The 144,179-nt window shown below is 34.9% G+C and overlaps 1 long non-coding RNA gene across 2 annotated transcripts; it reads left to right on the top strand.

Annotated features, from left to right (window-relative positions):
- Window positions 1-60,053: 60,053 nt before the first annotated feature.
- LOC129049857 (uncharacterized) lies at window positions 60,054-127,294 on the top strand. Of its 2 annotated transcripts, none has more exons than XR_008513239.1 (3): window positions 60,054-60,464; window positions 79,503-79,805; window positions 127,240-127,294. It is a non-coding gene; the product is annotated as an uncharacterized LOC129049857 (long non-coding RNA). The 2 variants fall into 2 exon arrangements; XR_008513235.1 differs by lacking the exon at window positions 79,503-79,805 and adding an exon at window positions 125,475-125,598 and having other exon boundaries at window positions 127,240-127,292.
- Window positions 127,295-144,179: the final 16,885 nt, after the last annotated feature.

The following is a 144,179-nucleotide window of genomic DNA, read 5'->3' as shown; positions in this document are numbered from 1 at the left end:
GTATTAAATTGTAAGCTATTTCTTCTATCCCAGAGAAGACGGGACTGCCAATAAGTGTAAGTGTACTTGAGCACTTATTCCTAAGTGAAAAATTAGTGTGGAATGTCCATTAGTGTAAAGAAATTGAAAAATCCAGATTGACAATATGCCTGGGAGAAGCATTAGAAATGAGATAACAGTGAGGGAGAGAGGCTTCAGATTTAGCTGTAGAATATGGGAGAGATGAAAACAACATAACTAAAGTAAAATAGAGGGGGGAGAAATTCCTGTAGACTCAGAAGCCAATTGAAAGGAGCGAGGTTCTAACACCAGGCATAATGGCGTGAGCACATTTTACCCTGTCTTTCTTTCTAACTAAAGATATAAACCTGGACAGAATGTAAGGGGCAGCAGTTTGAGAACAAGAAAGTAAATAACATATCAAGTAAGAAGACCAGAATTTGAAACAATATTTTCTTCTCTCTCTCTGATATCCCTTAAGCTAATCTCAGTACAGCCTGAAAATTGGAAGTGAGCACTGGAACAAAGCTGTAGAAGCCCTCTAATTTTGGTCTGAGGAACAGGAAAGGAAACACCTAACACTCTGAGGGAATGCATAAATCCCTCCCTTTTTGTTTTTTTATCTCTTTTTCTCTATTTAATCTCTCACTAATAGCCCCTAGGCAATCTCATGCTGTTGGTACCAGCACTGGCTGTGACAGGCCCCTGCAGGAGCCATAACTCTAAGGGACAACCCTCATTCTCTCTGCTTCTGGAGGCACCGTGGTTCCAAGCAAGTAGGGTGAACCCTCATTATATTATTTTTGTTTTTTTTCTCTTACTGCTCATCTTTGAATGCAGAGCAATTGCAGAATTATACAGAAGAATGGGGTAACTAAACCCCAGATTTCTGGTAAGAGAACCAAATAGAGGACTCCAGGAAACTGGCTAGTTCTAAGGAGATTCTAGAGAGGAAAAAGCTCAGGAAAGCTATTCCATGAAGAATATTGTAACTATTAGATAATTTACACACATATTTCGAAAGCTCCTGGACAAATGTAAAATATTTTGGCCCAAATGATTTCAGTAGAAAATACTGTCACCCATTTAAAGAAGGGATAACACCAGTTCTACAAAATCTCTTCTAAGAAACAGAAAAGAAGGAAACAGTTACTAAACCATTTTAGTTCAATATTACATTAATAACAGAAAGAGAGAGACAAGAACTATAGACTAATATTCCTCATGAGCTAAGACATAAAAGTCTTCAGCAAAATATTAACAAATTGAGTAAAGTGATGAGATTTCTTCCAGGAATGCAAGGCTAGTTTAATATTTGAAAATCACTTCACATTATCCAACCTATAACATAGGAGAAAATCTTTATGACCACAGGTTAGGCAAATAATCTTTAAATATGATATCAAAATAATGATCCATAAGAGAATTATATTGATAAACTTTCATTTTATGGAGAATAATGAGCCATTACAATTAACCTTTCACCCTCTATGTTTGAGAAATGCTTCATACAGTAGCATGTACAAAATGTATGTAAATTGATAAATAGCATAAATTTTAAAATTTTATAAAAACTTAGTCCTAAATAATTTTGTCATGATTTTGCAATGAATTTTTAAAAATTAAACTGAAGTAATAATGTTTGACTAATGCAATTATTTTTTTGAAATGCTGTTACAGTTACTGTTCCCAATCATATTTTTCCAAAAGTATTAGGCTTGCCAATCCAATGAGATTTTTGTAACTGAATGTAAAAGTGTAAATATGTGAAATGAATGAAATTTTATTAATGAATAGGTGGTATGAAATATCTATGTACTTCCTAAATTAAATATATCTAAAATTATATAGAAATAGAGATAAAGAGATTGGGAGATACGTGATAGATGATAAATAGATAGATCATGTGAAATGCATGACACTATTTGCCTTCATAGATGATTTATATTCATTATTCTGAATCATCTTTGAAAGAATAAAATAATCTTGTGATGAAGCAAAGCACCTTTCTGTTTAAGAAATATATTCAAATATTTAAGATAATTGAAACTTTGCATATGTTCAGTAATTTACCAATATTTTAGAATATAATACACAATAGTTAAGAGAGTCTAAAATGGCACTGTACATTTTTGTATTTCGCAGGAATTTATAGTTTCATTATCTTGTCAGTTCTTTCAAAGTTCATAGGTTAATGCCATCCTGGCATCGACCATGTCTTTAAGTTAACAAAGTACTTTAATTGTAGCTATAACTTATTCCTTGTAGTTTAATATCTTTGTGTAGAGCAAAAAATTAAAATGAGAACTACAAGAGGTCAATGTCTGAGATCCTTGGTTCATTGCTGGAATAAAAATTAGTATATTTCAAAGTCTGTAAAAGAATCTAAAGAAAGCTAATTTTACCTAATTTTCAGAATTAAAAAACACAATTGGTCCTACTCTAGGAATTAAAAAATTTCTGATTTTTGAATTGTTTTACATGATTTGTGGCAAATCGGTAGTAGGAGTAGATAGCTATCCTATGAAAATATATGTTTAAAAATGTAAAAATGTTATTTTGTGCCTATTACAGTGTTCTATTATGTAATCTAGAGGTTTTAAACAGCAGAGGCTCTGGTTATAATGGACAATTTATTTGGAAGTCACTATCTATGAATTTCTTTGGAGGTTATTCTAGAATTCCAGTTTATTCTCAGTCACAATTATTTTCTCAATAAAATGGCCATCAATGTTACTGTAACAATTCAATTTTTTTTTAAGTTTTCTGCAATTAGGAGCCATGGAACACATAGTGTTCAACACCATTCTTCCTGGATAAAAAATAGTCATGTTGTAAAACAAAATGAGGCCAAGATGCAACTATTCTGACTTATTGTTTACTTTGATTTATTTCGTCAATGAGAATCATATACAAATTGATAAGTAAACAATGTTTTTAAAGAGAATATTAAAAGGTGTTTCTATCTTAAGTAATCTGTTAGATTGGAGATTTCCAAATTTGCTGCCTATAAGACATGCAAAAACTTAAAAAAAATATTATTTCAAGAAGTGAAAGATACTGCAAGAAAGCAGGAGAATCTTTTGAGATTAGCAATGAAACAAAGATGCCCACCCAGGAAAGTAAGTGAGTGGCAGTAATGCCGAAATACCCTGATAGAATTAAGCCTTGCATGTATAGAGCCTGCACAGAGAGGGAGAAAGGAGAGACCATGAGCTAAGCCTTGGACTAGTGTTAGGAAGAGAAACTACAACTTAAGAAACAGGGAATCAGAAAGAGCTACATCTTGAGGAAAATCATTAACTTAAAAGATAGTTTCCTGTGTGCTCTTAATGGTAGATTAAAAGACAAATAAACAAGGTCACCCCTCCTTTCTAGTATTTCAAAGGCATAACTATCTTATGTGTGTTTAGGGCCTGAATGTTTACATCCCAAATCATCCAGTTGAGATGATACTTCAGGAAGTACCAGGAAAAGTCCAGCATAAATCTTCTTGGATAAACACACCCTAATATACACATAGGGTATGAGTGATGTCACCTGTGTGGAGGGTATGTGGATCTCCACTCCAATGTATCTTTGAACTTCTGTAGAGAAAATTTCAACAAATGTCAGCCCGCAATAGTAAAATCACAAGCACAAGAAAGTAGGAGGAAATTCAAAACGAATGTTTACACAGTAGCGAAATGCTTAGCAAGTTTCAGTTAATTTATTTTTATGGCTTTTATCAATTACATCATAATATACTGGAGTTGATTTCATATAGGCAGTGACATGGTAATTAATATGGGTTTTTCAATCAGAGAGAATCAGAGAGCTGTGTAATGTGAGGTGGTGGATAAATGCAGCAGTGTTCAAATGAAACTACCCAATTTATTTTCAAAATTAAAGGGTAGTAATAAAAAAGACACTAATTTAGCTTCAGTTGTTAAAGAGATTCTTTGGAAATGCTGAAAGAGAAAAATGCCATCAATAGCAGCCCCAAATGGAAAGACCATGTAGCAAAAAAAATAAATAAATAAAACATCTTGTTTTCTAAAAGCCCCCATAGAGTTTTCAAACAATTCTCATGGAATTAATATATGTGCATGTGTCTATATATATATATATGTGTGTGTATATATATAATATATGTATATATTATACTATATATGTATATATTATACGTATATATGATATATGTATATATTATATGTATATATTATGTATGCATATATTATATACGTATATATAATGTATGCATATATTATATATATGTATATATAATGTATGCATATATTATATCGTATATATATGTATATATATAGTATATAATATATACCCGTATATAATATATATACCTATATAAATTATATAGGTACATATTTTATATACCTATATATAATATAGGTATATATTTTATACATATATATAATATATTTATATATAATATATGTATATATGTACATATATGTATATGTATATATAATACATGTACATATATGTATATATAATATATGTACATATTACATATGTATATATGTATATATTACATACGTATATATGTGTATATTACATACGTATATATGTGTATATTACATACGTATATAATATATGTGTATATTACATACGTATATAATATATGTGTATATTACATACGTATATATGTGTATATTACATACATATATAATATATGTGTATATTACATACGTATATATGTGTATATTACTTACGTATATAATATATGTGTATATTACATACGTATATGATATATGTGTATATTATATATGTGTATATATGTGTATATGTGTATATATTATATATGTGCATATATTATATGTGTATATATTATATGTGTATATATTATATATGTGTATATATTATATATGTGTATGTGTATATATTATATATGTGTGTATACATATATTATATATGTATTCTCCACAAGTTTCAATGCCTTTGTAGAGAGATTGTAGAGAGATGTTAGTTGTAAAAATGTTGATAGACAGATTGCTGGTAAAAATCTATACCCTGCAAAAAGCTCATTATAGACTGTTTAACATGGACTGAAGTATTTCACATGTGCCAAATAATTTTCTTTTCATTTTACTTATTTACTCACACATCATTCAAGCATCTTTATTTAACATTTAGCATGCACCATGCACTGTTAAAAGCACTGAGGATATGGCAATAAAACAAAGTGCCAATAATGTCATTAGCCTCTTACATTTGTGTGTTGGGGAGGCAGACAAAAGATGTAAAGAAATGAATATATATTAGATGCAATAAGAGTTTTTGAAAAGAAGTAGTAAAGGAGAATAGAAAATTACAGGATACTATTTCATATAGGTTGCTATAGTAAGACTCCTCTGATAAAGTATCATTTGTTCAGAGACCAGAAGTAAGCTTCGAAACAAAACAAAAACAAAAACAAAAACTAAGCACTTTAGCAAAAGAGTGTTATATCAGAAGGAACAACAGGTGCAGACTCTCGGGCAGAAGCAGATTCAGCATGTTTGCAGAATATCGAGTAAGTCATTGTGGTTAAAGCAGAGAGTTCTCCGGAACTACATCATGTGGAATCTTGTGGATCATTGTACTCTAAGTTATTTTGAATGAGATGGGAGCCATTGGAGAGTTCTAAACAGAGTAGTTACATGATCTGACTTATGTTTTTAAATGGTAATTCTGGCTGCATCGAGGGGAAAAAACAATGGAGAGAATGGGACAAGGGTGACAATAAAGAGAGCAGATAAAGAACTACTGCAAATGCACCAGTAAGAACTTATGAAGGTTTAGATCATATTGGTAGCAGTGCCAATAGACAGAAGATGAACAGAAAGTGGAGTACATGAAAAAGACAAATGTCAAAGAGGACTGAATGATTTTTGGCCAAATTAACTGAAGAATGGAACTACATTTTAGTTAGATGGGAAAGACTTTTGGTGAGGGAAAACAAGAGTTAATTTGGACACTGAAATGGTGATGTTGAGTGGGCGATTTGATTTTCACCTTTAGAATTCAGGACAGAGCCCTGAGTTTAAGATATACATTTAGTTGTCATCAGAAAGAAATGTTATTTAAAATCATGAGAGATTATGCTGTTACCTAGGGTGTGAATTTATATAAAAGAGAAAAGAGTTTAGAACATTGGGATCAAGGCCATTCAAAGTTGAGAATTCAGGAGGAGGGGGAGAAACCAGTAATGAAGTGTAGCAAGAAGCATCCAATGAAGTGGAAGGAGAACAAGTGAAGAGTGATGCCTTTAAGTGGAACAAAAAAATGTTTCAAGAGCAACTTGTAATCAACTTTGGCTATTGCTTCTTCTTGTTTAAGATATTACCTTGAGAACTAAAACTTGTATTTACTACCTGGCAGTCATTTGAGACCTGCACAATGACAGTTTTGATAGAAGGTTTAGGGATAAAGTTTGACTAGTCTGAATTTAAGAGACAATTAGTAGAAATAAAGCACATGCATTGGGGAGTTTTACTGTAAATGGTAGCAGAGAAATGCTGCAGCAGCAATAAGGGGACGTAAGGTCCATTTTGTTTAAAATAAGAAACACTGTACCATGTTTTATGATCTTGGACTAAAAAATAAAGATAGAATAATTGATGATGCCAAGATCAGAGGATACAATTGCGGGAGTCTTGTCCTTGAGTAAGTGGAAAATGTATAAATGAAAGGACTGACTTTAGCTGGGATCATGAATATTTCATAGAAGGCAGACGATATGGATATAGCTATGGATTTAAACTACATGCAACATAACCCAGCATAGTTGTGCTCATTCACACAATTGTCCATTCTTTTTGGCGACTATTTGATAAACGTTTTAAAATTTGACATCCTTATATAGGCCAATGAAGAAGACAGTATAAAACAAAAATTGAAGTGCATTAAAAAGTTGACTCCAGATTCTAAATTTTCTGGAAAATAACTAAGAATAAAAAAGTCTATAGTTACGATAAAATCACTTAAAATCTATTTGCAAATTTAAATTATTTTAGTTTTCCCACATTTTGAATTGATAGATTTGCTCTAAGAAGCATTCTGGAATTTTTACTATTCTTCCTTCACATGTTTAAAAGAAAACATTCTAATATGTAATACAATTTAAATAGTCTCCTTTTGGATAGACGATACTCATTCCAACATTTGTATTAATTTATGAGTTTGTAAAAATGTGTTCTACTATTGGTCGGAGTGCAACTACAAAACAAAAAACAAAAGAGTAAATAAAGAAACAGACAAGCAGGAAGAAAACTTCAGCCACCCTCCAAAGACACATTTTTCTCTTTCTAACTGCCCTCTACTCCTGCCTTTTTTGTACACTTGATTGTGTTTTTTGGTCCTTCTTCCTGTGATTTTTATCTTTAATGCTGGTAAGACAACTCCAGGGTCAGTCCCAGCCCATCATGTGCATTTTAATGACTTGGGATTGAAACACCTGGCATTTATTTTTGATAGTAATTGGCAGATTATATAACCTACTAACATTGTAATTGGTAACATTACACAGCACAGGATGTTTTGCAACTAATGTTAAAATGTAATTGAAATGTAAGTATAGTGGCAAGTGTGGTAGATAGCAATGCATTCTAATATTTTTCTATTTAAGAAACCTCAAAATAAAAAAGCTAGTTAAAAACAATTTAAAAACTTAGAGCAGATTCCTATCTCTTCTCACTGGACATTGATTAGCTAATGCATTAATCTAGTAATTATACTGTTTGGTTTTATAATGTTTCATTACTCTTATTATTATACAGTAATGTTTATCTCAAATTAATTGGTGAATATTACCAGACAAGAAGGCTTCCAACATTTTTTAAAATCGTATGGTTTTTATGTTAATGGCCTTTTTTATATCTTGGTAATGTGTTATATCTCTGCTGCATTAAAGGTAAAATAAGTGCACATTTTCTGCATGGAAATCTTTATATTCAGAAGCTTTTGTGTTTTTTTACTTATACAATAATATGGGATTTTTCTTTTGGCAAAAGAGAGTTTACCTTTCTTAAAAGACTTTGCAATATTATGAAGCATTAATTCCATATATCATCTTATATTTTCTGCAAATGTTTCTGCTATTACCAAAAATAAATAAGTAAAATCAGCAGCAAGAGAATTGTGCTTTGTAGATTAAGTTCAGCATCAAGTTGGCACTATCACCTCTTCAGGTCATCACCTTTTTTACGGTGATTGGCATATCTGATCTGACATTTCTTCAGCCTGCCTTTTGATTGGCTAAATTTCTCAGTTAGCCCTCCCAAAGGCATAGCCTTGGACCCTGTGCTTTGTCCAACAGCTGTGCTTCCCAAGAGCAGCTAAGCATTTTCATGAGGAAAGGACAGAGAGGTTAGAAAAAAATGTCAATCATCTCTACTTGTATTGAATTCCCTGCTGCACTAAAGATAAAGAGAATACCATTTAAGTGACTTCAGCATAATTTCTATTATGTCTGTTTATGTCCAAATGGAATTGTATTGCCTGACCTAGTTTAACTAACATAATTTGTAGATTCACAGGGTTATTTTCAACAATTCCAAGTATACATTAAATTAGTAGATTCATAAAAAACATATGAAAATAAACTTAACCTCTTAGAACTTGATCACATAGTATTTCTAAAATATTTTGTGTATGCATGTATTTTATTAAACTATTACAAAATATAATGGTTTTATGAATAGGACCTTGTCTTTCCTGTTAGAAAATGTCAATTATTAAAGTCAAAAAGCAATTTTTTCCCGATGACACAAATGGGGCTTTTCAAATGATATACTAAAAATTAGCATGTATAAAGGGCTTGTCTCCTCATACATAGCTTTCCTGGAAATTTATGCTTAGAGGTAAAAATATAAGATACACAAATCATGTAGGAGTAGTCGCCTCTCTTTCTGAATTGTTTCATATTATTTTTCTTGGTAATTAGAGAAAAGCATTGAACTAAAACTTATTTTAACTTTATTATTAGTATTTATGTTTCCAAAGTATTACAATATTCACAGTAAGGAACAAAAGAAATTTATTTAACACAGATAAAATTATTATTAAATCTATTAATATGGAATTATTAATGTCATATCCAAACAAATGTACTTTTGTCAATATCTATATTTACCTATTTTTTCTGAAACAATTCAGTATTGATACAAATGAATTGCAATCACAAAGACATTAATATAATTAAGTCACAATGTAATAAATATTCTCATCTTTTACGGCATACATTTTCTAACTGGCTTTTTTTTCTATTCATAAGGATTTCAAAAAGATCTAGTGGGAAAATATTTACTATAAACACACTACTGACTTGGTAAAATAAATTATTTTACTATTAGAGGGAGGAAGGATGGAAAAGGCTGCTCACTTCGTTAGAGAGCTGATCTAAAATGCATCACCTGTCACCTGTGCAGTGCCCGTTTGACAGTTCAATACTTCCTCAACTTCTGAGAATGGCATTGCTGAGCTCTGAGTAAACTGTGCCTGTATGCAAACTGTCAAAGAGAGCCTGACACATCATTAGTACCAACCTCCATGATGACAATCACAACATGAAACCAAACAGCACAGCTAATTTTCACTAGAGTTCAAATTAATCTCCAAATCTTTCCATCCAGCTCTGTGCAAAGCACATCCCAGAAAGAAGGCATTTGATGAACTGTGTGATAGACTGACAAAATCCGACGCTTAGAAATCCACATAAAAGTCCGCATTCTAAAAGGCTCAATACGATTCTTTTTATAACGCAGGCAAAACGCAGCCTTTGTGACCAACAGTGGAATTAAATTAGTTTGTGGTACCTCACAGCAAGGATTACAAGTTGCTCAATCTCAGCAGCGCTGCTGCTTTAATTCCCTTTTAGATCAGATGCTTCAGATGAACACCAACTGCCACAAGAGGCACATAGCTATGGCACGGCTTGCCAAGCTTTCTGATGTTTCCTTGCCCAGCTGCTCCCTGACCTTACTTAAGCAAGGAGTTCATGGGAAAGCGCACAACACTTGGCCCCTGATATGAGAAAGTCAACGAGGGAACAGGATCAGCAAGTGTCACATTGAAACACTGTGCAATGATGCAAATGAACCAGTTTTCTGGCTTTCGCTCTTCAAATCTCAAAAAGTTACAGAGCCAGGTCACTTGAGGAAAACAATCTTCCTCCCACCACGAAGACGGTCACAATTGCACATTACTTCTGCTCTCACTGTGTTATAATCAAATGAATGACCTTTGGTCCTGACCAAGAGTTCTTACTAAAGCTATCAACACATAGAGCGTTAAATTGTCATGTTATACATACAGCAAATGTGATTCTCTGAATATTTGTTCAGTTCAATATGGGGAAAATGAATTTTAAGGATTAAAGGATTGGTTTTAAATACTTAAAGTGCTTATTTTTGTATCCTGATACATGAATTGATTTCTTGCAGAACAAAGCCAAATTTTCTCAGCATATTATATCGGGCACCTTTGGAAGAGCATTAAATCCTTGAGGTAGCTTTGATCCTGTTGCTCAAATTACTGCTTCAGTGCATCAAAAAGACACCTGTTTAGTTGCTCTGGGTATGCAAAACAGAAGATCTACAAAGTATACTGGAAAGTAACCTCAAGCACTGAGGCATAACGGTGGGATACTGAAGGTCAAGAGCAGCGAACTATTCGGAAATTTAGGGATCAGATATGGAATAGCTCATTTTGTGCAAAGGCGCTGGACAGCTGGTGAAGGAAAATGGCACAGCTACAAACAGTGACAGGCTCTGGAGACAGCGACTACATTAGCAACAGTGATGTATATACAGTGACTCATATTTTTTCCCCTTTCAGCCATCCCCACATAAATAGCAACAGCATCAGCAATAATAACTAAGCTTGAGATACGAAACATCAATGATATATTTTTAATTTTCTCCACTTTGGGATATTTGTCATAATTTAATGGAAGCCACATGGCATAATAGAAAAGAGCTCTGGGCTTTGGAATCAGATAGGCCGTGATGTAAATCGTGGTTTTGACCCTTACTTATTTTGTGACCTTCAAATGGCTACTTAAACGTTTTTATATACAGTTCCTCCACTGTATAATAGTGTTAATAACACTCACATTGCTTGACTAATATGTGAATTAAAAGTAATATACATATGATAATAAAGAGACAGTATCACTGGAATATCTAGTGGTAATTATCAATTTGGGTTGGTAAATCTAGATTTCCTCAGAGTGTAACATTCTGCCAGATGCTTGAACTAAAATTTAGATAAACTGCTAATAGGGTGATAAGGGTGTTTCGACTTTATTTTTAAGGGTTGAACACTTAGTTTTCTCAAAGCACAATAGTTATCTACGTCAAAAATAATTCAAATCCTTTATTTACCCAGTTGTATTTTTTTCATAAAACATTAAGATGATTAGTTAGTGGTACATGCCTACCAAAAAGAGGAGCTCAAGATTTCTTCATCCTTTTATTCTTTATCTTTCGATGGGTCAAATCAAAGAACAAGATAGGGCTCAGGTACTAAGACTGAGTTTGTTTCTATACCTTCAGAATTGCCCACTCTCCCATTACAGCCTCTCGTGGGATTCATCACACTGGAGCCTTAGTCTTCCAAGAAATGAGCACAAAATTAAGGCCTACTCAAATACGGAGGGGTACATCTCTGAGAAGGCCTAAGATTAATGGATTCATCTAGATCTGCCCTAAATATTGAACCTCTTTGTTCTGGTCTTTCATTCTAACTGAGTCCTAATTTTTTGAGGGCAATGATTTGATTGAGCCCCTATTACCTAACAGATACAGTTCTAGACTCTGGAATATAATGTTAAACAACAAGCTCAAACAACAGACAACAAACAACAAACTTCCTGTCTGCATAAATTGTATTCTAGTGGAGAACACTGAAAATAAATAAATAAATAGATAGATACATATCAGTTAAAGTGCTATTAAGAAAAACAATATTATATCAGATGGTAGAACAAAAATAGCAGTAGAAATCATGGCTGTAATTCTGAGGTCTTACTGTGTGCAAAATATTGTTTCTGATATACTATTGACAGAGAAGGTAAATATGTACACAGAAGATGAAGGATAACACTGTGCCTGGGGATAATGGGGATGTGGTCCTGAGGGTTGAAATTATTCTGCACAAAAACCCCTATGGAAGTAGAAGCATCTGGTGTTAGCAGAAAAAGCATATAATAGAGGGCTAGATACATGGAATTTGAGGGTTCAGATGTCCCCTCATCAATTCATTGCAGGTCTCACTAGAAGCAAACTATAATTAATAAAAAGCTATCTTCACTTTTAACTAACTACTCAGAGCAATATATATTTTGATAAAATCGTCTAGTTTATAGGTCATCTACTGGTTTTTTTTTTTTCTCCTTGTATAATCAACACTATTTTTCTTGTTAGGCCTAGTAGAATATACTTTTCTAACTCACATAGAATATTTCCAATATCATTATGGTGCTTAGAAATGGAAACAACTTTATGTCAAAGACCATTATAAAGAGTTTCAATTGCCCCTTTATTTATTTTAATATTTAATTCTTTATTTTTAATTTTTGTGAGTACTTAGTAGGTGTATATATTTATGGGGTACATGAAATATTTGTATACAGACATGCATTGCATAATAATCACATCAGGGTAAATGGGGTATCAATCACCTCAAGCATTTGTCCTTTGTGTTAAAAAATAATCCAATTATATGCTTTTAAATGATTATTAATGAAAGAGGCTAAAACACTTTCAAAATAAGTGGACATATAGGTACTAAAATATATTTTTTATTTGTTTTAGAAGACATTTCTAGACATTTTGTTCCAAAGAACAAAATCATAGATGTATATGGTTTTACCCGTCAACTCTATCACATATTACCATTTTTCCATAATTACTTTGGAATTTTTTAAAGAATATAACACAGATTTAGTTGAAATCCTTTATATTCCTTTTCCAGATCTCATTTTTATCCTCCTAACCGAAAGAGAAGAGCCACCTGGATATGGTGTCTACTTTTCCTATGGATCTTTTAAACTCCTATTACATCAGTAGACACCAAAACATAATATGTTGTATTGTTGGCAAGTTTGCTGCTTTATATAAAGAGTAGCCGTCTGCAACTTAATCATTTTCATCCAACCTTGCATTTGTTAAAGTTATCCGAACTAATACAGGCATATTTTGGCCATTTATTTTCATTTTTGGATATGCAGTAATATATTAACGTAAGATGTTAACTCATTATCCAACTTATAGACTTTTAAGTCATTCCAGTTTTTCAATATTAAAAATAAGGTTACAAAAAACTATTTCCTACATAGTCTCATTGTGCGCAAATTCAATATTTTCTCTCTGGCCGAGACTATCCCCAGTGTGACAAATGGATTTCAGGTGTGTCAATATGGTTACACCCTCAGGCATCTGAGTAGCTGGTGGGGGAGGGGAAAAAGGCCCAGACCTGTTGTCTCTTTGGACTCCCTGATTTATTTACCCCAGTGGGTCTTCAAATATTATCATTTTTCTGATTTTTCATAAGAAAGTATTTGGGAAACACCACCTTTGTTTAACTAAAAGTAGAATTTCTAGTGATTTGGTGTGCAGAGAAGAGTTAACATAAAAAGCTTGAATGTTATCCTTTGAAATAGGGCCACAAGGTCCTATTGCTTACAAGGCTGGCCCTTAGCTGGCACCTGGAAACATGGATTTCAAGAGAGTGGCATCATTCCCAGGACTTATAAAGATGTCTCACTGTGCCTGAACCGTTTGTACAAACAACAAGAGTTATACTTAATACCTGCTTTCCTTCTGGCAGTCTAGAATTTTAGTACATGCTAAGCAGAGTGCCTATGAGACTATCCCCTAATAAAAATCCTGGGAACTGAGTCTGTAGCAATCTTTCTCAGGAGGCAATAACATTTCACATAAGTTGTCGTAACTCCTTGTTAAGGGAAATAAGCACATCCTGTGTAAGAGCATGCGAAGGAGACTCTGAGAGCTTGTGCTTGGTTTCCTCAGGACTTTGACTTTCTTCCATGTGCCTTTTTCCTTTGTGATTTTGCTTGGTCTCTTTTTTGCTGTAACAAACCATATCTCTGAATATGATTCAATGCTGAGTCTTGAGAGTTTTCCTATAGGATCATCAAACCTGGAAGTGGTCTTGGGGACCTGACACATGGAGTATTGCACAAGCTTTACTAGAATAATTTCAGGATTTTGAAATTGTAAACTAAGTCCACACTGTTCTTGAAACCCAGAACATTCAAATGGACCTGGACCCCAGAGATTTTAGCCAGAGTCCCCTGAAAAGAGGAGGCTTCCTCCTGGTGGGTGACACTGAATTAGCAGGCACCTGGATAAATTAGAGGACCTCTGGGCTCACAGGCCATCACTTCTGACATCCTTTGGTTTTCCAAGAATTCCCAGTGATTCATTTGTCTGTTCACTTGTTTAGCGTCCAATCATATTTTTTTCCTACCTCACACATTTTTTGTACCTGAATTCCAAGCTGTGGTCCAATTCTATGGTACCCCACCCCTCCAGTACGACTATTAATCAGTAATTTACTTATAATTACTTATATACTTCTAGTCTCAACCAGCACCTTAATGATTGATTCTGTCTTTTAAATTTGTGTTTAAAATAACAAATATTTTTGTCTCATTAGTCTGAAAATCTTGACAATTTTAGCTATTTTCCTCTTCACATTTCATCCATGTTCTATTCATAGCACCTAGTGAACTGGAGAGAGAAAGAGAGAGAGAGTTCAGAGCTAAGTATGTGCCACAGAATATCTCAAGCCAATGTCTGCATCTAGCAAGAGAACTTAAATAAATTATTTATACAGTTAAATTTCCACTTTTATTAAAACAATTACTGCTGAATATTTAAGAGGCTATATTTGGAATAAGGTTATTAATAAATCCACCTGTTCGAATTTCACTGGTGCTATTCACTCCAAGAAATGTTTTTCCAATACTTTGATACAAAAATATTTAGTTAAAGAAGTTTATTTTATTTAAAATAATTTAAAATTTCAGAAATAAAAAGGTAAATAGAAGAATAATTTTTAAAATTATTTATTATTTTTCTGGCGAAAAAAATTGTTTTTTTTTTTAATTTTGCTCTCTATGAAACACTCTAGGCCACATTATTTAAAGTGATGTGTTATCACTTCTAAGAGTAAATTCAGCAATTTTGGTAGCTTCTTTAGTTGTTTCTCTGTACATGAATGCACTTAGCAAGTAACATTTTCTGCTAAGTCTTATTTTTTCAAATAAGACTTATCTTTCTCCTGAAAGATAAGGAGACGTGATACAAGGAACTAATAATTTGTCATATGGATGCCTGATGTAGAGATGGGTACATAGTAGTTACACAACACACACACACATACACACACACACACAACACCTCTAAATAAATTGGAGAATTACTACTGACGAAAAAATAGGAAGTAAGTGTTTGTTGTTTGTTTCAAAGTACACAGATGCATTACCAAGGGAAAGATATTTCATTATGACTCTTCTTTTTCTAAATTTTTGGACAAAATTCTTCCCTATCATCTTATTTCTGGAGCCTGAGAAACTCAGTAGGATGCTATAGCTTCCAGACTTATAAAAACGATGATGTCTCTCTCTTTAGAAGCGATTTTTCAAAGTGTTCTGATCCAATTTCACTTTCAGGCTTTGCTAGCCACGGTCCATCCCTCTTCTATTTACTGCACAGCATCCACTTAGATGCCCTGCAGTAATTGTTAATGTAACTGCTATTGAAAGAATTGTGTTGCCCAGAGATAGAGCACATGTTGACTGCATTAGAACTCACTTAAAAGTCAAGTGTCTGGATGTCAAAACCAGTTCAAACCTTAGGGACCTGACACGTAGATACCAATTCATTGCCATTATAACAAAAAAGAAATGCTTCAAGCAGAGTCAAAGAAAATTCTGAATAGTCCCACGAAAGAAAATATTACATAGAAAAGATAAGTAAATAGGTACAACTTTTTATCATGATACTTTACTAAATAGAGGTGAAAAGGGAATGAGAACTCTGATGTATCTTTTGAAAATAGGATGAGATATAGAATAAAAATAGATTTGTTTTAGTGGTGTGAAGTGGGAATTAAACTCTTATAAAATTTGGCTAAAACCATCAATATAGTGAGTGTCAATAAATCCTTTAGTTTCACACAAAAAGAGTTACAGAGAATATCTAGTTTTGGAGTCTTGAAATTTATTAAATATGAAAGTATTTTTAACATCGAGCAAAAAAAGTTGTACTTTCAGTTTCTCTTGATTTAGAAAACACGCAAGGATTAAGAAAAAGCTTGTACAAATTTAATAGTGTCATTATATTAATACAAGTATGTTCAAGATATTTTCTCTATTTGGTATACGACCAACTCTTATGGGTACATACGGAATCACCGACCACTTTAAATTGTACCATTTCTTTTATTTTCCTCACCCCTACAAATTTTGTGATAGAACCTATGATTAGAAGGAAAAAATATGAAATTCAGAAAACAAATGAGATAAATCTATAGGAACATAGATGGCAAAGCCCAGAGCTCAACATTAGGTTTCCTGATTTCTAGGACTGTGCTTCCTGAAGCCTAGCACTGTTTCTCCTAAGGATCATTGTGGTGTGAGCAGAAAGCAATGGATAAATCTTAGCCTAGATGGCATTTCAAGACAAGGAAAATGCTATTATTAAAATCGAGGTCAATTTTATCTGAACTTTTGCTTTCTAGTCTTGGTGATGGGGTTCTTTCCAGAATGGTAAGGAATGGGTGCACAAACAGCAGGAGTAGAGGAGAGGAAAACACCTGTCATCCTCTCCTGTCAATTATCCTTTGTTTATTGTATCTGCTCTGGTCATCCACTTCTACTCAGTATTGGTCATGAGAACAGTAGCTAAGAAGGGAATGGTCTTTTTTTTTTTTTTTTTTTTTTTTCCAGACAGAGTCTCGCTCTGTCGCCCAGGCCAGAGTGGAGTGGCACAGTGGCGCGATCTCGGCTCACTGCAAGCTCCACCTCCCGTGTTCACGCCATTCTCCTGCCTCAGCCTCCTGAGTAGCTGGGACTACAGGCGCCCGCCACCATGCCCGGCTAATTTTTTTGTATTTTTAGTAGAGACAGAGTTTCACCGTATTGGCCAGGATGGTCTTGTGATCCACCCACCTCGGCCTCCCAAAGTGCTGGGATTACAGGCGTGAGCCACCGCGCCCGGCCGGGAATGGTCTTCTTACTAAGCTCTTCAACAATGCCATCATGTCCTTTGCACTCAGTGGTAACTTTCTGAAATATGATTGACAATTTTGTATAGATGGTTGCTATTTCACTCTCAGTAAGAAAAACCATCAGATTGGAAAGCAGTTGATACATAATTTTATTCAGTTTTCTGACTAAGCGGGGGTTGACTTATGGACAAAGACAGCCACAAATGACAGTAAGTGTGGCCCAACTAAATTTGAGCTACAAATGACAGGTTTGCACTCATATAAAGGCTGAACAGCCCAAGGGCAGACTGTAATTTTAGAGAAGTTGAAATGAGTATGGGGGGGTGAATGATGAAAATAAAAGCTGTATTCCAAATAGAGAAAAAAGAGGAGCTCCATCTGTAAATAGCAGAGTAAATGTGCAAATAATATAGTAAGAAAGGAGAAGGTGAGATGGAGCTGAAACAGACGAACACTTTTTATTTGGGGAATTGGTGTTGTCAAAGAGGTGTGTGTGTGTGTGTGTGTGTGTGTGTGTGTACCCGCACACATGAGCATGCAATATAAGAGGTTTGTTGAGGTTAAGAACAGAAAGAACAGAGCAAGGTAACTGATTTTTATGATTTTGGGGCAAGGACAAAAACCAAACACCGCATGTTCTCACTCATAGGTGGGAACTGAACAATGAGAACACATGGACACAGGAAGGGGAATATCACACACTGGGGCCTGTTGTGGGGTGGGGGGGAAGGGGGAGGGATAGCATTAGGAGATATATCTAATGTTAAATGAAGAGTTAATGGGTGCAGCACACCAACATGGCACATGTATACATATGTAACTAACCTGCACATTGTGCACATGTACCCTAAAACTTAAAGTATAATAAAAAAATAAAAAAAGAAGCCTCTGATTATCAAAGAGGAAATTCTACACAGAATAATTTTAATAGAGTTTAGAATATATTAATTACCTAAAGCCTTAATTTCACCATGATAAATACTAAGAGTATTTCACTCAAAGAAGTTAAATAAACTTTAGCAAGTGATCAGCTATTCATTTGTATTAGAACTTTTAATATGTACTTGATAAATCATAACAGCACTAAAAACAGGAAATAAGAATAAAAATATGGAAAGAAAGAATATATAAACCATTATGTTATTAACTCTAAGGATCATATTGCCAGTTAGTACAGAACTGTGTAACAATCACTCACAACAATCCTTCTCTGACCCCTCCTTGCTCATCAAGAACCGATTTGCTTATTAGGTCAGGTAAAAATTTGCAGAAATGTCACATACTAAGGGTCTTTCAGCAATGCTGTATATTATCATGCCCCTTGCAGCCAGTGGTAAGTTTTTAAAGTGAGGTCTGCAATTTTGTACTTTGAGTTTGCTATTCCAATCTCAGTAAGAAAAACCATCAGACTCGAAAGCAAGCGATACACTATTTTTTGTTCAATTTTCTTACTAAGGAGAGATGGATTTATGGACAAAGACTGCCACGAATGACAATGGGTGTGGAGTAGCTAATTGAGAGCTATACATGATAGCTATCCACTAATATTTAAAGGCTGACTATCCCAGAGGGAGAGTATAATTTTAGCCAAGTTGAAGTAAGTATGAGAAGGAAAAAAAAAGATTAAAAAAGAAAACATCATAACCTAACTAACTGGAAATGTTGCTATGAATGAGATTGCAAGGAAGAAAAAGTGATATATGTATGTGTGTGTATACATATATATGTCTATTCATATCTGTGTGTAAATATATATGTTTTTGTATCTATATATACATATATATGTATATATAATTTTTAAGTTTAAGTAAGGTGGTCTAGCTCTTTGAAATAGAGCATCACTCTCTAATGATACTACCTGGAAAGATGCTAAAGAATGGTATGACCTAGTATGTAAATTACTTCTGAAATGAGAACTTGCTTCTGGGACTGCTGGCTGTTAGTGGCTTGTGATTTATTAAACCTTAACAAATAGAATTTTAATATAGTTTGGAAAATAAAGGAGAGTTTTAAATTTATTTACAAGCAAAAAGCTTGTCATTTGCAGTTAGCAAAATCAAAAACCAAAATTAGAAGTTTTTGAAAAATACTCGCAGTAAAAACCTATACAACAATGCCACTAATATATAAAATAACTGACTTTTATGTTTATCATCTGTTTTTCTCCACTGTTTCCTCACCTCTTATAATAATTTTCTACAAGCCTTAGGTCTCACCAATCTCAATTTTTCTTTGAGGTTTAGACTGTATGAATCTCTGACAAAAATAATACCTAAAGTTTTTTGCCATTCCTGTCTTTCTATCATTTTACTTATATTTCTGTTGAAATATAACCTGTGGAAAAATGTGATGGTAAAGTTCCTTAGTCTTTATATCAATGAAAATAACTTTATTTTGGCTATATACTTAAATGATATTTTATTCAGTATAAAAATCAAAGTTGAGATTTGTTTTGTCAGAGCAATGAATATTTTACTTTATTATCTTCTATAATGTCCTTTTTACTGAAAGAGAATTTTGATTTTTTTTGGCCAAAGAGTGATTTATGTATAGACAATCTATTTGATCTCTGACAGATTTACATGATTTTTTTTTTTTATCCTCGCTGTTCTGTAGTTTCAGTGTACCATCATTCTCTTTAAACTATGATTGCAATGTTGATCTAAAGGTATGTGATTTCAAATTTCAGCAACTCTATCTTCAGTATTATTTCTTTCCTTTCTGACAAGCTTCTTCTTTTGGAACTTCATGTAAGAGATGAGATCAAGTTTCAGATTGATCATCCAGGTATCAATCACTGCTATTTGCTTTTAGTTATCTTAAATTGCTTGATTTCATATTATTTTCAATTTCATTGTGTTTCTCTTCAAATGAATTCTATCTTAGAGATTATAACTTACATTAAAGTTTTTTTAATTAACAAAAATCTATAGTTTACACTAGGGTTCACTCTTTATGTTGTACATTTTATAGATTTTGATAAATACATAATTACATGTATCAATTATTACAGTATCAAACAAAATAATAGCTTCATTGCCCTAAAAATTCTCTATGCTTTGCCTATTCATTCCTCCCTCCCATTTAACCTCTGGCAAACACCAATCTTTTTACTCTTTCCCTAGTTCAAACTTTTAAAGAATGTCATTTCGTTGCAATCAATAGTGCATGGGCTTTTCAGATTGGCTTTTTAAAGAAAGCAATGTGTGTTTAAAGTTTTTTCGTGCCTTTGTGTGGCCTGATAGCTCATTCTTTTATTCACTGAACAATATTCCATTGTGTGGATGTACCAATGCTTATTTATTTATTCATTCATCTTTTGAAGAACACTTTGGCTGCTTCCAAATTTGTGCAATTATCAATAAAAATGCTATAAACATTTCTATGCAGGTTTTGTGTGAACATAGTTTTAATTCATCTGGATAAGTACTAAGGAGCACAACTGCTGAATTGTATGGTAAAGATATGCTTAATTTTATAAGCAACTATCAACAGTCTTCCAAATGACTGTATAATTTTGCATTCCCACCAGCAATAAATGAGAGTTCCTATTGCTTTACATTCTTGTCAGCATTTCGTATTGTCAACTTTCCTGCACTTTGGCCATTCTAATAAGTATATAGTAGTATCTTATGGGTTATTTTAATTTGCAATTCCTTAGTAACGTGTGATGTTGAGCAACTTTTTATATGCTTACTGCCATCTTTATATTTTCTTTGGTGAAGTATCTATTCAGATATTTGGCCTATGCGTCAATTGGATTATTTGTTTTTTTATTGTTCAGTTCTAAGGGCTTTTTGTATATTTTGAATTATAGTCCATTATGAGAGATATGTTTTGTGAAGATTTTTTCTCAATTTTAGCTTTAGCTTGGTTTTTCATTCTTCTACAGTGTTTTTTGCAGAGAAAGTTTTAATTTTAATGAAGTTCAGCTTACAGATTTTTTTCTTTCATGGATTGTGATTGTGCTGCTGTACCTAAAATGTCAGTAACAAACCCAAAGTCACCAGGTTTTCTATGTTATTTGCTAGAAGTTTTATAGTTTTGCATTTTACTCTCAGGTTTATGATCCACTTTGAGTTAACTTTTTTGAAGCATGTGCCTTAGTCTTCCATTAGTTATAACAGAATACCTGAAACTTGGTATTTTATAAAGAAAAAACAATTTATTTCTCACAGTTATAGAGGCTGAGAAGTGTAAGGTTGAAGAGCTGCATCTGATAAGGTCCTTCTTGCTGCTGGGGACTCCCTGCAGAATCCTGAGGTTGCACATGGGATCATATGGAGAGGGGACTGAGCAAGGTGTCTTTTCTTCTTCTAAAGTCACCAGTCCAACTCCTTCTTAAAGGACTTATCTCTCAACACTGCCACATTGGGGTTTCAGTTTCAACCGGAATTTCAGAAAGACAAACATTCAAACCACAGCCTTCTCCCCATGACTCCCCAAAAGTCATGTCCTTCTCAAGTACAAATACATTCATTTCATCCCCATAGCCACAAAGTCTTAACTTGCTCGAGCACCTACTCCAAATTCTAATGTTCAAAAGCTCATGTGCAAGCTGTGAAATCAAAACAAATTATCTGCTTTCAACATGCAATAGTGGTACAGGCATAAGATAGACATTTCAATTCCAAAAGGGAGGAACAGGCCCAAAGCAAGCAAACTCAGTAGTACAGACTTAAATTTTGAAGCTGGTCAATAATCCATCTTACCAGGGGCCAACTCCTGGATACACTGGAGTGGAGGTTATACTCCCAACACCTCAGGGAAACCCATCCCTATGGTTTTGCTGAATGCAACCCATGTGGCTGCTCCTGCTGGTTGGAGTCCTGAAGCTTTTTCAGGTGAGAATTGCATGTTGCCAGTGACTCCACAGTTCTGGAGACCTAATGGTGGTCCTGCTACCATGTCTCCACTAGGCATTGCCCTGGTTGGGACTCCCTGAAGCAGCTCCATCTCATTTTTACATTCTGCATTGCTCTAGTGGCAGCTCCCTGTAGTGGCTCCTCCTCAAAGACACATCTCTGTCTGGATCCCAAGGCTTTCTGGGACATCTTTTGAAATCTGGATGGAGGCTGCTAAGACTTCATAAGGCCCTTGGAACAGCCAAGAAGCCCTATGTTGGAATTTAGGGAAAAGAGACCCAAGTGAGTAATGGTCAGCAAGCCTGTGGAGGGCTCAGGCCCATCTCTCAAAATCATTCTGGCTTCATAGGCCTCTGTACCTCAATAGGAGGAACAGCCTAGAAGATCTCCAAAATACCTTTAAGATCTCCCTTCCATTGTCTCTAGCAATAGCACCTGGCTTCCTTCAATCCATATGAACATCTTTGGCAAACAGTCTCTAAGCTATAGCCTTGGTTTTCCTTCCTGAACCTGCTTTTTCATTCTTTACATTACCAAGCTGAGAGTTTTTGATATCTTTCCAAATTGCTTCTTTTGATTATGAATGGAATTGTCAAGTTATTTTATCCCTCTCATGGGTTAATGTGAGCAGTTAAAAGTTAAAAATGCAGCAGCTTGATTACTTTCCTGCTTGGATGTTTTTTCCACTTGATACCCTATTTCATCACTCTCAAGTTTGGACTTCAATGAAACCCTCAAGCATGAACACAGTTCAGCTAGGTTTTTTGCCAATTTACAACAATGATGGCCTTTACTTAAGCTTCCAAAACTTGATCCTCAGATCTTGTCTGATTGGCCTTCACTGTCCACATTTCCACCATCATTCTGATCACAACTAACTCCTTAGAGTTAAACAATCTCTAAAGAGTTCCAAACTTTCCAAACAAGCTAAGGGCTCTTGTCCTCAGAGCCCTTACCAAAATTTTTCTTAATGCTGAATTCACCAAAATGCAGGATTTTTACAGCCTACTCCTCCAAATTCTTCCAGCCTCTGCCCATTGCCCAGTTCCAAAGCTGCTTCCATATTTTCAACAACCCAACTCATTGCACCAATTTTCTATCTTAATCTGTTTTCTGGTGCTTACAACAGAATACTTAAAACTTAATATTTATATGCTTAAATTTATTTTTTAAAATGAATTAGTTTTTTATAGTTTTGAAGGTTGAGAAGTCAAGGGGACACATTTGGTGAGAGACTTCTTGCTGATTGGGACTCTCTGTAGAGTCCTGAGGTGGTTTAGGGTATCATATGGTAAGGGGGCTGAGTATACTAGCTCAGGTCTTTCTTTCCCTTTCTACAAAGCCACCAGTCCCACTCTACTGATAACCCATTAATCTATTTTCCATTAACCTATGAATGTATTAAATCCATTCATGAGGGCAGAACCCTCATGACCCAATCACCTCTTAAAGGCCCTACGTCTAAATTTTACATATTAATTAAGTTTTAACATGAATTTCTAAGAAGCAAACATTCAAATCACAACAGAGTATAAGATATGTCTACATTATTTTTAATTGAATACATTTGGATGTCCAATTGTTCTAGAACGATTTGTTGAATCCTTTGTGTATTTAAATATATTTGCTTCTGTGTCACAGATCAGTTTACCATTTTTAGGCCATTTTTGTGACACAGAAAAGAAATATCTGAGGCTGGGTAGTTTCCAAAGAGAAGAGGTTATATTGGCTCACAGTTCAGCAGGCTGTATCACCATGGCACCAACATCTTCTGGGCTTCTGGTAAGAGTCTTACTAAGCTTTCATTCACGGCAGAAGGCAAAGACAGAAGCCAGCACATCACCTGGCGAGACAGAGCAAGAGAGTAAGTGGGGAGGTGTCATACACTTTTAAACAACCAGATATCATGTAAACTAACTGAATGAGAACTCATTTATCACCCAGGCGATGGTGCTAAACCACTCATTAGGGATCCACTCCATTATTCAATCATCTCCTACCATGCCACACATTCAATACTGGAAATTACATTTCAACATGAGATTTGAAGGAGACAAATATCCAAACTATATCAACTATACTTGTATCAGTTTATGCTTCATAATCTTTTTCATTGTTCTGTTTCACTAATCTTTTGTCAAAAGTACAGTGTCATAATTACTGTAATTTAATAGTAAGAATTAAAGTTGAGTGTGAGCAATGCTCTGACCTTAATATTGTGTTAACTATTCTGTCTTTTGCCTTCACATATAAACTTTAGATTCAGTTTGTTGATACGCACAGAATAACTTGCTGGAATTGTGATTGGGATCGCATTGAATTTATAGGCCAATTTGAGAAGAACTGTTATCTTTACAATGTTAAGTTTTCCTATCCATAAACCTGAAATATCTCTCCATTTATTTAGACCTTTGATTTCTTTCTTCAGAATTTTATACTTTTTCTCATAAAGCTTTTATACATATTTTATTAAATTTATGCTTAGGTATTTCATTACTTTGAGGTGGGCATTAATATAAATGGTATTGAGTTTTCAATTTTAAATTCCAATTGTTCATTGCTTGAATATATAAAAGCAATTGAAAGAGGGGGCTTCAAAATGGCTGACTAGAGGCACCTTGCACTCACTTCCTCCATAAAGAATGACCAAAACAGTGAGTAGGTAAACATACATAGAATAGAGTGTCTAAGATAAAACACTGGAATTCAACAAGGAAGTTAATGTGCACCTCTGAGACATGGAAGGAGAAGAAAGCAAAGCAGCCAGCCTGGCTAAGATTGGCTTGGAGTCAGAAAGAACTCCCCATTGCAGAGAAAAGTAAATGAGAAATCTCCAGCAGGCCCCACTCCTACTGTGGGCTCCTATAACCCTAGCCATAGGAGAACACTTTGACACTCTCAGGGCCTGAGAATAGTATAGATAGTTGCCTGGAATCCACATGGTAGAATTGTTCCAGAGAGGGAGTTTATACTGGGTCCCACCCATTCCTGAAGAACCAAGCAACTGTAGCACAAAGCCATTTTGAGAGCCCAGCCCTCACAGGGCTACATCCTGCCGTGGAGACCAACAGCTCCTACATCTCCACATCACCAGAGGGCTGCATTCTCCACTACACCCAGCAAGAGGGCTGAAATGTTGTGACACTACCTGGGATGGTACAAGGACGCACACTCCACGGACTGAGCATATGTCTGCCCTTATTACCATCATTGCCACTGGTACCCAAGCATGCCATCCATGTACCTAGGGATAGGCCCAGGCACCCATGCGCACCAACAGGGGGCTTGAGGATAGGCCTGCCCCATCTATTGCTGCTACTGCTGGTGACCACATATGTCATCCAGAGGGCCTGAGGATCGATCCACCCCATCTGCCACTACTGACATCTGCACACACATTTCAGTGGCCTGAGGACAGACCTGTTACTGCCAGCACCTGTGCATGCTATTCAAGTGGCCTATACACATGGGTAAGAATTAGCCCATCCTGGATGCCACCTTGCAACCTTAGGATCCACCCACTTAGCCCACTGTTGACATCATTAGCACCTGAGCAAGCCACCTGGAAGTCTGAGGACTGATCCACAAGACATACTACCAGTAGTGCCCAAATACATAGCCTAGTGGCCTGAGAATTGGTAACTTTGGCCCACTACAGCTAATATTGGTATTCAAGGACCAGCCTACCTTAGGTGCCTATCCTAAGAAAAGTATCACCATTCTCTACTAATAACTGCAGCCTAAACCACTGAGAGACCCTCAGAAACCACTAACACTGATTACAGCTGAAACAAAAATTATACAAAGATGACAGTACTGTGCCCATTCAGAATCAAAGACAAAGCACCATATCCAAGCAACACTATAGAAATATTTATAGAAAAATATCTTTCCATACAAAAGCAGAACCATAAAACTGGAAGAAACAACTGTTACAATAGATGTGTTGATATCAACATAAGGACATAAGGAATATAAAAAGCAAGGAACCATGACACCTTTAAAAGAACACAGTAATTCTCCAGTAACAGGTCACCAAGAAAAGGAAATATTTGAAAAACATGAAAATGAACTTAAAATAATGTTATTGAAGAAACCTTATGAGATACAAGAGAACACAGATAAGCAATCCAAAGAAATCAGGAAAATAATTTATGATATGAATAAGAAATTCAAGCAAGAGATAAATGTTAAAAATAAAAGACAAAGATCTTGGAAGTAAAGAATTCAATGAATGAAACAAAAATACAGTCAAGACCTTCAACAATAGACTAAATCCACCAGAGAAAAATAATTTTTGAACTTGAATACAGGTCTTTAAAAATAACCCAGTTAGACAACAAAATACAATTAAAAAGAATAAAGGAAGTCTACATGGAATATAGGACACCATAAAACAAATAAGTTTTAAAATATGAAAATATTTATCAGGAGAAAAAGTAGGAGAAGGCATACGAATCCTATTTAACAAAATAATAATGGAAACTTTCAAAGTCTTGGGAGAGATATAGACATGTAGGTATAGAAAATTCAAAATTCTCACATAAATTTTACCCAGAAAGGTATTTTCCAAGGTGAATTAAAATCAAACTGTCAAAAGTCAAAGAATAAGGTAGAATTCTAAAAACAGCAAGAAAATATGCCAAGTCACATATAAGTAAATTCCTGTCAGACTACCAGCTGATTTTTAAAAACAGAAACCTTGCAGGCCAGAAGATAATGATATTACATACTCAAAGTCCTGACAGAAAAGAAAAACAGCCAGCTGAGAATACTACATATAGCAAACTATCCTTCAAAAATGAAGGAGAAATAAAGTTTTTCCCAGAGAAGCAAAAACAGGGAATTTGTCACCACGAGACCAGCCCTACAAGAAATGTTTGAGGGAGTCCTATATCTGAAATTGAAAGGACAATATCTACCATTATGAAAGTACACAAAAATATAAAATTCACTGGTAGAGAAGATGCAAAACAGAGAAATTGAAAGGAATCAAACATTAACACTATAATAAAAACTGTAAAAATAAACAATAAAGGAGGACAAAAGAACCATAGGATATAGAAAACAATCAGAAAGCTATTAACAAAATGACAGGAAGAAGTCTACACCTATCAATAACAAACTTGAATGTATATGGTTTAAATTCTTTAATTAAAAGATATAGGCTTGCTGAATGAATAAAAACTAAGACTGAATGCTTACAAGAAAATCACTTGACCTGTAAAGACACACATAAATTTAAAGCCAAGGGATGGAAAAATATTTATTTCTCATAAACATAAACCCAAAGCATACAGGAGTAGCTACACCTATATTTGAAAAAAGTAAACATTAAGTCAAAAATAAACATAAAAAGAGACAAAGAAGGTCATTATATAATTATAAAGGGACCAGTTTAGCAAGTAAATATAAAAATTGTAAACTTATATGCCCCAACATGGTAGCATCAAGATATTTAAAGATAATTTATTTGAGCTAAAGAGAGAGATAAACTCCAATACAAAATAATTAGACATTTCAACATCCCACATTCTGCACTGGGTAGATGATTTTATCAGAAAATCAACAAAGAAACATTAGACTTAATCTGTACTATTGATCAAATGTTCCTAACAGACATTTATTTACAGAACATTTCATCCAGCTCCTACAGAATTCACATTCTTCTCATCAGCACGTGGAACATTCTTTAGGATAGACCACATATTAGGATACAAAATAAGCCACAACAAATTTTTAAAAATCAAAGGTATACCAAGTATTTAATCATATCACAATGAAAGAAAACTAGAAATCAATAAGAGGAAATTTGAAACGTGTACAGATAGGTGGAAATTATATGACATGCCTCTGAATAACCAATGGGTTGATCAAATTTAAGAAGTAAATTTTAAAAAGTTAAAAAAAATGGAAACACAGGTGTCAAAATATATGAGATACAGAAAAAGCAGTTGTAAGAGGGAATATTATAGCAATAAACAGTTACACCAAAAAATTTAAAAGATTTTAAATAAACAATTGAATGATGCACTTCACAAAATTAGAAAAGCAAGAATAAACCAAACCCAAAATTATTAGAGGAAAAGAAATAATAAAAATCAGAGCAAAATGGACACTAAAAAAATGGAAAATAATAAAACAAAAAAAGTTATTTTGAAAAGATAAAAGGATAAGTTGCTAGCTAAACTAAGAAAAAAAAAGAACATACTAAATAACTAAAATCAGATGTGTAGGAGGAGACATTTCAACTGGTATCACAGAAATGTAAGGGAGTATCAGTGACTATTATAGACAACTATGTGCTAACAAATTGGAAAACCTAGAGGAAATGAATAAATTAATAGACAAATACAACCTACCAAGATTGTACTAGAAAAAAATATATAATCCAAACAGACCAATAATGAGTGATAGAATTGAATCAGAAATAATAATTCTTCCCCTCTCAAAAAAAATAAAAGTTCAAGACCAAATGCCTTTATTGCTGAATTCTACTAAACTTAAAAAGGAGAACCAACACCAATTCCTCTCAAACAATTCCAAAAAAATAAAGAGGAGGAAATTCTTCTTAACTCATTCCACAAGCCTGGCATAACCCTAGAATATTAAAACCTGTAGTGGACAAAAAAAAAGAAAAGAAAAGAAAAAGAAAGACAACTGCAGGACAATGTCCTAGATGACCATAGATGTAAAAATCCTCAATGAAATACTAGCAACCCAAATTCAACAACACATTAAAAAACACCTAATGAAATGGGATTTATACAGGGGATGCAAGGATGGTTCACCACACAGAGATCGATGAATGTGATACCTCACATTAACAGAATAAAGGACAAAACCATATGATTATCTCAATAAACACATAAAAAGCATTTGATAAAATCAGCATCATTTTATGATTAAAAACTCTCAATATTAGGCATATAAGGATTATACCTCAACACAATATGGCAAACTCACAGCTAACATCATGCAGAATGTGGAAAAGCTGAAAGTCTCTCCTCTAAGAACTGGAACAAGGCAAGGATGCCCACTTTCACCACTCTTGTTGAACACGGTTTTAACAATTTTAGCTGGATAAATCAGGCAAGATTAAAAAGGTATTTAAATTGGAAAATAGAAAATCAAAATATCCTTCTTTGAAGATGGCATGATCTTATGTATAGAAAAACCTGAAGACTCTGCCAAGAAACACTGAGAACTGATAAATGAATTCAGTAAAGTTGCAGGATACAATACCAAACATACAAAAATCAGTATCATTTCCATACATAAATAATGAACTAGCTGAAAAAGATATCAAGAAAGCAATCCCATTTACAATAGATTCAAAAACAAAAATAAAGTACTGAGGAATAAATTTAACTAAGAAGGTGAAAAACTTCTACAGTAAAACGTTCAAACAATAAAGAAAGAAATTAAAGAGGACACAAACAGGTGGAAGGACCGCATATGCTCATGGATTGGAAAAATTGATATAATTGAAATGACTACTCTACCCAAAGCAATCTATCAATTTAGTTCAATCCCTATCAAAATAGCAAATGACATTATTTACAGATATAGAAAAATATATAAAATTCATATGCAGTCACTAAAGACTCAGAATAGCCAAAGCAGTTCTTTTTTTTTACTTTTTTATTATTACACTTTAAGTTCTAGGGTACATGTGCACAACATGAAGGTTTGTTACGTATGTATACATGTGCCATGTAGGTGTGCTGCACCCATTAACTCGTCATTTACATTAGGTATATCTCCTAATGCTATCCCTCTCCCCTCCCCCCACCCCACAACAGGCCCTGGTGTGTGATGTTCCCCTTCCTGTGTCCATGTGTTCTCATTGTTCAATTCCCACCTATGAGTGAGAACATGTAGTGTCTAGTTTTTTGTCCTTGCGATAGTCTGCTGAGAATGATGGTTTCCAGCTTCATCCATGTCCCTACAAAGGACATGAACTCATCATTTTTTATGGCTGCATAGTATTCTATGGTGTATATGTGCCACATTTTCTTAATCCAGTCTATCATTGATGGACATTTAGGTTGGTTCAAGTCTTTGATAATGTGAATAGTGCCACAATAAACATACGTGTGCATGTGTCTTTATAATAGCATGATTTATAATCCTTTGGGTATATACCCAGTAATGGGATGGTTGGGTCAAATGGTATTTCCAGTTCTAGATCCTTGAGGAATCACCACTGTGTCTTCCACAATGGTTGAACTAGTTTACAGTCCCACCAACAGTGTAAAAGTGTTCCTATTTCTCCACATCCTCTCCAGCACCTGTTGTTTCCTGACTTTTTAATGATTGCCATTCTAAATGGTACGAGATGGTATCTCATTGTGGTTTTGATTTGCATTTCTCTGATGGCCAGTGATGATGAGCATTTTTTCATGTGTCTGTTGGCTGCATAAATGTCTTCTTTTGAGCAATGTCTATTCATATCCTTCTCCCACTTTTTGATGGGGATGTTTTTCTTGTAAATTTGTTTGAGTTCTTTCTAGATTCTGGATATTAGCTCTTTGTCAGATGAGTAGATTGCAAAAACATTTTCCCATTCTGTAGGTTGCCTGTTCACTCTGATGATAGTTTATTTTGTTGTGCAGAAGCTCTTTAGTTTAATTAGATCCCATTTGTCAATTTTGGCTTTTGTTGCCATTGCTTTTGGTGTTTTAGATATGAAGTCCTTGCCCATGCCTATGTACTGAATTGTATTTCCCAGGTTTTCTTCTAGGGTTTTTATGGTTTTAGGTCTGACATTTAAGTCTTTAATCCATCTTCAATTAATTTTTGTATAAGGTGTAAGGAAGGGATCCAGTTTCAGCTTTCTACATATGGCTAGCCAGTTTTCCCAGCACTCTTTGTAAACAGGGAATCCTTTCCCCATTTCTTGTTTTTGTCAGGTTTGTCAAAGATCAGATAGTTGTAGATATGTGGTATTATTTCTGAGTGCTCTATTCTGTTCCATTGGTCTCTATCTCTGTTTTGGTACCAGTACCATGCTGTCTTGGTTACTGTAGCCTTGTAGTATAGTTTGAAGTCAGGTCACGTGATGCCTCCAGCTTTGTTCTTTTGGCTTAGGATTGACTTGGCAATGAGGGCTCTTTTTTGGTTCCATATGAACTTTAGGGTAGTTTTTTTCCAATTCTGTGAAGAAAGGCATTGGTAGCTTGATGGGGATGGCATTGAATCTATAAATTACCTTGGGCAGTATGGCCATTTTCACCATATTGATTCTTCCTATCCATGAGCATGGAATGTTCTTCCATTTGTTTGAGTCCTCTTTTATTTCGTTGGGCAGTGGTTTGTAGTTCTCCTTGAAGAGGTCCTTCACATCCCTTGTAAGTTGGAATCCCAGGTATTTTATTCTCTTTGAAGCAATTGTGAATGGGAGTTCTCATGATTTGGCTCTCTGTTTGTCTGTTATTGGTGTATAAGAATGCTTGTGATTTTTGCACGTTGCTTTTGTATCCTGAGAGTTTGCTGAAGTTGCTTATCAGCTTAAGGAGATTTTGGACTGAGATGATGGGTTTTGTAGATATACAATCATGTCATCTGCAAACAGGGACAATTTGACTTCCTCTTTTCCTAATTGAATACCCTTTATTTATTTCTCCTGCCTGATTACTCTGGCCAGAACTTCCAACACTATGTTGAATAGGAGTGGTGAGAGAGGGCATCCCTGTCTTGTGCCAGTTTTCAAAGGGAATGCTTCCAGTTTTTGCCCATTCAGTATGATATAGGCTGTGGGTTTGTCATAGATAGGTCTTATTATTTTGAGATACATCCCATCAATACCTAATTCATTGATAATTTTTAGCATGAAGCATTGTCGAATTTTGTCAAAGGCCTTTTCTGCATCTATTGAGATAATCAGGTGGTTTTTGTCATTGGTTCTGTTTATATGCTGGATTACATTTATTGATTTGCATATGTTGAACCAGGCTTGCATCCCAGGGATGAAGCCCACTTGATCATGGTGGATAAGCTTTTTGATGTACTACTGGATTCGGTTTGCCAGTATTTTAATGAGGATTTTTGCATGGATGTTCATCAGAGATGTTGGTCTAAAATTCTCTTTTTTTGTTGTGTCTCTGCCCAGCTTTGGTATCAGGATGATGCTGGCCTCATAAAATGAGTTAGGGAGGATTCCCTCTTTTTCTATTGATTGGAATAGTTTCAGAAGGAATGGTACCAGCTCCTCCTTGTGCCTCTGGTAGAATTCGGCTGTGAATCTGTCTGGTCCTGGACTTTTTTTGGTTGGTAAGCTATTAATTGTTGCCTCAATTTCAGAGCCTGTTATTGGTCTATTCAGGGATTCAACTTCTTCCTGCTTTAGTCTTGGGAGGGTGTACGTGTCCAGGAATTTATCCATTTCTTTTAGATTTTCTAGTTTATTTGCATAGAAGTGTTTATAGTATTCTCTGATGGTAGTCTGTATTTCTGTCGGATCAGTGATGATATCCCCTTTATCATTTTTTATTGCATCTATTTAATTCGTCTCTCTTTTCTTCTTTATTAGTCTTGCTAGCAGTCTATTAATTTTGCTGGTCTTTTCAAAAAACTAGCCAGAGAGAAAGGTCGGGTTGCCCACAAAGGGAAGCCCATCAGACTAATAGCTGATCTCTCCAAAGAAACTCTACAAGCCAGAAGAGAGTGGGGGCCAATATTCAATATTCTTAAAGAAAAGAATTTTCAACCCAGAATTTCATATCCAGCCAAACTAAGCTTCATAAGTGAAGGAGAAATAAAATCCTTTACAGACAAACAAACTCTGAGAGATTTTTGTCACCACCAGGCCTGCCCTAAAAGATCTCCTGAAGGAAGCACAAGACATGGAAAGGAACAACTGGTACCAGCCACTGCAAAAACATGCCAAATTGTAAAGACCATCAATGCTAGGAAGGAACTGCATCAACTAATGAGCAATATAACCATCTAACATCATTATGACAGGATCAAATTCACACATAACAATATTAACCTTAAAAGTAAATGGGTTAAATTCTCCAATTAAAAGACACAGACTGGCAAATTGGATAAAGAGTCAAGACCCATCAGTGTCCTGTATTCAGGAGACCCATCTTATGTGCAGAGACACACATAGGCTTAAAATAAAGGGATGGAGGAAGATCTACCAAGCAAATGGAAAACAAAAAGAGGCAGGGGTTGCAATCCTAGTCTCTGAAAAAACAGACTTTAAATCAACAAATATCAAAAGAGACAAAGAAGGCCATTACATAATTGTAAAGGGATAAATTCAACAAGAAGAGCTAACTATCCTAAATATATATGCACCCAATACAGGAGCACCCAGATTCATAAAGCAAGTCCTTAGAGGCCCACAGAGAGACTTAGACTCCCACACAATATTAATGTGAGACTTTAACACCCCACTGTCAACATTAGACAGATCAACAAGACAGAAAGTTAGTCAAAGCAGTTCTTCACAAAAAGAGCAAAGCTGGAAGCATCACACTACTTGACTTCAAAATATATTACAAGCTACAGTAACCAAAACAGTGTAGTACTGGTATAAAAACAAACACAATGATCAGCGGAACTGAATAGAGATCCCAGAAATAAATACATGTTCTGCAGCCCACTTATTTTTAATAAAGATATTAAGACTATACATTGGGAAAAAGACATGTTCTTCAATATATGATGCTGGAAAAACTGTATATCCATATATTAATGAATGAAACTAGACCCCTATTTCTCATCATAAAGACTTAAATGTAATAGTTGAAATTATAAAAGTACTAGAAGAAAACACAGAGGAACTGCTTCAGGACATTGTCCTGTTTTGTCAAGTGATCTTGTTGGAAATTTTATAGCTAAGTGTTCAAAGGCACAGGCACCAAAAATAAGAATAGAAATATGGGACCATATTAAAGTAAATAGTTTCTCCATAGCAGAGGAAACAATCAATCAACAGAGTGAGAAGACAACCTGTAAAATGGAAGAAAAATGTTTGTAAACTATTCATTTGATAAAAGACCAATATTCAGGATATTCAAGAAACCCAAACAACTCAACAGTAAACAAATAAGCCCATGAAAAAGTAGGCACACTTTTTCTATTTACATCCATAAGTAGACAATTCTCAAAGACAGACTTACAAACGGCCAACAGGAACACGAAAAAATACTCAATGTTTCCAATCATCAGGGAAATGCAAATTAAAACCACAGTGAAATATAATCTCATCCCAGTTTGAATGGCTGTTATAAAAAAGACAAAAAATAACAAATGCTGATGAGGAGGTAGAGAAAAAGGAACCCTTGTGCACTGGTTGGTGGAAATGTAAACCAGTACAGCCACTGTGGAGAACAATATGAAGGTTTTTCAAAAAGCTAAAACTAATACTATTATAGGATACAATCCAGCAAGCCTGGTACTGAATAATTATCCTAAAGATAGGTAATTAGTATATCAAAGGGATACCTGCACTCCTGTGTTTATTCATAATAGTCAAGATATGGAATCAATCTAAGTGCCCATCAGTACATAAACTGATAAAGAAAATGTGGTATATGATGGGTGCGGTGGCTCATGCCTATAATACCAGCACTTTGGGAGGCTGAGGTGGGTGGATCATGAGGTCAAGAGTTCAAGGCCAGCCTGGACAACATGGTAAAACCCTGTCTCTACTAAAAATACAAAGATTAGCTGGACGTGGTGGCAGGTGCCTGTAATCCCAGCTACTCGGGAGGCTGAGGCAGGAGAATTGCTTGAACCTGGGAGGCAGAGGTTACAGTGAGCTGAGATCATGCCACTGCACTCTAGCCTGGGCGATAGAGCAAGACTCCATCCCTCCCCAGCCCCCAAAAAAGAATAAAGAAAACGTGGTATAAATGCACAAAAAAATACTATTCAGTTATAAAAAAGAATAAAATCCTATCATTTGTAACAACATGGATGAAACTAGATGCCATTATCTTAAGTGAAATAACCCAGGCACAGAAAGACAAATATCACATTTTCTAAGTCATAGGGGAGCCTAAAAGAATTAATCTTATGAAGGTAGAGATTTGAATGATGGTTATCAAATGCTGGAGAAGGTAGAGGGATAGAGTATAAAGAAAGGTTGGTTAATGGGTACAACCATAAGATCAATAGAGGGAATAAGGTTTAGTATTCAATAGCACAGTACAGTGACTATAGTTAACAATAATTTATTACTTATTTCAAAATAGCTATGATATGAAATGTTCTCAATGCAAAATTTGATAAACGTTTGAGATGATGAATATCCTAATTACCCTAATTTGACGATTATACATTTTATGCATGTATCAAAATATCACACATATCCCATAATATGTACAATTATTTTATGTCAATAAAAATGGTTAAAAAAGAAACTAATTGGCACTTGTATATTAACATTGACTCCTTCAACCTTGTTATAAATAATGGGGAAATAAACAAGGAAATATTTAAAGCATGAGATAAAATCAGTCCTTCATTGCTGGCTTTGAAGATGAAAAAACCATGAGTTTATTCATCGTTAACCATGAGTCAACGAATGGGGGCAGCATCTGGGAACTGGAAATGCCCCTCCCCTGAAAGCTAGCAAAGAAAAAAAAAAGACTTCAGTCTCATAACCACAAGAAAATAAATTCTAACAATCACCTAAATCAGCAAGGAAATTTGTGGCTCCCTAAAGTCTTCAGAAGGAATGAAACCCTGCCAACACCTTGATTTCAGCTGATGAGACCTTGGTTTAGACTTCTAACCTACAGAACTGTTAGATAATAAATTTGTGTCTCTTTAAGCCACTAAGTTTGTGATTGTTTGTTATGGCAGCAATAGAACACTAATATAATCTATGAGTCAATGTTCTCAGATTTACAAGCAAGAGAAGATAATCTCAATTGCTTTTACATAGATGTAGCTTATAAAATGATACATACCAAAGGCTCTCGAACCAACTTTAAAGCAAATTGTTCAAGACCAAAGCCCCTAAACCAGACCAGAGATATGACTTAATAATAAATCTGTTACTTGAGAGCCACAAATAAACCATAAAGAAATACATAAATAACCACAAATAAATCACTGCTCTCTTCACCTTCCAGCTTTTACAGCAGGAATTTTATTTTCTGACCACTGGCAAAGTGCTGCTGGCACTATGATTCCAACCACCAAACATCTAATATGTTTGCCATCACACATGAAAGTAAAAATGGAAGTGTCACATAGAATCATTTTTGAAACTGCTTACTTTGGAATTGAAATCTTATTGGTTTACACCAGACCTTCAATCATACACTTATAACCTGATTGAAGGGGCTTCCTAGAATTTGGGTTTCTATATTTACATTAGGAAAGTAGAGTTAATTACGGTGGCACAAGGCCAAATCTGTGTATTGTTTCAAATATAATGTCTATGATGTTGGTATAATAAGAAGGTACTAAACTAGGGGATTTAGGATAAAAATATGCCTGGAACCAAAATATACATGAAAATATAGGTGTGATATGTAAATATGCAGATTAAAAAATAAGTGAGTTTAGATAATGGCACAATAGGATGGGAACCAAGATTAAGCTAGTATTAGTATTAGTCAGGGTTCTCCAGAGGGACAGGACTAATAGGATAGATGTACATATAAAGGGAGTCTATTAAGGAGTATTGACTCACAAAGTCACAAGGTGATGTCCCACAATAGGCTGTCTGCAAGCTGAGGAGCAAGGAAGCAAGTCTGAGTTCCAAAGCCTCAAAAGTAGGGAAGCTGACAGTGTAGCCTTCAATCTGTGCCCAAAGGCCTGAGAGCCCCTGGCAAACCACTGATTAAGTTCAAGAGTTCAAAAGCCGAAAAATTTGGAGTCTGTTATTCAAGGGCAGGAAGCATCCAGCACAGAGGAAAGATGAAGGCCAGAAGACTCAGCAAATCTACTCTTCCACCTTCTCCTGCCTGCTTTATTCTAGCCACACTGGCAGCTGATTAGAGGGTGCCACCAGACTGAGGGAGGGTCTGCCTCTCCCAGTCCACTGATTCAAATGTTGATCTCCTTTGGCAACATCGTCACAGACACACCCAGGAACAATATTTTGCATCTTTTAATCCAATCAAGTTAACACCCAATATTAACCATCACAGCAACATTCTCTGTTGCTTTGGTTATAGAACTCTATTTCTCTCCTGATTACAGTATAGGGATAACTACTCTATCCCTCTACTGTTCGTACTATTAAGTAAGAACATATTAATGAAATAGTAACTCTGGGCCATTCAAGGCAAAATCCTACAAATTCTATTTTGGAGCACATATTAAGGAACATCTCAGAAGTGTTTAAAATAGAAGATAAAGATGACTTTAATGTAGGGGAGAACTTGGATGGAAATACAGTGGATTCTTGTTTATTCACTGTGTTTTGTTCTATAAAGTCACCAAATACATAGAATTAGAGAATACTGAATCATTGTTCTAAAGAAAAATACAGGGTTAGATTCTGCAAGTCTCTGGTCACAGTGTTTTTTCAATTGATTAAAACATAAACTTGGCCGGGCATGGTGGCTCACGCCTGTAATCCCAGCACTTTGGGAGGCCGAGGAGGGCGGATCACGAGGCCAGGAGACCGAGACCATCCTGGCTAACATGGTAAAACCCTGTCTCTACTAAAAATACAAAAAATTAGCCAGGCGTGGTGGCAGGCGCCTGTAGTCCCAGCTACTCGGGAGGCTGAAGCAAGAGAATGGCGTGAACCCGGGAGGCAGAGCTTGCAGTGAGTGGAGATCATGCCACTGCATTCCAGCCTGGGCAACAGAGCAAGACTCCGTCTCAAAAACAAAACAAAACAAAAAACCATAAACTTGCTTCAAGTGTATTTATTTTCAAAGAAACTTTATTTAGTATATATGGTTAGTTCATTAAACCACAGCACTATAACTCAGATCCGAAAAAAAGCTTATCTAACACATGTATTTTCCTGGTAAGGCACATCACAGACTTTTTGCACTTAGGAACACTGGGTAGTACCTTATGATTGGAGACCATTTTAAATAGCAAAATAAGAAACAATAAAGGATACAAATGTGGAAAAAAATGGTACTAAATAGACTGCAAAAATGAAACTTGTTTGGCACATGAGGGCTGAAACAAAATGCAGAGGACTGTCTACCTCAGCTGAGATCATGAAAGTTGGGTGACTCCAGCTTTCTGCCATTTTGTGCACGTCTGGAAATGACTGTAAGCACCACAATCATTGACGTGAGGATTAAAAATAAATTGTGCTGAGTTGTCAAATTTGCAAATGTGAAATCTGATAATTATGAGAATCAGATGCATATGGAACATACAGAGCCAGAATGTGAGCATATAGCTACTTGTCCTTTCTCCCACTGGCCATATCTGTACTATGTAATTCAACCAACTTTCCGTAAGTCCAGGTTGACTGCCCTATCCTTGTTAATCTCAGGTCTGATAAGAAGCCCTAACTGTAGCCTGTTAGGGAGTTCAATGTTACATATATATAACATAAAATTGGAAATAGCCTAAATGTCCAATAAGAGGGACTTGTGGTAATAATTTATGAAATATTCTTAAAGTTGATATCCTCTGCAGTCCATCAGTATGATGACATGAATCTATTAGGTTTTACTGATGTGGATATATTCTTATGTATGTCAAATGATAAATTCAATTCAGCTTACAGTATGGTGTGGCCAACTTTACTGACATGTTAATTTTTTTTTCTTTTTTTTCTTTTTTATTTATTTATTTATTTATTTATTATTATTATACTTTAGGTATATCTCCCAATGCTATCCCTCCCCCCTCCCCCCACCCCACAACAGTCCCCAGAGTGTGATGTTCCCCTTCCTGTGTCCATGTGTTCTCATTGTTCACTTCCCACCTATGAGTGAGAATATGTGGTGTTTGGTTTTTTGCTCTTGCGATAGACATGTTAATTTAAATGAAATACATTTTTCTGTGAATTAGGCTGAAGAGTTTCCAAAAAGATTTTGTCATTTTCATTCCTGGATAGTGAACATTGAGGTGTTTTAATTACTTAGTTTCTATTTGACTATCTTGATTTTCTGTTTTTCTGAGGGTTAAATTTTCTTTGTACATTTAAAAATATCAATGAAATAGAAAAAGCCTCGGTGATTAAGATTAATGCAATGAATTATTCACCATACTGTTACTCAGCATTTTCCATATGTGAAATTGTTTGCTTTCCTCCCCTACTATTTCTTTTTTCCTGCCATTTTAGTTCACATTTCTGGTCCTTCTAATCACATCAAAGCATGACTGTCAGTCAAAAACAGGAAGAAGCTGAAATGAATTCACACTGAACTGTATAAACACCTGATGTTTTTTACATTGATAAAAACTAGAATTTGAAGGCTTTTATTATAAACCAGGTACAAAACTAAGAATGTTATGCAAATGACTTTATTTAACCTTTACAGTAACCCCATGGAATTGGTAAATATTATTTCCATTTTTTATAAATATGCAACATAGAAATAGTAGAGAATTTTCTTTGTCCAAGAATACATAACTAGTGAGGGGTGGAAGTGAGATTTTGTAGTCAGGAAAACTATTTTCAGTGCCCATGTACAAACCACTGTGCCATTTTGCTGCCTCTAGTAAGACGTTATGTTCTTTATTTCATCATCATAGTTGAATTTAAAGGACATATTTTCCAAAATAGGCTTTTTTTCCATCCTTGGAAGAAGAGCTATAGAGGAGGAGGATAAGGATTGGGGTGGGTAGGCAAGCTGAACAGGAAGAGAAGGAAATAAAATCCCCTAGGACATCTTGAAATCATCTAGAAGCTCTAGTTGTTAAAGTCGACTTTTCATCTAGCAAGTTAGGGAAAAATATCAGTAGGCATCTTATATTTTTTGCTTATAAACTCAGTTGATTAATGATGTTAGCTGAAGAGTATCAATTACCAACAGCACACTTTGCTCTAGGAAATCCCAAGATCCAGTCACTAAGGGATATTTATGGGAGAGCACAAGAGATTTATGCTGTTTATGTAAAGCACTATATGTCTTGGATGATAGTTTGTTTATCTTTTACTTCAGAACAGGGATTCCAAAAATACACATGCTGTGAAGACATCATAACAGAAAGAGGCCCATAATGTGATAAATTTCAGTCTGTTTCAAGAACAAACTACTATCAAGTAAACTGATCTTTTAAAAAATTTATGAAAGCAGAGTACCCAGTCACAATCACCTATCACTGGCTAAAAAAAAAAAAAGAAGGCATGTAAAATAGTGTGAGTGCCTGCTAAGTTTATATTCCAGATTTCATATTGGAAAATACAATGTGAAAATTATATGTTTCATCTTCCAGTCAATTCTAAGAGAATCAGGAGTGATGAATAATGCTGTCCACTTGCATCTTCAATTATTATTTATTTTGTGCTGCTAAGAACACATTAAATTGTGTAATGTAATTTGAAGCTATCAAAAAAAAATCTCTATTATACTCATGACATATTATTAGCAGAAACTCTTGTTGCTAGCATTTATCCAGTGCCAACTATGTATCAAGCATGTGCAATATTATTACCTCCCAAACATTTCTACCAGTAGTTTGATTTTATTGCACATGCATAGCTTAGGCAACAGTGTCTGGGTGACTAAATAAATAACATGCTTTATGTATTTATGTGTGTGCGTGTATATATATGTGTATATACAAGTATACATGTATATATACATATATATACACGCACACATATATATGTATATATATACACGCACACACATACAATCACATATATATTTATATATACATATATACATATCTCTCTATATATACACAGATATATACAATCTTAGATATATATATATAATTTAGGTTATATATTTATATTTTATGTCTTCCAAACCTCTACAGAAGGCTTATAGCATATTCTTACTGAATTTCAGCCATATCAGAAAATCTAAAATAAATTTTCTATATCAAATCCTAAGTTTCAGAAGTTCAGTTTGTCTTATATTTTTAACTACCAATACCAGTAGTTACATTTTTTATTCTAACTACTATAATGCCAGTAAGAACAAAAATTGAAAATGAGGTAGCAGATGAGGCAACAATAGAAATGAAAGAAGCTAGGGCAAGACTAAAAAGAAAGTTAAAAATAGAATGTATAATTTTAAGCCAGCAAAAGTAAGTCAAACAAGTGGGAAGCAGGAAAGGAGATCCAAAAAAAAAAAAAAAAGAAAGAAAACATGAAATACCTTAAATGTAAGATGTAAATAAGACAGCAGGAATGATTCCTAATATAAAAGGAGACCTAAAATATATTTAAGTACGATAAATTCAAAAATTAAATACAGATGGTTCGTGACTTACATTGCTTAAAGCACGATTTTTTTGCCTTTACAATGGTGTGAAAGCATACACATTCAGTAGAAACTGTAGCCTCATTTTAAGTAGAGGAGTATCTGTACAGACTCTAAGATGGCATCAAAAAATGCAACAAAATCTAGGCATAGGTGGTCCACAATGAAAATAGATAGGTTGGAAGTCAATATATGGACAAATATACACCAGGTAAATATAAATAAAAATAGAACTAGAGTTTTAATTTTAATATATATTATTTTGTTCCCGGACAGGAAAATAGAAGCCTCTCCAGATTTTTCAAAGGAAAAATAATAAAGCTGGAAAATGTTGGTAGGGTTAGAGGAGAAAAAATAGTAAGATGAGATTATACTAAAAGTTATAACTTCAGAAGGTGTTATGATCCTTAGATTAGAGAATCATAAAATGAAAAACAGAGTTACCAAGTGCACAATTACCCTCTGCTGCTGATGTTGGAAACCCAGCCATCACCAGAACCAAGAGCCTGCAATTCTGCTTTTGATGCAAAAGCATCTAAGCCTGTAAGTTTGCATTTGTCCACAATTGCTGCTGCTGAAGCTGCTGCTGCTGCTATTGCAGATGGAGCCCCAGACATTCTCCTGCTGAGACCACTGCAGGTCTGTTGGCCATCGACAATACTAGAAACTTGCTCCTTGAAAGGAAACCCAGAAGTCTGCATTTGTCTGTAACTATTCTTATTAACAAAAGCACAGCTGGAAGAAAAATAAACAGAGGAAAATATTTTTTTCCTCTGCTTCCAATAACCATTTTGTTTCCTCCCACTGGAACTTCATGGGAATCCTCTTTACAAGGGTATTTGAAAATTCAGTGTGCATGTTTTCAAACCCATTCTACAGAGAAGCAATCACGGCTGAGTAAAAGTAAAATTTAGAACCAACAAATAGCCACCATAGCCCACCATTTTTAGTAATAAGCACCCATTCTTATCAACAATGCAATAGACAATGCATACAATAACGATATGATAAATTCTCTCTAATTGATTCAGCTACACCTTATGCAAACTGACATAGTCTTAATCCCCCAGTTCCATTATTCACCATTTCTGTCACCAGGTGATTTAATACCTCATCTAGTTCAATGAAAATTCAACTTAAATATCCTATAATCTAAGAACAAAATTGCAATATAACCACCACAAACACTGCATCATAAAAAAGGATGAATAATGAAAAAGATAAAAGTGAAATAATTGGTAAATGTAAAAAGTGTATTTAGTACAAGGGATTAAATATGAACAGCACTGAAGTTTTCATTTAAGAAACAATTGCATAGATATATGTGCAGGGCTAATAATTATGATATTAAATTAATATTGAAATATTGGAAAGAATTTAAGTGTTCAAGAACAGAAGAGTGGTTAAATGGTACAACCACATAATCATGTACTAGCAGCTATAAAAAGAAATGAGTCATACCCAGTGGCTCACTCCTGTAATCCCAGCACTTTGGGAGGCAGAGGTGTGTGGTACACTTGAGCCCAGGAGTTCAAGACCAGCGTGGGCAGCATGGGGAAACCTTGTCTCTTCAAAAAATACAAAAACTAGCCAGCATGGTAGTACATGCCTGTAGTCCCAGTTGCTCTGGAGGCTGAGGTGGGAGGATTGATTGAGCCTGAGGGGTCAAGGCTGCAGTGAGCCGTGAATGTGCCACTGCACTTCAGTCTGGGCGAGAGTGAGCCCTGTCTCAAAAGAGGAGTAGTCTCTTTCAACTGATATCTTTGAGATACACAGCTTATTTTTAAAAGCAAGGTGCATGTAGTATATTCAGTATGATTATTTTATGTAAGAAATGAAGGAAATTAGATAATATGTTTATAGATATACACTCAGTTTTGCTTTAAAAATACAGATAAATAGGCTGGGCAAAGTGGCTCATGCCTGCAATCCTAACGTTTTGGGAGGCCGAGGCAGGTGGATCACCTGAGGTAAGGAGTTCGAGACCAGCTTGGCCACCATGGCGAAACCCCAACTCTACTAAAAATACAAAAATTAGCCAGGCATGATGGCAGGCACCTGTAATCCCAACAACTTAGGAGGCTGAGGCAGGAGAATCACCTGAACCCGGGAGGCGGAGATCATGCCACTTCACTCCAGCTTGGGCAAAAGAGTGAGACTCTGTCTCAAAAAAAAAAAGAAAAAGATAGATAGATAGATAGATAGATAGATAGGTAGATAGATAGATAGATAATAGATTTGAAACAAATAACAATTTGTAACTATGGGACCAGAGACTCTTGTATAACAAAACCATCTAAAGAGTTTTGGCTTTTGATTTACTAAACAAAATTATCTTTTCAAAACTTAAATAATTTACAGATGTCTAAAATTAAAAGTAAAATAAAAACAAATGATCCCCACCATATATCAAACTGGTAACAAAGCTCAGAGCAAGGATTGACCATAAATAACTTTAAAACACAGGGTTTTAACTGTAACGTTTTAGTGAAATATATCCTAAGAGCAAAAGGAACTAGAAGAAATAATCTTTACATGGTAATTTTAAATTTTGTATTTATAGTGATATGGTTATTTTAGAAATGTTTTTATATTATAATTTATAGCAGATCAGTTATACTTTTTGGATTATGATTTTTACTGTAAAAGGTGAAGATACAATCAACTTTTAAATATAAAATATATAGCAATGATAGCAAATTGATATGTTTAAAAAATATGTAATTATATATATAAATTATATAATATGTAGCTCTGACCACTAAATTAACTCCAAATCAATGCCAACCTAGGAGAAAATGAGTGCCCCTAAAACTTTCATTTTGATCTCAAATACAATTTCTTCAGAAAATTCAAACCAAGAGTCTTTGGAGACATGACTGATTGCAGATTTGAATCAGGTAAGTGATACAGTTTGGATGTTTCTCCCCTCTGAATCTCATATTGAAATGTGATTTCCAATGTTGGATATGCGGCCTGGTGAGAGGTGATTGTATCATAGGAGAGAAAACCTTATGAATGTTGTAACACCATCCCCTTGGTGACAAGTGAGTTCTCCCTCAATTAGTTCACACAAGATTTGGTTGTTTAAAAGAGTCTGTGACCTTCCTCTCCTCTCTCTCGCTCCTGCTGTTACCATTTGACACGCTGGCTGTCTGCCTCTTTGCATTCTGCCATGATTTAAACTTTCCTGAGGCCCTCACCAGAACGTGAGAAGATGCCAGCATGATGCTTCCTGTATAGCTGGCAGAAATGTGAACCAATTATACCTCTTTTCTTTATAAATTATCCAGTATAATGACACAAAAAGGACTAAGATGGTAAGGTATAAGGTAAACCTCGGATATCTTTTTTGTACAAAAAAGCAAAGACTTTTCCAAAAAAAAAAAAAAAATGTTGGGGTCACATCAAAAGGATCAGGAGCCAGACTGCAGGGTAAAATTGTCACAATTTGTGCGTCTAAAATAATAGTGACGTTAACAATTACAAACATAGTGAGTCAATTAAAATTCATAATTATATAATGATACTTAGAAATCTAGAAAAATAAACAATTCAAAGTCATTGGTAGAACACCTCTTTTCTTTCAAATTGTATTAAAATATGTTTAAGTATGTGTTTTTCTTTCCTTTTGTTTCCATACTTTACAGTAACTGAATAAGGATACTTCATAAGGGAAAAGCTCCAATATTGCTGAAGTTATTGGTAGAATTAGAAAAATATTATTGTTCTACAACTGTTAATAAAATTAACTTATACTATGATTATCAATTGAAGTGAAAACAATTACATGTCTAGTGTCAAAGTAATGCCACACAGTTACCCTCTAGTCTCAAGAGAGGAAAAGGAATCGTAATGAATGGTACATTCATCATCACCCTGCCTCTAGAGCTCAATATTAGCATCATTAGTAGTAAGTACATTAGATAAGTCCCCTGCGGTAGTGTATAACATCATTTATGATGCATTTTAGGCAAGTATGTTTAACTTAATTCTATCAACCCTTTAAATGTGAATACAGAGAATAGGTAAACAACCTAAATGGTATCACATAGCAAACCAGATAAATCTATAAGATGGAACATTTTAGAAGATAACTGGCATAGTCTGTTTAATAAGCCAGAAACAGGAAATTTAAAGCAAATCCATGTCAAAAACAAAATTGCTTTCAAAGGACAGTATAACCACATAAAATGTTTTTTATAGGTAAATCTAATAAACCAATTTTAAAGAAAACTGGGAAGAAATTTACTTATGGATAAGTGATATAGATGAAGATAACTATTAAGACACTTCAGCAAATTAACAAAAAAAGTCAGAAAGCCAGTGGAAAAATTGATATGAACAACAGCATAAAAAAAAATGAGGAAGATGAAACGCACAATGCTAAGACACTTAGAAGTATATTCACATTCAATGGTAAACAAAAATGCAAATTAAATAGGAAAAGGTCACTTTATACCTATTCAATTGCTATAAATTTGTTGATATGACCATTTATTGTTAGGGATGCAGGTATATAGTTTGCTTGTCAGGAAAGGCACATCCTTTCTTGAAAATTACCTAAAAGTACTACTGGCTCTCACGGAATCTTCTCTTTCTTTGCTAAAGTTTTTATTCAGTACTAAAACTTTTTAAACTTCTCTGTGAATATCCTGCAGTGTCTCAATTGATGATGTCCTCCTATACAAAAAGGGTTATTTTCACAGGTGTTTCAGTAATCTACCATTGTAGGATTTAATTACTTAGTTTCTTTGTTTAACTTTTGCTTTTCTGTACAAAGTGTGTAGTGGAAAGTTAACCCCCGAAACCACAGGACAGCAGTACTGGGAATAAATATGTTCAAGGGAAATATTTTTTCCCCGCAATCCTATACCAGGCTGGAGACACAAGATTTCTTTTCAACATGTTTATTATTGGGCCAATTTATTTCCAAACTCCCTTCTATTCCCTTTAAAAAATATTATCATTTATATTTTAGAAAGAAAAGAACCTCGGCAGAAGAAAACTAATCAGAAAATGATAAAGTAAAACTGCAAATGAGCGACGAGCTAATTGATGCACTAAGGTCCTGGAAGAGTCATAAAGTGCTCGGATTAAGACCCAGGATGCAGAAGTTTCATTATTCTAAGAATACACACACTTCACTCTGAATGAGGCAAAGAAGGAATGGAATAATGAAGATAGAATAGTTGTTCTTGATTGAAAAGGAATACGAAAGTCTATGGAGTCTGGCTGCCTCTCTTTTAAAAGAAACAAAATATTTTTCTATGTAAGGGAAATACAGTTTTAGGTGGTAGTTCTACATCTTGACTCTACATTGGAATCATCTGGAGAGTATTAAAAACTACTAATGACTGCTTCCTATCTGAGTTGCCAACTTAATTCGTCTGTATCATGTGTCGAGCATCAGGATTTTTTTTAAGCTTTCCTGGTGATTTTAAGGTGGAGGCAATTGTGAAACCACTTGTATAGGAGGCTAAAAACAAACAAAAAAAAGTTTGAAAATAAATGTAAGCCAAAAGACACAGCAGATCATGTGTGATACCTACAAAAAAGTTGCTGAACACAGGGAAGGTTTAATTGAGATTGGATGCATACCCAATTTATAGTACTCCTAACCAGCATAATGGTTTAACAGTTTAAACACTGTTGACACATAGTCTCACAAAGAAAATTCTGAGGTTAATATATCTGTGGGAACCTCAAAATCAATTACAACCTACTACTCCAAATCTTCCTACAACCTAGGTAAAAATGGGTACCTAAATTGTTCAATAATTTCACTTTAAGAACATAGACCTAGTTATTTTACATAGCCCATATCTATTTTACAATAAAGTGTTCATGTGAACCAAAATTTTTATCCATGCCCTGGATGCTCCAAAATAATGTTAATGCATGTGACAAAATTGCACTTAATGTGAACATTTTATAATAGATCTGAGGAACAATGTATGTTACATTTGACAGCTTTGCTTTCCAAACAAAGTGGTGTTTTTCCTTCCAGTTTAAAGGCAAAAATAAAAATAAGATTTTAATTACTAAGCTATTGCCCTGATGGCTTTTTTGTGTTGGTCTTCTTTTTCAATCAATGACAAAAGCAAATTATTTGATGTATTATAAAATATACGTTCTAGAAACTGTTATGTCTTTAATCACTACTCTTATAAAATGATAACTGCTTGGTTATGGCTTAAATCACACAATTGGATCTCTCATGTTTCTTAAATAGCAGTATGTATTAGCCTGTTCTCACACTGTTATGAAGAAACACCCGAGACTGGGTAATTCATAAGGAAAAGGTTTGATTGACTCACATTTCTGCATGGTTGGGGAGGCCTCAGGAAACTTATAATCATGGCAGAAGGCAAAGGAGAAGCAGGCACCTTCTTCACAGGGCAGCAGGATGAAGTGAGTGCAAGCAGGAGAAATGCCAGAACCTTATAAAACTATCAGATCTCGTGAGACTCACTCATTACCACAATAATAGCATGGTGGAAACTGCCCCCTTGATTCAATTATTTAATACCTCCACCTGGTCCTGCCCTTGACATACAGAGATTATGGGGATTACAATTCAAAGTGAGATTTGGGTGGGAACACAGAGTCAAACCATATCATAGTGTTTCTCAAGTTTAAATTTATATTAAGAAAAAATTATGAATCCTTCAATGATATATTTTCATTAGAAAATAATTAAAATACAGACATACAAGGAATAGAAACAGCTCCAGTCTACAGCTCCCAGCATGAGCAATGCAGAAGACGGGTGATTTCTGAATTTCCAACTGAGGTGTCGGGTTCATCTCACTGGGGCTTGTCGGACAGTGGGTGCAGGACAGTGGGTGCAGCACACCGAGCATGAGACGAAGCAGGGTGATGCATTGCCTCACCTGGGAAGCGCAAAGGGTCAGGGAATTCTCTTTCATAGCCAAGCAAAGCTGTGACAGACAGACGGCACCTGGAGAATCGGGTCACTCCCACCCTAATACTGTGCTTTTCTAATAGTCTTAGTAAACGGCACACCAGGAGATTATAACCTGCACCTGGCTCAGAGGGTCCCACGCCCATGGAGCCTCACTCATTGCTAGCACAGCAGTCTGAGATCAGACTGCAAGGCAGCAGCAAGGCTGGGGGAGGGGTGCCCGCCATTTCTGAGGCTTGAGTAGGTAAACAAAGCGGCCCTGGAAGCTCAAACTGGGTGAAGCCCACCACAGCTCAAGGAGGCCTGCCTGCCTCTGTAGACTCCACCTCTGGGGGCAGGGAATACCAAAACAAAAGTCAGCAGAAACCTATGCAGAATTAAATGTCCTTGTCTGACAGGTTTGAAGAGAGTAGTGGTTTTCCCAGCATGGAGTTTGAGATCTGAGAATGGACAGACTGCTTCCTCAAGTGGGTCCCTGACCACTGAGTAGCCTAACTGGGAGGCACCCCTCAGCAGGGGCATATTGACACCTCACACGGCCGGGTACCGCTCTTAGAGGAAACCTCCAGAGGAATGATAAGACAGCAAGATTTGCCGTTCAGCAATATTCACTGTTCTGCAGCCTCTACTGCTGATACCCAGGCAAACAGGGTCTGGAGTGGACCTCCAGCAAATTCCAACAGATCGGCAGCTGAGGGTCCTGAGTGTTAGAAGGAAAACTAACAAACAGAAAGGACATCCACACCAAAACCCAATCTGTACATCACCATCATCAAAGACCAAAGGTAGATAAAACTGCAAAGATGGGGAAAAAACAGAAGAGAAAAACTGAAAATTCTAAAAATCAGAGCACCTCTACTCCTCCAAAGGAACGCAGCTCCTCACCAGCAACCGAGCAAAGCTGGACAGAGAATGACTTTGACAAGTTGAGAGCAGAAGGCTTCAGATGAGCAAACTTCTCCGAGCTAAAGGAGGAAGTTCGAACCCATGGCAAAGAAGTTAAAAACCTTGAAAAAAGATTAGACGAATGGCAAACTGGAATAACCAATGCAGAGAAGTCCTTAAAGGACCTGATAGAGCTGAAAACCATGGCACAAGAACTACATGAATGCACAAGCTTCAGTAGCTGATTCGATCAACTGGAAGAAAGGGTATCAGTGATTGAAGATCAAATGAATAAAATGAAACGAGAAGAGAAGTTTAGAGAAAAAAGAATAAAAAGGAACTAACAAAGCCTCCAAGAAATATGGGACTATGTGAAAAGACCAAATCAACGTTTTGTACCTGAGAGTGACGGGGAGAATGGAACCAAGTTGGAAAACACTCTGCAGGATATTATCCAGGAGAACTCTCTAATCTATCAAGGCAGGTGAACATTCAAATTCAGGAAATACAGAGAATGCCACAAAGATACTCCTCGAGAAGAGCAACTCCAAGACACATAATTGTCAGATTCACCAAAGTTGAAATGAAGGAAAAAATGTTAAGGGCAGCCAGAGAGAAAGGTCCGGTTACCCACAAAGGGAAGCCCATCAGACTAACAGCTGATCTCTTGGCAGAAACTTACAAGTGAGAAGAGAATGGGGGCCAATATTCAACATTCTTAAAGAAAAGAATTTTCAACCCAGAATTTCATATCCAGCCAAACTAAGCTTCATGAGTGAAGGAGAAATAAAATACTTTACAGACAAGCAAATGCTGAGAGATTTTCTCACCACCAGGCCCACCCTAAAAGAGCTCCTGAAGGAAGCACTAAACATGGAAAGGAACAACTCTGGTACCAGCCACTGCAAAAACATGCCAAATTGTAAAGACCATCAATGCTAGGAAGAAACTGCATCAACCAATGAGCAAAATAACGAGCTAACATCATTAAGACAGGATCAAATTCACACATAACAATATTAACCTTAAAAGTAAATGGGCTAAATGCTCCAATTCAAAGACAAAGACTGGCAAATTGGATAGTGTCAAGACCCATCAGTGTGCTGTATTCAGGAAACCCATCTCACGTGCAGAGACACAAATAGGTTCAAAATAAAGGGATGGAGGAAGATCTACCAAGAAATGGAAAACAAAAAAAGACAGGGGTTGCAATCCTAGTCTCTGATAAAACAGATAAAACAGACTTTAAACCAACAAAGATCAAAAGAGACAAAGAAGGCCATTACATAATGGTAAAGGGATCAATTCAACAAGAAGAGCTAACTATCCTACATATATATGCACCCAATACAGGAGCACCCAAATTCATAAAGCAAGTACTTAGAGACCTACAAAGAGATTTAGACTCCCACACAATAATAATGGGAGACTTTGATACCCCACTGTCAACATTACACAGATCCATGGGACAAAAAGTTAAAAAGGATATCCAGGAATTGAATTCAGCTCTGCACCAAGTGGACCTAATAAACATCTACAGAACTCTCCACCCAAAATCAACAGAATATACATTCTTCTCAGCACCACATGGCACCTATTCCAAAATTGACTACATAGTTGGAAGTAAAGCACTCCTCAGCAAATGTAAAAGAACAGAAATTATAACAAACTGTCTCTCAGAACACAGTCCAATCAAACTAGAACTCAAGATTAAGAAACTCACTCAATACCACTCTGCTACATGGAAACTGAACAACCTGCTCCTGCGTGACTACTGGGTACATAACAAAATGAAGGCAGAAATAAAGATGTTCTTTGAAACCAACGAGAACAAAGATACAACATACCAGAATCTCTGAGACACATTTAAAGCACTGTGTAGAGGGAAATTTATAGCACTAAATGCCCACAAGAGAAAGCAGGAAGATCTACAATTGACATCCTAACATCACAATTATAAGAACTAGAGAAGCAAGAGTAAGCACATTCAAAAGCTAGCAAAAGGCAAGAAATAACTAAGATCAGAGCAGAACTGAAGGAGATAGAGACACAAAAAAAAAAACCCTTCAAAAAATCAATGAATTCAGGAACTGGTTTTTTGAAAACATCAATAAAATTGATAGACCACTAGCAAGACTAATAAAGAAGAAAAGAGAGAAGAATCAAATAGATGCAATAAAAAATGATAAAGGGGATATCACCACTGATCCCAGAGAAACTACCATCAGAGAATACTATAAACACCTCTACGGAAATAGACTAGAAAATCTAGAAGAAATGGATAAATTCCTCAACACATACACTCTCCCAAGACTAAACCAGGAAGAAGTTGAATCTCTGAATAGACCAACAACAGGCTCTGAAATTGAGGCAATAATTAATAGCTTACCAACCAAAAAAGTCCAGGACCAAATAGATTCACAGCCGAATTCTACCAGAGGTACAAGGAGGAGCTGGTACCATTCCTTCTGAAATTATTCCAATCAATAGAAAAAGAGAGAATCCTCCCTAACTCATTTTATAAGGCCAGCATCATCCTGATACCAAAGCCTGGCAGAGACATAACAAAAAAACAGAATTTTAGACCAATACCCCTGATGAACATCCATGCAAAAATCCTCAATAAAATACTGGCAAACCGAATCCAGCAGCACATCAAAAAGCTTAACCACCATGGTCAAGTGGGCTTCACCCCTGGGATGCAAGGCTGGTTCAACATATGAAAATCAATAAACATAATCCAGCATATAAACAGAACCGAAGACAAAAACCACATGTTTATCTCAGTAGATGCAGAAAAGGCCTTTGACAAAATTCAACAACGCTTCATGCTAAAAACTCTCAATAAATTAGGTATTGATGGGATGTATCTCAACATAATAAGAGCTATTTATGACAAACCCACAGCCAATATCATACTGAATGGGCAAAAACTGGAAGCATTCCCTTTGAAAACTGGCACAAGACAGGGTTGCCCTCTCTCACCACTCCTATTCAACATAGTGTTGGAAGTTCTGGCCAGGGGAATCAGGCAGGAGAAATAAATAAAGGGTATTCAATTAGGAAAAGAGGAAATCAAATTGTCCCTGTTTGCAGGTGACATGATTGTATATCTAGAAAACCCCATCATCTCAGCCCAAAATCTCCTTAAGCTGATAAGCAACTTCAGCAAACTCTCAGGATACAAAATCAATGTGCAAAAATCACAAGCATTCTTAGACACCAATAACAGACAAACAGAGAGCCAAATCATGAGTGAACTCCCATTCACAATTGCTTCCAAGAGAGTGAAATACCTAGGAATCCAACTTACAAGGGATGTGAAGGACCTCTTCAAGGAGAACTACAAACCACTGCTCAACGAAATAAAAGAGGACACAAACAAAAGGAAGAACATTCCATGCTCATGGTTAGGAAGAATCAGTATGGTGAAAATGGCCATACTGCCCAAGGTAATTTATAGATTCAGTGGCATCCCCATCAAGCTACCAATGACTTTCTTCACAGAATTGGAAAAAACTACTTTAGCATTCATATGGAACTAAAAAAGAGCCCGCTTTACCAAGTCAATCCTAAGCCAAAAGAACAAAGCTGGAGGCATCACGTGACCTGACTTCAAACTATACTACAAGGCTACAGTAACCAAAACAGCATGGTACCAAAACAGAGATAGAGACCAATGGAACAGAATAGAGCACTCAGAAATAATACCCCATATCTACAACCATCTGATCTCTATTTAACAAAAGGTGATGGGAAAACTGGCTAGCCATATGTAGAAAGCTGAAACTGGATCCCTTCCTTACACCTTATACAAAAATTAATTCAAGATGGATTAAAGACTTAAACGTTAGACCTAAAACCATAAAAACCCTAGAAGAAAACCTAGGCAATATAATTCAGGACATAGGCATGGGCAAGGACTCCATGTCTAAAATGGCAACAAAAGCCAAAATTGAAAAATGGGATCTAATTGAGCTACAGAACTTCTGCACAGCAAAAGAAACTACCATCAGAGTAAACAGACAACCTACAGAATGGGAGAAAATTTTTGCAATCTACTCATCTGACTAACTGCTAACATCCAGAATCTACAAAGAACTCAAACAAATTTACAAGAAAAAAACAAACAACCCCACCAAAAAGTGGGTGAAGGATATGAACAGACACCTCTCAAAAGAAGACATTTATGCAGCCAACAGACACATGAAAAAATGTTCATCATCACTGGCCATCAGAGAAATGCAAATCAAAGCCACAAATAGATATCATCTCACACCAGTCAGAATGGCGATCATTAAAAAGTCAGGAAACAACAGGTGCTGGAGAGGATGTGGAGACATAGGAACACTTTTACACTGTTGGTGGGACTGTAAACTAGTTCAACCATTGTGGAAGAGAGTGTGGCAATTCCTCAGGGATCTAGAACTAGAAATACCATTTGACCCAGCCATCTCATTATTGAGTACATACCCAAAGGAATATAAATCATGCTGCTTTAAAGACACATGCACACGTATGTTTATTGCAGCAGTATTCACAATAGCTAAGACTTGGAACCAACCCAAATGTCCAACAATGATAGACTGGATTAAGAAAATGTGGCACATATACACCATGGAATACTATGCAGCCATAAAAAATGATGAGTTCATGTCCTTTTCAGGGACATGGATGAACCTGGAAACCACCATTCTCAGCAAACTATCACAAGGACAAAAAACCAAACACTTCATGTTCTCACTCACAGGTGGGAATTGAACAATGAGAACACTTGGACACAAGAAGGGGAACATCACACACCAGAGCCTGTTGTGGGGTGGGGGGAGGCGGGACGGATAGCATTAGGAGGTATACCTAATGTAAATGACGAGTTAATGGGTGCAGCACACCAACATGGCAGATGTATACATATGAAATAAACCTGCACATTGTGCACGTGTACCCTAGAACTTAAAGTTTAATTAAAAAAATAAAAAATACATATGTAGACATACAATTACATGTAGATTTCTTATGATAATCACCCTTTTATAATTTTAAAGCCAAAATGATTTGACAAATTAAACATAACAACCAATGAAATCTCAAATTAATTACATTAAAAATACATATTTTACTAAGAACAAGTGCCATTTCAACAAAAATATTAATACCTTAAGAAAAGAGTTTTCCTCCCTGTTTGACATATCACCTTGCTAAGTTTCATTTATACCACCAAATTTAACTATTAAAATAACTGCAAAATCCTTTGTTTGTATAGTGCATCCTACACATAAAATCATCTTCTGATTTTATCTCTCTATCCCATAATAACAAGGCAATAGAGTTTAGAAAAAATGTGACAGTAAACACAAATAAGATGGGCCTTGAGATTATATTATGGTCCTCAATAGTAAAGTAGCTATTCAGATGTGCAAGATATAATAATATTACTTTTACTGGATTTTAGTTGAAAAGAAAAGTAGTATTTTTATGAAGAATTCAGATAATTATGTAATGCATCTCTTACTCTGTGGAAAACTAACTTATTGCTCCAAAACTCATGATACTCAAAGACAGTACTATTTTATCCACACAGGTTGTTAATGTAAATCATCAAAATAGTTGGCTATTTATACATTTTAGTTTCTTCTAATACAAAATAAAGATAATAGGATTATCAATTTTGGCTTCTTGTTATTAATAATCAACAAATGTATCATAAACACAACATTGTATTCTGAAATATTTTTAATCATAAACATAGATTGGAGTTTTGATTTCATGAAGATCTTCCCCATTGTTAACTTTAGATAAGTTGAAAAATTTATTTCTAAACTTAATAGGTGTCAGAAATTCACACAATTTTTAGAGAAAAGAGCACATAGAACATCCTAGAATGAAAAGATAATTACATATTAGCTAAATAAAATGTTAAATGCAGTAACTAATAATGAATTTTATAAAATACCATTACTATTGCCTTATTTTTGTTTGGTCACCAATTTACTGTTAAAATTGCCCACATTATGGAATGGTTATGTTTGCTACATATTTCTGAGGCACATATTTATTTAGATAAATATTTCTGATCACATCACTTAATAAGAACATCACTCAACATTTGTAATCAAAAAAGTCTTATGCATCTAAAATTAAATATTCATTAAAACACAATTTAAAGTTATAAATTATTTAGAAATTGCAAAAAAATCACATCACCACTTTATACTGGGCATAGGTGGGTTTCCACATTGATTTGACAATGGTTTGCCCAGACGCATCAGTATACGTATCTGCCTACCTAAGTAAGCATAATATTGTGAGTAGTTTTCTAAAATTTTCAATATTATCTATGAATGTTACTCTCTAAATCTGAAATTACCTTTGTAAAACTGAAGTTACAAGTTGCTTATTGCATATGTAATTGTCCATTAGGGAGAGAACCAACAACAAACCAAGAAAATTACTTCTGCTAAACATTAGCTATAATTTATACCGCTTCTTATCATAAAATGAATTAAGGTAACAAGTAATAATACCAAAGATTCACCTGCCCTGCATAACACTTCATTTCTTCTGATATGTTTTTTAGCATTTTATTTATTTACTTTTATACTTTTTAATTTTAATTTTTAATTACCATGGATACTTAATAGTGTCCATATTCATGAGGTACATGTAATATTTTGATAGAAGCATATAATGTGTAATTATCAAATCAGGGTAATCAGAATATCTATCACCTTAATCATTTATCATTTCTTTGTGTTAGAAACATTCAAATTTCACTCTTTTAGTTATTTTAAAATAAACAAAATATTATTATTAACTGTAGTCACCAAATTGTGCTAGTGAATACTAAATTTTATTCATTCTATCTAACTGAATTTTTGTACCCATTAGCCATTTTGTCTTTTTTCAGTACCCCCTCCCTAATACCTTTCCTAGCCTCTGGTAACCATAATTCTACTCTCAATATTCATGAGTTCAATTTTCTTTTAGCTTCCACATATGAGTGAGAACATGTAATATTTGTTTTTCTGTATTGGCTTATTCCACTTAATATAATGTCCTTCAGTTCCATCCATGTTGTTGCAAATGACAAGATTTTATTCTTTTTTATAGTTGGATAATTTTCCATTTTGCATATGTGCTGCATTTTCTTTATTCATTAATCCATTGATGGAAATTTAGGCTGATCCCATATCTTGGCTACTGTGAATAGTGCTTCAATAAACATGAGAGTGCAGACGTCTCTTTGATTGACTGATTTTCTTTCTTTTGAATATCTACCTAACAGTGGAATTGCTGGATCACATGGTAGTTCTATTTTCAGCCTTGTAAGTAACCTCCACACTGTTCTCCATAGTGGTTGTACTAATTTACATTCCTACCAACAGTGTATGAGGGTAAGTGTTTTCCTTTCTCCACATTCTCACCAGAATCTTTTGGATAAAAGCAATTTTATCTGGAGTGAGATATCTCATTAAAGTTTTGATTTTCATTTATCAGGTGATTAGTGATGTTGAGAATTTTTCTCATATACCTGTTGGCCATTTTTTTGTATCCTTTTGAGAAATGTCTATTTAGAACTTTTGCCCATTTCTTAATCCGATTATTATTTTTTTCTATTGAGTTTTTTGAGCTTTTATATATTCTGTTTGTCAATCCCTTGTCAGATGAATAGTTTGCAGACATTTTCTCCCATTCTGTGGGTTGTCTCTCCACATTGCTAATTGTTTCCTTTGCTGTGCAGAAGCTTTTTAGCATAATGTGATTCTATTTGTCTATTTTTGCTTTGGTTGCCTGTTCTTTTGAGGTCTTATTCAATAAATCTTTGCCAAACCAACATCTGGGAGGGTTTTCCCTATTTTTTTTCCTAGTAGTTTCATAATTCCAGGCCTTGGATTTCAGTCTTTAATTGATTTTGATTTGAATTTTGAATATGGCAAGAGATAGGGGCCTAGTTTCATTCTTTTCTTATGGATACCTAGTTTTCCTAGTACCATTTAGTGAAAGGACTTACCTTTCTCCAGTGTATATTCTTGGCATCTATGTGTCTGTTTTGATGCCAGTACCATGCTGTTTTGGTTACTATAGCTTTGTAGTGTAATTTGAAGTCAAGTAATGTAATTATTTCAGCTTTGTTCTTTTTGCTCAGAATGGCTTTGGCTATTCTGGGTCTTTTGTGTTTCTATATAAATTCTAGGATTATTTTTTCTATTTCTGTGAAGAATGTCATTGGTATTTTGATATGGATTGCACTGAATTTATAGATTGCTTTGAGTAGTATGGACATTTTAACGATACTGATTCTTTCAATCCATGAACATGGAATATCTTTCCATTTGTTTTTTTCCCCTTTTCAATTGCTTGCATCAATATTTTGTAATATTCATTATAGAGATCACTCACTTATTTGGTTAAGTATATTCCTAGGTATTTTATTTATTTGTAGCTCTTGTTAATGGGATTACTTTTGGGGTTTCCTTTACATATTGTTCACTGTTGGCATATAGATATGTTTTTATTTTATTTATTAAATACTATAAATATTTACTGAATCATTGTAATATTAATTGAAATGCCCTGTTTGACTTCAGTAGAGAAAAGACATTTTTTGAAGAGCACTTATTTATTGGTATCTTTAAGTGACCTTAATAATCTGTTAAGCAGTATAAAGCTACTTTATTTTCAGAAAGTATGAATATTCATTCTTTATCTCTTTTTGTTCCATATTACCTTCCTTTGTTCACTCTGCTTTTCATAGTTTCAATTATTTCAACTTTTCAAGCATTCTTATATCAATATCTCTACCACCTTGTATATTTACATTTGCTTTCAGGTAATTCACTTGGATTCTAATAACCTCTCATATTTATCATTTAGCATATTTTCAAGACATAGTATTAGTTTTTGTTGCTCTTTCATTGTATGCAACTAAATGAAGATAAGAAGAAACTCTACTCAATGCCTCAACCAAGCTCCTCTGAAACTCAGGTCCTGAATGTTGCCAATTGCCTATCCTCAGTCAGACACGGAAGAAGGCACTAAGATCCGTGTGAATCCATACCCCAAAACCTAGATCAACAAAGAGATCCATCCCAGGGATCTGCTTACCTGAAGCAGAAGGTACTGGACATCATAAGTAATAAGATCATTTACTTTATTAGCAAATGTGTTGAATTCCTGTGGAGCAGACTAGTGTCAGAGTTTGAAAAACCTAGGTTCACAATCAGAGGGGTGATCCACACAATTTTAGATCCTCACAGTGAGGATCTAAAAATAATCTTCTGGTGTCCATGGCAGGGAAATAGGAAGATAAGACATGGTGAAAGTTCCCCAGATTCCTTACCCAAACAAAGGCCTATTCTGCAGGGGAAAAGACTTTGTTAGAACATTATATGAAAACCTTATTTGATCTGGCTACCTGGGAGAATTTCTATCCAAATTTGTCCCTCTCCAACTTACTTGTCTCATCTAAAGAAAAACAACAAAAGTATACACAACAGGGAGCAAAATTCCAGGAAAATATATTGGGTCTGTCTGCTATAGCCCAAGAAAAGAGCAATGTACAGTGAAGAGAGAGAGGCAAAAAGAGAAAAGCTATATCCCTGGAGAAGGAAGAGGAATACTGGTAAAACCATATTCCAAGACATAGGCCCATGAAAATACTAAGGTTTTATCAGAAAATTAACACTTATTTTTAATAAAAACACTTCCCTCTCTCAAACCTACCACCACACCAGAGAGCCTCCAATGGATTGCAGTTGAAGGAGTTGGAAGAGTCAGACTTTATCTGAGTAGCAATACAAACAGAAGCCCTTTTCCTCCACCAAAAAAAAAAAAAGAGAGAGAGAAAGAAACAAAGACATAAGAGGAATTTTAATCTGAACTCCTAGCACAATTAACATAGATCTTTAACTAAAGGCCTATTCAGCTCAATATCCATTATGTATGTGTGGCTTTCAACAAAAAAATTATGAGACATACCAAAAGGCAAGAAAAAAAGTCAGAAGCTCAAAGCTATCATGAGAACCGGACTCACATAGGACATAATATTATCAGAAAATGAATTTTAAAATAACTATTATTGTTAAAGCCTCAAATAGAAAATGCAGCAAATATGCCAGAGCAAATGGGTAATGTCAAGAGAGAGATGAAAACTAGAAGTAAAAAATGAAATGTAAAACTAGAAATAAAAAACAGAAGGAGAAATGAATAGTTTTCACAATGAATTCAACAGTTCACTCAATGAAAAAAAGGAAAAAAAAGCTATAAAATTGAAGATTTGTCAATAGTAACTTCTGAAACAGAAATGCAAAAAGAAAAAAGGTAAAACAACTAGAACAAACATCCAAGAATTGAGGTACAGTATAAAAAGTTGTAAAAGCAACAAAATTGGAAAAACAGAAAGAGACTAAAGAGAGAATGGTACAGGAATATTTGAAATAATAATAACTCAGAACTTTCCAAAAAAAAAAACAGTCTACAGATTCAGAAAGTTTATAGAACACTGAGCAGGATAAATACCAAACAATATACACCTAAGTATATGATATTCAAACTTCTAGAAGAACAGAAAAACAGAGAAAAACTTGGAAGCCAAAAGGTTTAAAATCATTTTACTTATTAAAAAACAAATTACTATGGTTTGAATGTTCATTCCCCCAAAATTTATATGTTGAAATACTAACCACCAAATTTATGGTATTAGGAGGGGGTGCCTTTGGGACATGATTAGGTCATAAAGACAGAACCCTCATAATTAAGATTAGTATTCTTAGAAAAGAGAACCCAGAGGCCTCTTTCCTTCTGCCAGGTAAAGACACAGTGAAAAGATGGTTGTCTAGAAAGTAGGCCCTCCCTAAAGGTCATATTTGGTTGCACCTTAATCTTGGACTTTTGTTTTGTTTTGGTTTTGAGACAGTCTCACTCTGTCACCCAGGCTAGAGTGCAGTGGCATGATCTCAGCTCACTGCAACCACCACCTCCCAGATTCAAGCAATTCTCCTGCCTCATCCTCCCAAGTAGCTGGGATTACAGGTGCCCACCACCATGACTGGCTAAGTTTTGTATTTTTAGTAGAGACGGGGTTTCACCACGTTGGCCAGCCTGGTCTCCAACTCCTGACCTCAAGTTATCTGCCCGCCTCAGCCTCCAAAAGTGCTGGGATTACAGGCGTGAGCCAACACGCTGGGCCAGTCTTGGACTTTCTTCAGAACTGTAAGTAATACATTGTTTATAAGCCACTCAGTCTATGATATTTTATTTTAGCAGCCAGAACAAACTAAAACAATACAACTTACATAAGTAAGACAGTGGAATAAAATATTTAGTGTTGAAAGAAAAAATAAAACCACAAACCAAGAACTCTTCTTCAAAAATGAGGGACAAATAGGGCTTTCCAAAAAAAAAAAAAAAAAGGCAAAAAAAGAAAAAAAAGAAACTTGAGGGAATTCATTATTAGCTAATTTGCTCAGTAAAGAATCTCTTCAGGCAGGAGGTAATATAGGCCAGAAAATGGAATCTATCTATCTAAAGAAAAAAAAACAGCATCAAACAAAAAATAAATGCAAGTAAAATAAAAATATTTAATGTGTTATTCTTAAATGTAACTGCTTAAAGAAATAACACTAACAACGTATTGAGTGACTATTATATACAGATATGTGAATCGAATGTCAGCAATGGCACAAAGGATGAAAGAAAGAATTGGGGCTACTCTGTTATAAGCTACCTGTGCTACAAATAAAGGGAAATGGTGTTATTTGAATGTACACTTAGATTATTTAAAAATGTATATTGGAAGCTCCAAGGCAATCTTTGATTTGTTTAAAAAATATAATTAATATACTAAGAGAAGAGACAAAATGGAATTTTAAAAAGTGATCAGTTGAAACCTAAAGAGTCAGAAGGGATATAAGAAAACAAAAGATGAACAAAATGAACAGAAAGCAATTATTATGGTAGGTTTAAATCCAACTATATCAATTATCACTATACATGTGAATATTCTAAACATTGAATTTAAAAAGCAGATTACTGGACTGAATTTTTTTTAAAAAAGCAACTATATATTGTCTACAATAAACCCATTTTAAGTATAAAAATATTTATAATTTTATGTGTATTACTTAAATTTAAATATAATCTTCAAGTTAAAATAACAATATGAAAAATATATAGAGTCATAACACCAATCAAAACAGCACTGGAGTAGCTATATCAATTTGAAAAAGACTTCAAAACAAAGAAGGTTATCACAAATAAAGAGAAGCATATAAAAATAAGGGATTGTTTAATCAAAATGGCATAACAATCCTAAATACGTGAGCACCTACCAACAGAGCACCAAATCATATAAGGCAAAAAGTGATAGAACTAAAAGAAGGAATAAACAAATTAACTTTTTGTTGAAGATTTCAGCACATCTCTGTCAATAATTGATAAATCAGGTAGGCAGAAAATGAGTAAGGGAATAGATGACCTGAACAGCAGTATCAATCAATTTAATCTACTTGATAATTATATAATACTTCATCCAGAAATAGCAGAATTCACATTCTTCTCAAGCATAAATGGAATATTCACTGGTAGATTACATCTTAGCTATTAAAAACATTTTAATAAATTTAAAAGAATAGAAATTACACAAAGTATGTACTTTGATTATTGAAATTCATATTAACATACTGAAAAAGGAAAAAAAATCACATTAAAAGATGCAGAAAAGTTTATCACGCATTCATGATAAAAACTGTCAAAAAAACTATAAATGGAGGTGTTTTTTAAAACTAATAAAGGGTATATACAAGAATATCCATAGTTAACATCATACTTAATAAAAAGAGACTGAATGCATTCCTCTTAAGTTCAAAAACTAAGCAGTAAGTCATCTATCAATACTCATATTAAACATCAGCTGAATGTCCTATCTAGTACAATGAAAAAGAATTTAAAAAGACATACAGATTCAGAGGAAAAATTAAATGTGTCCTTAATTTCAGGTGACATGATTGGCTATATAGAACACTTCAAAGAGTATAGAAAACTAATAGGCTGAGTATAATAAGGTCACTGAATACAAGGTCAATATACAAAAGTTGTTTGCTTTTTTTTATGATCTGGCAAATAACAATTGGAAAATAAATTTTAAAAAATAAGTACAATTTACAATAACATCAAAAAAGTTCTTATGTATAAATATAATCTGTACAGGATCTGTATACAAAAAACCACAATCATGAAATAAATCAAAGGTTTAAGTAAAGGAAGAAATATTCTGTACTCATGGATTAGGATGCTCAATATTGTTAAGTTGTCAAGTTTTTAAATACTATTTACAGATTCAATACAATCCTAATCAAAATCCCAGCCAGCTTTTTCTATAGACATCAGCAAACAGATTTGGAAATTTATACGGAAGGTCAAAGCATGTATAAAGCAACAAAATATTTAAAAAGTAGATCAAAGTTGGAGGACTCACACCACTTAATTTCAAGACATAATTTAAAGCTAGAGTAATCAAGACAGATCATTACTGGGGAAATAATAGTCACATAAATCAATGGAACAGAATAAAGAGGCCAGAAATAGATCTACACAAATAAAGTCAACTGATTATTGACAAAAGCACAAAGACTTAATGGAAAAAGGCAAATTTTCCCACAAAAGTACTAAAACAATTGGGTATCCATCCACTTGTAAAAAATTGAACCTAGGTATAGGCCTCACAACTTGTACAGAAATTAACTCAAAATAGGCTATAGAATGAACAATATTCTAAAATAAAACATAGGAGGAAATTGGAGTAATCTTTGGTATTGAGGTCCATTTTTAGATACAACACTATAAAGTGTTGTAAGACTTTTCCTTAGTTCAGCTAAAGATGGAGTGCTTGTCCGTCCCACGGCCATGAAAATTTAGGCTCACAGATGGCTTACAGCACGAGTAAATCAGGATTGTATTGGGTGAAAAGGGAACAAAAGAGGGAAACAGGGACTCTCTCAAGGCCAAAGTCCCTCCACTAGAGTGCTTCCTGCCTGGCAGTTTGAATCCCACACAGGAAGAAGAGGAGCCGGGCTCCTGCAAATGTTGTGAACTTCCTGAAGCTCCACCTCAGTGGGCAGGCTGGTAGGAGTTTTTGCAAGGACCCCGTCCCACCTGGCTATCTCATTCCCTATCTAAAGAAGTACATCTAACTGCCATTAGAATAAGAATAAGAACAAAGACCAATCTTAAATGCTTCCTGCTGAAAGGGGTGCTGTTTGGGGAAATGGGAGTCAGAGCTCCCTCAGAGGCTGATCCAAGTGTTCCCAGCAGAAGGGGCCATTGTTGGAGGCTCCAGTTGCATGACTGTTTGGAGTTTGATGGCCTGAAGGCAAGAACAGCCAAATGGGGTTATTAGAAAACATGTATCAAAACAAAACAAGTTGAGGGATAAGGATAGCTCAAAAATTCTGAGGCTGTTTACCAGTTTGCACAGGGAGAGGGAGGCCAAAAGCCCAATTGGTTAAAAAAAGCTTTACTCTTTTGCCAACTATCAGACTTCTGGGTTCCCTTCCCCTGAGCCCAATCCTAAGCCAACCAGTTTAAGGTTTGGCAGATAACTCTTTCCAATTTTGAGGATGCATCTGAGAGGGCTGTCCCATAATATGGCGACCCAATTATCTATTAGTGAAGAGAGAATAGAGGAGGAGAAAGGAATACAAAGAAGGTGTTTGTTCAAAGGAGTCCCAGGGGTTCAGGATGCATTCTAAAGGGGTACAGACTGAAAAGGAATGACTACCCATCTAGAAAGAAGGGAGTAGTTGTCCCTGGTTCCTTCTCTTCCTAGAAGATACCCAGGGTATGTGAGGGAGAGAGGGAAGAGAGTACTATTTCTGTCTTCCATCCTTGCATCCCTGAGTTCCGGCGACCCTGGCAGGTGTTGCCACGAGTACCAAAGTGGCTTGCACCCATGAAACAGGAGGACCTAGAGAATAGGAATTATCTGCTCTCACCTATCTCTCTTTTCCACCTACTGTCATTAGCCTTGGAGTTCTCTAGACCTCATTTATGCCATGGATATTAAACTGGCCTTTATCCATGAAATAGGAATCTTAGGGTTGGCTTAATCAGCAGGAATCAGCTATGCTTACCTGTGCTGTGCCTTTTAACCTCTATGGTCATCTGCCTCTGGATTCCTTAGATCCAGTTTTCTTCCCTAGGGCTTTGACCCAAGGCTTGGAATTGAGTCTCGGACAAAAATGTATCTCAGTTGGGGGTTGCATGGACTCCTTATCATAAGCTGAATGCTAAGGTGCAACTGTGGAACCAAGTCCTCCTCCAACAAAGGAGAGGAAAAGGTGTTTTGTGACACAACCAGATAACTGGTGGCTATAGTTATGCTTGCTAGGATTTGTGTGCATGGTGCTTGACTTTGGTTAGCTCTCTTGGTTTTACTTTCCCAAAAGGAAACCTCCAGGTGATGGGCTTTCTATTTATTCCCTATTTATCACATCACCTGGCAGAATGTGCAGGATAGTTGCTCAGAACTATAATATTGATCCAGATTTCTACATTATCCATCCCACTTGTTCTTTCTGAAAAGCATGCAGAGATTTCTGGTAGTTTCACAGGAACAAGCAGGGTTAGTCTAAAATGTAGACAAAATTTAAAATCAACTAATGAGTTTAAAATTTAATGACAACTATAAGTTTGATAAATTTGAAATATAATTTCTCTCTCTCCAATTCTCATTTTTGTTAAAAAAAATTATCATAAGACTGAATGGTTTGCAAAATAGACTTTAGTCTTATACTTGGCCTGATTATTTGCATGAAGTGCAGCAAGAATAATTATTTTTATATAGGCCTTTTGGATTGGCTTTAATTGAAGTTTGTTCCACAAGAAGTCTCAGGTAAGAACTGTTAAAGTTGAGCCCAAGCATGGGTTTGTATCCGCAAACACCTGTGAGTTGGGTGCTTCTTGCCTGTTAAGGTCCGGAGATAAACCTGGAGCTCCTACACCTATTAGAAAGTGACATTCTTTACTAACCACAGGTCAGGAACCCTGTACAGAGACTGTGTAGATGAGGTAAGAGGCCAGTTTCCCCACTGGGCTTTTATTGGGTCTGCAAGTCAAGATTGACTCCTTAAAGGAAAACATGCCCTTCCAATCAAAGCCCTGGTAAAATAACCAATTATTCCAATTGTGTCCTGTTGCAAAAGAAAAATGTACTCTTATTGCACTGATGCAAACAACTGTATTGCCATAAGTTAGGAATACTCACAGTCTCCAGATTCCAGAGGAATCAGGCAGAGAGAAACAAACACACTCCAAATTTTGGTCACAGGAGTGTATAGCTTACTTAATTATTAAAGGCCATAGATAGTTCAAAATAAGATCCCTTTATGAAAAACAAAACAAGGATCAGCAATATTCCAAGCAAAAGTCAAAAAGATTTGCTTCAGCTTCCTGAGTTCAGTTCATTTAGTTAAACTCTTGTTTTGCTTGATATTTGTGAGCATTTCAGCTCTTCATGAGTCCAGCACATTTTTCTGTATTCTAAAGTCATAATATCCAAATTTATCAGAAGCCTGTATTTGAGTGCCTGTCAAAGTCCTACAGCTTATTATAAACCATGTTTTAAAAAGGATTATAACAAGATTACAACTGTCTGAGAATAGCAAAATGCAAGAGTAGTAACAGTTAGAAACACAATTGACAAAGAAGTTTGGTTATCTCTGTGGTTTACAATAAGTTAACATAACAACCTTAATTATAATTGATAGCATATACTCAGACATTAGAATTTAAAAATCTCATACAATTTTGGAACACATATTAGCATTATTCATAAAAATATAACCTAGAGAAGACTGAGCATCATTTTGGCAATCCCCTGTTCCTAAACATATAAAATAATCCTGCTTACCTCTTTTTTCGGGACACTTCAGGGGCCCTCTGAAGTATTTTAAAAGCTAGGTGCCAGGGAAGACAATTTCAAAACTGAAGTTTGATTTTGGGAAGGCTGTTAAGTGTTCAAGGTTTAAAACACTTGATATTATGAAATAGAATTCCAGATTACCATAAGTTATTTATTTTGCCAAAATGTTGACTCAGAAATTTTAAAGAAGCAAAAACCTTTCACAGCCCTTTACAAATTTTGCCAAAGAGCAGATTAGCACCTTGGGAAAACCTTGTTATGCTTTTATTTCAATGTTCAATTTAGAGAAAAACCATGTAATACCCTTTTTTGAATTTAGTCAATGTGTTCAAGTAGAGAATCTCTTCTGTAAGATTAATTTCCACAATCTTTCCACCACTTCTTTGAACCTTCAATTTTTCCTAATTTAACTTAACACAATCCATTAACACTAGGCAAAAGTTTACATTTCCACATCTCCATATAACTTTTCACTATAAAACACATTTCACTGTTCTTACACACCTTGCATGTAAATCTATTACTAGTACTTTCAATTAACTTCTAGCAATTTTTAACTTTAAGGTAAAACTTGGTAAGTTGCTTAAATTGTGTGCTAAGTACAGGCAAGGTTTGCCTTCTTAGTTAAGGGCGTGGTAAGTTCCATATATCCCCAATACTTACCAGTTGTGAAGCCAGCAAGTCAAATAGTTCTCAAAATCCAAAAAGTGGTTTGTAACCTGAAAGCACTTAGCAAACCCTGCATCTGACCTGCATTTTAACTATAGTCTTTAGGTCTATTTTTATTTTTCAAAGATTAAAGTCACGTGAGCTGAAAGGTACCACAGCTTTTACCTTCGTATAAAAAAGGCATTTGATCCAAGCACTTGTCTTTCTTTAGGCCAAGTTAATTGGAGCTCTTTTTATAGACATTTCACACAACACACACAGAGACAGGCAGAAGAAAACCTAGTCCCCTCAATATCCCAGTCCCCACAATATCCTTTTTCACAACCAAAACTTTACGGAGAGTACAAACATTGGTAGTTGGAGGGCCTGGCTTAGTAAAAATATCTTCTAAAAGGAAAAAAAATTAAAGGTTAACTGCTGATGAGATAGAAGACAGGGAAGAAAAAAACAGTTCAAAAATGCCTGGAGAAGAACCTCTTTATTTTTTTGCAACTGGTTCCTCCACTAGGGAGAAAAATTTAAGCATAATTACTATTCGATAGAGTTAAACCCCCTGGCCAGGGAAGGGGAAGGCTGCAGCAGCGATATGTGGCTGGAAACCAGCAAGCCAGCTTGTGCAGGACCCTTGGGCCATGCATCCCAGCCCTGGTGGGAATGGGGGAGTGGCGGGAAGCTGCTGCTCACTGGTGGGTCCTGAAAAAGGAAGGAAAAGGCCATCAAAAAGCCTGGGAGCAACACAGGGTGAAGGCATTAGTTTCCTCAGAATTCCAAGAATGGAAAGACTTAGAAGCAACAGTAAAAAGTTTTGAGTCCCCATTTCACTCACCACTTCTTGAGCCCCACATTGGGAGCCAAAAATGTTGCAGGACTTTTCCTTAGTTCAGCTAAAGATGGGGTGCTTGTCTGTCCCATGGCCATGAAAATTTACAGACGGCTTAAAGGTTAAGTAAAGCAGGGTTTTATTGTGTGAAAATGGAAAAAAAGAGGGCAACAGGGACTCTCACAAGGCCAGAGTCCCTCAAGTAGAGTGCATCCCACCCAGCAGTTTGAATCCCAGGTTTCACACAGGAAGAAGAGGGGCCAGGCCCCTCCCTGCTGCAAATGTCCTGAACTTCCCAACTCTCCACCTCAGTGGGCAGGCTGGTTGGAGTTTTCAGGGAACCCCTCCCGCCTGGCTGTCTAAAAATTATACAATCTATGAAAGAGCAATTTGAAAAGTTGGGCTTTATTACAAACCTTGCTCTGTGAAAGACCCTTGGAGAAAATATTTGCAAATGACATGCCTGGAAAAGAACTTGTGTCTAGAATATACAAAGATCTCTTAAGACCTAACAAGAAGGCCAGGCACGGTGGGTCACACCTGTATTCCCAGCACTTTGGAAGGCTGAGATGGGCATATCATGAGGTCAGGAGTTTGAGACTAGCCTTACCAACATGGTGAAACCCCATCTCTACTAAAAATATAAAAATTAGCCAGGCGTGGTGGCACATGCCTATAATCCCAGCTACTCAGGAGGGTGAGGCAGGAGAATCACTTGAATCCAGGTGGCAGAGATTGCATTGAACTGAGATCGTGCCAGTGTACTCCAGCCTGAGCAACAAAGTGAGACTCTGTCTCAAAAAAACAAACAAACAAACCAAAAGAAAAGAAAAAACTAAGAAGAAGAAAACAAACAAAAATTTTGAAATGGACAAAAGATGGCAACAAATATTTCACCATAGAAGAATAGAAGACAAAGAGATGACAAACAAGCATACGAAATAAAAGTACCCAACATCATTTGTCATAAGGGAAATGCAAATTAGAACAATGAAATAACTTTATATCTTTATTAGAATGACTAGAATTTAAAATATTTGAAAATACCAATTGCTGGAGAGGATAGAACAATATAATTCTCCTTCATTGCTGGCGGGAATGTAAAATGGTACAGACACTTTGGAAGACAGTTTGGTAGTTTCTTATAAAGTCACAAATAGTCTTACAATGCAATTCATCAATCACACTAAAAAGTATTTACCCAATTAATCCAAAATATTATAGTCACACAAAAAACCTGCACACAAATGTTGATAGCAGCTTTACTCATGATTACCAAAAAATGGAAGCAACCAAGTTGTTTTTCAAGAGGTTAGTGGAAAAACAAACTGTGGTACATACATAAAATTGAATACCATTCAGTGATTTAAAAGGAATGAGCTACCACTCTGCATAATACGATGGATACATCTTAAATGTATATTACTATGTAAAAGGAGCCAGTGTGAAAACGCCACGTTTTGTATGATTCTGTTTGTATGACATCCTGGAAAATGGAAAACTTTGTAGAAGGAAAAAAATTAGTGTCTTCTAGGGGTTTGTAGAGGGGATACTTTTGAATGGTTAAACTTTGGTAGAATTTTTGTTTTTCGTTTTATTTTGTTTTTAGAGCTTTGAAAATATTCTGCATGATGCTATACTGGCATTTACATGATATCATTCATTTGTCAAAACCCCTAAAACTTTATAGCACAAAGTTTGAGACAATGTATACAAATTTAAAAAATAAATTGGGACACTGACGGATCCCATGATAAGATGCATACTGAGACAAAATAATGTAACTGTGTTGCAAACATATGATGTAATCTCATTGAGAAGGGTGGGGTGGGGGGAGATACTAAGCAACTTTGAAAATTTCTGGAGACTTTAAGACTAAAGACAACAGGAACTGTATATAAGCATTGTCCTCCAGTTGGCAAAGTTGTTTCTTTACTGTTAACAATTCTGGATCTACTAAACTTACACTTTAGGATCAGATAAATCACTAAATGGATTGCAAATGGTGGAAGCCAGACTTCTCACTGTTGGAGTGATTGTTGAATGTAATCAAGGGGTGAAGGCTAGAGTAAGTCATGAGATCCTGGGTTAGGGTTGGAGACATTCATATGAACGTAGGATTAACCTAACATAGCTACAGATGGGAAAATAGAAAACCAGTTACAGATAAATGTGTATACAAGGGCTAGTATACACACACATAGTTCCAAAATCTCTTGCCAAGGGATCCTAGAAGCAACAACACCCAAGTCATTATGAGTAAATACACCCCTTGCCCAGATCTTTGTTTCTAATACTCCTATGCAATCGAAGAAATCAGTCATCTTGAAAGAAATGTCTGATTGTAAAACCAGAACAGGAAATATACAGGATAATCCTAGGGGTATTGTCAAAATGAAAGGAAATGTTGAAAAAAAGAAAAAGAAAAGAAACTACTGAAGCATGTCAAAGGGACATAGGAGCTGACTGAAAGAGTTGACTTGCCAAATTTGGAAAGTTTGAGCAGCAAAATAAATAATGTAGTATTAGATTATAACCTAAAGCATAAAAGAAATATCTGCAAGTTCATATTGACAAAAATAAATGACTGAGTAAATGAATAAAAGAAAATCGATTTCTCATTTAGAAAAAATTCATATATGTTATGTTGGTATTGCCCCCTCAAGGAGGTGGACTATAACTCTTCACCCTAAACATGAGCTATGCATAGTGACTTTGTTCCAAATAATACAGTATAGAAATTTGTGAGGGAGATTTTACAGTGAAGAAACTTACCAATACCTCAGCCAGATGAAGATGATTAGTATCAATGTTGATAATATATATCTATGATATAATATGATGAGAATAATACTTTACCTCTGTGGTCTTCCTCCCCCCAAAACCTATAACTCCACTCTAATCATAAGAACATATCAGACAAATCCCTGTTGAAGAACATTATCTATAAACACCTGACTCGTATTCCTTAAAACTCAAAGTTCTAGGTCAATGAAATCAGAGAAAGCATCACAGCTGAGATAAGCCTAAGGAGGCATGATAATATGTAATATGGTGTCTTGGATGGGATCCTGAAACAGAAGAAAACATTAGATAAAAACTAAGAAAATCTGAGTAAAATATGAAGTTTTGCTAATACTAACATATCAATATCATTCCTTAGTTTTGTCTTATCTTTCATACTAACGTAAGGTCTTAACAATAGCCAAACTATGTGTATGTTACACATGAACTCTATTTTTTTATTTTCTATAAATATAAAACTATCCTAAAATAAAAGTTTACATAACCAAAAGCAAGCAACAACTGATGCTACATCTGAAAAGCAAGCAAACAAACAAACAAACAAACAAAAAAAGCTATGTAGTTCTTTGTTGTCCCAAAAGTATAGGAAACTAATAATGGACAGTCCTTGATCCCAAATTTTCTTTCTAAATTTAAGTTATAATTAAAGACATCATTTTATAATTTTTCTATTGAGATCTTTGCTGGAATAAAGCCTAGGAACAAATAAACACTTTTTTATTAAATAATAAGTACTGAGAGTTTCTGAAACATTTCTTTCTTCAGAATAGAGATGTCATTACCACTCCAACTTGATAGCAGCTTCTCTCTTTTTTTTTTCTTTTTTTCGCAAGGACTAATTCATGGTGAGTAGTGTTACATTCTCTTCTTTAGGCACATCAAGGAGCCCTTTCTGTTACAGCATATCAAGTATGTAGTTCAATGCTCAATAAATTTTTTTCAAGTATAGCTTGTAATAAATGGAAAGTAGAATGAATTTTATTAACCATCCGATATGTATTTTTTTCTAAGAATCTGGAGTAGGAAGCCAATTTGGAAGGCACACATAAATCTTATAAATGTATTGGTAGAGAATCAGTGAGCAATGCTATCAAACAGAGCATTTCTTATAAATTGATGATCTTCAAGTAGATGGTGTGCTGAGTGCCTGGAATGATGGCCTGAATATTATCATCACTGCCCTTATTATAGTTTTCAGTGCTATTCACATGTGGAATCATTTGAAAACATTATCAAATAATTATGTTTTTAAAATATGTTGGATTTAATGTTAGAGAGATATCACTTTAATTCACAATTATCTTTAGGGTTTCAGCATTACCCAAATTCTAGATATTTTAGTAAAATACAAAATCAATTTTAAATGGAATCAAAATGTCATGATTAGTTAATAGAGATTAATAGAAAGCCCTAGATCAGCTCAATTAAGTATAACTATTAATAAAGAAAAGAACAATGAAACTCAGGACATATGTTCTGGTACTATAAGTAGATGGCAGGTATGTAAGGAACAACTTGAATAATACATTCCTATCAATAGTCACTGGAAGAAAAGATTTTTTAAGTCCAAGTGAAATACAGAAAATGATTGACCATGAATAATTATTAATGCTCCTTTTCATTAAAAAATACCATTATGTCATTACGAAAGGATCCACCTGTTATTTTAAAATAATTTTGAAGTATTTTAAAATATAATGCCACAAATATTTTAGCACACCAGAATTATATACATTTACTATACTTGTTGCTGTGGCCGGGGGCGGGGGTTGGGTTGCAAATGTTAGACACTATATATCTGAGTGTATGTGTAAATGTATTTGTGTGTGTGTGTATCACAATTTAGAATAAAATTTATTTTAAAAATAAACACACGCAATGATATCATATCTCTGGTTTTGCAGTCCACAAATTGCCAAGGGTCTATTATTTTGCCAGACATCATTCTAGGTGCTTAGACTATATAAAGGAATAGAACAGACAAAAATATCTGCCTTATTTCCTTATGGAGTTTACTAGAATTATTAATAATAATGTTAATATTCTAGTATAATGTTGTACAGGAAGGAGGCCAAAGAAGACAGACTACAAACAATTAATTTACTAAATAAGTATATTATATGTTAGAAGGTGATAACTGTTGTTGAAAATATTTTTTAAGTAGAACAGAGTAAGGGATATTTAGAAAACAAGGGGCTGGGGGAATGTGTTCAAAGTTTAAACTGGTCATTCATGGCAGCTGTTATCAGGAAAACGATTTTAAGTAAGGACTTGAAGAAAACCAGGAAGTTAGCAATATGGATATTTGTACTAAGGAAGTTCCAGGCAGCAGTAACATCCAACACTATAGCACCAAATCAGGATAATGCTATGGGATCCAGGAACCACAGAAAGACCAGCGTGGCTTGAGCAGAGTAAGCAAGGTAAATTATGTTGGGAATGAAGTTGAGGGTAACAGAGTCATGCATGGTGCTAGAGGCAATTTAAGAAACTTTCCATTTTACTCTGCGTTAAATGGAAGACATTGAAATGTTTACAGCAAAGAAATGGCATGATTTGACTCACAATTTATAAATATTATTAATAATCTTATTGATCTTTTAAGATTTAGACTATAGGAGAGCAAAGGTAGAAGCAGGGAACCCAGCTAAGAAGCTAAATTGCTGTAATGAAGGCATTAGTCATTTAGGAAAGTAGTTGGAACGGAGATGACAAGATGTGGTCAAATTCAGGATCCATACATAAGGTGGAGACAGCAGGATTTACTGAGATTTTATTAAGATGTGAAACATGACAGAAATCAAAGATAATTGCAAAAAAAATTTTAACCTCATCAATAGAAACAATAGAGTTTCCATTATATCAAATGAAAAAGGAAACTTCTCGTTTCCCAGAAGCAACAGGGACTTCTGATGTCTAATCTGGCACATAAGGAGTTTGGAAGTCATCACTCTGTCTTAACAAGAAAAAAGCAGAACAAACTGGAAGATCAACAACTCTTCTTAGATCTGTCAGAGAAGTGATGTCAAAAGCAAATCACTGTCCCCTAAAATGGGAGAAAAAGACAGGTGAATACAGACAACTTACTGGAACAAAAACCCATGCACAGGAACCTCTGCGGGAACCAGCACCAGGATAGGAAAATCTAAACTCCCACTGAGCATTTGCTGAAGGCTTAGTGTGGACAAGTCTGTCTTAAAGGAGTCTCTGCACTTTTGTGAGTTTTAAATCCAGGAGCTCTATGAGGTTTGAGGAGGAAAAAAGTGAACATTTTGAAATGTACCAGAGTATTCTCCTTTTTTTATCAAGGCCTGCCCTCAAGAGAAACTATTTTATCAGAACTTAACCTATTGGGCTTTTATCAGAGCCTAACCAACCTAAGGGGAGGAGAAGTACCCAACTGCAGCCTCCTCTGCTCATCCTATTCCACTTAAGGGATGGGATGGGATCAGAATGAGAAGTATTTTTTAAGTTCACAACACAGCAGCACAGGCTCACTCAAAGAATGAGACTTAATGTTAGACCTATAGAATACTTCCCCTTGCCCCATACTTTACAACCACATTCCTAAAGTCCTGTTTGCCTGTTTCTTTTACCCAGTCTATTATGTCTGGCTTTCAAAAAATTACAAGGCATGCTAAAAGGCAAAAAAAAAAAACAAACCACACAGTTTGAAGAGACAGAGGAACCATCAGAACCAGACATGTCAGGGATGTTGGAATTATTAGATAGAGACTTTAAAACAACTATGATTAACACACTAAGGGCTTAATGGAAAAAGTATACAACATGATGGGCAATGTAAGCTGAGAGATAAAAAAAATTAAAGAGTCAAAGAAATGTTAATGATCAATAACACTAAGGCAGGAATGAAGAATGCCTTTGAATGGCTCATTAATATACTGGGCATGGCTGAAGAAAGAATCTCTGATCTTTAGGGTATATCAATAGTAACTTTCAAAACTTTAAAGCAAAGGAGAACAGATGGCAACAACAAAATAGAATATCCAAAACATGGGACAACTACACAAGGTGCAACACATGTGTAATGAGAATATAGGAAGAAGCAGAAAGAGAGAAAGAGACAGAAGAAATATTTAGTGCAATAATAACTGAGATCTTCTCAAAATTATTGCCAGTCACAGAACCACAAATCCGGGAATCCAAGAGAACGCCAAGCAGAATAAATGCGAAACAAAACAAAACTACACTGGACAGGAAATCAAAGACAAATAAAAAAATTTGAAAGAAGCCATAGGGGAGTAGGGAGCCCCTTACATAAAGAAGAACAAAGATAAGAATTACATCTGACTTCTCAGCAAAGCTATGGGAAGGGAGATTTGGTAAAATTAAGACTGTAGATTCAAATAGTTTTGAGTTTGAGATGTCTATCAAACTCCAAGTGAAAATGTTGTATAGTCAGATAGCTTCAGAAATTTGTAGTGTAGGAGAGATCTGTGCTTGAAATATACATTTAGGAGTCAATGTCATGTAGACAACACTTAAAGCTACTAGAGTGGATAAGATCACTCAGAGAGTAAGTATTCATAGAGAGCAGAAAACAAGGCTGATCTCTGAGGCAAACTGACTTGACACTTTCAAAGTAAAAAGAAGGAGCAGCCAAAAAAAAAAAAAGAGCCTGAGAAGTGACTTGTAAAGCAGAAGAAAACCCAAGAAACCTGGTGTCCTAAAAGCTAAGTGAAGAGTATGTAGCAAGGAAAAAAGGAGCAGTTGTTAGCATGTGGCTAGTAAGTAAATTAAGATGGGAACTGAGAATCTACTATTGGATTTAGCTGGTCGAAGGTCATTGCTGACCTCATGGAGAGAAATTTTGATGGAGCTGTAGGGACGAAAGCCTAATTGGAGTGACATTAAAATAAAGTGAAAAGAAACACAGTGAGTATAAATAATTTGCTCAAGGAATTTATTGGGAGCTGATGGGAAATAAATTTCGTTTATATTTTTTAATATGAGAGAAATATTAGCATTCCAGTGAAGAGTGAAAATTTGAAAAAAATTGCTGGAATGATGCCAGAGGAGATATGCATAAATTAATTAGCATTACTTACTCTGATACCCATATTAAAAAGAAGCCTCTGTTACTTAACACAATAGAAGTTTAGTTATTGTTCACTCCACTCTCTCATGAGGGTATTCAGCAGGTTACTATTCACACAAGTTGTCAAGGCATGGAGGCTCCATCAATCCTGTCCCTCACTCTACCCATTAAGACCTAAGAGTTCTTTTTTTTGACACAACCAGTGATTAGAAAAAGACAGCATGGGGAAGACATACTTGCTACTTAGTCACTTGCCCAAAAAGACACATATGACTTCTCCCCCCATTCCACTGGTGAAAACTTATAACATGGCTTTCACCTTGGTACAAGGGGAGCTAGGAAATACAACCTCAGCCTGGGCAGAATTCTTACCAAATTATTTACTAAGGACAGAAAGGATGTATCTTTGGTGATCTGCTAACTCGTTGTGCCACTGATGAAATCTAGTGTTGAAGTGAAATAATTGGCTTTAGATAGATCAAAGTCATCGTCTCAATAATAGAAAAGGTGGTGTTTGGAATTTGAGGAATGGGGAGTGAATGGACTCAAGAATATTGTATAACTGCCTGGTAGAGTTAATGGACCATTTGAGTTTCATGGGAATGTATTTCTAATGAAAACAGTTAACAATTTTATGTGTTTTCTCCAGCCATGTTCAGCTGCATAGATGTAGGTCAGTGAATAAGTGGTCAATTGAAGTTAAATATACTTAAGCAAATGCAGTGTAGCATAAGAGATGTAGGAGAATAAAAAACCATACAAAGTATATTTTTTGATTATTGTCCATAAAATTTAAACAAAACCGAGGGGATATTAAGAGGATAAGGAACAGTGAAAACTGATAGGATCAATGGAATATAGGGTGAATGGTCCAGCCAGAATCCTAGAAAGGAAAACAAATACACAAAAATAGAAACTAGACGCAAACTGTCAGAAAATGAGCTGCAAAGAATAAATGTTGCCGAGGGGCTACAGTTATTGGTAATGGGAATATCTAGGGAGTGAGTGGTTCGGGTATGGTGGAAGACAAGATTATTTTAATAAAATTGAGGTCAGGTGGATGTGGTGTTATCTACACCAAGACTTATGACAGAAGTAATTGGAGAGTGATTCTGAGCTAGGGCATAACTCATGGAAAAATGAGGAGGAATGATACAGTTTGGAAGATAGCCATAACTGAAGAATAGAGGGTTTAATAATTAGATGGAATGAAATACAATGCTTGAGGGTTTTAGGAGGGTTAAGAGAAAATTCTCTCAAACATGAAATGAGAACCCAAGGACATCTACCTTACTGCCATACCCAGTAGTACAAACTCTAAGAGGGAAAAAATATATGAGTAGGCTATAGGAGAAAGCATACTTAGCAAAACTCATCACTATTTGGGATTTGAGGTCCAAAATTAATGACACATATGGGGCAGCATCATTCATTTTTTTGCAAGGCTAAATTAAAACAAAAATTTCTAATTGCACAGTAATGTTTCAAAAGTAAAAAGGCAGGGACAATGGAATTTATACGGTATGTAACTAATTGTATACAGAACTGACAATTCCCAAATAATCATGAGGCAGTGACACTTATTGACTACACCTCTCCTATCATCACCAGTAAACTAACATTTGAGCCAAAATAGAGCTTAGTCATCCTTTTTGCAGGGCCTTTAACAGAAGCTGAAAGTCAATCGTCAATTGACTTGTGCAAATTGGACTTGTAGCACAGCATTTTTTCTGCAGTGTACATTAATATTTCATTCTGACTATGCACATTAAGGAAGGATTTTTAAAAGGGGCACATGGCCGGGTGTGTTGGCTCATGCCTCTAATCCGAGCACTTTGGGAGGCCAAGGTGGTCAGATCACTGGAGGTCAGGAGTTCAGGCCCAGCCTAAACAACATGGTGAAACCCTGTCTCTACTAAAAATACAAAAATTAGCCTGGCATGGTTGCACATGCCTGTAATACCAGCTACTTGGAAGGCTGAGGCAGGAGAATCACTTGAACCCGGGAGGCAGAGGTTGCTGTGAGCCGAGATCATGCCATTGCACTCCAGCCTGGCAAACAAGAGTGAAACTCCATCTCAAAAAAAAAGAAAAAAAAAAAAAAAGAGGGCCACTTGTATTTGGAATTGAAAGTTTGTGTTTTTTTGTTTTTTTTTTACAGTGGACTCAAAAATATTTTGACTGACTATCACATATGTTACACTACAAATATGAGTTACCACCATCAAATAACTCCTCACTTATAAGTAATTTGTCCCTGCTCAATCTTAACTGAGAATGCTACTATATTCTATGTATGTCCAATTATGTATATTTTTGGAAAACAAGGAAACTGTAGTATTGGGGGAACCCCCTCTCCCATATTTCAGTGTAGGTTCTTACTATTTTCTCTAAGTGTTGGCTGGCTTAGAAATAAAGAGAAAGAGTACCAAGAGAGGAATTTTACAGCTGGGCTTCCGGGGGTGACATCACATATTGGTAGGACTGTGATGCCCACCTGAGCCACAAAACCAGCAGGTTTTTATTAAGGACTTTAAAAGGGGAGGGGTGTATGAACAGGGAGTAGGTCACAAAGATCACATGCTTTAAAGGGCAATAAAGATCACAAGGCGAAGGGCAAAGCTAAGATCACAAGCCAAAGGGCGAAATCAAAAACTCCTGATAAGGGTCTATGTTCAGCTGTGCACATATTGTCTTGATAAACAGAAAACAGGCTTCGAGAGCAGAGAACCAGTCTGACCTCAAATTTACCAGGGTGGGGTTTCTTCCCCACCCTAATAAGCCTGAGGGTACTGCCAGAGACCAGGGCGTATTTCAGTCCTTATCTCAACTGCAGAAGACAGACACTCCCAGAGCGGCCATTTATAGATCTACCCCCAGGAATGTATTCCTTCCCCAGGGTATTAATTATTAATATTCCTTGCTGGGAAAATAATTCAGTGATATCTTCCTACTTGCACATCCGTTTATAGGCTCTCTGCAAGAAGAAAAATATGGCTCTATTCTGCTCGATCCCGTGGGCAGTCAGACCTTATGGTTGTTTTCCTTTGTTCCCTAAAATCGCTGTTATTCTGTTCATTTTCAAGGTGCACTTATATCATATTGTTCAAACACACATGTTTTACAATCAATTTGTACAGTTTAACACAACAGTGGTCCTGAGGTGAGGTACATTCTCAGCTTACGAAGATAACAGGATTAAGAGATTAAAGACAGGCATAAGGAATTCTAAGAGTATTATTTGAGAACTGATAAATGTTGGTGAAATCCTCACAATTTATGTTCAGAGATTGCAGTAAAGACAGGTGTAAGAAATTATAAAAGTATTAATTTGGGGAACAGATAAATGTCCATGAAATCTTCACAATTTATGTTCCTCTGCCGCGGCTCCAGCCAGTCCCTTTGTTCGGGGTCCCTGACTTCTCGCAACACTGTAGTATTTCGGTTCCTTTTTTAAAATAAAAAACTCAATGGAATTATAACATAATGAAGTTTATTATAATGATACATGCCAAAAATGCACAAATCATAATTGAACAGCTTAAGGAATGAACAAATCCTTGTATTCACTCTGTTAAAAAAAAAGCAAAACTCCAGATTATTAGCACCCTAGAAGCTTTTCATGAACTCCATCCCAACCATTATTACTCCCCCTTAAAGGTTATCAAAGTTTTGACTTTTCCCCTGAAATCTGGGTTTTAAACTTTATATAAGTAAAGTTACATTATAGTACAAATAAGCAGAATTAAGATGGCTCCCAATTCCATCTTTATGTATTAAAGGCCTGTACAGTCCCATTGAGTACAGCAAGGACTTGTGAATATAACAGGATTTTAATTCCTGTGATTATGTTACTAATTAGTTGATTTTAAGTTATTCAATAGGAGATTATATTTGATGAACTTGACTTAATCAGGTAGAACTTTAAGAGTGACTGAGCCCTTACTAAGAGAGAATTTCAAAACATTAAAACCGTAGATGTTTTCCTACCAACCTTGAAGAAGTACACTGGCTTCTTATGAGAAAGTGACTTTCAGGAGTTGAGAGTTGGCCAATAGCCAGCAAAAAAGCTGGTCAACAGCTAGCAAGAACACATGGACATTAGTTCTATAATTGCAAGGAACTGAATTCTGCCAAAGCTTGGATGAGTCTGAAAGAGTACTGAAAGCCCCAAATAAGATTGCAGTTCCAGCCAACATCTGAATTTCAGCTTGGTGACACCCTGAGCAAAGGACCCAGCTACCTATTCCCAAATTCCTGATTCCTGGGAACTACAAAATAGTAAGTATAGGTTATTTTAAGATGCTAAATTTGTGACAATTTTTGTGTAGCAATGGAAAACTAGTAAATGTAACATGTATCCTTCTGGTTGTGGCTTCTTTCAGTTACTATTATATTTGTGAGAATTATTCCTGTTGTTGTATATAGCAATAATTTATTCATTTTTTGTTGCTCTGTAGTATTCTACTGTATCAATATAATTACATTTCAGATTATTTATCTATTCTACTGTTGTTTCAAGTTTTTCACTATTACAAATAGTGATATGAATATTCCTGAATGTGCCTTTTGGTGCACATACTCTGGTGAATAGGAGTGGAATTGCATCTATAGAATATGTATATGTTCAGCACTAATAGACACTGGCAATTTTCCAAAGCAGTTATAACAAATTACAATTCCAAAAACAGAGTGAAAATCAAGTGCTTCCTATACTTGCAGGTAATTGATATTAATCTTGTCATTTCATTTGTTTCACTTTTTAGTTTTCCTGATGGGTGTGTAGAATAATCTCATAGCAATGGTGATTACCAACCTTATAAATTATTTTCACCTTGATTATTTTTTGGGGAGTCTATGTACAGGCATCCTAAGTTTAATTTAGATTGTGTTGTCCTCTCTAAACCAGCTAAGAGGATAAAGTAGGGACTTGACTTTTGTGGCAACCTATGAAGAGATTATCCTTTTTGAGATCAGCAGGCAACTATAATTACAACGAAAAAGACACGATTTGATTTAAATCAAATCAGACTCTTTTTCACCTCCAACTACTTCTCCAGAGGTACTTCTGAGCTCTGCAGTTCACCCTTAGTTCCAACTCCTACACAGAGTGTAAGCACAGCTGTTATGCACAGACATTACTAGCAATTTTAGCTCATCTTCATATCAACTTGTCAGAATTCCAGTGTTAAATGAAATAATTTTTTTTTGTTATTACATCCTCTGAACATTTTCTCCTTTTGCAATAGTTGATTCCAAATGGAAAAATAAATCTAAAAACCATGAAGTCTAAAAGAATGCAATATTTTAATTTTCATTAAATTGATAATAGAAACACTAAAATATGTTCATAAAATCAAGCTATTCCTCATAAGAAAAACATCTCCATTAGTAAAAATGTCTTTTTCCTGGTCTAATATTTATTTCATGATAAGAAAAACATATCTAACATAAATTATGAGATAGAAGTATAGAAATCACATAATTGCCCTGATGTGTCCACTGTGCAACTCATCAATCTATCTATATGTATGCCTTATTTTAAGCAGATTTTATGTATACTAAATTTTATGATTAAACAAGATGATTTACTGTTGGATTTTTTTTCATAGAAAACTGCCTCAAGGGTGAGATGGGTTTCAAAATTATTCCATTTATACAATACTATCCAATAGAATTTTATTTCCATGAAATATTTTAAGCCTACAAAACAGTATAGAAATAGCAAAAGAAATACCATCACATGCATCATTCACCACTTACAAATTTTAACATGTTGTCATATTTGATTTAAAAATGTGTGTCCATTCTAGAAGTCAGGAAACAACAGGTGCTGGAGAGGATGTGGAGAAATAGGAACACTTTTACACTGTTGGTGGGACTGTAAACTAGTTCAACCCTTGTGGAAGTCAGTGTGGCGATTCCTCAGGGATCTAGAACTAGAAATTCCATTCGACCCAGCCATCCCATTACTGGGTATATACCCAAAGGACTATAAATCATGCTGCTATAAAGACACATGCACACGTATGTTTATTGCGGCATTATTCACAATAGCAAAGACTTGGAACCAACCCAAATGTCCAACAATGATAGACTGGATTAAGAAAATGTGGCACATATACACCATGGAATACTATGCAGCCATAAAAAATGATGAGTTCACGTCCTTTGTAGGGACATGGATGAAATTGGAAATCATCATTCTCAGTAAACTATCGCAAGAACAAAAAACCAAACACCACATATTCTCACTCATAGGTGGGAATTGAACAATGAGAACACATGGACACAGGAAGGGGAACATCACACTCTGGGGACTGTTGTGGGGTGGGGGGAGGGGGGAGGGATAGCATTGGGAGATATACCTAATGCTAGATGACGAGTTGGTGGGTGCAGCGCACCAGCATGGCACATGTATACATATGTAACTTACCTGCACATTGCGCACATGTACCATAACACCTAAAGTATAATAATAATAATAATAAAAGAAAATAAATAAATAAATAAATAAATAAATAAAAAAGATAAAAATGTGTGTCCAATAAATAAAATATGACAAACATTAACATTTTCTTTCCTGCCCCAAGAGAGAATCACTAGCCTGAATTGTTTGCAGCTTATAACTGCAACTAAGAGTAGGCATCTTTGTCTTGTTCCAGTTCTCAAGGGGAATACTTCCAGCTTTTACCCATTCAGTATGGTACTATAGATTGTGCATAAATAATATAGATTGTGCAAAAACAATGCAGAGAGGTCTACTGTACTCTTTACACCATTTTCCCTAATACCATTTTATATAACTCTAATACAATAACAAATCCAAGAAATTTACATTGGTAAGATCCTTATTCAAGATTGCCCCAGTTTTTCATGCACTGTCTTCCTAGATGAGTACTTGTATGTGTAGGTACATATGTATGTGTATGTAGTTCCATGCAATTTTGTCATATGTGTACATTCATGTAACCACCACCACACTAAAACTGTCCCATTACAAATAATTCCCTGGTGTTACCTTTTATTGTTACACCCACTTCCACAATGGCTGTACCATTTTTCATTTTCATCAGCAATGTATGAGTTCCAAATTCTCTGCATCCTCTACAGCATTTTACATTGTCACTATTATAACTTATTAATTTTTGTAATATTTGTTATAATATTTCATTGTGGTTTTAACTTTCATTTGCCTAATCACTAATGATGTTGAATATATTTTCATGTGCTTACTTGTCTTTGTGTTTTTCCTTTTTGGTGAAATGTCTGTTAATTTCTCTTTTCATGTAAATGACTGTAGCTAGTCTTCTCACCATCTGAATAGTCTCTTTGGTAGATTAAAGGTTTTAATTTTTATAAGTTCAATATGTTAATTTTTGTCTATGGATCATGCCTTCTGTTTCACCTACAAAATATCTTTACCAAGTTCCAGGCCCTCAAAATTTTCTCCTGCATTTTATTCTAAAATGTCTCATAGCTTTATTATCTTTTATTTAAGTCTGAGATCAATTTTGGATAATTTTTTTCTGTGATATTTGAAGCTTATGTTGAGGGTAATTTTTTTTAGACTATGTATTTCTAATTAACCCAGCAGCATTTGTTGAAAAGAGTACCTTTCCTCCATTTAACTGCTTTATGAACTTACTAGAGACTTGTTAAATTGTTGTAACCAAAATGCTGATAGTGATATGGACAATGAAGTCCAAGCTGACATGGTCTCTGATGGAGATGAGGAACTTACTGGGACCTCAAGTAAAGGTCACTCTTGCTATGCTTTATCAATCAGACTGGTAGCATTGTGCCCCTGCTCTAGGAATCTGTGGAACTTCAAACTTGAGAATGATAATTTATGGTATCTGGCAGAAGAAATGTTGAAGCAGCAAAGCATTCAAGATGCCACGTGTATGCTTCTACCAGCACATGTTCATATGTGTGAGCAAAGAGATGATCTGGAACTAGAACTTGTATTTAAAAGGTAAGCAGAGCATAAAAGTTGAGAAAATTTGCAGCATGACCATGTCGTAGAAAAGGAAAACCCATTTTATGAAGAGGAATTCAAGCTGGCTGCAGAAATTGACATAAATAAAGAGAAGCAGAATCTTCATAGCCAGGACAATGGGGAAAATGCCTCCAAGGTATTTCAGAGACCTTTGTGGCAGCCCCTCCCATCACAGGCCTGGAGGACTAAGAGGGAAGAAAGGTTTCATGGGCCAGGTCCAGGGCCACAGTTCTCTGTGCAACCTCGGGACACTGCATTTCAGCCACTCCAGCACCAGCCATAGCTAAAAGGGCCCAGATACATCTCAGCTCGCTGCTCCAGATATATCTCAGCCCTCTGCTCCAGATGGTGCAAGTTTTAAGCCTTGGCAGGTTCCACATGGTGTTAAGTCTGCAGGTGTGCAGAGGGGAAAGAGTTGAGGTTGAGGCTTGGGAGCTCCACCTAGATTTCAGAAGATGTATGGAAATGCCTGAATGACCAGGCAAAAGTCTGCTGCATGGGTACAGCTTCCATGGAGAACCTCTACTAGGGCAGTGCAGAGGAAAAATGTGGGGTTGGAGCCCCCACACAAAGTCCCCCCTGGGGCACTGCCTACTGGAGCTGTGAGAAAAGGGCCACCATCCTTCAGACACCAGAATGGTAGAACCACTGACAACTTGCATTGTGCACCTAGAAAAGCCACAAGCACTCAACGCCAGTCTCTGAAAGCAGCCACAGGGGCTGTACCCTGCAGAGCCACAGCAGCAGAGCTTCCCATGGCCTTTGGAGTCCACCCCTTACATCATGTTGCCTGGATATAAGACATGGAGTGAAAGAAGATTATTTCAAAACTTTGAGATTTAATGATTTCCCTGCTGGGTTTCAGACTTGCGTGGGGCCTGTAGCCCCTTTGTTTCCGCTGATTTCTCCCTCTTGGAAGAACGTATTTACCCGATGCCTAAACCTCTATTGTATCTTGGAAGTAACTAACTTGCTTTTAATTTTAGAGGCTCATAGATGAAAGGGACTTGCTTGTCTCAGATGAGACTTTGGACTATGGACTTTGAGTTAATGCTGAAATGAATTTAGACTTGGGGGACTTTTGAGAAAGGAGGATTTTACTTTGCAATGTGAGAAGGACATGAGATTTTGGAGGGATCAGGAATAAAATGACATGGTTTGAATTTGTGACCCCACTCAAATCTCATGTCTAATTGTAATCCCCAGTGTCAGAGAAGGGACCTGGTTGGAGGTGATTGGATCATGAGGACAGAGTCCCCCCTTGCTGTTCTCATAACAGTGAGTGAATTCTCCTGAGAACTCATTGTTTAAAACTGTATGACACCTCCCCTTTTACCACTCTCTTCCTCTTTCTTCAGTCATGTAATATGTGCTTGCTTTCCCTTCACCTTCCACCATGATTGTAAGTTTCCTGAGGCCTCCCCAGCCATCCTTCCTATACAGCCTAAAGAAATGTGAATCAATTAAACCTCTTTTTTTTAATAGATTACCCAGTCTCAGGTAGTTCTTCATAGCAATGTAAGAGCAGACTAATACAAGTAGCAAGCAAGAAACTGGTGTCCAGTCTGACTGAGGTTTCATGCCTGAATATCAGCATACTATTAATAGATGTAGTCAAGTTACAAGACCAGAGGAAATGATGGTCAAATAGTACAGTGATTAGAAGTACAGCAGGGAATTTGGTGGAAAATGTGAGCTATAAATGGAAATACAAGCTAATAATTATTTATGAGTTAAGGTTTTTTTTTCAGTGGATAGCTTTAACAAAAGATTTAGCTTTATCCTTTATGTTTGTATATATAAAATAATTTGCTTACAATTACTTTTAAGTAATCCAGAAATGTATTAAATAGAAGGACAAGAAATTGCCAGTACCTACCTTTTGAACTACAATGATAATCTTCTGTGTTTCATTCTATTTTTCACATTCACAATCTCTTATCTAGAATTTGGGGGTCCAATATATTTTATAATTCATATATATTTATTAATATCTATATCCACATGTACATCAGATAAGCTGTGTATACTCATAAACCTATATGTATGATCTATATAAATACATAGATTATTTTAGTGTATATATTAAATATTAATTACCACCCATGGCATAGGCTGTGACAGCACCCCATGACCAAGCACATTAAAATTCTTTAACAAAAACTTAATAATATACACATTTGGTGTAATAAATAAAGTCAATAAATAGCCTCATTTTAATTCAGAATGAATTTTGCTATCAAATAGATTATTTTTAAAATTTGCTTTACAGAGCTTTTTACATTGTACAACTGCTGAAAAGACTTTTTGGACTATCTTGGGTGCAATCAATACTATGTTTTTAAATGCACGTATTTTTGCCATACATATAAATATTTAAATAACTTATTTATATCTGATTTTTATAATGGACTAAGATGTTAATGGAGATCATGAAACTACATTTTTGTCTTTTCCTTTGATAGGATAATCAAATGTTATTGCCTAAACAATTCAAAATCAGAAATCATGACCTACCATATCCTTAGGGAGAGACATATGATAGCAATAAGCAATGCATGTATACACTTGTAATTCAAAGGCACTGAGGCAAAAACTGTCAAAACATTACTAAAATTGACAAGGATATATGGTTCATTAGGCTGGGAACTGATGCGTTATAAACCAGTTGGTGATCAGCTTAATAATTTGAATAAAGTTGCACATTATTAAAAAAATTGTACTTGCTGTCATAATTAAATCTCAAATCATGTCTTGAAGAAAGGTACATGCGATTGTGGACGTTTGTCAAGAGACCAAACCTAGTGCCTATCAGAGCAGAATAATCAATAACCAAATTTAATATATCATTGTTTTAATTGAAAATTTCTTACTGTGTTCTCACTATTGACTTCTAAGACGTAACAGTGTCAATAAACCAACTGTTTTTAAATTAACATAGAATTAACATAAATGATTCAACATTCAGAATGGTTAAATGAAACAAAAATTAGTTTTACCTGTAGGTGGAAATATATTGCATTTCCTGTAGTTATTTCTCCTGACTTCTGAAATCTATTCATGCATGCAAAATATTTTTGTTATTTATACTTGGCATTGTTAATCTAACAAGAGGGTTGTTCTAAAAGTTCCTTACCTAGCGTAGATTCTGTATAAATTATTTACCTTATTTCATTTTTAATGTAAATACACGGTTGTATGAGAACAGATGTGTAAATATGTTAAAATTTACTGCTACAGAAAATTTTACCTGGAGATGGAGTGCTAAAATAACATAAATCTGAAATGTGTGGAATTGTCTCAGAAGATGGGCGGTTGATGAAGAAATAGATACCGTAGAAGTGAAACTGATAAGTCTCTTTGTAATCCTATTGTCTTTATTAACACAAAAGATAGACTATGTTACCACTAAGCTTTTTATGTATTTTAAAGCAGAGGTCGTCAACCTTTATGGCACTAATACATGGATTTGTGGAAAACAATTTTTCCATGTATTGGGAATGGGAGGAGGCAAATGGTTTTGGGATGAAACTGCTCCACTTCAGATCAGGCATTAGATGCTCATAAGGAGTGAGCAGTCTAGATCCCTCACACGCACAGTTCACGTTAGGGTTTGCTCCTTTGAGATCTAATGCTGCCACTGATCTGATAGGAGGCAGAGCTCAGGTGGTAATGCTCTATTGCCTGCTGCTCACCTCCTGCTGTGAGGCCCAGATCCTAACAGGCCATGAATCAGTATCGGTCAGTGGCCCTGGGGTTAGGGACTTCTGTTATAGAGGAATTTATTAGCATAAGTTGCAAAAATGGGATGTGATCATTGCTTTTAGTAAAACTCTACAAGGTGAGATGAAGTCAGAAAAAAATTACATAATTTGTAGACAAATATGGAAGGAGAAACAACCCAGTTAAGAGTAGTTTTCATTTTGCCACAAGTGGTAAACATTAAGTTGAGGAAGACATGTGTCTGACATAGAGACCAATAAGTACAATATTCTCCAAGCTCAAGAACTGTGACAAGATGAGAAGTTTGGCTGTGGTCAGTTTCAGAAGATATTCGAGAGAGAGAGAGAGAGAGAGAGAGAACCAGAAACCTACATTTGTAGAGAATGTTAATGTCAAATAAAGCATAAAACTTATCTGCAAAAAGCTTCTGATGGCTCTATCCCTAAAGCAGCAACAGCTTCCAAAACTATACTAGCAGAATGCAGACTTTGAAAGCTATGATTCTAGAGACACTTACAAACATAAAGGTGAGAACAATATTCTATCAGAAGGAACAACATGATATAATGAACCAGAATATGTTGATTTAACAATAAATTAGGACACAGTCACATTAGATAGGACCGTATGTCTACATTGCCCCATGGGAGAAAAATAAATTTGTCTGAGCCAGTGCTTTCTAGGGGGTTGGTCTTTTTATCATGGTTGAAGAGCATGCACCCCACAAAAGGAAACTTCCAGCTTGTGGTAAATAATGTTTAAGATGATATGTGTATGATAAAGTAAGTAGATTAATTAATGAGAGGGAGAGAATAGTACTGTTAATTAAAAGCAGAAAAAGGAATGTTTCCCCCTAACTAAAATGAAAAGAATTGTGGCAGGCTAATGATTCCGAAATAAACTAAAAACTAAAAATAAGTAAATTAATATATAAGTGAGGCATTAGAGAACTGCAGCCACGAAATAACAAGATCATAGGGTAAGCAGAACATTTCTATTTGGGGTGTTTGCTGTTTCTGGATGCCAGGAAAATATGAAATATGTAGGTATACACTTTAGAAAATGTATGCAAGATTAGTATGGTGAAATCACAAATGCTGATGAAAGAAATGATAGAAGACCTAAATTAATAGAGAGAAATATGCATTCACTGATTGCAAAACTTAATATTAAAACATTGGTTTGTCTTCATTAGATGTGTGGGTTGTATACAGTCTGGGTGAAAATACTAGCAGGGATTTATGTAGAAGTCAACCATCTGAATTAGGATGTATATGGAACGGCAAAGGAAATATAATGGACAAAAGAATTTTTTAAAGGAAAAAAAAGAAGACTTGCACTACATGATTTCAAAACTTAGTATAAAGCTATAGCAATCAAGAGAGTCTGATATTGGCATAAAAATAAACGAATATAACAATAGAACAGAATAGAAAGCCCAGAAAATAAACCCAACTTTACACGGTCGTATGATTTTTTAAAAAGGCAACAATAGAATCCAATAAAAAGAAATACTTTCAACAAATGTTCACAATAGGGGAATGAAAACAAATTAGATGCCTATCTCACACCATCTACAACTATTAATTATAGGTAAGTCATAAACCAAAGCATAAAACCAATTATAATGCCTCTAGAAAAAAAAAAACTATGAGCATATTTTCAAGGTTTAGGGTAGGCAAAATTTTCTTTGGACATACATAGAGAATATTTAGTAAATTATACTTCATCACCTAAAAATTTCTGCTCACCAAAACAAACACACAAAAACAAACACTAGACGTAGCTATTCGTTTCCAGAAGACAATATTGTTTTCCTACTTATAAAATAAATGTTTCAACTGAATAGTGATAAGAACAGTTTTGTTGATTTTGATTTTTTTAGTTCAGGTAAATTTCATTCAGTATTTTTTCTGTGTGGTCTTTACACTAACTACATAACCTAATGACCCAATTCCTTAGTTCCAGGACTTTACTACTTAAACAGTCTTGAATGATTCACCCTGGAAATCTGCACATTAGCTAGAATCCCAGGTGATTCCTATTACGCATTAGTTTCAATCTCTTTAGATAGTAACCATGCTATGTAGCCCAGCTGAATTTACAACTCATCATCTCTTCAGAACCATGAGATTCACCCCAATAATGCAGTTATTGCTTTCCTCCTCCCACTTTCTTACCATTTTATTCTCTTTTCTGACTTACATGGCTTTGGTGCTCTACTTATGTGACTCCATAACCTTATAATCCTATCGTTATCCGGTAATTTCTTATTTATTCATTCACTATTTGTAAATGTTCATTGGGTTGTAAACCAAATAAAATAGTAAGTATTAACACTATTATTGATATTAATAATTTCAGATATGCTTATTATTGTATATTTTACAATAATAAAGAAAACAATTTTTGCTCTCCCTGGATAGCTGTTCGAAATGTCTGGAGTACCACCCTCTTAACAGAAATTCCTTCTCACCTTCTATTCACATTTCTCCTTGGATCATAGTAAATACTAGGTATTACATTTGCCTAATAAATGAAATACTGAATATCAAAATAATGACAAACTCATATAATTCTGACCATTTATAAAATAATTTTAGATATGTAGTTTATTGTTCTATCCAATGAAACACTGGGTTGATTAAACAAAGTCTTTATTTATAGATGAGGAAACTGAGTCACAGAGAAATTAAGAATTGGAAAGGATTTTAACTTATTTCTGCCAGTGCAGTCATTACACAAATAGAATGAGTTGTGGCAGAAGCAAGGCTTGATATTTGGTCTTTCATTGATTCAAATAATCTACATTGCCTTTTGGACTTTTGTAACACAATTTGTTTTTCAAAATTGCTCTTGATACTTAATTTACTTGAGTGTACTTATGAAAGAATATTGCAGAGAATAGGACACATAAACATTTTTTATTGGTTAGAACTTTTATCAAGCATTTACATGGAAATGAGAAATCATGTTAAGTAAATGACAAGGAAAATGGGTATTATAATATTGCTCTTTCACTTTACTAATAAGTATTAAATGTAAATATTTGAATAGTTTTCTCAGTCTTCAACTTACAATTATGGGCTTAAGGAACTCTGAATATGGTCAGTATCTTTGTCTAACAAAACAACAAAACCTTACAGTAAAACATTAATTTTAGAGAAAGAATGCTCAGAGGTTTCACTGTGATGGTAAAAAAGAAAACCCAATACAAGAACATGATTTTATCCTGGAACTCAACTGTGCAAAGCAAATCTATTCTTTGTAACTATCATTATGCAAGCAACTATAACCCAAGGGTAGATAGATCATACTAGGCTTATTCATCCCTGGCAATACAACAGGTTATGAAGCATTTGTTAACCTTAGCATTGTAGCTATGAAATTTGATTTTAATGATCATCATGCTTTGTGTATGGAATTTTATTTTTAGGATAACTTTAACCCTGGAATCTTCTTTTGTTGCTCTCATACAAGGGACAGCAGCTCCAAATCTCAGATAAAGTGAAGTGGCTTACATAAAAGGACAGGTGTTTCTACTTTCCTGTTAATGACTCCCTAAGTGTGGATGATGATGATCCTTATCAGTCATTACTAAATTTACTTCATAGAAATTAAGAATTAAATTACAGTTTCAAGGCTCATTGGGTCTTGTTAAATTGCTCACATGTGTGTGTCTTGTCCTCCATGGGGTATCTGTAAAGCAGGTGTTTCAATTCATTGAAAGTTTGCTGCATTCTATTCTGCCCACAGATTATTATACAATTGTGTTTGAATTCCAGGTTGGGTTCTTATATTTGAAGATCACACTTCAAATAGTCATATTTGACTATTCAAGTTTAGCATAAAGAGGAATAATATGGAAATGGTCTCTTATGGGAGCTTTTAAAAGAGCAGAGAATGTGAAATTCAAGGGCAGATAGGGACCACATTCCAAACTTAATATCTTCCTCACTTGTCTCAGTATTCTGATGCCAAACAATTCCAAATACAAGTGCAAGTGGAAAGATCTTTTGCATTTTTATCCATGCCTGTGGGGACGTGTCTTCTAATGCACTAAAAGCACAACTCATTGCTCTTTGAATGCAGGGGATATTATACCAGATAGAAATTACTGCTGTTGTGTAAGCCTTCCCTGTCCTCTTTGTCCATATACTCTCTCTTTGGCAAGAGAAAAACGCTCCAGACAATGTCACCTTCAATTTAATGTTCTTCTTTGAAAACTAAAACCAAATCAAACTGTATTTTTAAGCACAAAAAAGAACTAGATTCAGAATCAGATCAAATAACAGTCTGGGCTTTAAAACAAATGTTTATATTTCTAAATCAGCCATTTTTAAACATAATTAGAGAATCTTATAGCATTTGAAAGATCAATGAATATGTCTGATATTTATTTTATATCATGAGGTGCTATAACTTGTGTTACATTTATATTGAAATTTTAGAAACAGGATGAATTTTCACAGTAAATGTCTAACAATAATTCTAAGGCAAAGCAATGTAACAAAAAAAGAGAAAAAACTGAGAATGGATTTCTGCTTCTTTATTCCCAGTGTAGTTTTCTCTCCACCAGGTAAGAGTGCCTACATTTAAGAAAAGGAAGAAATGGCTTATCTGAAATTCTTAATAATAGCAATAATAAATAAAAGCCAGAAACTAGTTACAATGATAGTAATAATAATAATTACTCAGGAACTGTTTTATTATCCCTGTGGACAGTGTCGGCAATTTTTCTTAGATCCATGAAACTGTGAATAATTAGTGACATAAATGAGGACTCTTAATGGTCAAAAAGCTGAGCTTCTAGCAAAATTACTCAAGAAGCAAATGATTCACAACCCACCTTTAATAGCTGGGAGGTTAGTACAGCAGTATCTCCTGTCACCTGGCTACACATTGCATTTTCAAGGTATATTAGTCCACTTTCACTATACTATAAAGAATGACCTAAGACTGGGTAATTTATTAATAAAAGAGGTTTAATTAACTCATAGTTTCGCATGGCTGGGGAGGCCTCAGGAAACCTACAATCATGGTGGAAATGGAAGCAAGACACATCTGACATGGCAGCAGGAGAGAGAGAGTGACGAAGTGCCACACTTTAGAACCATCATATTTCATGAGAACTCACTATCACAGGAACAGCATGGGAAAACCACTCCCATGATCCAGTCATCTCCCACCAGGTCCTTCCCTTGACATGGGGGGATTGCAATTTGAGATGAGATTTGGGTGTGGGGAAACAGAGCCAAAACATATCATTTTGCCTCTGACCCCTCCCAAATCTCATGTCCTTTTCACATTTCAAAACTAATCATGCCTTCACAACAGTTCCCCAAATTCTTGACTCATCCCAGCATTAAGTCAAAAGTCCAATTCCAAAGCCTCATCTGAGACAAGGCAAGTCCTTTTCTCCTATTAGTCTGTAAAATCAAAAACAAGTTACTTACTTCCAAGATACAATGGGGGTAAAGGCATTAGGTAAATGTTCTCACTCCAAATGAGAGAAATTGGCCAAAACAAAGGGACCACAGGCCCCATGCAAGTCCGAAACCCAACAGGATACTCATTAAAACTTAAAGCTCTGAAATAATCTCCTTTGACTCCATGTCTTACATCCAGTTCATGCAGATGCAAGAGGTGGGCTCCCAAGGCCTTGGGCAGCTCCACCCCTTTGGCTCTGCAGGGTACAGTCCCTATGGTGGCTTTCCTGGGCTGGTGTTGAATGTCTGTGGCTTTTCCAAGTGCACAGTGCAAGCCATCAGTGGATCTCCCGTTCTAGGGTCTGGAGAATGGCTCTTTTCCCACATATCCACTAGGTAGTGCGCCAGTGGAGACTCTGTGTGGGGGCTCCAACCCCACATTTCCCCTCTGCATTGCCCTAGTGGAGGTTCTCCATGAGGGATCTGCTCCTGTAGCAGATTTCTGCCTGGTCACCCAGGCATTTCCATACATGCTCTGAAATCTAGGCAGACGCCCCGAGCGAAAGCTCAACTCTTGTCTTCTGTGCACACAAAGGCCCAACATCATGGGCAAGCTGTCAAGGCTTGGGCTTGCACCCTCTGAAGCAACCGCCCAAGTTGTACCTTGGCCTCTTTTAGCCATGACTGGAGCTGGAGCAGCTGGGACGCAGGGTGCCATATCCCAAGGCTGAACAGAGCAGAAGGGCCCTGGGCCCAGACCATGCAACCATTTTTTCTTTCTACGCCTCCCACCTGTGATGTGTGGAGGGGCTGTTTGAAGATCTCTGAAATGTCATGGATACATTTTCCCCATTGTCTTGGCAATTAATATTCAGCTCTTTGTGACTCATGCAAATTTCTGCATCATTCTACCACCTGGTCAGGCTGGAAATTTTCCAAACTTTTATGCACTGTTTCCCTTTTAAATATAAGTTTCAATTTCAGATCATCTCTTCGTGAAAGTATATGATTGTATGCTTTTGGAAAAAGCCTGGTCACATCTTGAATGCTTTGCTCCTTAGAAATTTCTTCTGCCAGACAACCTAAATCATCTCTCTCAAGTTCAAAGTTCCACAGATCCTTAGGGCAGCAGCAATATGCCACTGGTCTCTTTGCCGAAGCGTAGCAAGAGTGACCTTTCCTCCAGTTCCAACTAAGTTCCTTATCTACATCTGAGATCACTTCAGCTTGGACTTCACTGTCCCTATTACTATCAGCATTTTTGTCAAAATCATTCAACAAGTCTCTAAGAAGTTCCAAACTTTCCCACATCTTCCTGTCTTCTCCCAAGCCCTCCAAATTGTTCTAACATACACCTGTTTCCCAGTTCCAAAGTCACTTCCACATTTTCAGGTTATCTTTATAGCAATGCCCCACTATCCCAGTACCAATTTTCTGTATTAGTCCATTTTCACACTGCTATAAAGAGCAACCTGAGACTGAGTAATTTATAAAGGAAAGAGTTTTAATTGACTATCACAGTTCTACATGGCTGAGGAGACCTCAGGAAACTTACAATAATGACGGAAGAGGAAGCAAGGCATGTCTTACATGGCAGCCAGAGAGAGAGAGAGTGAGAGAGAGAGAGAGAAAGAGAGAGAGCCACATTTTAAAACCATCAACTCTCATGAGAACTCATTCACTATCACACGAACAGCATGGGGAAACCTCTCTCCCCATGATGCAATCACCTCCCACCAGGTCACTCCCTTGACATGTGGGGATTACAATTTGAGATGAGATTTGGGTGGGGACACGGAACCAAACCATATCACCCATATCACAAGACAAATCAACATTCAAATTTTTGGAGAGTTTCAAAAACAAAAAATAATTCATAGTAATATCATTGAAACAAAGACAATCTAGTTTCCCTAAACTATATATACTTTCTACATAGAGAGTGAACAAAATACCCATAATAATGTAAATTCTTGATATCTTCTCTATAAAATCATTGAAGGCCAACTAGGGCAGGATAATTAAAGATAATAATTTATAAGACAGTAAACAACAGTAATTCATAATATGAACTTTTAAGTCCAACATTCATATTGCAGATGTATTGCTTTTTTCATTATTTTGAGTACTAAATATTTTTAAAGTGGATACAAGTGAAAAACTATTTTACTTTTGTGTGATGTTGGGTAAACTCTCATTGAAGTATAAAGTAAGACAGATAATATAACAGTAAATAGCTCAAGGGTTTGTTAAAAGGGAAAATGCAATCATGCTTATTACCTGCTAAACATAAGACATAGTAGAGATTAGACACTCAATAAATATAAATTATTAGCATTACTATGATTATCAATCTTACTATTGTTAAAAATACTCAAAGCACCATTGTTTTTTCAAAGTATGACTCACATGCCATTTATCGTTCAATTTTTGTGTTATAACAATAAATGTTATATAAATTGAATGTCAAACTATTAAAGCCTCAAATACAATTACAGTGAAAGCATATGAACATGACATTAATTGGCAGGCTCTTTTACTCTTTCTGTACCCTTTAATAGGTAAATCAAAACTTTACAAATTAGCATGTAAACATTTTATGCTACTGTCTAGAATGCTTCTAAGTTTCAAAATATTCTACACTTTTCAGAAAATTCAATATTCTCTGCTACTTCTTAGTCTCATATAGGAAGCAAACTCCTTTTTTGTGTAAATGATAAATGTTATTTTTTCGAGCAATTTTAGGTTTAAAGAAAAATTGAGCAGAAGATACAGAGTTTGCATATACCTCTTGTAACAACATGTAGATAGCCTTCCCCATCACTGTCTTCCACCATAGTGTAAGTTTGTTATAATATATGAACCTACATTGACACATCATTATCACTCAAATGCATAGTTTGCATTAGGGTTCAACCTTGGTGTTGTATATTTCATAAATTTTGACAAATGTACAATGACTTATACCTGCCATTGTAGTATCATACAGAATAGTTTCACTGCCCTAAAAATGATCTGTTCTTTCCTTATTTATTCCTCTCTTACTGCTAATCCCTAGAAACCACAGATCTTTTTACTGTCTTCATAGTTTTGTTTTTCTCAGAATGTTATGTAGTCAAAATGACACAGTATGTAGCCTTTTCATATTGGCTTTATTCACTTACTAATATGCATTTAAGTTTCTTCCAAGTCATTTCATGGTTTGATAGCTCATTTCTTTTTAGAGCTGAGTAATATCCCACTGCTTGGATGTACCACAGTTTACTTATTTATTCATCTACTAAAGAACATATTGATTGTTTTCAAGTTTTAACTATTATGAATAAAGCTGCTATAAATATCCCTGTACACGCTTTTGTGTCATAAGTTTTAAATTTATTTGAGTTAATACCAAAGAGCATGGTCGCTTGTTTACATGGCAAAAGCACATTTAGTTTTGTAAGAAACTAGCAGTCTTTTAAAGTGGCTGTACTGTTTTGCATTTCAGCCAGCAAGGAATGAGTGTTCCTTTTGCTCCATGTCCTCACCAGCATTTGATGTGGTCAGTGTTTTGCATTTTAGCATTCAAATAGGTGTATAGTGGTGTCTCAGTGGTTTTAATTTGCAACAGCCTAATAAAATATGATGTTGAGCATGTTCATATATGCTTATTTACTGTCTGCATATCTTCTTTGCTGAGGTGTCTGTTTAGGTCTTTGACCTTTTTTTTTAGTCAGATTATTCATTTTCTTATTGTTGAGTTTTAAGAGTTTCTTCTATATTTTAAATTACAGTCCTTTACCAAATGTGGCTTTTGCAATTTTTTTCTCCTTCTGTCTGGCTTGCCTGGTCTGTATTTTGTGTTTCTCTAGACAATATTGAGTCTTCCTATCCAAGAACAGGAAATTTCTCTCCATTTATTTAGCCGTTGATATGTTTTATGACAGTTTTGTAGTTTTCCTTACATATATGTATATATTAGATTTATACCTAAATATTTCATCCTTTGACATGCCAATGAAAATAGCAATGTGCTTTGAATGTCATATTCCAGATTTTCATTGCTAGCATATAGGAAAAAATGACTTCATATTAACCATATGTTTTTCAAATTTGCTATAATCACATATTCATTACAACAAGGTTTTTGTTGATTCGGATTTTCTACATAGATTATCATTTCATCTGCATAGATGATCATGTTAAAAAGACAACAGTTTTATTTCTTTCTTCCCTATCTCTATATGCATTATTTCGTTTCCTCAATCTATTGCATTATTTAGAACTTCCAGTTGAATGCTGAAAATTAGTAGTGAGAGTGTTGAAAACCTTTAAGTCTTTCAACATAAAGTAAGATGTTAACTGTAGGTACGTTGTGAGTGTGCATGCTTTTTTAAAAATCAAATTGAGGAAGTCTTTCCTCTCTATTTCTAATTTTCTGAAAGTTTTCTTCATTAGTGGGCATTTAATTTTGTCAAATGCTTTTTCTACATGTATTGATAAGACTATGTGATTTTTCTTCCTGAGCCTGTTGGTGTGATGGATTACATTAATTGATTTCTGAATGTAGACATAGCCGAGAATACCGTAATAAATCCCAGTTGGTCAATCTGTATAATTCCTTTTATACTTTGTTGGATTTAATTTTCTGATATTTTGTCGGGGATTTTTAAATCTAAGCTCATGAGCAATACTGGTCTGTAGTTGTCTTTTCCGGTAATGTCTTTGGTGGTGTGTTAAGGTAATATTGGCCTCTTATAATGTGTTAGAAAGTATTCTCTCTGCTTCTATTGTCTGAAAGAGATTATGGAGAATTGGCATTATTTTTTCTTTAAATGTTGTGTCAAATTCACCAGTGAACACCTCTAAGCTAGTTTTTTTTCTATTTTGGAACATTGTTGATACAATTTCTTTAATAGCTATATGTCTATTCTATTCAGATTGTCTATTTCTTCTTGTGAGTTTTGGCCAATCTTATTTAGGATATCAAATGTGTAGTCATAGACTTGTTCATTATATTCCTTTATTATACTTTGAATATCCATGGACTCGGTAATGATGACCCCTTTTTAATTTCTGATATTAGTAATTTATATCTTCTTTTTTTTTTCTTAGTTAGCCTGGCTAGATGTTGTCTATTTTATTGACCTTTCCTAAGAACCACTTGTTAGCTTTGTTATTTTCTGTACTGATTTCAATTTTGTTAATTTATGCTGTAATCTTTATTACTTATTTTCTTCTGCTTACTTTGGATTTAATTTGATCTTCTTTATCTAGTATCTTAAGGTAGAAGCTTAGTTTATTAATTTTTGATTTTTCTTTTTTCCTGTATATGCATTCCATGCTATAAGTCCCTCTAAGTACTTCCTTTGCTACATCCCACAAACTGAAAAATTGTATTTCCATTTTAATTTAGCTCAAAATATTTTTAAATTTTACTTGAGATGTTTTCTTTGACCCATGTGTTATTTACAAATATTTTGTTTACTCTCAAAGTATTTTGGAATTTTCTAGCTATTTTTCTGTTATTGATTTCTAGTTTTATTGTGGACTAAGAACTGATATTTTGTGATTTCAATTATTTTAAGTTTGTTAAGATATGTTTTATGGCCCTGAGTGTTGTCTATCTTTGCAAATCTTACCTTCAGCTTGAAAAAAATGTGCAATATGCTGTTGTTGGATAAAATAGCCTATAGTTGTCAATTATATCCAGTTTATGACTGGTGCTGCTAAGTTCAATTGCATCTTTACTGATTATCTGCCGGATGAAGCTGTCTATTTCTGATAAAGAGATGTTGAAATCTGCAACTATAATAGTGAATTCATCTATTTCTGCTTGCATTTATTTCAATCATTCTTTGCTTCATATATCTTGATGTTCTGTTGCTAGTTGCATACACATTAAAGATTGATATATCTTCTAGAATGATGATCTATGTATCATTATGTACTGTGTTCTTTATCCCTGATAACTTTCCTTGTTCTAAAGTACAGTCTTCCTGAAATTAATATAGCTAATCCTGCTTTCTTTTGGTTAGTGTTAGCATGTATATCTTTTTCCATTCCATTGTTTTTAATCTATAAATGGCATTATATTTAAAATAGATGCCTTGTAAACAACATATTATTAGGTTTTGGTTTTGATTCACTCTGATAATCTCTGTCTTTTAGCAGTTGTATTTAGGCCAACAACATCGAAAGCAATTATTGTTGTAGATTAGTATCTACCATATGTTATTCTTTTACATTTGTTGTCCTTGTTCTTTGTTCCTAATTTTGGCTTCCACACTTTTTCTGCCTTTTGTTGTTTTAATGGTACATTTTGTATAATTCCATTTTCTCTCCTTTCTTAAGATAGTAATTCTTTTCTTTTTCTTTTTATGTTTTGAGTGGTTATCTAATGCATGTCCACTTCTCAATAACATTATATCACTTTATGGATATAACAAACACCTTATACTAACAAAATACTTCTAATTTTTCTCATTTGTTCTTTTTATTACTGACTTCATTTACTTCACTTACACATACATATATATAATTTTATATATGTATATATAAACACATACTAAGCATACACAATCAAGTACATTGTTGCTATTATTATTTGGAACAAAATGCTATCTTTCAGAGCAATAAGAATAAGAAAAATTAAATTTTTATTTTACTTTTTCTTATTCTTTATCTGATGGTTTTCATTTTTTGTAAGTCTATTTTGACCTATATTATTATTTTTCTTTTTTATGAAAAACCTATTTTAACATTTCTTGGAGACAGGTCTACCAGAAATAAATTCTCTCAGTTGTTGTCTGAGAAAGTCTATTTCTATCTCATTTTTGAATGATAATTATTCAGGGTACAGAATTCCAGGTTAGCATTTTATTTTTCTTTCAATACTTTAAATATTTCACTCCACCCTCTTGTTGCTTGTATAATTTCTGAAAAGAAGTCAGATATGCAATTTATCTTTTACTTCTCTATTGTTTTTTCCTCTGGCCTATATCAGTAATTTGTTTTTATCTTTAATATTTTGCAGTTTAAATATGATACGCCTATCGGTAGTTTTCTTGGCATTTACCCTACTGTATATTCTCTGAGCTCCCTGGATCTTTTGTTTAATGTCAGGCATTAATTTGTGGGAAATAGTTATTATTGCTTTAAACATTTCTGCTGTTCCTTTCTCTCCTTCTTCTTTTTCTTGTATTCCCATTATCCATATGGTACAACTTTTTGGTTGTCCCATAGTTCTTGTATATTCTGCTCATTTTGTTGTTGTTGTTTCTCTTTGCTTTTTCAGTTTTGGCAGTTTCTGTTTGCCATATTCTCAAGCGTAGAGATTTTCTTTCTTAGCTGTGTCTTATCTACTAATCAAAGAATCAAATTGATTCTTCATTTTGGTCACAGTGTTTTTGATCTCTAGCATTTTATTTTAAGTCACTCTTAGAATTTCCATCTCTTTGCGTACCTTATCCACCTTTTATTGCATGTTGTCTACTTTTCCCATGAAAGCCCTTAGCGTATTAGTTATAGCTGTTTAAATGCCCCATCTAATAATTCCAACATCCCTGCCATGTTTGGCACTAATGCTTGTTCAGTATCTTCAAACTGTGTTTTTTGCCTGTTGAATGCCTTGTAATTTCTTATTAAGAGGTGATCACGATGTACTTGGTAAAAGGAACTTCACTAAATTGGCCTTTTAAAGTAGAGGTAAGGCGTGGGTGGAGGGAAGCCTTCTGTAGTCCTGTGATCACGTCTGTCTTTCTTTTGGTGAGCCTGTGACCTGGGCTGTGGACTTCACCAGTGCTTCTCAGTCCCTACACCTCCCTTAGGTGAGAGAGGATGGCTATAGGGCGTTACAGTTGGATATTTCTCTTTCCCCACCTGGTTGGCTCTGATAAAACCACAGAAGGTCAGTTTCTGACAAAATAGTTTCTTCTGAGGGCAAGCCTTATTAAGAAAAACAGAATGCTGTGGTTTGTATTTTAAAATTGTTCCTTTTTCTCTTCCTTCCAGAAGTATGAGGGGATTTTTTTTTTTTCTCAGACACTCTCTGTGAAACTAGATCTGGTCCCCAGAGATAAAATTCACAAAAGTGTGGGTAGCCTCCCAGTGACTGGTCCGCTTGGTTTTAAACTCAGACTCAACCACACTGAGCCTCCAGCACTTCATAAATGACAGGTTATGTTTTGCTACCCCAATACTGGATCCTGTGAAGGTTTCTGCCCATGAGCTTTAGATCTGGTAAATTGTCATTCTCTGTATCCGCTTGTTTGTCTTTTCAGTTTTAGGGTCAGCAACTTGCCCTGCAATCTCACTTCTCTGACAAATCTAACTTGTTAGGATAGAGTGGTGACCTCTGAGCTTACATGCCAGATTGAAAGGTTAAAAAATATTTTTAATGATAATAATTTATAGCATAATTTTTCAAATGCCAAAATAAAAGAGTTTTTCACTTCAGGATCTGATTAAAAAACACTGATTCAGGAGACAGTTCAGTCTTCCCCAAACATTAACATATTTTCAATGCTGGCCTGGCTTGTTTATTTTTTAATGTCCTGGATCCATTTTCTCTGCAGTATTATTTCACTTTCTTTTTTATTTTATTAAGACAGCAAAATAAATCAAGATAGAAATCTTATAAAATTAATAATTAAACATTATCCTAAGAAGCATTAATATTGCTGATGAAACATTTTTTGAAGTCTGTTGAAAGACATTCAAAACCCATAATGAATTTGGAATGAAGAACCTGATAACCAATCGTAAAAAAATGCATCAAAATTCAGCTCATATATCCTCCTAAAAATTACCAAGGAATACATAATTTACACAATATCATTATATGATATTCTAAACATAAAAATACATTTATAATTGTACATTTTTCTATAGCTACTTTCCTTTGGTCAAGTTTTCCTTAAATCTCTATACAAAGATACCCAAAATAACCTGAGGAAGTTAAGATTATTACAAAATAAATCATACTAGCAAGCCACTTAATAATTTAATATGACCACATGTTAACTAGTGATAATTTTTATTCATAATTTAAATATAGATAATTCCAATAAAATATGTTTGTAAATACCACAATTAATGGAAGAACATAAAATCATTTGTAGAGATATTTTAATGACCTTCCTTTGTTCTTTATATAAATTTGATGATCTATTTTTTCCTTAATTTTAAAATACTGAAGTACATTTCATACTTAAATTACAGATTACCTCTATTTTACAAACCCAAAGTGAAAAAAAAGAGAATGTTTCTAGAAAAGAACCAGAAAATTATTAATTAAATCATAGTGTTTTTTCTAATAATTTAATTATTTTACTTTTTACAACTGCCGTGAATCTCTATGTATTTGAATAAACACATGAATTTGTTACATCTACCTGACTGCTATATGCCTTTTAAAAAATGCAATTACATTGCCCCACTTCATTATTCTCCACAGGCAATAGAACCTCGTACACCAAATAAGTAATATGCTGGTAATAAGCATAAAAACATATCCAATTCATTTTTAAAATCTCTGAATATATTAATGTTTTTGCCACAATGTTTTAGAAATTTTTCAGATGAACTTTTCAAAACAAGCATGCAAACATCTAAACTATTAGATTTTTATCTAATTTAATTTAGATAAAATTTAGATATTATAGGTTTTAATTTTTCTTAGTCACTTTGATTTTTCTTGATAATTTTTAAATCAGTGATCTAATATATCTCTATTCTTTTGTGATGTTCTTGTTCAGACTTTCAAAACGTGTCACAATTATTTTTTACTTTTTCCAGATTAATCATACTGTAACTTTCATCCCGGGAAGCATCCTTTAAAGACCATTCCAAATTAAATGTCAATCCAGTGGCAGCTTTTCTGTCACTTAGGTTTACTCAATGGCCCTTAATGGGGAAAAAAAAAAAAGCAAAATAAGACTGCTTGTACATGGTTCCAAGGTAACGGTTTGAAACATAAATTCCTTTGTAGTTTAGATTCTACCCATCTTAGAGAATACTTTCTAAAATTCTAGTGCCAAGAAAATTGTAATCTCTGAGACATTTTTGTCCAGAATTCTCAGATTTAATTTGGAGAGGTCATATATAAAATGTAATTTGTCCCAATAAAGTCAAATTTCTTGATACTTAGGGAATGGAACAATAAATTTTCATAGGCTTTCACTTACTTAGAGGGGTGTGTAAAAAGATGATTGTAGCACCACTAGACACCAGTATCAAATACACAAAAAATCAAAATTTCAATGTAATCTTTGCAATAATTCAGTTTTAGTTCCTGCAGAATATATGACGATGACCAAATGTGGAATTACTGTTAATGTATATTTATGACATATTATTTAATATTAGTACCATTGAGAGTTTCAATCCTTAAGAGAAAATTTCGGCAACTTCCTTAAGCTCACATATATTCCCCAGGTAAGCAGACATTTATAATTTTAGTTTACATTGATCCCTTACTGTTATTTTCTATTTTATTCAAGTGATGTGTTTAGCTAGCCAATATAACTTGTTAACACAGTGAATTTCCTAGCAGTGATTCAGTAGCTGTGGCAACAATCAGCATGGGAACACCTAAATGCTGTAGATGGCTTCTTATTGATTGCTATAAAAACACAGAAATAAAATGTAAACTCTAAAAATCTATTTACAGCCATAGATGTAATCCTTAAGTACAGTTTGCTGATTTTCAGCTGGCTTTGCTTGAGCAACTCTTTTCCTTCAAGGGCATCCATTACACAGCAACATTTATAATGGAGCCTACAATTACAATATATTTGGAAACACCTATCTTTAACTTAAAAAGTATGTTAACAATCACTTTCTTGACAATCAATACAATGAACCCACTTGTCCGGGCTTTAATTTATACCCATGTTTCATTATACCAGTTATATTATGACAATGGTATAGTCATAATATAATTGGTCAATGTTTGTGTAACAAACCGCCATGTTAGGAGCACAGTAGCAAATTGAAAAACCCTGGAATAAGATTTAAATTGAATCCCTCTTCTGATACTTCCTGGACACGTGTCATTCATCGAGCTCAATTTCTTTGAGTTTTAAGATTTTTTTTGTCTGTTGCCATTTCTAGAATTATAAATTCAGAGAACATCAGAATACTATGACAGCTTAAATATCATTTATGCTAATATCTTTACAAATCTGGAAACTGAAGCCCAGTATCTGGGCTCAACTGTAGTCTTGCTCCTTGCATAAGGATAGTTGCTGAGAGAGAAGTAACAGTGGTGGTATTCACAAATATAAAAACTGGTAAAGCAGAATAACCCAATAGGAAAAATTAATGACAAGCTAATTAGTACACTCATTTTAAATAACTCATTATGTCTCAGTAGTGTGTACTGGTTTGGTAATGTGTTAGTTTGCTAGGGGTGCTGTTGAGGTGTTTCAAATCCACAAATGGTGTAGCTTAAACAATGGAAATGTATTGTCTCAAAGTTCTGGAGGCTAAAAGGCCAACATCAAAAAATAAACAGAGTTGATACTTTCTGAGGGCTGAGTGGAAAAATCTGTTTCATGCCTGTTCTCTAGCTTCTGCTGGTTGTCTGGCAATGTTCAGCATTCCTGTACTTGTAGAGTCATCACCCTAGTCTCTGCCTTCAATTTTTCATGGCATTCTCCCTGTATGTGATCTTCTGTGCCCAAATTTTCCCTTTTTGTAAGGATACCTGTCATACTCAGTAAGAGCCCATCCTAATGACCTCACTATAACTGATCATTATCTTCGATGACCCTATTTCCATAAAAGATCACATTCTCAGGTAGTGGGGGTCAAGATTTCAACATATAAATTTGAGGACGAGCACAATAAAACTCCTAACAGGCAGAATACAAATTTAGTACACAAGCATATTGCAGCATGAATTACTAACACTCCATTTGTTAAAATGTAAATGCTCCCTGAAACATTCAGTAATTTCTCACTCATAGTGCCATTGATGTTGAAATGATTATTTTTCTCTAGAAAAATGTATTTAAAATATCACCTAGAAATTAATTATTTTCCAAGCTATTTGGAATAATAATAATATTGACATCTTTATTACCAAAACATAGAAAGTCTATCAGATACTAAGAAAAACCTGCTACTAAGCATCTAATATGTCAAATCCTGGTACTTTAGCCCCTTTTCCTTAATATTGGCAGTTAATAAAATTACATATTAAACCTGGATAGTATTTTGCACCAGACTTTGGAAAGAATTTGCAAAAGCTAAACTTTTCTCACGATTTAGTAACGATAACAACAACTCAAAAAGAAACAAGTAAAGATAATGGAATAAAATCTCAGACTTGCCAAACCACAAGTTATATGAACACACATATACGTATTTACCTGAACACCATTAGAAGCGAAACTTATGTCGTGTGTTCCCATTGAGAAAGAAAACACTCTGGTTAAATTTCATTAACTAAAAAACTTTGGACTGCCCAATTCAGACGTCAGAAGACTCATTAAATGCAAACTCAGAGGTCTTAATGCTAGTGTCGAGGTTTGCACCATAGAAAGCTGAGATGTATTTCATTTCCCTGAGCTTTATGAGGTTTAATATGTTGTAAATGTGTAGTCAAGTAATAGATAAGCCTGATACTTTAAAGCTGTAGCTGTAGACGTTTGGTTGAGAGCAAAAGTGCTTGGGGAATGGTTTTATAGAGGGGCTGTATTTCATCACAATTTCCTTCTACTCTAGCTTATGATAGTAAATACAGTCGAGCTCATTTAAAAATCTCTTCAAAGATTCAAAGATTGTGGAGAGAAAGAGAGTTCTGGTTTACCAGTAGTACAAATAGCTTTTTTCTTGTTTAGCACTTTCTCCACTGAATAAATAATAACAACCAGAAACATTAATACTTTGGAAGTAATATTAGCCTTTCAGTTTATCCAAGTGTCCAAATGGGTCACTTTTAACTATGAAGTCATTGTAGAATCCTTTTTACATCCATTATTGTCATATTTTATCAAGATGTGCTCATCTTCCACAACATTTTCATCACCAAGTAATCATTTTGTTCAATTTTTTATTATTTTTGGTATCTTTTATTTGTAATTTATTGCAATAATTACTTTAGAAAGTCTTTTGACTTCATGAAGCAAAACTCTCTAATGCGATTTCATTAAAATTTATAGAATAAGGAATTGGGAACATAGAAAAGCACTAAATAAATGATCTGAGCTGTTTATGGATCTAAATCAGGGAAAGCTTATGTCTATGTGAATTCACTCTACTGTAGTGTTTTCCTGAAAGCAGCTACTAGTTATAGTAATGCTATAGTGTAATACATCACAAGATATAGTAAGGATATATTAGTATAACACACTTCAAAAGAGTGAGGGTGGAAAAGTGGACTGTGTACCATTTAGAAAAATGATAATAATAAAGTAATTAACATGTGTTTGATACAGATAAGGGGTCTGGCACTGTGCTAAGTACTTTGTATAGATATGACAGTAATAACAAAAATTCTGCAAAGTTAGTGATATTGTTATTTACAAAATGAGCTCAAATAATCAAGTACAAAAGTATCTTTTTACCGTCCTCCTGAATAAACGTATTTAAATAAAATAAATCAAGATATGGAATCTCAGAAGTCACTTTTTAAGGAAGAACTTGATTTTGATATTAGATTGGAAGCACTAAAGTGCAATTGAATTAAAATGGTTTAGAGAATAATAAATGTATTCTTTCTTGTTTTTTGCATCTGCCCTCTCACTAATAATTGCAAGAGAAAAAGCAGAAAATTTATTCCGATTTAAGATTTCCTTAAAAAATTTCTTTAAAAACTCATTGATGGCCTTCTTTATGACAAATACCTTACGATGAAAGGCATAAAAGAAACATTTTCTAAAGGAAATTTTATTAAAGTCACTGAAGAAAGATTATTTTAGACTTCCAATAGGTAATCAAAGAAAAAATTTAAAATGTTAAACTATAAAATAAATAGGCCAGTCACAGTGTTTCACACCTGTAATCCCAGCACTTCGGGAGGCTGAGGCAGGAAGATCACTTGAGGTCATGAGTTTGAGACTAGCCTGGTCAAAATGGTGAAATCCCATCTCTACTAAAAATACCAAATTTTGTGGTGGCATGCATCTGTAATCCCCTCTACTTGGAAGGCTGAGGCACAAGAATCACTTGAACCTGGGAGGCAGAGGTTGCAGTGAGTTGAGAACATGCCACTGCACTCCAGCATGGGTGACAGAGCAAGACTCCATCTCAAGAAAGAAAAAGAAAAAGAAAAGAAAAATTAAACTGTAAATAATTTTTTTCATAATAAGGGAAAAAATACACCTTTTAAAATTTCCATATGGCTTCTAATAATTTACTCTCAATGATAATCACTGAATCTCACTTTAATTGAATAAAAAGGCCACTATAGTATTTTAAAAATAACTAAGTTTAAGACATTACTTTAATGCATATATTCATAATATTTTTTCTTTAATAACACAACAAATGGATAAATTAATACAATCCCCAGCCTCCATGGTCCCTGAACAACATCATACAAGATATCTTAATTCATTAGTCACCCTAGATCACTTTTTTTATAATAGGTCTTAGGTGCATTAACCACCATATTCTGTATGGGAGCTTAAGGTATGAACCAAAAGCCATGAAGAAGTTGCCAGTGTCCTGAACTTAATCCTGTCCTCATTCTAATCCTGCCACATCTTCTGCCAATAGAACTCAGAAACGAACAGATTAGAAAACGATTAGGTTTTTTTTTTTTGGCCTCACTGTCATAATTTCTCCACAAATGCAATGACTTAGTCTTTAGGCAGCATTTCTTTTCCATTTTGTTAATTTTCCCACCACCATTAATGTGGATTATTACCTTTGCAATATTTTTATACAATTAAGTGACGTTTATCACCAATTCTTTACAACATTATTTTGTTATATGCATAGTTTTATTTTTTAATTATTGTTTTGTCTAAGTAACATTCTTTCCTTTTTTCCTTTTTATTTTTTGTAAAAATATAACATTGTTTTCTTCTTTAGCTTTGCCTATCTGCATTTTTCTAATATTCTCACACAGTCAAAATATAAATAATAAACATTACAATCTTTTTAAAAATATACAAGTTATAATTTCAAGAGATGGAGAAATACCACAACTCTCATTGTAAGGTGTATACATGTTCTAAAAAATAGACAATTTTACTCAACGTTAAATATGTAACTTGCTAAATCTTAAAGAATCTTTAATTACATAAAGCCCTCAATAAAAATGGGGAGAGAAAAATAACAGTTAAAATTTATTATATCAAAAATGATAAATACTTATCTATGAAATTCAGTATAGACAAATGGCTTAAAAACAAGTCTGGAATTATGGAGTTACGGATTTGATTTCTAGTTCCATCTTGCATTAACAATATGACTCTAGCCAATATTTTGTAAGGCCTAGTTTTCTTACCTGTAAAATGAGCATAATAATGGTAACTTACGGCCGGGTGCGGTGGCTCCGCCTGTAATCCCAGCTCTTTGGGAGGCCGAGGCGGGTGGATCACAAGATCAGGAGATCGAGACCTTCCTGGCTAGCATGGTGAAACCCCGTCTCTGCTAAAAACATACAAAAAAATCAGCCGGGCATGGTGGCGGGCGCCTGTAGTCCCAGCTACTCGGGAGGCTGAGGCAGGAGAATGGCGTGAACCCGGGAGGCGGAGCTTGCAGTGAGCCCAGATCGCGCCACTGCACTCCAGCCTGGGCAACAGAGCAAGGCTCCATCTGGAAAAAAAAAAAAGTAACTTATTGGGTTTTGAAAATAATTAAATAAGAAAAAATAGCACAGAGCCATATTATAGAGAAAAATACTTTATAAATATGTAAATATTAATGATTATTAGTCAAAGCTGAAGTATTAGGAAACCATTGAATTTTTAGATTTTTAAGATTCTAAATTAATAACCTAGGGAATTCTACAATAACAAAAGAAGAAAGAGGAAAAGGAGAAGGAGAAGTAGTAGGGATCTCTACCTCTTCATTTATCTCCTCTGGATGCATTTCTGAAAGGCTTCTCTATCTCCTTCTAGTCTCTGTTTCTCCCATTGATTTTCATTCCTTTTCTCTCTACAATATGGCCTGTGGTCGCATATTCACAGAATACTCAAGCCATTTAGATATATGGAAAGATAATGCAATTAGTCAGTTGGGTTTGCTCAAAAACCTTTAGCCACCTTTTACAAACCTCAGTGGCAGTAAGACGTAAGTTGAATTATCAGTGTAGGCAAGTGGCTATTGAATTGAATACTTGTAAATTTACTGGGGACTTTATTATTCGCAGTTTCAGTATCTATCTCACTTCTAACAACTTACCAGTGCTGAGTTATACTGGGAACACTCAACCTGTCTTGAAATTTTCTCCTCACTTGGCTTTCAAGCATCATTCTCTTATTTGCCTTCCAATTCTCTCAATTCTTTCCTTCTTTCTTTTTCTTTCTTTCTTTTTCTTTTCTTTCCTTTCTTCTTTCTTTCTTTCTTTCTTCCCTCCCTCCTTCCTTTCTTTCTTTCTTTTCTTTCTCTTTCTTCCCTCCCTCCTTCCCACCTTCCTTTCTTTCTCTTTCTTTCTTTTCTTTCTCTCTCTTTCTTCCCTCCCTCCCTCCTTCCTTTCTTTCTCTTTCCTTCTTTCTTTCTTTTTTTCTTTCTTTCTTTCTTTTTCTTTCTTTTTCTTTCTTTTTCCTTCTCTCTCTATCTTTCCTCCCTCGCTCCCTCCTTCCCTCCTTCCTTCCTTCCTTCTTTCCTTTCAAGGGCAGTGGTTACTCTTATACTAGACATTCCTTAACTGCTGGTGTAAACCAAGATATTACTTGTGCCTCTTTTCATTTTACCCCATACAGCTTCCTCCAAGTGAGTGAGCTCATCATTTCTCCCACTGTGAACTTCTCTTTATCTTGTTTCCACCTTAGAGTGAATGATATTACTAACCACTTTTGTACCAAAATCTGAAATAAAAGTTTTTCTCTTGATTCATCCTTCTCCTTTATCTCATCATACTGCAATAGTCACTAAGTTTCTTTTCTCCTACCTCTAAATATACCTCAAAGCAATTCTTTATTTTGCCTTCATCCATACTGCTCTTCTCCCAGCTTACATTATTTCTTACCTAGGTCTATATTATATGTTTTATTAAGGAATTTATTAGGTAAAATAATCAAATAGCCTCAAGAGTATAATCACATATATGAAAACCTAACTATCATTCACTGTACTCCCAGATTCCATGAGACATGTCACATTTCTTCTGGGCTACTATATTTTAGGACTTCATCATGCAGGAAGACTGCTTAAGCCTACACTAAATACCAAACTTGAGTGAATCTAAATAAATGAGAGCCATCAACCAACTTATTAATTATGTTTTTCTTTACAGCCCCACAAATAGTGTGGGTTAATGGAGTCACATCTGAAGGAGGAAAAGGAAAGTAGCATATACTGTTACTGATTAAATGTCTGACTACCCTGGGTACATTACTTGTATTATTTTGCTACACTACACAGTTTTTGAGGACAAAGTTTGTGTCCTGTTCAGTTCTATAGCCCCACCGCAATGTTTCTGATATAAGAAATGTTCAATAAAATTTACTTATTAATTAGTGAAGTTTTATAACAACTTTATGAGGCAGTTCTACTACTATAACAATTTAACAGATGAGCATATTAATATTTGAAGAATTAATCTATACTGTTTCACCATTTTGTAAAGTTCCTACATCCTCTGAGGATATATGACCTGTCTGAATAAGACAAGCCAAAGTTGCTATTCCCACAAATTTCAAAATCCAGTGAAGGAGACAGGACAAAACAAGCAAAAGATGGATGGGTGAATAAGTGAAGCATCCTGCTTTACTCACTATTCTTATTTCTAAGGTGACTTAAAAATTCACAGAATAGCCAACAATCAGCGATTTAGCAACAGTTTATTGGTACCTATAGAGATAACTAAGCTATTTTTCAGATTGTGATAATCTCTATGAATAAAATCAAACAGAATTATGTTACAGAGTGATTGAAGAGAAGTAGGATAATATTACATGTTATAATCAGGAAAGGGCAAGCTGAGGTGAGGACATTTGTATGAACAGTGAAGGAGGAAATCATGTGAAAATCTTGGGGGAAAGGGACTCCAGGGAGATAAATAAATAAATGCAAATGCCCAAGAAACCAAAAGAATGTCAGAGTGGCAGGTCCTAGTGGGTATAAAAAGAGTGGAATCTGATAAAGTCCTATTCATAACTTGATTTAAAAAAAGAAGAAGAGTAGAATCTAATTCAAAAGGCCATGTTGTTATAGGTCAATTCAACAGCCACATAAAATCTTCGTGTAAAATTTTATTTATCTTCTTGGAAAACAGACTTATATACTTATGGTTATTTTGCATACTGGAGTTGTAAATGTAAAAATAGTTATCCTAGTGAAGTAAACTCACAGAGCGAGCAGACAAAGAGTAACTTATGTCCAATTTCAAACATAAAAAAACTTGAAAATTGAAATCATTTGTGTGTGCATGCACATATAAATCTTAATCATAAAATATATAAAAGATTAATATCTGTGTATACAGATATTTCATAGAAATAATTTCCAAAGCCTACATTTTCTTTCAAGAGTCATCTGAATTTAGAAATGTTATGTTATTTTAACATCCCCTAGTGGTTCTTTGATAAAACTGGGGGATTGCTTGACAAATTTAAAATGTAAGTCTAAGTAAATACATTTTCTTCTCAGAATGAAGTGTATATTCAATTTACCCCAAGCAAAAAGGTAAAATAAAATAGGACAAAATAAAGTAACTGTTTATTCTTATAACAATGTATTAAAAGAGATAAAGCAACTTTCCTTCAAAATATACAATATTTGACATTCACTTCAGAAATCAGAGAATAAAAGTTGCTGTCTAAATATCATCAGCTATGGATTTCCCTCTGACAGTAAACTGGAAGCAATAATGTAATTGACTAGTTCTTCCTTTTATGAAACCCTATTTCTATCAGAAATACGTAAGAGTAGAAAAACAAAAACGTTTAAAATCTCACAATAACAGATATTTGCAGGCTTTTTATCCATAGGCAACATATTTTTGTCAAATAATTACATAAAATTAGTAAGATAACATGTATTTATCCTTTCCAAATTACATTTGGAGGACCTGTGGTACAGAGTTGTTAGGTTACAAAGGAAGTTTGGAGTCAGTCTAAGACTCCCAGGTACCCTGTTTGCTAACTTTCTGCTACTTCCATTCAATGATAGTCCTCATAATTTTTTTTTCTACCTGAGCAGTTATATATATTTCAGAATCTATCAATTAATTGACATGATATTTATGAGTAACTGTGACATGTACCTTCCTCTCTTGTGATTCTTGAAGATGCAAGAGTTGTTCTAACCATCTTAAATGCACTTGAAAGAAGAGCTTTATAATCTCCAACCTTGTTACAGAAAAGAATGAAAAAAAAAGTCGTGATTCTAATCCTACATCTGTTGTATTTTATTCCAAAGATTTTTATTCTTTCTGCACATTCATGGGATCTGTAGCCACTTGCTTACATTGTCAACTATCAATTCACAGTCCAGTTTCATTAACATATAAATAGATAGCCTTTAACAAGGCTTAAAGACTTTTGAGAAAATCCAAGCAACCAATTATATAATCCATCTACACAATTTCAAATGGGCTAGATTATAGAAGATGCTAAAAATGTTGATGGCATGATTTACAATCTATACCCTACCCTGTTAGAGAGGTTGAGATATAAATTGTTCTATGTTCAGAGCTTCAGTAAGATAGGTAAGTATTTATCTGGGTAAAAAAAGCTCATTTTCTTCACCCTTAGTGGTAGAAAGGGTATGCATTTTGTTCAGCTGATTTGGTTTTATGCACTCATGCTCAGGTTGAAAAGTATAAATGTACAATAATAAAGTAATGATAACAGCTATGCTCCATTTTCCATTTCTATCTTAATTGCTCCAGGTAGGTAATTTTACTGTGTATATAAATCATTAGTCTTCAGCAGTCACCCCTTTCTCTAGTTATTCTTAGGCTCCAAAGCAGTTTTATTTTGCTAAGAGCCATTTCTGATTGTCTCTGGAGTGATGGCAGGGGTGAGGGAGGATTCAAATTAGCTTCAAGGTACATTTACTTCTATTACTCAGACATAATACCCCAATGACATATAGACCATTTCTTAGTCAAATATTAATTTACAATTGTCCTGTATCTATATAACCAGCATGCACTGCTAAATCTTTTCTGACTAGGTTTGATTTCAGTGATAAAAACTAAGAATTTTTGATGATTCCAGGCTTCTTAGTGAAAAACAAAACAAAACAAAAAACAATAATTTTGCCCATAATCATACAAAATAACCAAGGAAAGGTTTCAGGGAGAAGCCCAGAAGCATTATCTATGTAATAAATAGATTTCCAAAATGTGGCCAAATGAAATGCCCAATGAGCTTTAAGGGCTTAATTAAGCCACTTGAGTCAGAAATGCTGTGAAAATAAAATTAAGTGTAATCAATACAACTTGGACAAGCCATTTGCAGATTCTGGACCTTAATTCGTATTAGGACTCTCTGGCTTACTAAGATTTAATGTGAGTGTTTCCATAACTTTTGTGTTCCTACAACTGTACACTGCAGGTATTTAGGGTACAATTAAGTTTAGAGTAGCTTTTTGGAAGAAATAACAGAATGAATAAAAGAATAATGTTATTTTCTTTTCAAGGCTTTCTGGATTTTTGCCTATATTTTCCTATAAGAAGCACTTATACTAATGTGAAAGTAAGTTGAAAAGTGAGACTCTATGGTCTTCTACTTCCCTTCTAGTTCTAAAAAAGAAAATAATAATGTAGCACTAGCAAGGATAAGTGAACAAGACAATTTGTATGCCTTGTGCATAACAATCACTTGATAAATATTTGGTGAATTGACACTGTAGTACATAGTGGGCAAAAACTGAGAGTAGAAATAACTAAAGGCACAGGAAGATAAGCACAGGCAGAAATATCCTTAAGGAGGTCAGAATGGGATCACTGAAGTTAGTCTCAAACTCATACCTGTTTAAAAAAAAAAATAGAACTCTTTTGGGCAGTTTTCAATCTTTGATGTCCTCAGATTGTGTAATGATAGCCCCAGCTTTATGAGTAAATGAACCCTGTTGTGGAGGACTCTGTGATGTGCCTAATTTTGTTCCCCATGTTTATCTGATTTACAGGTTTCCCAGTCATTATTTTAGATCGCTCATTTGAGCGCCTCACATGGAAACTTGAACCTCTCACATTTTGTCTGGGCTCCTGAAATCCTGCCCTTATCTGGAAAGTTTAATTCACGGGTAAAAGGAGTTTGGAGAGTGGGGTGTGTTAGGCAGTAGAAGGGATATAGCATCCTGACCTTGTGTCCTGTGGTCCCAGCAACTGAATAGGGACAAAAGGTTAAAATGTATAGATTAAAACCACATCCACACTACAATCTGACTATCTTTAAGGATCCTTTTAGGAAGTCAGGGCAATTACTGAGCCTTGAATGATGAAATGGTGGGTATGCTCCTAAGGGATCCATTAAGGTTCCCCAGCGCTGACAATCTTGTCTGGCCCAGCTACCTTCCTTCCCTCTTCTCCAGCACTTGTGACCTGCACTCAAGCACATGTCACACTTGGTAACAACTGATGCTTGACCCGACACACTCCTCTGCCAGTGCTCTTTTTCTTCATTCTACTCCCTTAGGAAGAGTTAAGTGGCTTTAATTTGCATTTTTTAAAGCTACTGCATATTGAAACTTTCCTTTTTGAAACTTTTGGCTTCTTTACCAAGGCTGATGGTTTGGATGAGGAGAAAAACATCTAGTAATTGTTAACATGCTCTTCCACTAGATATGACAAATCTTTCTCACCAAATTTGTGTCATATTTTACAGTTACATTTTCCTCTTGAAACCTAGGCTTTAGTTTGTGACTTTCAAGCAAATAACAACGGATATTCCTGAGCAATATTAAAGATAACTCCTTCTGCAGCAATGGCACCTCCCACCCTCATCCCCTTTTCTCTGCCTATTAAGGTTCATTCATCTTATGAGATTTCAGCTACAAATCAGTAGAAAAATGAAAAAAACACATGGCTACATCTTAGCAAGTACCTCCTTTATCTTAATTTACATTTATTTTCTTCTACCTGGTATATAAAGCAGTATCATACATATATATGATAATAAATAGAAAATCATATTACATAATTTCAATTATTGATAATTCACTAAATGTCAGGCCTTGGCAAAACCACATGGTTTATCAAATGCAATATTTTATTTGCTATCCAAAGTATTCTACAAAAAAATGTTATCTAGATTTTACAAATGGAAAATTAAAGTTTATGACATAAAGTCATCTGCTTAAAAATAACCCAGCTAATTAATGCAGGATCAAAGATGCAAGTGTAGTTTTATGTTTCATAAAGGCCATAATCTTCAGCAAAATAAAGCATTATCTCCTGATATTAATTCTTAAGCATATACATTAAACTTAGTGAATGAATGTCCAAGGAAGAAGGCTGAACTTAGTCTACAATATAAAATCACCAGTTTGTCATAAGTTCTTAATTTATTTTTTTGTAAAATGTATTGATTATTAAATACTCCCAACTGTTATTTAAAGATAAAATAAACTTGTTCCAACTGTTTATTTTGTGATATCTAAGCAGTAAGAAGAAAATGAAAGAGTTCACAAAGATGTTTAATTTGCTCTAGTGTCATTTTATTGTAATTCCTGTCTCTGCAAGGAGCCAGGCCTTTGGGTAGGAGCTCCACTTTCAATCTGGTTTGTCACCTCTTCAAGAATAGAAAAGAATGGCATTCGGGGCCACTGACAAAACCTGCCTCCTCATATTCCCATCGTGCATTCTTGTTCTGAATGCCCCCCCTCCCATTCCTCACTGTTCTTGAAGATTAACAAAAGAGGTATAGAGGAACTGTGGTCAAAGAAAGATCTGCTCCCCTAGTCAGGCCAATCAGCCAAATGAACTCTGTGTCATGCAGCACAGGCTGACAATATCACATCCAGGAAAAAATGCTGGGTAAAATCATTAATCTTAAAGGAGAGACAAACTTTATTAATCATCTTGCTAACATTTAACTAACAGAGGAGGAAGTGGAATACCTAAAAGCTTTTATTAATGGCCTGTGAGATATAATGTAAATGTATATCTTAATTCTGGGTTTTCTGACTCCCTGGAAAAGTCTAAAGCAAACAACCAAACAAAAGCTGGTTTTGCTGGAGGATTTTTTTTTTTTTTAATTCACACACACACACACACATACACACACACATTTACTAAACTATAAACAGTGATAGATGAGCACATAGCTTATTCACTGTTGTATCCCTAGCCTAGGTTCAGGCACCAAAATCTAGCTAACAGTTAGACGCCAAAATAGAGAGCTCAATCCCTGGAATGTGACGTCTTTAGTCTGCATGTTTGGGGCTCAGTCAACTTCTCTTCCAGCATATCGGGGCTGGAATCTAAGTTGCATAATTTTACCTCTATAACTTGTCTAGAATCTTGGCCTCAAGACCTTCACCATCACTTCACCACTCAGGCCTGGAGCAAACCATTCCTGTGCTGGCTGTGATCTCGGGCTGCATTCAAAGACTTGCATCTACAGCTCTAGGTCCTGTGCTACCAGGGACTTTCAGTCCTGACCTGCCACCTCAGCATTCTCCATAGTTTGATGGGCTTGAGCACTTAATCAGTGTCCTTAGAGTAGGTTTTGGTGTTCAAACTGCTCTGCAAGAGGTCAGCTCTTTCTATAGAAAGCTAGCTTGTAGAGAATGTGTTCATCTAGTAAACCTTTACATCTCACCAACATCCACTTAAGTATATGACTATGAGCAAGCAGTGTCAAGAAAACTGAGAGTATTTGATTCATAAAATAAGTGACCGCACACATATTTTTTAAGACAACCTCTTTCATGTTTTGCATTTCAATTAAATCTCAAGTTCCATGAGGACTACAATTACATCTCCTTGTGCTTTGGGATCTTCCAATGAATAAAGTGTGCACTTACATGACATTTTAATTTGGGATACCCATAAGTTCAATGTCTATCTATGTGGTGATACCACTAAAACTATTTAATATAGTTTCTGTTCCTAGCTGTAATGTGGAACTTTGTTTAAAGAAGTAGTGTTATGAAAAAGTAGTTTTCAAGTGTATCTGCGTATCAGAATCATTTGGGAGGTTTTAAAAATCCAATGTCCATGATAACTCCTAGACTAATTAAATTAGTATTTCTAGACTTGGGATCCAAGTTCTTTAAAGTTTTCAAGTGATTCAAATGTGAAGATCAAAAGCCTTTTTTTTTTTTAGCATGCATTTTAACTGGCGAGTGGATAACCTGAGTGAATTAACAAATAAATGAATGAATCTATATATATATATATATTTCAATAAAAATATATATTTATATACATATAGAAAACATACGCAGCCGGGCGCAGTGGCTCACACCCATAATCCCAGGAGGCCGAGGCGGGTGGATCACGAGGTCAGGAGATCAAGACCATCCTGGCTAACATGGTGAAACCTCGTCTCCACTAAAAATACAAAAAATTAGCCAGGCATGGTGGCAGGCACCTGTAGTCCCAGCTACTTGGGAGGCTGAGGCAGGAGAATGGCATGAACCTGGGAGGTGGAGCTTGCAGTGAGCTGAGATCGCTCCACTGCACTCCAGCCTGGGTGACAGCAAGACTCTGTCTCAAAAAAAAAAAAAAAAAAGAGAAAAGAAAACATATGCATACATTTGTGGTTCTTGCTACTGAAATAGATTCAATTACAAATATATCTATCATAGAAAAATGTGTAGCAATTTTTTTTGTAAAGTAGCAAGCTAATTAAGTTTATATTTTTCATATTGGTCATACACCAAGCTAAATATAGTTGCTAACCAATGGATTTGCTTGCTGCTGTTATAAAAATATAAATATATAAGCAAACACAAAGGCAGTATCATCAACTTATGAAAATTACTCAATTATTTCAGGCCACTATGAAGCAGACACACATTTGAAGTTATGTTAATTTTGATATATTCTCTTTAGAGATAATTCAGTTTTTCTCTTCTGTAGTTATTTCTTTTGGTTGCACCATAAGAACTTGACTAGTCATCAATTATTGAATCAAATGCTTGTGAATTCTCTTACTTTGTGTTCGATTTTTTATATGTGACATTCAAATTTTAAATAAATAAACAAAGAAAAGGCATTGCCATTGTACATGAAGCACTTATAATCTATCAGAGGAGCTTATAGCTATTTTCATAAATATATTTCTGCTGCTATTAAAATGCTAATGCCTTAAAAGGAAAAATGCACTAAGATGATTCTGTCTAACTAGAACTGAAGCACTCTCTCCTCGGTTGCCTTAGAGATACGCAGTCACTAGTGAAGATAAAAAGTATTTTGCAATCTTTCTCTACTGGTGAGATAACTTTGTACATGAACTACATCCACGTATGTGAATAATCCCCTAAAGAAAGCTGCTAATTGCATAGCATATCATTAAGACAGAAAGATTTATAAAACCTTATCATATGTCAAGGATATGAAAAGGCGGGAAGCTCCTTGGTTATAATCATTCTATTATTTTTCCCAAAAAGACAATCTAACATGAAGGAATGGCTTAGGATTGATTGAATTAAAAACAACTTGGTTTTTAACTCTACTCAAAAAGTAAAGCATGTAATTAAATCATCAGCACCTTTTCAGCCTAAATTTCAACAAAAAGCAGAAAATATTTTCACAAAGTAAAATTATCTGAAGTGTCAAAATGTGTATTACCAGCATCACAAGCAGAGAATTTAAAAATTAGAGTAAACAATCTGATTTAGTGCAAGGAGGACTTATTAAGTAAAATTGTAATTTAATTACAATATTTAATTTACATTTGCATTGGATGTCTTTAATTATATATATATATCCAATAATTTCTAAAATACATGTACATTAAAAATTGCGAGGAAACTTATTAAGCTGCATTGTCCAAATAAGAGAAACCTTAAAACAGAACCTTTAGAAAATAATTTGCTGTGGGTCATACACCCAATAAGTGGTGGGCCTCATAAGACGGATCATCCCTCACCTAAAAAAGCTTACAGGGAAGGGTGACAGATGACAGGAATTACATTATAGCAGTGCTAGGATAGCTTTTTTTTTTTCTTTTAAATAAGCTTCTTCTAATAGTCCATTTTCTAAAGTGAGTTAAGATTCTTAGGCGATATTGTGCTTCTCGTGATAACCATCACCACTTTCTATTTGTTAGTACTCATAGATTACAATCTATAGATTTTATGGCAATAGTGAGAACACTATCCTGTGACTACAATGAAAGGTGGGCATTTTCTGTCTGAGATTTGAAATACACTAACGGATGCTTCTGTTTTAACACAATGGAATAGAGACTGCCCACTTCAAAGGCTCAGGGATGAGGATTAAAGAAAAAGATCATTTTTTTTCTAATGAGGTTTTCTTCTTCATTGGTCCATGCTAGTAATGTCCCTATCAGCCTCTCTGAAAGCTATTACACTTGGCTTCATACATAAAGGTGATGACCTCCAGATGAATTTAATGGTAATATAAGGAATTACCATATCAATAAACGCAAAAAGTGGCAAATATTTTATAATTTAAAAAGAAAGCAGAGTGTATTGCAACCACTTTCAGCCTTTTCTTATGCAACAAATAGAAAGCAGGAAGAGAACTGAAGGAAATAAAAATTCAATGCTACACTATGTATGTGCCTGTAACTCACAGGAAGTGTTGTGCTCTGGGCTTGCTGGAGGGACCCAAGGGGTGAAGCACAGGGAGGAAATCAGAAAATACCATTGGGTTGGTTTTCCTGAGGGGATTCTCCTGCAGCTGACATTGTGTCTCCTCAAAACCTTAGGTATGGCTGAGTTAAAATATTAGTCCCTTTTATCAAGCCAAGAAGGAGGCTACGAATGCAGAAAATAGAAAGAGAACATACACCAGCATGACACATGTATACATATGTAACTAACCTGCACATTGTGCACATGTACCCTAAAACTTAAGGTATAATAAAAAACAAACAAATAAATAAATAAATAAATAAAAGTGTTTCTCAAATGTTAAGATTCCTGCAAATGTCCTGGAGCTTAAGAAAATACAGTTTCTGGGTCCATAGGTCTGAAATGGGGCCTCAGATTCTGAACTTCTAACCAGCTCCTGGTGATATCAATGCTGCTGGTATTTGGACATTTTGATTAGCCCAGTTGTAGAGCATAAGATGAAAAACAAAGCAGATGGCTAAAATGTGTAACAACAGAAAGCATTGAGATTTCTGCCTGAGAACAAAGGGGCTGATATGCGTTCAGCACTGCCTAAAAGGAGAGTTGTGACCACAAGTTAATAATAATGTGTTTCTTTTCCTAATTTTAGCTAAGCAACATTATTTTTAAATTAACTCTTCCTATAGATTGATTTATTCAAGTTTAAACAGCAAAGATATTAGTTAGGCACAAATGCATTTTCTCTCATTCTTATTCTGTTCAACCCATTTTTGATGGGAGAATTATCTATTTTCTCCTAATTATGGGTTTTCTGAGACCGATTGCTTATCTTATACAGATTTTCCAAAAATAGGGCTTTCTTGAACCTCAACACTGCTATTCTGCCAGTGTGTGCACACAGCAAATAGAGACACATTTATAATGTAAGCCAAATGAATATATAATTATGAATGAAAATTTGGTGAGAAAGAAATAACTATATTTGAAAGACATAATTATATATACATATATATACACATATACATACATACATACCCACTTAATATTATACCCAAGCTCCTCTATTAAGTCCATACTAGAATTATTTCAGATGAGTCAGAAAGTTTCCATATAGAATAGCTGGACTGAAATGCCAAACACACCTATATTTTGGGTTTCCCTTACTATTAGTCCATTCTCACACTGCTGTGAAGTGCCACCTGAGACTAGGTAATTTATGAATAAAAGATGTTTACTTGACTCACAGTTCCACAGGCTGTACAGGACGCATGGCTGGGAGGCCTCAGAAAACTTAAAATCATGGCAGAAGGCAAAGCGGAAGCAGGCACATCTTTGCATGGTGGCAGGAGAGAAAAAGAGAAGGGGGAAGTGCTACACACTTTCAAACAACCAGATCTTGTGAGAACTCACTATCAAGAGAACTGCAAGGGGGAAATCTACCCCCAGGATCCAATCACCTCCCACCAGGTCTCTCCCCCAACACTGTGGATTACAATTCAACATGAGATTTGGGTGGGGACACAGAGCCAAACAATATCACCTTCTAAAAGCCAGTCGTATAAGCTAGTCTTTAAACAACTCTAGATCTTACTTTGCTTATTTGTAAAATGAAGGATCTGAGACACACAATCTTTAAGTTTTCTTCTAGTTCTAAAATTCTTGGATGTCAGAGGGGGAGAAAATCTTCACAATTTACAGTCTGACAAAGTACTAATATCCAGAATCTACAACACACTCAAACAAATCAGTCAAAAAAAAAAAAAAAAAAAAACAGTCATATCTAAAAGTGGGCTAAGAACATGAATAAACATTTCTCAAAATAAGATATACAAATGGCCAAAAAACATATGAAAAAAATGCTCAACATCACTAATGATCAGAGAAATGCAAATCAAAACCACAATGTGATACTCCTGCAAGAATGGTCATAATCAAAAAATTAAAAAATGTAGATGCTGACACGGATGCAGTGATCAGGGAACACTGCTACACTGCTGGTGGGAATGTAAACTAGTATAGCCACTACTGAAAGCAGTATGGAGATTCCTTAAAGAACTAAAAGTAGGAATACAATTTGCTCCAGCAGTCCCACTACTGGGTACTTTACCCAGAGGAAAAGAAGTCATTGCTCAAAAAAGATACTTGCACACGCATGTTTATTGTAGCACAATTCACAATTGCAAAATCATGGAACCAACCCAAATGCCCATCAATCAATGAGTGGATAAAGCAACTATGGTGTGTGTATATATATGTGTGTGTGTGTATATATATATGTGTGTGTGTGTATATATATATATGTGTGTGTGTATATATATATAATAATACCTATATATATATATGATGGAATTATATATATCTATATGATGGAATTTTATATATATATATATATATATATATATGATGGAATACTACTCAGCCATAAAAAGGAAAGAATTAATAGCATTTGCAGTGACCTGGATGAAACTGGAGACTATTATTCTAAGTGAAATAACTCAGGAATGGAAAACCAAACATCGTATGTTCTCACTGATGTGTGGGAGCTAAGCTACGAGGACGTGAAGGCATAAGAATGATACAGTGGACTTTGGGGACTTGGGTGGAAAAGTTGGAGGGGGACAAGGGATAAAAGACTACAAATATGGCTGGGTGTATACTGCTCGGGTGATGGGTGCACCAAAATCTCACAAATCACCACTAAAGAACTTACTCATGTAACCAAGTACTGCCTGTACCCCAATAACTTATGGAAAAGAAGTAATCTATTCTAGGAAGAATTCACTGATTAACTCAACCTGGCTTAATTCCTCTATTTACTATCATTATTAATAAACATTTTATATCCCTAAATAAAATAAAATACTTGGATAAAAAATAAGTGAATGCTCTTTAAGAGGCTTCTCTTTTTTGAGGTTGCCCCTTTCTGTAAGAAGATAAGTACTATTACTTTTCTGCTGCCACAGGGAAGTCTAGCCCCACTCTTTCATCAGTAGCAGAATGTTTTTAAAAAATGCTGACAGTGACTTTGAGACCTGATAGTGTTTGTGTTTTCAAGATAAAAATGGTCTTCATCAGCCCTTTTAATTGAAAGTAAATTGCTATCAGAAATGTGATTACTACAGGGGAACGAGAAGGATGGACCTGCTTATAAGTTTCAACATCAATAGGCTTTTTTTAAAGGGCCCATTCAAAGAAGAGATGCCTGGTGGGCAGAAAAGAAGCAGAAATAAGATATTAAATTATATTTTTAAGTGGATCCCTTGATGCTTCATTTGTCTAAATAATACAATGGAAAATTAGTTCAAATTCTTTTAAGAAAAATAGCATTAGGACATGAAACTCCATATCCTTCCCAAACATTACCAAATCATCTGCCTTTTATTCTTATATGAAATTATGACTCACGAAGCACATGTGAGACACAGTGCTAGATGTTGGGGTTATATATACTTGTCCTTCTGAAATCCATTTATAAGCTGTGATAGATACAGGAAAATAAAAGGAAAACAACATTTATTTAGTGTTTACAATATTCCAGGAACTGCTGGATCAGGCACATATATGGTTTTCACTTCACTGCTACAACTCAGTGGGCTGGTATATGTACCCTTTTTCTCAGAAAGGAAGTTGCGACTCAGAGAGATTAAGTAGCCTGCCCAAGTCATAGTCTGTACAGCTAATATTTGTATCTGGTTTTCTGACTGCAGAGATTTTATTTGGTCAGTAAAGAGTCACTTGGCCAAACAGATTAATTGTAAAACTCCATGATACCAAGTGCAATGAAGCCAAGAAAGAGATGAAACTAAATCTGCTTGGAGAAAGCAGTGAAAATTTGACATTGTAGGAAATATGTGAGCTGTCCCCTCAAAGAATGAGAATTTTGCCTGGAGGAAAAGGGCAACTGAAGGTAACATGAATGGTATCATTTATTCAGTTTCCAGCTGATTACAAAGGCTTGAACTATGCAACAGGAAGATCTGAAAAAAATGCATTAAGCTTTACAAAATATTTTTTCTGTTTTGACAATAAGGCTTCTAATGGGGATGTATTTAACACATATTTATGAGATCAACACCATTTTGAAAGATAAACCATAAGACCTACTTTACAAAATGTATTTATTTAATGAATGCTTACTTTGTTCAAATACCAGTCACAGTTTAATGAAATCTTGCAATTGTGTAAGGGTTTGTCATCTCTAAATGCTTCTTTATTATAGCCAGAGCCATATAAACTATCACTTCAGGTACCATAACTCTTTCAATCTCAAGGTTCCAAACAAGTCTATAACAAGTAAAATTGGAGAACAACATATCCTAGAACAAAAAGCAGACTGCTGAAATTATGTTTAGTAAGAATCAAATTTTGGTTAGCTTTATACTATTAAATACATTCTAGTAAAAATATCCAAGCCTTTCTGTGCAGTACTTTTGAAATTACAAATATAAAACTCCGCCTGAAAAAATACAAATGCTTTCTCACACAAGATGGCAGAGAGGATGAAATGGGTTGGTGAAAAGGGATTTTGCAATAAAAATATTCTCTTAGCATTTACAAAATACCACGGGATCCCTAAATCTTCCAATTTAATGTGTTCAGAGATGAAAACTGGTGCTATTTCCTCTTGGTCTAGCTCTCTAAATAGTAACTAGTTAGCACGCATATGCCTCAGAATTTTAACTTCATAACATTGTTTACGAACTTGGAAGAAACTTTTCACCACCACATAATAATTTCATCTTAGAGGTGGTTCATATAACACATTTCAATTTAATATCACATGGCTTGTTTTATAACATAATAAAGTGGTGTATAATAAATCAGGCACCAATCATTCATCTGAATTTTGCAACAGATATGTGGTTAAAATCTTTTTTTAATTAGGAGACATTATGTGCCTATCATTATCCATCATGTTTTTATCATTTTCATCTGGTCTATATGTCCCATGTTCATAAAGTTGATAACATCAAAACACGGAAAGTATAGGAAATAACACAGAAAACATACCACATAAAAAAGCAATCTTTCACTGCACAAATTGAGTATAAAATTTAACCAGCTTGAAAGGGTCATTATATTGTGGGAATGAGGAGCAGAAAGACAAGTAGAGTATAAAGAAAATGGGCTTTAAAGTCAAACTTGCCTAGATTCAAATCTTGATTCTATGATTTACTAATTATAAAACCAAATTAGAGATATTTAAACTCTCTAGGGAGCAGACGATAAGTAAAATTTTTGTCCTTTGTGAAACCTTTTCTGATGTTACATCCTTTTTTGCCACGTGCTTTATTATGCCACTGTGCTCACGTAGAACTGTACTTTTCCATTTTAATGGAATTTTAACTTTAATTTCCATTTTAATACTCATCAATTTATCTTTTATATATCTTGAATGCCAAGTTTATAAACTGGACTGTAAGATCTTTGAGGGCATGGAACATTTATTTTCTATAACAAATACATAGTATAATTTTAGATATATTGTATAATAGAATTCAAAAGAGTTTATTTGGTCTATGAAAATTAAAGCAGAGTATGATTTTAAAATAATCATTATAGTCAGCTTCTCAGCAGGACTGCTTGTATTTTACAAAAATGTTTTATTTTTCTAAAATTATCTAATGAACCCTAGGTTATTCACACAGATACAGTATCTCAACATATTTAATTTACTATAAACCTCCAATTCACTGTCACCCCCACCTATACTTTTTTTTACTATGCAAAAATATATTCACAGAGAACATATATAACTTTCTTATAAGAAACAAAATTACTTTTCTTTCTTTGCTGAGATAACTCAAAGTCTGTCAATACATTTGTGCTGATTTCTATATAGCAAAATTTAAAATGTACATGATTGTACAAACACTTCAGGAAGTTAAAGTTTCATTTTTAGGTAACCAAATGCATTCTTCCTTCACTTTAATTTATGTGTGCATCTTTATTTTATCCAAAACCATCTTTCTTCAGCCTCAACACTGTGATCAGCACTGTGTGAGGCACTGACGGGAACTAGAGAAGGAAATACATTCAGTTCCTGTCATTTTGAAGGTCCCAGCCTGATGTGATAAACAAAAATGCAAAGCACAACCTGGTAAGTGTTATAATAGAGGAGGGTACATTATATTATGAAAGCAGAAACACAAGAGTAACTGTCAAATGTCTGTTTTTGGAACTGGAAAATAATTGTGAATTATGGTAATAATGAAATCTAGGTCCCTGCTATTATAGCTGCCTTCCCTTTCAAATGCCTTTACTTTAATGGCTTTGTGAAATAAAGGCTGTGACTATTGTAGATAAGCTCTGAAAAGCAAACATTGATTTTAAAAAAGGAAATGCATCGCAGGGACATCAGATATGCCAGTGCATTCAAACTGATTTTAGCAAATATTGAAACCTTATCTGACACCACAATGATCTAAACAAGATTATAATAAAATTACCTGTAATTAGAGAGTAAAATTTCCCACAGAAAGCTTTCATTTTGGTCTCTGGAAACAATAGAGTTTTCATTTCTGCTGGCAGAGTTATGATCTTTGTCTAGACAAATAGCATGTGGCATCTAAATAACATTCTTTTTCCAAAACAGCCAATGGGGATTTGGGGAAAAAAACAATTAGGCTGGCATAAACCAACTAGTGTTAGTCTGCTTATATTTTCATCACAGATAGCCCCTAAATCTCTATGTAGAAAAGCATATAGTTAAAACTTGAAAAATATTTTTTTCTGACTAGAGAACTTCAGGTTTCACCACAGACACAACAATGTAAAAGAATATTCATAATGAGATGGAGAAACACAACTATGATTTCCTTAAAGGAGTCAGTCTCTGAGCCTCGGTTTCATCATATGTAGAGTAGAAAAATAAGGTGAAATGCAGCTTCTTCTGAGAAATTGTTCCTGACCAGGCTTATTTCCTCATACCCTCCATATGCAGAGGCTTTCAAACTACTTTGTTTATTCCTTTATTTTACCTGTTCTACCCAGTATAACAAGGGGGAAAGCTATACTAGTAACCAAAGACATTTCTCAACCTCCTTACCCAACCCCCCTCATCTCAAAGGTAATTTATTGAAATATGAACCAACATTTTTTCCTTAGATTTATGTTCTCCCACGCTCCCATTATTTAATCAGGTGCATTCAATGTTTCAGGAAAGCAAAGAAAGAAAGGAGATTTCAGTTTTTAAAACTTTGGTAGTTAGATTTTTTTTTTAACCTAAGGCCAGGAAGTATCAGGACATAAACGTAAGGTATTGGTACAATACGTTATATTTTTTGTCCTGGGAGCAAAGAGGAGAAAAGAATAATTTAACACAAAACTATGAAATAGAAACTGGCCTATGATCTCTAGGCAGTATCCTGTACTTTTCTACTATTCCTTTTCCAAGGTGGATCTCAAAATAAGATATATAATTAAGTAATCCCAAGATAGGTTTAGGGTCTGAGTGCAATGGTGACTTGTGTACTCACTTTCCAAGGTCAGCTCTTCAAAAGTAATAGGATTTTTCATGGAAACAGAAGAAATGGCTGAATGGATATGTAGCCAATGGATTTGAGATGCTCTTGCTGAGTGTCAAGAGAACAAGAGAGTGTTTTGGCTGCATCACATAATAGCATAGAAGTCTGACACCAGGAACTGTGAGATTCTAGAGGTCACGCCATCTGGACCCAGAGAACACAGCAGTGACTAACTTCTTTCTCTGCTTCTTATCTTTATCTTACCTACCATCCAGGTGCAACTGGATGCCCCCTCCGGCAGTGAAGGTGCCCCAGACTGGAAGCAGGCAAGTGCTCTAAAATACTCAAAGCACTTTACCATACTTGACTTTGAAAATTAGTTACGCTTTCTTTCCAAGTAAATTGTAAATTCCTTAAGGATAAAATCAGTTTTTTATTTTGGTATCCTCAGTACCTAATGTAGTACAGACATATATGAGGACTAAATAAATATTTGGTGAAGCAGTGATTAAATTAATTTGTGTATATTTAATTATGAATTAGAAAATCACCCTGAGGGAAAATATGAAAATGAAGTAAAGAGGCTGAAATCAGGTGAAATTAAAAGACATTTTTTGAATGATGATCATCTAAAAATCAAACAAAGTGAAAATAAATCAACTTCATATTCAAATTCCTGTGGTCCATGGATATAACCATGATGGAAGTAATCTTTCCTTTCTTTCATATTTAAAGCACGCCAAAAAAATCAATATTATTAGCCTAAGTAAAATTTTATCCTGACAGTGTCTCCTGGATGGCCATGAAGCAATAATAATGGTCTTGTTGTGGTCTTTGGACAACCTGAAATGTCAATATACATTAGCTTCACTTTTCCTGCTTGCCAGCTTCTATCTGCAACCAATTCATAACTTTGTTTCTCATACTTGTGCCCAAATAGACCACTTTCCTGGTAGAAACAGTTTTTCCTTTTCAGATACTGATACTTTTATGATCTTCCTGACAGCTTTTGGGGAATGCCTTGTCCCTCATAAACTTCTTTCTATACCAATGTGAAGAAAACTTTCTTCCCAAAGAAGCTAAAAAATATCTTTTTCTCCCTTCAAAGCACAAAAGAAAAGGCTTGTTCCCATGTTAATAAGTAAGTAAGCAATGAAGCTTGAATCAGAAGTACAAGAAGAGGATTTTTGAATCTTGCTTGAAGAATGCTTATATACTTTGGCTAATTCCTAAGAGAAGTGATTTATTGAGTAAAATATTTATCCCCTGCAAAAGCAGCAGTTAAAAATAAAGTCATGATACTCCTTGTGAGGATGGGCTAAAAAGACTCATCAAATCATTGTAGGAAGGTAGTTAAAAGTTTTGTACATTATAGATACTTTACCTGGGAATAATTGAATTAGGGTAAATAAATATGAGTGGAATTTATTTTTTAATATGGATTTTTAAAAATCACTTAATTATGTATATGAATAATTCCTGAATTTTTTCTTATTCAAAGACAAATCAAAATACTGTAATCCCAAAATTAGTGACTCTCTATAGAGGTCAGTCAGAGTAAGCTTCTAGGGTAGGTGTTTCTGTAATTGAGAAGCCTGATAAATATCATCAGTCTCTATATAAACACTCATTTGATGTATACACAAGACCACACAATGCAATCACAAAATTTTTCCCAAGGTCTTTCTGAAGATGGAGAAAGTGAAGTGTGAGAAATAACTGGTTATTTTATAGACTGGTGAAAAAACTTAATTGACTCCTGGAAATACATGAAAAACAGTTAATCAGTGAAAACAAACCACAGGCTGCAAAACTAATCAGTCAAAGGAGAAGAAATAAATAAAGGAAAAGGAAAAGAATTGCTGAGGCAACATCCAAAGGAATTTAAGTCTCAGTAGATCTAATTATGTAGGTAGATATTTTTCTTCTGTGTGATTGCATTTCATTCAAAATTTTAGTTGCTTCTCAGCAAATCCTAAGCCATTAAAATGTCTCTCTTAAAAGAAAAAAGGGCTAACCAAAGTAGAATAATGAATAAAACTGTTTTTAAAGTATAATAATAATAAAATAAAATAAATAAAAAAAGAAAACTTTTATCTAACATTTTATTTAACCTGAGTGTCTAATAGTATTGAATGTTTGATGCACAACGAAACCATCAACAAATCTATGCTTCCATTAAATTAAACTGAGCTGCTTTTAATTATTCAGTATACTTTTTTTTTTTTTAATTTTCTGTCTCCTGTCTTTCTCTTTGACTATTTATCATGTTTGTCCTGATGCTTTTCATATCTTCATTGCTGTTGGGAAGGGAGAATTTCAATAAATTTTATGGGGGAAAAGGCTAAAATGTGATTTTGGATTGTCTGAGGAATTTCCCTATCCAGGCAATGTTTCTCTGTTATTATTGAATTTGAATCACAGTGAGTACTGAATGTATTAGCAGGAAACAGGATAACTTAATGGTTGGGCACACGGACTGTAGGCAGACTTGAGTTAGCATCCTAGGCCTCAAACCTGCTAGCTGAGTGACCTTGAACACATTATTTAATCTCCCTGTGGTTTTTTTTCCTCATCTAGGAAATGGGCTTCATAACGATAGCACCTTTAGGAGGAATAGATAAACTAAAACAAGTAAAATGCTTAGAAAAATGTCTGGCACATAGCAAATGTTACATAAGTATCTAGTGTTACAACTATTGATTTCCAATTTAAAGCAATATCAGGTTTCTCTACTTTATTTTCACTCTGGGTAAAATACTTACCATATATGAGCAATTATTTGGGGCTTACTTGGAACAACAAATAAACTTCTTTAGTGTTTGTTCCATAGTTAGCATTAACTTATCTAATTTAATTGTCAGGCATGATTTTATACCCTTTCTACATGTTTTTGCCTCTAGACAGTGTATATAATATAGCTTTCAGTTTCAAAATTAAATAAATAATATCAATTTGCAAATTTTCCCTTAACATTACATTTTTGAAAATTCATTCATATATAAATATGTAGATTTAGTTAATCTATGTCTATCCATTGTAAATAGTTTTTGGAAATAAATCAGTTTATGTGTTCTGCAGCTAGTGGGCTTTTTGATTGTTTCTAGTTTTTTGTTTCTTGTTTTGTTTTGTTTTTTTAATAGAAAAGTGCTCCAGCAAACTTCTATGTACTCCTTTTGTAGATGTCAAATAATTTTCCTATAATGAACACATAGAAGTGGATTGGCTCCATCACTGAATATACTCAAAATGTATATTTGGGATATGCATCTTTAAATTGAATAGATAGTTTCAAATTGTGCTTCAAAGTATACTCATCAACAAATTGATTTATCACATTTAAATTAATTTCATCAGCCTGATAGTTATAAAATGGTATCTTATTTTTTGTTTATTGTTTTTTCCTAATTACCAGTAAACTTGAACAACTTTTTATATATCTGATTACTATGCAGGCTTCTTTCTTGGCATACTGTCTGATAAAATTATTTGCCCATCATGACATTAGAATGACTATCTATTGTTGGTTTCTTGAAGCTTCTTCTGAATTCTCAATATTAAACCTTTACATATTTCAGATGTTGACAATATGTTCTCAGCTGGGATTTATCTTTTTTACTTAATATGTTATGACTTAGTTTATTCCAGTGATATTTAGTGTACTGAAAATTATTTTAATAATAATTTCTTGTTGTCTCTTTTTGTGCCTATTTAAAGAAAAAATTTTTTAAACCTAATTACATTAGGAGAAAAATTCTTCTAGGCTTACTTCTGAATATTTTAAAAATCAGAAGTAAATATGTAAGTTTTTCTAATTTGTAAAAATGAATATCTTTATACCTATTTCATGATAAGTGTTGCAAGTCTTAATAAAAACAATATCCAGGACTTAACTCAGAGCTGAGCACTTATAAATTTTCAAGAAATGTTAGTTGCTATTTCATACAGATTCAAATTAACAGAAGTTAATTCCAAGTTACAGGGAACTTGAAGTAAAAATAAATCTCAAGTTAGTTTGGTGATAAGTTAATCAGAAAGATTTAATATAAAAACAAATTCAATTTCTCCCCTTTGCCTTCACCAAATAGCTCAGTCTTTAAATAACAGACATGGTTTTGTATCCTTAGGTCAAAGGAGAAAGCAAAAATATTTGATTTATAAGATGCTCACTAAACAAGGTGCCACCGGAGATGAATATTTTCAGGACAACTTGATGGAAAGTATATCTAATTTAAGAGACTTTTGCACGAGTTATGTTTTCAAACAGTGGGTGAATGGGATGTAAGGGTCTGGGAAACTTGGTGATTAAGGACTTGAATCAAAAAGAATTAAAAACAGTCCGGGGAGTCTTCATACATGGAAGCAAGTACTAGATATAAACTCTCACCTAATAAATGTGAAGATACTAAGTTCACTTTTCATTGTGAAATGACAGTGGAAGTTTATTTTATACTGGCATAGATATAAGGAGAAAGTAAATATTTCTGTCATAAGGTTGTGTGAGTTTTATCTTTTCTCATAAAACTGACCATTAATATTCATTCTACTCCACTGTCATGTGAGTAGGGAGTCACATGATTCAGACTTGCGTTTCAAATCAATTAGTTATAAATCTTTCAGTGGACATTTTAAAAGAAAAAGACATGGGCTATTTCCCTTATGAAATCAAAATAAATTCATTTTTGAAGTATTTATTCTCTTTTTGAAGGACAGTTTTTATGCCATTTCCTCATTGATTATTTTAAATTTAATTTAGCTTAGATTCAATATCTGGCATCCTGATATCACAGAAAGAATTTATCATACATAATTCATCAAATATTAAGATGAAATATATATTGAAAAATATAAACACAATTTTAAAACAGTAAAAATAAATTAAGTAGAAGGATGAACCACATGCTCTAAAATAAACCCTTATAGACTTGAGATTTTTGCTTGTTTATGGAGTAAGGAGATACAGCACTTCCTATCCACCTAGTTTGCTCACTGGCAGTTAAGAAGACCATCACCTGCCAATATAGCACCTCCAGAGACTGAGCCAATCCTAACAAATCCTGAAAGAACAGTCACAAAATTATCCAAACATGTAAGTAGGAAGTAACAGTAGTCATGCAACTTTTAGATCTGCTATGCGGGAATTTGGGGTCATCTCCTCAGTGATCTGCTTATTTTGCAAAATGTACCATCCTCCTTTCTTCACCAAATGTTTTTCTTGTACCTATACTTGGGTTTCCTTCCCAATTCATGATTTAATTGCATCTTCTTTCTCCAGTCTGCAAGTAGGAGGAACAAATTCTTCCCTAGATTTTGCTAGCTTTTCTGTTTCTTGAGGGGTGATTCTTTTTGATATGCTTCTGAATATTATCTGAGCTCCACTGTAACTAGACGTGAACCAACTAGCTTTAGAAAAATCCGCTGACCAGAAGACAACACTATGCTACCTACCCTTCTTTCCACTTATTGTTCTTACAAGATACCCATACATTAACTACTTTTGCTTACATTCAGGCCAACTTGAGGCTTTAATATGTTCTTGACCATTATTAATTGGTGCCTAGAAGAAAACTATCCTCAGATACAATTCTCATATTCCAAGGTCTGCATGATTCTTTTCTTCACCATTTTCCCTCACTGTTTTTGTTCATTATGTTAAATTGTTTTATTTAGTTTGTTTTCTGCTTTACCTATGGATTTCACTGAAGACAGATGTTTGACTATATTTGGAACATACTTATTTTGAAACAATTCAAAAATACATATGTGGTGCATTTTCTCCAAAATTAATTTTTTAAATCACTCTTCAAAAATCATTTCATTTCAATTGTCTTGTCATTTCTTAGAATGTAGTAAAATTTAAATATCAATTAAATTATTTTAAGAACATTAAAATGGATTCTGCTTTTAATCATGGTAGGCTAGGTAACATTTTCTGACCTTTCCAGTAAAGACAACTTGAACAAAATATCTGTGTGAATGTCTCAGACAACTACTATGATAACAAAAAATAAATAAGTCAGATACCAGTAGAGGAGAAGCCCAAGGAGACCTGTCCAGTATTAGTGTTAGAGCTCTTTTTATCCCCTAAGGCATTTGCTGACACTGGATGGCTTAGAGGATGAATGAAACAGTCCTTTTGACAGCCAAAAGTAGCTAGGAGGAGAGACGCTGGATTCCAGAACTGAGAAGATAAGATTCTGTCAAATTCCTCTTTATTCAGATTGAGTCATGAAAGAGACATTCTCAGAATATAAGCAAATCAAACTAGATAATCTTTTGCATTTGCTGAATCTCTGCCTCTCCAGAGCTCAATTACTGAAATTATATCCAGGTGATCCCAGATTCCTATTGCTGTCATGTACCTGGCCGGAACATATATAAATCCTCTCAAATTATTCTACAAACAATTTTGCAAATATTTAATGTAAAATAATAAGAAAATCAAAGTCAAAAACATATCCACAAAGAACAAGGACCAGAAATTAGAAGAAAAAATAAACAATAGAAATAAATTAACAGACTTCAGATACAGACACATTTATATGCTTACTGTATTCAAATAGATAAAAGAGAATATTGATGATTGTGCCTGAGGATTATTACATAATAAATAGCATAAAATTCTATAAGTGAAATAAAGCAAAACAAATCAAACAAAACAAAACCATCATTACCTATTTAGTAACAGATAAGCCACAGGCCGAAACAGAGCTAGTGAATTGGAAGAAAATATCTAAAAGATGAAAATAGTCTTCCAGCATCACATCACATTCTCTGACTTTGACGCTTATCCCTTCCTCTTATAAGCATGCTTATGATTACCTTGGGCTCACTTAGATAATCCAGGATAATCTCCAGTTTCAAGATCTTAATTTAAGCATACTTGCAAGTCTGTTTTGCCATTTAAAGTGACGTGATTACAGGCGTAAGGATTAAAACATGTACTTCTTTGTGGGGACCATTATTCTGCCTACCAGAAGGTCTAATAAGTGTGAAATGCCTATAAAGTGTCCAAGTAGAAATTTCAGGTAGAGGGCAGGGCGCCAGTGGCTCACGCCTGTAATCCCAGCACTTTGGGAGGCTAAGGCGGGCGGATCACGAGGTCAAGAGATGGAGACCATCCTGGCCAACATTGTGAAACCCCTTCTCTATTAAAAATACAAAAATTAGCTGGGCATGGTGGCACATGCCTGTAGTCCTGGCTACTCAGGAGGCTGAGGCAGGAGAATCACTTGAACCCAGGCGGCAGAGGTTGCAGTGAGCCAAGATCACGCCACTGCACTCTAGCCTGGGGGACAGTGTGAGACTCTGTCTCAAAAAAAAAAAAAGAAAGAAAAGAAATTTCAGGTAGATAATTTGATACAAATCTGAAGACCAGTGGAGAGGATTTAGGTAGAGATTAAATTTTGGAGTCATCTACATACTGATATAATTTAAAGGTAAGAAATGGCTGAGCCTAAAAAATTCTGAAGTTAGAGGTGACTTGAGGTTGGAAAGCTAGGGAAGTACCAAGTCTGGAAAGCCATGAGTGCAGTGTCACTCATATAGTACAGAGAACTATGTTAAAGGCAGTTGAAGTCAAGCAAGAGACAAACATGCATTGTATTTGACATCATATGTCAAATATGTATTTGACATCATATGTGGCAATTAGAAATTCTTACAAGAGTTGTTCTAACCTAATTGAAGTGGGTTGAAGAGTATAATGAACCCAGTGAATGCAATGCATTTGCAAAGCTTCACTATTAAGAGCAGTGAATACACATATAGGCTAGAAAAGTAATTGGGTCAAGGAAGATGTTTTTCGTTTTGTTTTCTTTTGTTCAATAGAGGAAATAAGAGAACGTGCTTGTGTGTTGATAGAAATTATCTAACAGAGAGAGGAAATATTGAGAATGAAGGAGATAAAACAGGTAAAAGAAGGAGGAAAGTCCTTCATAATGGAGGACAAGGATCCCATAGTGCAAAAGGAAGCCTTTGATGAGAGTAGAGAACTTCTCTGGAAATAAAGGAAGACATGCAGGAGATATGAGCAAAAGTGGAATCTGGTGATGGAGATTCCCCTTTGGGCTTTATTTTCTTACTGATGAGATAGGTGTAACGGCTCAAAATGGAGTGGGAGAGTCAGATGTTAGGAAAAAGTTTCAGAAGTGACCATCAAAAAATATAGTGAAAAACTTCTTTCAAAGAGACAACTTGACCTTGGCAAAAAGGGGGAATACTAGCGGAAGCAAGGTAGAAATCTGCCCCTTGTCATGAAATGGATTTGGAAGTTCACTTTGATAGGTATGATGATTATTAACTATTTTTAAACAATGCTTTTGTTACTGTCAAATAGAATGTTTTGATTGCTATAATTATGAAAGAGTTTCTTTTGTGCTGATACTATAGGGGTTATTATATGGGCTGTTTGAAATTCACTGTGCAGTAAGGACTTAAATGTTCAATGTATTTTAATAATTGTTAAGAAGTAGACTTAAAATTTTATAAAATGATAGAATCTTTTTGTAGCCCTAGATGAGCATTTGTCCCTAAGTGTTGACATCAGTTAATACCTCAGAGCTCTATCTAAATGGAAAACACTGGAGAGAGAATAATTATACTCTCCCAAAAGCTATTCTATTAAAGTTTAGGAGAGAAGGAAAAGCAGAGACCATTTTAAAAGAGAAACTAGCTGAAAATTTTCCAGAAATAATTGTTTTATACCCACTTGCCCCTAAAAAAGCAAGATGGATTTCCACCCAAAGTTGAGTTCAGATGTGGAGTCTGGTGACATGTAATGAACCTAGAGAGTTTATGAGAAAGTGTATTAATCATACAAAGGACTCATGGGAATAGATGAGTGGCAGCAAACAATTGGATGAGGCAAAACCAAGGTGAGTACATTCACTCCATTAGAATGGCTAGGGGTTGTAACTAGACAACAACTTTCACACATGAGAAACTTAAATTTTCTGCCAATACTAAAGGAAGAGACAAACTTACAGCCTTCTTACTAGCCTGCCCAGATGTATAAATAAAAGGCAGGGTGAGGCTTGAAAAGAATTCCAGAGGTCCAGTGCAAGATGGCCAAATAGAAGGCTCAACAATCATCCCCCAACTCCACAAGGAAGCCAGGTTAACAGCTATGTACACACACAAAGCACCTTTGTAAGAAGCAAAAATCAGGTAAGCACTCACAGTGCCTGGTTTTAACTTCATATCACTGAAAGAGGCACTGAAGAAGGTACAAAATACAGTCTTGAATAGTCAATGCAACCCATTCCCCAGCACCAAGCAGCAGCCACATGACATGGAGAGAGAATCTGTGCACTTAGGATAAGGAGAGCTCAGCAATTGTGAGACATTGCATAAAATTCAGTGCTGCTCCATTACAGAAAAAAAAAAACAAAAAACAAAACAAAAACAAGGCAGAATTCACCTGATGCTCACTCACATTAAACCAGCCCTAGCCAGAGGGAAATTACCCATCTTACCAGTCAGAACTTGAGTTCTGGCAAACATCACCAATATGAGCTAAAGTGCCCTGGGCCTCCACATAAACTTAAAGGAAGTCTAGGCTATAAGGACAGCAGTCTAGGCTATAAGGATGGCAAATACTAGGCAAGCCCTAATGCTCAACTAGGCTCAGAGCCAATGGACATTGAAGGCACACAGCCTACTAAGAGACCAGCCATGGTGGCTTAGGAAGTGCTTGCACCACCCTTCCTCCAACACCAGGTTACACAGCTCACCCCCAAAAGAGACCCCTTCCTTTCACTTGAGAAGAGGAGAGGGAACAGTAGAGAGGACTTTGTCTTGCATCTTGGATACCAGCTCAGGCACAGGAAGATAGGACACCACTCAGAATCATGAGACCCCTATTTCAAGCCCTAGCTCCATGAAAAAAATTATAGACACACCTAGGGCCAGAAGGAAACATACTGCCTTGAAGGGAAAGACCCAGTCCTGACAAGATTCATCAACTGCTTACTAAAGAGACTTTGGGCCTTGAATACTACCCAGGTAGTATGCTATGGACCTTGAGTGAGGCTCTAAGACTTGGCGGCTTCAGGTGAGACTCAGCACATTCCCAGCTTGGGTAGCTATGGGAAGAAGTTCCTTCTGCTTGAGAGAAGCAGAGGGAAAAGTAAAGGGAACTTTGTCTTGCACCTTAGGTATCAGCTCAGCCACAGAGGAATTAATCACCAAGTGGGCTCTTGGCCCATGTACAGCATTTCTGGACTAGCTCTGGTCCACAAGGGAGCCTACTGCCCTGAAGCATGAGTCCTAGGTCAGGCAGCATTCACCACTACTGAATGAAGATCTCTTGGGCCTGAAGAGAACATCTGCAGTAGCCTGGGAGTGCTCCTCATATGCCTGTGATGGTGGTGCTCATAGGGTGAGGCTCCTCTGACTGTGAAAATGAGAGGAAAGAGGAGGAATGCCTCTGTCTCATGGTTTCAGTGCCAGCTCAGCCACAGTACAGTGGAACACAAGGTAGACTTCTAAGTTTTTTTCTCTAGTCCCTGTCTCCCAAGTGGCAACTCTGGACCCACCCAAAGCCTGAGAGAACTCGCCACCCTGAAGGGAAGGACACAAGTGTGGTTGACTTTGCCAACCACTAATTGTAGAGCCCCAGAGCTTTGAGAAAACATAAATGGTAGCCAGGTAGGGGTTAAAGTGAGCACTGGGTAGCAGCAAGTGCTTTGCTGGCTTCAGATCTGATCCATCACACTTCCAGTGGTGTTGGCCATAGGGGTGTGTTTGTCATCCCACCCCCACCTCCAGGAGGCTCAGAACAGAGAGAGACTTCAATTGTTTGGTACAGGGTAAGAGAAGAGAATATGATTCTCTGCATAATAATTGAGATAATTTTTCTAAATCTTATCAAAAACAGTAAAGGTATATTTCTAGGATTCTACAAGAACCACAGTGTTACCAGGCTTGGGGTGCTTCCTAATGCAGATATGGCTTAGTCTACATCACTTAAATTATTTTGAATACCTGAAAAGCCTTCCCAAGAAGGAGGGGTACAAACAAGCCCAGATGGCAAAGACTACAATAAATACCTAACTCTTCAATGCCTGGTCACAGATGAACATCCACGAGCATCAAGACCATCCAGGAAAGCATGACCTCATCAAATAAGGCACCAGAGACCAATCCTGGACAAACAGAAATTGGTGACCTTTCAGGCACAGAATTAAAAATAGCTATTTTGAGGAAACACAAAGAAACTCAAGTTAACACAAAGAAGGAATTCGGAATTTGATCAGATAAATTCAACAAAGACATGGAAATTATTAAAAAGAATCAAGCATAAATTCTGGCTTTGAAAAGTAATTGATATATTGAAGAATGCATTAGAGATTTTAATAGCAGAATTGATCAAACAAAAGAAGGAATTAGTGAGCTTGAAGACAGTCTATTTGAAAATGCACAATCCAAGGAGACAAAAGAAAAAAGAATAAAAAAACAATGAAGCACCCCTACGGGATCAAGAAAATAGCTCCAAAAGGACAAATCCAAGAGTTATTGGACTTAAAGAGGGGGTAGAGAAAGAGATAAGGGTAGAAAGTTTCTTCAAAGGGGTAGTAACACAGAAATTCCCCAAACTCAGAGAAACATATCAATATCCAAGTACAAGAAGACTATAGAACAATGAGTAGATTTAACCCAAGGAAGACTACTGCATGAGGTTTAATAATCAAACTCTCAAAGGTCAAGGATAAAGAAAGGATCCTAAAATCAGCAAGAGAAAAGAAACAAATAACATAAAATTTAGCTCCAATATGACTAAGGGCAGACTTTTCAGGGGAAATCTTAAAGGCCAGGGGAGGGCGGCATGACATATTTAAAGTAAAGAAAAAAATTACCATAAAATAGCACAGCCAGTGAAAATATTCTTCAAACATGAAGAAGAAATAGTTTCCCAGACCAAAAAAAAAAAAAAAAAGCTGAGGGATTTAATCAACATCAGACTTGTCCTACAAGAAGTACTAGAGTATTCAGTCAGAAAATAAAAGGATGTTAATAAGGAATAAGAAGTCATCCAGAGGTACAAAACTCACTGGTAATAGTAAGTACAGAAAATAAAACACAATACTAAAACACTGTAACTGTGGAGTATAAACTATTCTTATCTTAAGTAGAAAGACTAAAAGATGGATCAAACAAAAGTTTTACTATTTATGATTTCTTTGTGTATTCATTGTATAATTTTGGATTTGAGGTTACCATGAGGTTTGCAAATACTATCTTATCACCCATTATAATTATTATTATTATTGTTGGAGATTTGGAGAAAATTAAAATTAATGTGTGTGTGTGTGTGTGTGTGTGTGTGTGTGTGTGTGTGTGTGTTTAGGTTACAGGGTAATGTGCAGGTTAACTATTTAACCTATTCAAGACACAGACAGTACAGTAAGGTATGAATAGAAACTACCAAAAGTTAAAAAGTAGCAGGATGATGTTGAGACATAGGGTTTTTATTAGTTTTTCTTTTTTTGCTTGTTTGATTGTTTATGCAAAAGAGTGTTATTATCAGCTTAAAATAATGGGTAGTATGGAATACTATGCAGTCATAAAAAGGAAGGAGATCATGTCATTTGCAAGACCATGGATGGAACTGGAAGCCACTATCCTCAGCAAACTAACACAGGAATGGAAAACCAAACACCACATGGTCTCACTTATAAGTGGGAGCTGAACGATGAGAACACATGGACATGGGGAGGTGAACAACACTGGGGCCTGTGAGGTGGGGAGTGGCGGGAGGGAGAGCATCAGGAAAAATAGGTAATGCATGCTGGGCTTAATACCTACGTGATGGGTTGATAGGTGCAGCAAACCACCGTGGCACACACTTACCCATGTAACAAACCTGCAAATCCTGCACATTACCCTGGAACTTAAAACATACACACATATTAACTTTAATTTTCTCTAAATATTCAAAAATAATAATAATAATGGGTATTATGATAGTACTACAAGCCTCATGATAACCTCAAATCCAAAAATATGCAAAGAATACATAAAAAATAAAAAGCAAGAAACTAAAGCATGCAACCAAAGAAAATCACCTTCAACAAAAATAAGACAGGATGGAAAAAAGAAAGAAGATAAGACCACAAAACAACCAGAAAACAAACATCTCTGGCCACAATGGAATAAAACTGCAAATCAATAACAAGAATAATTTTGGAAACTACATGGACACATGGAAATTAAACAACATGCTCCTGAATAACTAGTGGGTCAATAAAGAAATTAATAAGGAAACTGAAAAAATTTATTGAAACAAATGATAATGGAAACACAACATACCAAAACCTATGGGACACAGTAAAAGCATTACGAACAGGGATGTTTATGGCTATAAGTGACTACACCTGAAAAGAAGAAAAACTTTAAACAACCTAATGTTGCATCTTAAAGAATTAGAAAAATGAGAGCAATCCAAACAGAAAATTAGTAGGAGAAAAGAAATAATCAAGATCAGAGCAGATATAAATGAATTCGAAATGAAGAAAACAATACAAAAGATTAAAAAAACAAAAAAGGGTTTTGAAAAGAAAACAATATTTACAAACCTATAGCCAGACTAATTAAGAAAAAATGAGAGAAGATCCATATAAATAAAATCTCCCAGCAAAGAAAAGGCTCAGACACATGGCTTCATTGCTGAATTCTACCAAACATTTAAAGAAGAACCAAAACCAGTCCTACTCACACTGTTTAAAAAAAAAAAAATGGAGGAGGAGGGTATACTTCCAAACTCATTTTACAAGGCCAGCATTACCCGATACCAAAAACAGACAGACACATCAAAAAAAAAACAAAAAAAGAAAAGAAGAAAGAAAGAAAGAAAGAAAGAAAGAAAGAAAGAAAGAAAGAAAGAAAGAAAGAAAGAAAGAAAGGAGAAAGATAACTACATGCCGATATATCTGATCAATGTTGATGTAAAAATACTAGCAAACTGGCCGGGCACGATGGCTCACACCTGTAATCCCAGCAGTTTGGGAGGCCAAGGCGGGTGGATCACGAGGTCAGGAGATCGAGACCATCCTGGCTAACATGGTGAAATCCCATCTCTACTAAAAATACAAAAAATTAGCTGGGTGTGGTGGTGGACAACTGTAGTCCCAGCTACTTGGGAGGCTGAGGCAGGAGAATGGCATGAACCTGGGAGGTGGAGCTTGCAGTGAGCCAAGATCGTGCCACTGCACTCCGGCCTGGGTGACAGAGCGAGACCCCATCTTAAAAAAAAAATTAATAAATACTAACAAACCAAATTTGGCAACACATTTAAAACATCAGTTGTCATGAACAAGTTTGATTTATCCCAGGGATTCAAGGAATGTACAACATATGCAAATAAACTAATGTGATACATTATAACAACCGAATGGATAAAAAACATATGATCATTTCAATTGATGTTGAAAAAGCATTTAATAAAATTCAACATTCCTTTATGATAAAACCCTCAATAAACTGGCTATAGAAGGAATGTATCTCAACATAAGAAAAGCCATGTATGCCATACTCATAGCTAGTATCATACTGACTGAGGAAAAAACTGAAAGACTTTCCTCAAGATCAGGATCACAAGAATGCCCACTTTCTCCACTGTTATTCAGAATAGTACTGGAAATTCCAGTTAGAGTATTCAGACAAGAGAAAGAAGTAAAGAGCATCCAAATTGGAAAGAAAGAAGTCAAAGTATCCTTGTTTGCAAAAGGGAAAATTTTATATTTGGAAAATCCTAAAGACCCCACCAACAAAACTATTAGAATTGATAAATTCAGTAAAGTTGCAGGATTCAAATCAACATACAAAAATCAGTAGCATTTCTACATGCCAATAGTGAACAAATCTGAAAAAGAAATCCAGAAAGTAATCTCATTTACAATAGCTACAATAAAATAAAATACCTGGGAATTTACCTAACCAAAGAGTGAATGAGCTCTACAATGAAAACTGTATAACATTGATGCAAGAAATTGAAGAAAACATAACAAAATGAAAAGATATTCCATGTGCATGAATTGGAAGAATCAATATTGTTAAAATGTTCATACTATCCTAAACAATCTACAAGTTGAAAGAAATTCCTATTAAATACCAATGACATTTTTCACAGAAATAGAAAAAAATAGTCCTAACATGAATATAGAATCACAAAAGACCGAGAATATCCAAAACTACCCTAAGCAAAAAGAAGGATCACATTACCTACCTTCAAATTATACTACAGAGCTATAGTAACCAAAACACCATGGTACTGACATAGAGACAAATAAACCAACGGAATAGAATAGAGAATCCAAAAACAAATCCACATGCCTACAGTAAACTCATTTTTGACAAAGGTATCAAGAATATACATTGGGGAAAGAATGGTCTCTTCAATAAATGATGCTGGGAGAACTGGATATCCACATGCCGATGAATGAAACTAGACCCCTGTCTGTCACCATATGCAGTAGTCAAATAAAAATGGATTGAAGACTTAAATCTAGGGCTGAAAACTATGAAACTGCTACAAGAAAACTTGGGGTAAGTCTCCAGGACATTGGACTGGGCAAAGGTTTCTTTAGTAATACCACACAAGCACAAGCAACTAAAGCAAAACCAGACAAACAGAATAACATCAAGTTAAAAAGCTTCTGCAAAGCAAAGGACACAATCAAGAAAGTGAAGAAACAACCCACAGAATGGGAGAAAATATTTGAAAATTACCCATCTGACAAGGGACAGAAAACCAGAATATATAAGGAGCTCAAACAACTCTATGGGAAAATTGTCTAATAATCTGATTTAAAACTGGACAGAACATCTTAACAGGTATTTCTCAGAAGAAGAGATACAAATGGCAAACAGGCATATGAAAAGATGCTTAACATAATTGACCATCAGCGAAATGCAAATCAAAACTGCAATAAGATATCATCACATTCCAGTTAAAATGGCATTTATACAAAATTCAAGCAATAACAAATGTTGGAGAGGATGTAGAGAAAAGGAAATTCTTGTAGACTGTTGGTGGGAATGTAAATTAGTACAACCACTATGAAGAATAGTTTAGAGGTTCCTCAAAAGTTTAAAAATAGAGCTACCATATGATCCAGTAATTCCACTACTAGGCATATAACCCCCCAAAAAGGAAATCAGTATATCAAAGAGATGTCTGCGCTCCCATGCTTGTTGCAGCAGTGTTCAAAATAGCCAGGATTTGGAAGCAACCTAACTGTCCATCAACAGATAAACAGATAAAGAAAATATAATATTTATACACAATGGAGTACTATTCAGTGATAAAAAAAAATGAAATCCTGTCTTTTGCAATGACGTAGACAAAATTAGAGGTTTTATTTTAAGTGAAATAAGCCAGGCAGAGAAGGCAAAACATCACATGATCACATGTTCTCACTCATTTGTGGGATCAGAAAATCAAAACACTTGAACTCACAGAGACAGAACAGGTGGTTATCAAAGGCTGAGAATGGTGGTGCAGGCGGCGGCAGGGAAGTGGAGACTGCTAATGTGTACGAAAACATATTCAGAAAGAATGAAGACCTATTATTTTATAGCACAACATGGTGACTATAGTCAAAACTAATTTGATTATTCATTTTAAAATCACTAAAATATTATAATTGGGTTGTTTGTAGCATGAAGGATAAATGTTTGATGTGATAGAAATCCCATTGGCCCTGATGCAATTATTATGCATTTTATGCCTGTATCAAAATATACTGGTGGGGCACGGTGGCTCATGCCCGTAATCACAGCACTTTGGGAGGCTGAAGTGGGCAGATCACCTGAGGTCGGGAGTCTAGACCAGCCTGACCAACATGGAGAAACCCATCTCTACTAAAAATCAGGAAACAACAGGTGCTGGAGAGGATGTGGAGAAATAGGAACACTTTTACACTGTTGGTAGGACTACAAACTAGTTCAACGATTGTGGAAGACAGTGTGGTGATTCCTCAAGGATCTAGAACTAGAAATACCATTTGACCCAGCCATCCCATTACTGGCTATATACCCAAAGGACTATAAATCATGCTGCTATAAAGACACATGCACACGTATGTTTATTGTGGCACTTTTCACAATAGCAAAGACTTGGAAACAGCCCAAATGTCCATCAATGATAGACTGGATCAAGAAAATGTGGCACATATACACCATGGAAAACTATTCAGTCACAAAAAAGATGAGT

The sequence above is a fragment of the Pongo abelii genome, chromosome 1, assembly GCF_028885655.2.
Source record: "Pongo abelii isolate AG06213 chromosome 1, NHGRI_mPonAbe1-v2.0_pri, whole genome shotgun sequence".
Classification (NCBI taxonomy): domain Eukaryota; kingdom Metazoa; phylum Chordata; class Mammalia; order Primates; family Hominidae; genus Pongo; species Pongo abelii.
This window is presented reverse-complemented; position numbering and strand designations above follow the sequence as displayed.